The sequence below is a fragment of the Pituophis catenifer genome, unplaced genomic scaffold (genome assembly GCF_029215685.1).
Source record: "Pituophis catenifer annectens isolate HBS135680 unplaced genomic scaffold, rPitCat1.0.hap2 SCAF_3, whole genome shotgun sequence".
NCBI lineage: Eukaryota > Metazoa > Chordata > Lepidosauria > Squamata > Colubridae > Pituophis > Pituophis catenifer.
In genome coordinates, this window is record NW_027256883.1 from 114933821 (window position 1) to 115065224 (window position 131404).

The following is a 131404-nucleotide window of genomic DNA, read 5'->3' on the forward strand; positions in this document are numbered from 1 at the left end:
AACAATGCCAAACCCTGTGACACTCCTATGCAAACTGATTTCCTTAGAAACACTGATGAATCTTCCCCTGAATTCAAGGATAATACATTTTATAGATCAGTCATAGGTTCACTTCTTTATATATCTAATTGGACCAGGCCAGATATTGCATTACCACTCAATTTATTGTCAAGATATGTTAGCAAACCAACAATGTATCATTGGGAAGCGGTCAAAAGAATTCTAAGATATCTGAAAAGTACATTAGACTTTTGCTTAGTATTAGAACCTAGTAATGATAAAGAACCAAAACTTACATGTTACGCAGATGCGGATTGGGCTGGAGATATATCATGCAGAAAGAGCACTTCTGGTTATATTTTTCTATTAAATGACTGTCCAGTTTACTGGTACACTGGTAAACAAGAACTGGTAGCCACTTCGACCACAGAAGCGGAATATGTTTGTTTGTCCAAAGCTGCAAATAACCTTGTATGGTTTAATGATTTGATTTCAGATGTTTGGAAAAAACCTGCTTTGCCTTTTGTTATGCATGAAGATAATAAAGCAGCCATTGAAATATCCAGATCCGATGCCATTGGACAAAGGTCCAGGCATATAGATATAAAATTTAAGCATGTGAGACAATTGTCTCAAGATGGATTTATCAAAGCAGTGCATTGTGATACCTCTGAACAATTAGCTGACATATTGACGAAGCCTTTACCTTCTAAACAGCACAAATATTTAACATCAAAATTATATGTCTTATATTGTCCTGAATCTGAATGTAATTGGTGTTGTATAGCGAACCGGCATTTAGAGGGGGATTTGTGAGATGTAAATGCCTTATTCCCTAATGTGTAAATAATGTATATATGGGACATCGGGGGTTAACTTATTCTTTGGTTCCTAATGTATTCATAATTCACCACTCCCATTTTTGGCTCCACCCCTTGTATATATAAGGAGCCACCTTCACCATTTTCCTTGCTTCTATCTGTGAATATTCAGTGAATATAGAATGCCTGTTATAATTAAAGAGAAATATATTTAAACCTCTAACTCTTATTATCATTATTGAGTCTGATCCTGAAAATATTGCAACAGTGTGTTTGTAAAAGATGACTGCAGATCCCAGCTTAGTTTTCCAAGTTTCTTGTTTCAGGTCTGTTAATCCTAAAATGTTCTTTTGGACAGAGAAGAAGGCCATTTCTTCTTCAGAGAAGAGACCTTTTCATTCAATTTCTCCAACAAGAAGAAATTTTCTATAATATTTCATGAAGAATTTGACAGGAAGATAGCTTCTTAGAGGCACAAGCAGGCCCATTGGTAGAGAGGGTTATATTTCCCTCTCCATTTTTCTGCCCCAAATTTTTGTTGTTGCAGTTGTTAAAATGTATGACTTGGGCTGCTCAAAGAAGGAAGAAGTTGCAGCTATCTTCCTCAAGTATTTCTCTCGTTTCTCTCCAGTGTTTCTCTGTAAATGCAATAGCAGGCACCAATAATTGCAAGCTTCCATCTCTTTGATAGGTATAGTTGGCAAATGAACAAAAAAAAAATCACTCTGTTAGGTATGCATTTCCCTTGGTGGATCGAGGGGAAATATTAAGGATTTTAAGAATGTTTATCCATGAAACCACAACCATTATAATTACATTATAGTTCATTACAAATTAGATCTACATTAGACATCCTCCAGGGATAGGAAATACTTGAAGTATAAGGCATATCTCCAAGACAGCATGACTTGTGTTGAAATATTGAGAGATGTCTGTTTTTAAAAATGGAAGCACTTTGATTTTCAGAGTCCCTATGGAAACAGAAAGGAGTAGTCCAAGAAACAGACATGACATCTTTCTACAAATATAGACACCTTAATGATTCTCCTAACTAATGAGCTGAGGAAACATTACTGGTGTGGCTGCACTGCAGAAGGAAGAAATGCAGATGTCATTTACATCTGTAAGTAGCTTAAATTCTCTCTAGCCTGCAGTTCTCACAATGTGGTGTCAGTTTGAGACTTTTCTCAACTGAAAGCAATTTTAATAGGCTCGTGAGCTTGAGAACAGAAGCACCTGGCCTCATTTAAGAATGTGACGGGACTAGAAAATGAAGGTGTTCTATGGTTACCTGGCTTATATATAAGGCATCGGATGTTGGACTACCCTTCCCGGAATTCTGAGCCAGTGTGATTGTTTTAGAGCAGGGGTGTCAAACTCGCGTTGTCACGGTGGCGTCACATGACCTATCAGGACTTCCCTCCTTTGGTAAATCAGGCATGGGCATGGCCAGTACGTGATGCATCCGGGCCATGGGCCGTGAGTTTGACAGCCCTGTTTTAGAGTGAATAAAATAGATTTCCAAAAAATGGTTTATATAGCAATGCCAGTGGTATGTTATCACCTAAAGAAGCAGTAAAATATACTGTATAACATGGAAACACTGACAGGATTACTAAACAACCAGGAGACATGTTACTATCAGCTCTTCAGGGTGGATCAGACCAGGAAACCGATTGCACAGGAAGACTAAAACGACTGTTTCTGAGCATTTAAGTAAGGTTTCAGCCCTCTTCAGCCCTTGCCTATTTCCCACAAAGTCATCTCACTGATTTCTTGCAGACACTTCATTACCCAAACTAGGTTACATCATCAGTCCATGATGAGCACCAATGACCCCTCATTTCAATCCTGAGCTACAAATATTCTCTTTTATTGGTACAATTACTAGGACTGGATAAATTCCAGTTAGAAATATATCATAAGACTTTTCCATTTTAAAATATAGTTACCAGGTTTGGTTTAGTGTTCACAAATCTGATCTTTTAGTTTTACATAAATTTGTGAGAATTAATGTTTGGTTATAACTAAGTGGTTCCCTGTGTGTGTGAGTGCGTGTGCCCTCTCTTTTTTATTCTTTCCAACCCGATGGAATATTGCAAAGAAATTACATAAGGAGGATGAAGCCTTTCATCTCTCTAGAAGCAGGATAACTCTCTGAAAAGAGAATAGAACCAAGTTCTACATAATAGGAAAAACTGGCAAAAGAAAGACTGACTTTGAAAACGGACCAGATGTGACAGGAGGATAGAGAGAAAGAAAAAAATATCCTAATATAGCAATATATTCTTCTGATAGTGGTTTGGAATGCTGCCATTGCTTCATTCTTAAAATCCCCTTCCTGTCCCTCCTAATCACATGACTTAGAATAAACATGCTATTAAGGGTTGAGAAGAATTCCAGAACCCATATTCTGTGTGCTTCCTCTATCTTGTTTTAAACTATATTTAATGCAAATAAAATTAACAAATTCCCTGTCAGGTCTCCTTTCCATCACTTTAATTTTGATTTTAAATTTAATTTAATATTCAATTTAATTGAACTTAATTTTAAATTAAATTTAACTTCATTCTGCATTTTTTTATTTAGACAAATACCAGATTTATCCTGGTCATGTAGGAAACTGTTATTATCTTCAGACATCAAGATACTTAGGGACAGTGGTCCCCAACCCCCGGTCCGCGGACCGGTGCCGGGCCGTGGAGTACCTGGCACCGGGCCGCGCAGCAGCCGGGGGACATGAACGCTGCAGCGCAAAGGCTCCTGAGCCGTGCGCAATGGGCCGTGCGCAAAAGCTCCTGGGCCGTGCCCCCACCCCTGCGCGCACTCAGCGGGCCGCAGCGATAAAAAGGTTGGGGACCACTGCTTAGGGATATCAGATGTAGGCTGGAAAAATCTGATTAATGACAATCAGCAGAAAGCAGCAAAACTTTTGCTGCAAAAGGATAATTTTTGGTAACTTCCTTTTGCCATCTAGTAGTCATTTGGATTTATGCACCAGAGATCTGCTAATCCTAAAATAAAACTACCGTATTTTTCGGAGTACAAGACGCTCCGGACTATAAGACGCACCTACCTTTTTTGGTGAGGAAAACAAGAAAAAGAAATCTGCCTCTGCATCCCAGCAATTTTGCCTCTGCAGCAAACAGCAAATAGCCTGCTTTACTTTCATTTTCGTTTTCAGCATAGCTTGATTAGCACAAGAAAAAAAAATCTGCTCTCAGCAACTTACCTCCTTGCAGCAAGCAGCAGAGGCCCACGCAACAATAGGCAATGGGAATCCCTGCAGCCTGAAACAGCTGAAAGTCGGGAGGTCGATCCAACAGACAATCAACGTGTGCTAATTAGGCTGTGCTGAAGCTAAAACAGGCTGTTTCTTCTTGCTGCTTGCTGGAAGGAGGTAAATTGCTGGGAGGCAGAGGTCAAAGGGTGGGGGCCAGTGGGTGGGCGGGGCTATATTTGGTGTATAAGACGCACCCAAAGTTTCACTCCCTTTTAGGAGGGAAAAAGGTGTGTCTTATACTCTGAAAAATACAGGTAATGTCATTTTAAAAAATTGTAGATGACAGTGTCCCAGAGAGCAAGCTGAGCTATATCCTTTGGAAAAATGCTAGGTCTTAAAGAGACTGGATGTGAGGGTGATTTGACTGTGACATCTATCACCTATTGCTCACCAGGATTAAGCTGGCTGGCTAGGCAGGTGTTCTTTTCTTACCTTCATGCTCCATCCTAAGGTTATACAATAGCTGCATTCCCCTAGCAGAATCTCCATAGTACACATAGCATAATTTCAAAAAACGAAAATAAAAAAACCCCAAACTGGAATGATGTCCTGGATTTATGATGCTTCCCTGGCCAGAAAATTAAAGAATGATTTACAAGGTTAAGTTCATCTTCCACAAGGTAGGTGTTCTGCCCCAGTTCTGGATCCCAAGGAGTGTGACACACACCAAGCTCCAAAAACTCCGTTTATTATCAAAATGCAGGCTTTCAGTGCAAATGTCCTTATCAGCCTGCTATAAAGTACAAAAAATAAACAAAGTCCGACAAAGGTTGGCAACCAGCCCAGAAACCAAGATGTGATAAGAAATTCACTCTCCAAAATGCTCTGCGAAATAATTAAACGTTGTTTCCAGCAACAATTGCTAACTGCGTGCAACTTAAATAGGCTAAGGGAGTGGCCAATTAGCCCAAAGCCTTACTCTCGAGGAGACCTCCTCCTCCTGAGTAGCCACTCCTGCTTTTTGGCAGCCCTGCGTGCTTGAGCATTGAGAAGAGGGTCCTCCACTTCACTCTCTGCACTTGAAGGAGCCTCTGGAGGTTCTGAAGGCCCTGGCTGAGTCTCTGCCTCTGGCACCACATCCTCTTCAGCCTCCTCACTGTCCAACTTGAGCGCCTGCTGCACAGGCTGCTAGAGCAACACCACACCAGCCTCCTCGTCATCGGGATCAGCCACAAGCCACGCAGGCCGCTGGCGGGCCACAATAGTAGGATTGTTTTGAGTCCCCAAAGAATTCATGGAAGCCATATCCCAAGAGTATGTGTTAACAACACAACCTAGCTAGAATATATCAATGTATGATCTGGTAGGGCACCTGAGAAAATTTCTGGGCCTGAAGTGTATAACTGTTTCCTTGTTCATTGAATCATATTACTAGCTGAGGGCAAATAGCTACATGATTCTCTGTGTAGGAAGAAAGGGACAGGTAAACAGTTTAAAATATGGTCTCCATCTGACCATAGCTATGGAAGGTCTTGGGAGCTGCATACCATACATAGGCCAACTCTGCCTCCTCCCTCTCTTCCTTATAGAAATTAGGCGTTGGGTTTCAAAATACAACTGTAATCACATCTGATACGCAAAATAGATTTCTGGCTCAGAATTTGTTGAAATGCGGGCCTAGTGGTTTTGTATCAGTTGGTGAAATTCTTTGATGAAAAATATCAAAACTCCTAGGAGAATGTCAACCCTCTCAACACAGCCTGCCCATTTAGATTTCAGTCATAGAGATTAATCGAGGTGCCCGGATGGGGATTTGTTTTTAGAACTCATTTTGCTGCTACTGGGTCCACAGTCATAATGATTCTGTATCTTTCATTGCTTATTAGAAACTTATGGTTTCAAATTTAAGCTCAAAGGTTTTATGGAAGACAGGAAGAAACAGAGGACAGGAAGAAAGAACACTGCAACTAGGGGATTTCATAATTCATGATTCAGTCCAAATTATAAATACCGATAACCTTTTATGTACAAAGATAATCATCTTAATAAGAACAAAGTATACGGTATATGTCAAAGGGTTGATCTGTATCTGCATCACTACCCAGAAGGAAATTTGATCCTACGAATGGTCTTTGTGAGAGGAATTTAAATCCACTGCTAAACACATATGTAAAAGAAAGACAGGATCTTTTCAATTATAGTCCTGAGGACAATGGTTAGGTGCCGCAATAGTCCACTTTCCAAAGAGTATAAAGTTTCAAGTGTCTCCAAAATATTTCTTGGAAATATTGTATCATTGCCTCTTTTTTTTGTATAGGAGAATTACAAATGAGTCATCCTTTAATCCTGAATAATCTTTGGAACGAAGTCTTCTCTGTCAGTTGAGAACCCGAGTTTCAAACAGAAAATAAAATTATAGGTTGTCACTTCTTCCATCAGGCAGCAGTGACAGATAAAAAAGACTAATGTGCAGAACAAGAAGAAAACAGTAATTAAAGAGGTGGGGGAGGGCTTAAATTATATACTGTTAGTTGGAAGAAAAATTATTGAAATTCATGCAATGTGTTGCCAAACTACATCAGGACAGGACAGTAATGCTACTTTTCCCCCTTAAAATATATACCGGTATTCATCAAAACAATCAGATGCCTGGCTTTTTAAAACAACTTTGCTAACAACATTATGTAATATAGCACATATTTTTATAGCTGTTAATAAAGTCTTCTCTGTCTGGCAAGACTGTAATACTTGAACTATTACACCTTCAGTTTAATAGTTTAAAACTATTGCACTTTCATTGCTAAGAAAACAAATCCCTTTTCTTTACTGTTCTTCCTCTTTTCACTTCTGACATATAGATCTGATTTTAACATTAGAGCAGATGAAATTTGACCGTCTTGTTTTCCACAAGCATTGTTCCAAACACCTCTTCAATCCATTTTCCAAGTTCTTCAGAAATCCAAGGAGATGGTCGAGCTTAATGGACAAGGAGAGGTCACTCAGCAGCAATCCAATCTAGCACTCTGATCACCTCTCAGTTCCAGCAAAATGTTCATCTGAACTGCCTTCCAGATTGCTGGTAATCCCGAAGCTCCATTTGGAAATCTTCAGGATTCAACAATGACTGGGAAAGATCTTCAGTTCAAGGGAAATAAAACATTAAAGTGCAAAGATGGAAGTTTAGTATAATGTATCATTGAGTTTTGAGTCCCTCCCTGAAGATGGGCAGTTAAAACTTGTGAATAATTAATTAATTAGAATACATTGATGATTCCCAATTGTAAATCTCCAACCTGGAGCAAATGGGAGATGCCATAAATGTCCTAAACCAATGACTGGAGGCCCTGGATGAGGGGGAAAAAACAGGATTAGGACTCAACCCAAACAACATGGAGTGGTAGCTAATACAGAAGCTTGCTGATTCCAGGAATCTACATCCTGATTTTCCTTGTTCTTTCATAGTTCTTTAATACCTTCAGTTATTATACTTTTCTGGATGATTCGAATTCGGGGTGGGGGTGGAGCAGAATGTTGCAGTAGTTTCCTTTCTCTATGGCTTTCTCAAATAGAGAAATCCATTTCTTAACTGGAGGTGCCACAAAGCTCAACACCTCACCCCTTCTATTTATCATCTACATACAGTTGCTGAACGAAAACACCCATTGGTGCAGGATATGGTATCATCAGTATGCTGACAGTATTTAGCAATATATCTTGATACTGGATGACTGAGCAAAGATGTTGTCCCAATGAATGGAGACTGTGGGAGTCTAGATGAGAAGCACTAAAGCTAAGCAAAGTGGGCATGAGGGTCTGGACCTTCTGGATCCAGAGTCCTGAGAACTTGCCATGTCTCGTTCTGAATGGAGTTGTCCTTTCCCAGACAGAACAGATTTCAATTTTGGGATCTTCCAGAATCCCACTTCCTTCTCAAAGGGCAGATGGCAGTTGTGGTGAGGAAGGCCTTTGCACAGATTCGTATTGTGTGTAACTGTTTTTAAATTGGATGATACTTCTGTCAGTTATTCATGTCTTAGTGGCCTTCGACATGGACAACAGCACTCTACATAGGGCTGTCTATGAAGACCACTGAGAAATTCAGCTGAAGCAGAATGCAGCAGCATAAGCAGGAGGTTTCGAAATATTTGTAGCGGGACTACCCGATTCTGTAACATAGGGAACAGAATTTGTTCCCTATGCCATCCATAAACTCGCAAGATTAGTTTTTCTCGCCATGTACATTTAAACATCCAAACAAGACTATTGTTTGTCTGTGTCATGTAATATATGTGGGTATTTTTTTTAATTTATATTTTTGTCATGTTTATGTAGTATACATTGGAGGTTGTGACCCTTTGAGAGCTATGCGAGAGCAACAAGGAAGCAGTAATACAAGCGATACTCCCGGTACGATCATTCCAGCCGACCACCACATCTGTGCTGAGTTGTGCTGGAGGGGGATGTATTGCAAACCATACGGGAGGCACTAGACAAGGATACATGGTTTAAGGATAACCAATCATGGCTAATGAAACGAGAAGGGTTGGCTTGAAAAGGGTCCAAGATATATGTCCCTAAAGAGGTTTCATTTCATTTCATTTTAATGTATGCCGATTAGTGTACATTTAAAAAGTGTACATAAAAAGAGCCTTGGTGGCGTAGCAGACTAAAGTGCTGTTAAAGTAGCACTTAACTGCCAGCTGTCTGCAATTACTGCGAGTTCAAATCTCACCAGGCTCAAGGTTGACTCAGCCTTCCATCCTTCCGAGGTAGGTAAAATGAGGACCCAGATTGTGGGGGCAATAAACTGACTTTGTATAAAAAAGAACACTGCTTAGGAGAGGCCAAAAGCCTTACTAAGCAGGTATATACAAAAGTATGAAGGCTATTGCTTAACGCATTGTAAGCCACCCTGTGTCTCCGGAGAAGGGCGGCGTATAAATTGAACCAATAAATAAATAATAAATAAATAAAGTGACAATAAAATTAGTCTAAGTGTAAGTTATGGGCATGCTGTGGTACACCATGGAAACCTCAACTTGGGAGCTGAAGTGGTTACTAGTAGTTTTCCAGGGGCAATTGAAGTCAATTATTTCTTACAGGGCCCTACACAGCACAGGGCTAGTTATTTGAGAGACCGTATCTCTTCCATTGTTTCTGTCCATCAGGTAAGATCAGATACAGCTGACATGCCCTGAGTCCAATTTATTAAACAATGTCATCTGATGGGACCTGGAAACCTGTCTTCTCCACATAGGAGCCTGGCCTTTGCATCCCTCAAAGATTAAAGTGGGCCCAACCCTGCACTCCTTTAAATGAGCCCAGAAAACTTGGCTCTTTCTCCAAGCTTTGGGCTAAGGTGAGATGTGGTTTCCTCTGTCAAAGGTTTCTATATCTGATCAACCAGACGGATGTTCTTTTTCTATGTCTGATGTTGTTTTATACTATTAGTTTATACGGAGCTATTGAAAAGTTTGATGGCTTTAGAAATGTGAATTATCCATCAGTTAATCATAACGGGCTTGCAATCTTAAATCCCCCTCTCCCAACTAATGCTCTTACAAGAGAAGTAGGTGGAAACCATGACTAGGAGAGCCTTTGCTCATCTTGAGCTGCTGGAACAATTGAGGTTTTAACCGGAAAGAAAAGCACAATTATTCAAGTCCTTGTCATCTTTCCTTTAGATTACTGTAATTCATTCTGCACGAATTTGTCCTTGATGGCCACTTGGAAACTTCCACTAGTATGATACACAACCTTACTCATCAATCTTGGTACTCCCATATTATATTAATGCTGTAGGAGTTGCATTGCCTATCAGCATGTTCGGGAGTATAATTCAAGGTGCTGGTCACTGCCTTTAAATAGATTACAGTTTGGATATATAAGAAATGTCTTTCATCAAATCTGCCTACCCAGTCCAGTTAAAGAACTTACTAAGGAGGTGCAATGGGAGGATGTGGGAATTCTCTATAGGAGCTTTTCCTCTCATTGAACAGTTCAAACTTCTGAGCTAGGGAGGGCCTCCAACCTTATAGATTTCTAGAAAGACATTTTTTTTTAGGATCTTTCAAGATTGATTCCAGAGCTATCAAAGTAAATCTAGTTTTTAGTTTTTATTCCAATTATATATATATATATGTATGTATGTATATATATATATATATATATATATATATATATATACATACACACAGACATACACATATACATATACATACATACACACACACGTATGTATGTATGTATGTGAGTGTGTGTGTGTGTGTGTGTGTATATATATATACATATATATATACATATATATATATACAAGTTTTATTGGTGCCCCCCTCCACATTCACCCACATCTTTTTTGAACAGAGTATTGGCCATATCTTATCTTATACAATTTATCAAATTCAAATATATTTTATTCAATTACAATTTTTGCCACAATTTTCTTTTTTCCCTTTTTTTAATCATATCTCAGTATTTCTTTGTTTACTTATATAAACAGCATCTTCATTCGCCCTCAAATTCTAACTTTCTTGCTTATTCATATTTATTCTCTTTTATTTTTTAAGCATTCATTCTTTATCTTAGTATATTTATATATGTTGCCTTTCTTCCATTTCATATTTTTTGTTATACAGCAATCTTTCTTCTCAATCCTGCCATCTCCCTCTCTTCTTTCCTTCTTACTTTCTTTTTCCCTCCTCTCCTGCTCCTCTCTACTTCCCCTTCCTTTCTCCTTCTCCTCCTTTCTTCCTCCCTATCTCACCCTCTCTCCTACTCTAATTTCCCCTTTCTTTCTTTCTTTCTTTCTTCCTTCCTCCCCTCTCTTCCATCCCTCTCTCTTCTTCCCTTCTCTTCCATCTCTCTACTCCTCTTTCATCTCTCTCTATTGCTGTATTCATTTTCAATTTAATATTTTCCATTATGGTGTCCAGGCAACCCCGATCTTTCTCATTTATTAGAAATATTACTTGAACTTCCCCTCCTCTTTTTAATTATTAACAAATACTTCAACTTAGTGCATTTTTTCTTTGAAACCTTTGTTAAAACCTTTGAACCTTTGAAACCTTTGTTAAAATAATCTTCCAACCCTTGCTTTTTCCCCTTTAACAATGTATTTCTTCCATTTTGCTTTTTACGAGTCTGTCATTTACATCATTTACTAACATTTCATTTTCATTCAATTTTACATTTCAATTTCAATTCCCATCTTGATTTCAATTAATTCTTTTGTTGCTTTTATTTCTCTCCACTTAGTGCTTCCTCCAACATCAAAAACATAGTTCATTTTTTTCCACATTTCATCTACTGAACTATTTTACATTAAACAGTATTTTCACTTATAATTTCTACAACTAACATTAACATATTAATATTTTCACTGACTCTTAACCATTTTCTTTTAAACTCTCCACATTTCTTGATGCTTTTCTCCCTTTCTCCCATTCCCTTACAGGTATGACATTTAAATCATTTTTTAACATTTCAATTTCATTCAATTTTACATTTCAATTTCAATTTTCCAGCTTAGTTTCAATTAATCCTTATGTTACTATTTGTTTCTCTCCATTTAGTGCTTCCTCCAATATCATTCTTTCTTTCACATTGCATCTACTGGTATATTTTCCATTTAACAGCATTTTCACATATAATTTCTACAACTAACATCTTTCTCTTTATTAACAAATTAACATTTTCACTGACTAACCATTTTCTCTTAGACTCTCTACAGTTCAATTTCTTGATGGTTTTCTCCCTTTCTCCCATTCCCTTACCTTCTTCTTTTTCCTTTTGTTATTTCTCCCCTTCAGCCTCTTTTCTTTAATTTTAACTCTGCTAATTTTCCTTCTCAATCTTTCCCCATTTATTTCTCTTCTTTTCATATTTGAAATGTATTTTCCCTTATCTATTTTTATTCTGTCACTGTTAAACTCAGTGTAATCATCTTTATCTTTATTTTCAATTGTTTCTTTTTCAATATTATCTCCTTGTTTCTTTTGCTTCTCATTCATCTTTTCTCTTTCTTTTTTTTGCAATCTAACCAATCCTCTGCTTCCTTATTTCCCTTTAATGCTTCTCTTATTTTTTGAAACATCTCCCTCAGTATTTCATATTCATCCTCCCAATTCTCCATATTTTCAATTTAAAAGGCTAGGGTTCTTAAATTTGTTCTTTTCATTTACATATACTTCAGGTTTCAAAGTCCATATAATGTCCCTTTTTTTTTAATGTCCAATTCAAATATTCACTTGAGCCAACACAATTTCAGTCTTTATCCTTCACTTCTATTTAATCTCGCTTCAGCTGCACGAATATGTACTCCCACATCTCTTTCTCATGCTCTTTCCGCCAGAAGATGTCTTCCTCCAATTCACAAATCTTCTAGTAACAACGTATCTATTTTGTAATCCACAAAAACGCTTACTTTCTCTTTTCCAAATTAAATCCTTTTGTTATTTAAAAAATGTTTTTCTGTCTCTTTTTTCCTTGTCTTGTTTTTCTTTTGAAATCCAATTTTAAGTCCAGGTGGAAGATTCCTTTTAGGGCTTTAGGTTTAATTTTAAAGTTCCTCCTTTTTTTTCTCCTCTGCTTAAGTTCCTCCGTGCCAATTAGCCACCAATTTATCGCTGGGATTTCTTTAAGCTATTAAAAGTTTTTTCCTTTTTACCTGTGAGTGGGCCAATTACTCACCTGGTACCAATATTCTGTTCAAAACTCAGCTCCTGCACATCTCTTAGTACGGTTGCCCCAGCTTGTAGCGGACGTAATGGTGGCCTCCCCCACCGCCGGGTCAAAGAGCTGCCTCTGACTGTTCGAGGAACTTGCCTGTTCCTCTTTGGTCTTCCGAGGCGACTCTCTCTCTTCCCCGTCCCTACAAGACAATTCTGGTCAAAAGACCTCCCCGACAGTGGTTTGTTTGCCTGGGTTTTCACAAAGCTTGGCAGAGCTTCGCTATTTCCCATCCAGTGTCGTCGTGACGCTTCCGGTTTCTCTATTGTTTATATTTTATATTAGTGCATTATTATTACTATATTTTATTATATATGTTGTAAACTGCATAGGACCCAATTGAAGGTATATACATTTTTTAAATGAAATAAAATGCCTTTGCAGAACATTGTATTGCCCAAACCCTATAAAATCTGTTTTATCAGAAGCAGTAGTAGTATCAAAGAAACATATAATCTATGGGAAACCCTCTGTCCAACTACTCTCAAGCCATTTTAGTATAAAACTATGCACCCCTATTCAGAAGTAAACTGCATTTAATTGGACCTCTTTCACTATAAAATTAATGTTTCCCAAAGTTAAACTTCATTTTGATCACAACATGGAGCATCTATGTCATTTTTTTGGCAGTGTTAGAGACGTGATTTGCTCTTGACTTTGGGGGGGGGCAGGATATTTTTTTTCAACTGCCCAGTTTAGCCTAGAGGCCTGGCATATCCTACTAGTTTCCCATCCAGCTACTAACTTAGGCTGATGTTGCAAATTTGAGATAAAAAAAGTCGGCCAGTGGTGCACCAAAAAAGCATGTCTACAGGATGACTGCTTTAAAAGCTGTAGCTGAATATACACAAGCATGTTCAGAAGAGTGGTCTGCTCCAGAGGTGGGTTTCAGCAGGTTCTGACCAGTTCTAGAGAACCAGTAATTTTGAGTAGTTCGGAGAACCAGTAGTAAAAATTCTGATTGGCCCCACCCCCATCTATTCTCTGCCTCCCAAGTCCCAGCTGATCACGAGGAAATGGGGATTTTGCGGTAACCTTTCCCTGGATTGGGGAGGGAATGGAGATTTTACAGTATCCTTCCCCTGGAGTGGGATGGGAATGGAGATTTTACAGTATCCTTCCCCTGCCACACCCACCAAGCCACGCCCACCAAGCCATGGCACACCCACCAAGCCACACCCACAGAACCGGTAGTAAAAAAAATGTGAAACCCACCACTGGTCTGCTCACTGCAACCAATTCAAATGCAGCTGTTAAATTTGTCTTACTTGAACTGTAAAGATACGTAAATCCAAAATCAGGATATAGAAACTTAAGTTCCCATTTGGCTAGAAAAAAACTGAATTTCTTCTCGAGCTTCCCAATTAGCCAAATACATTAAGCAGATGTTCTTTTTTTGTGCATGGATATTATTCCAGGTCTTAGGACATTTTCACACTTGTGATATTAAAAGTGCTCTTTTTTGCATTATTTGCATCTTTACTTTAAATAAATGTGTTATCTTTCGCCTTTTCAATTGGACCTGCATTTAATTTGTGATGTTTATTTTGGGTACATGGTAATACTGTCACCAGGATTTTCATTCATTTCAGTCAGTGACTGTCCCCTACTACTGGTAATTAATTAGCACAACATATTAGCATGTAAAAATAACAATTAACCAATCTATTTGTCACAAAGATCACATGCCTAGCATTTATTTAAATCGTCATTAACTTTTCCAACACCCAAAGTATCAGCAAATGTTTGTGCATGACTACAGTCAGGTGCCCAATTACATGAAGTTTCTGCAATGCCAATTAAATAAATGAGTAAACTGCCCTGCCTCATTATGTAGCTGTAGAAATATGAAAAGATCATTTACAGAAAAGAGAGCAAAAAACTAAACAGGGGGCTTTAACTTTGTATTGCTCTTTGTCCTGCAAGAGGGGGGAAACACTTTCTCTAAGTAGCAAAATTGTTGCCCACACTAGTGTTTCACTTTTTGCCCATGGCCCTCTTCTGACTTTGTTTTTCTCCTGTAACCCCCTCCCCCATCATGGTCCCATTACTGCTGTCAAAGATTACCAGATAGATACTTGGCTTTCATTTATGGTAATCTTAATAATGCAGTTTACAATACACAATTACATGCAACATGTTACCCTTAACATAATTTATTAGTCAATTAATGTAACCCTCGGGACAGTAACTGATGCCTTTTCTAATGTCAATAAGACAGCATTTGCAGTGTAATAGACTTTGCTTTTCTGTAGCTCCCTCAGCTTGTGTGTAATGGGTGTTATGTACTTTTTACCAGTGGCCGGTTTGGAAGATTCAAGGCTCCCCCAGGGGGCCATATGGCCTCAAGAACCAGTGGTTTAAATGACTTGAATATTTTAATTGTGTAACATCAATTGGTAGGGATGTAAAAGAGAGGAGAGAGAGAATCTGGAAAGCAGATTTATCATTTCTGAGAGCATGGGTTAAGAGGCTCAGTTCTTTGAGATTAAATTTGATTGAGTATTATGTTGCTTTACATGGGAGGCAGAATGGATGTTTTAACTGAGCAGGTGTTATGAAACCCCATTGTCCACAAAGTGCATACTTTCGACATGCACAGCACCAGGGCTTCATACACCTGCTCATCTTTTAATGTGACATATATAATCATTTACACACACTCTTTCTCCATTTATCCACTTTGCTATAGCCACAAAAATAAATGGTGCCTTGTAAAATTGGACTAGAATTTATTGAATATTTTCCTCAAAGATAAGGAGGGACGACAGCTTCTTATTATACTTTGTTGAATCAATTCACCAAAGCTAGAACATTTATTACACTGAACATGCTGAATAACTGCTCTCCTTTGGTAAACTATCATAGCTTGTGTGTTTTGCATTTCATATCCCTCTGACTGTATACTTCATAACAGTATACAGATAGTCCTTGCTTAGTGACCATAACTGGAACCAGCAACTCCATTGCTAAGTGGAAAATGATATGACTGTCATGGACGTAACAGCATTAATCCCCACTTGATTGTTAAGCAATGCACGACAGTCATGAAAAAAGAACACCATGTGACTGCAACGTAGAATTTTAATTCCACATTCGCCATGAACTCTGTCTGTAGAGATTCTCAATCATCCAAGTCATAGTTGCCTCAACAAAAGGCAACTGAACTGTTTTTTCCTTGAGGAAGAATAAGACATTTTGTTTCTCATCCAAGAAACAGTCAGTCAGCCACAGTTGCCTCAAACAGCCTTTGAAAAAGCACCTTTGAGACATCCATCCACAAACTCTGCTTGTCACAAGTCAGTTGGGAAGCAAGCAAATAGCGATCTCATGACTGCAAGGCACCGCACAGTTATAAATGAGAGTTTTGATTGCAAACTTCTTTTACATGATCATAACTTGAAAAGTCATTAAACGAGGCAGTTGATAAGCAAGAACTACCTTGATATACTCCCTTTTCAGGAGAATGCTCCCTACATTTAATGAAGTAGGCTGAAGTTCAGGGAAAATGTTGCCATAATAAATGTGTTGGTTTTTGTCATAATATTCTTTGTTCTTCACAAATGCCTTGGCTGCAGGTGAGCACAAATTAGGAAATACCTTTGGAAAAGCTTTCTAGGGAAAAGAGATCCAGGTGAACAACATTCTTATTGAAGAATGGCAATGAGGAAGCACCGCAATGGAAGAAATTAAGAACAAATTAAAAGAGCTCCATGAAAATAGAGAAAAACTGAGCATAAACACATTTCCGTTAGTGAGATCCTATTCTCGCGTTTTGTTTCTTACTATAAAGGACTTCCCAGAACTGCTAGGTGCCGATGCTATTAAGGAAAAAATTAGATGCAATTTTCATAACAGATTGCATTCATTGCAGAGAACTCACTTTCTGAGGCTTGTATTGTTTATGGGTATAAAATATTGGTCTTTACTGTAACACTTGTCTTTAAAAAGTGATTTTCTCCCTTCCTGACACCAGAAAAGGACAAATCGAAATGTTCCTTTGATTGAAGTGTCAGCCAAGAGATGTGCTTTCTGTAATGATGTTCACCTGTTAATCTTATTTCTCTAGAAATGTTCAAATGTTATTTCTGGGAAGGGAAAACATGAACCTGAGCATTAATTGAATCTGGGCAAGTTGTCGAATTTTCGGGTGTGACAGGCATAGCTCCAGGGAGACACCTGGTGATCAGTCTTAGCATTCTCCTATTAGCAATCCAGCCAAAAGCGAGTTTCCCAGCAAATGGATTGATCAAATTACAGTCAATTACTTTTTGAATATATTTTCACTTCACCTACAGTGACTTCATCCTTCCAATATGCTTTTTATTTGGATATGTATTCTAGCCTTTGTTTCCTCTGTTGAAACAAGCAGCTGGTCATTCGCACAGCTTTACTTTCCCAGCAAAGCAGAAGTGAATTCGGTCCATTCACACACACACATCAATCTTTATAGAGACACAGAGAGATTGTAAGCCTAGGATGGTCATGTTGTGGAAATGTTATATTCCTGTATCTTTTCTGTTAATTTTCTTGCTTTTATGTTGCTGTAGCTTTAAGCTCTTATTATGCTCATGACCATCTTGAGCTGTAGAAAAGGACAAGCGAAGCTCCCTTTTCCTTGAATATTGAATATCTATTAATATTACTTAAATATCCCTACCTGCTTTTTCCAATCATTTTAGCATTACAGGTAATCCTCAATTTACAACAGTTCATTTAGTGAACATTCAAAGTTACAACACCACTGAAAAAATGGAAAAACTGACTTATGACTCTTTTTCACACGTATGACCATTGCAACATTCCCATGGCCATGGTATCAAAATTTGGATGCTTGGCAGCTGACTCATATTTATGACAGTTGCAGTGTCCTGGAGTCATGTGATCCTCTTTTGTGACCTTCTCACAAGCAAAGTCAATGGGAAAATCAGATTCACTTAACAACCCTGTTAAGTTAATTTCACAGCTGCAGTGATTCATTTAATAAGTGTGACAAGAAAGGTTGTAAAATGGGGCAAAACTCACTTAACAAATGTGTTGCTTAGCAATGGAAATTTTGGGCTCAATTGTGGTCGAGGACTACTTGTACAGAACCTTTTCTCCTAATTTTTTCTGAAGAAATTAAATCTCTTAGATGGAGCTCCACTAAGAATGACCTTTAAATGCCTGGGCCAATACCTTGTTTAAAATTCTCCTTGTTTACCCTCCTCAGGATTTTTGTTGTGTCCCTATATCTCAATTAGTGTTATCAATGGTTGTGCTAGCATTCTTCTTAATCATTTTTAATAAGTCACCACTAAATCTCAACAGGACAGTCCCTCTGTCATTGTTTCTGTGATTTTACTTTCTTTCTCTTATCCTGTTGATTAAAATTTGTGTACAAGAAATCTATAAAAAATCTCTACTGGTATGTTGAAGGGCATAGAAAATCAAAGAAAGTAATGCCTAGGTTATAATTCTCCCAGTTCTGAAGTTTAAAATAAAGTATCATTGCCTTTTGCCCTATCTGCAAATTTCAAATCTCTCCAACACTGGAGGTTTTTAAGAAGAGTTTGGACAATCATTTATCTGAAATGGTATAGAGTTTCCTCCCTGAGCAGGGGGTTGGACTAGAAGACCTCCAAGGTCCTTTCCAATTCTGTTAAATACTATACTTCTGTCTTGGGGTGTATGCGGTGTTCAGGGAGGGGTAGCACCTCTGGTGTAGGGGCATCCTGTGTCCTTTTAAGGGCAGCTCGTCCACCTTTGGTCCCCAGCCATCACTCAGCTCTCATCTGTGGTTGCCAGAAGCTGTAGCATGCGTAGCTGCCACACCCCAGGCAACAGCTTTGACAGGCTGGCCAAACCAGGTTGAGGGTAGCCGTCGAGTCATTGACCTTTGGTGAGATAGGGACTTGTCTATCCCGAGCATGTGAAGACAGATTCCAGAGGATTGAGTGGATGAAACCTACCAGAATAGGACAATGGTCATAAAAGTGGTCTCTGCAAGCGACATGATATGCTAAGAGCACGGCAAGACACTAAAGATGCCCTGGTCAACCACTGCACCCAGCCTATCTCCAACTGTCTCGACTCTCGCCCTGCCATTGAAGCAAGATGGAATCTGGGAAGAGAGAGTGAGGCTGACTACGCGCATCTCTCCCTCACTTTAATCCAATTCATGCACAAGTCTTGACATCCCTCACAACTGTTGTAAACCTTCAAAGTCCAGTGGCGATGGGCGAGCGATGAAGCAGCAGGTGTGGATATACTGGGAGCTGTAGCCGCAGACCTGCACACAGGTGGCTCAGGTCTAATGGTTGTCTCCTTTCTGACTGAAGCAACAGCTGGATTCACTCTACCTGAGTGACTGAGAATCCTTCTTTAGGACCACACTGCTCACCTCCATAGTACAGGGGTGGTATTCACTTACCTTCACTACCAGTTTGCAAATGGGAGGGCGCACACGTGCGTGCTTGCTTCACTCACACACGCCATCTCCATGCGCAGGACCTTCTGCACATGTGCAGAACATCAAAAACGGGACGTGATGACATCCGGGCAGGTGGGTGGAGCCTCCTGCAGCCACCGGCCGCTACCAGTTCACCCAAACCGGATATAACCAGCTGGATAGCACCACTGCCATGGTATGAAGAAGGGGCTAGAAAAGGTGCCCTAAACATTGTTTGCTTCACAGAACCCTGGTCAGCTTATAGCGGCTGGAGGGGATCAATAGTGACCACACTCACTATTAGCACATGGAAAATACGCACACTTCAAGACAACCCTACGAGACCACCTTCTGCCACCGACAACCTCCTACGACCAATACGCTCCCAGAGAGAGGGTCTCCTCAGGGTGCCATCTGTCAAGCAATGTCGACTGGTGACCCCCAGGGGGAGAGCCTTCTCTGTGGGGGCACCTGCCCCTCTGGAACGAGCTACCCCCAGGGATACGATTGATCCCGGACCTCCGTACTTTCGGCCAGGCTCTGAAGACCTTCTTCTTTCAGCAAGCCGGGCTGGCTTAAAATTTTTAATTGTTTTATGGGTAAGGGGTTTTAAATTGGGGAAGCCAAATGGATTTAATCATATTTTAAATTATTTTAATTTTCATATTGTTATGTATTTTAATCCTGGCTGTTCACCGCCCTGAAGGTGAACAGCCAAGATTAAGGGCGGTATAAAAGGGCGGTATAAAAATGTAATAAATTCAATTCAAATTCAATTCAATTCAACTCCTCAGCAGATCAACCAGAAAGAAGAACAGCCCTGGTCACCAGAGGGCTTGCAAGTTTTATCATCGATATTGTGGCCCTGTGTGAAACTTCTTTAGCCAATGAAGGTCAGCTCACAGGAACAGGAGGCGGTTACATACTTCTGGTGTGGACGCAGCAGTGATGAACGTTGTGAATCTGGAGTTAGCTTTGCGTTTAAGTATCATCTTGTCCGCAAACTTGTCAGTTTTCCCAAGGGCATGACACTGCATCTCCCACTACTGAGAGGAAAACAAGCCATATTGATCAGCGCCTATGCACTCACAATGACAAATCCGGATGAAGTAAAGGACAAGTTTTATGAAGATCTCGATGCCCTATTCTCATCCATGAACTGCACCAACAGGCTGATTCTACTTGGTGATTTCAACGCTAGAGTAGGATCCAATCACTCTGCCTGGGATGGCGTCATTGGAAAAAATGTAATCAGCAAATGTAACAGCAATGGCCTATTACTATTGAAGATGTGCAGCTCATGATCTGATCATCCGCCTGCCCACTTGCAAAAAGACGTCCTGGATGCACCCACACTCCAAGCACTGGCATCTTATTTATTATGTCATCATGCGGAGGAAAGACAGGTCACCCAAATAGGTAATAAAAAAATGCTTTTAAAAGTAAAAAAAAGGCTCTGACGATCGCGCACCACAGCTGTGATCATCAGAGCCTTTTTTTACCTTTTTAAAGCATTTTTTTTACAACCTATTCACCCAAATAGGTTGTAAAAAAAATGCTTTAAAAAGTAAAAAAAAAAAGTTGGCCATGCTCACCCAGTCACATTACACCTCCCCACCAAGCCACGCCCACAGAACCAGTAGTAACAAATTTTACATTTCACTAGAGAAGGACAACCATAGCACAACAGAAGCGAGCACTTTACAAAGCCAGAGCTGTAAATGCTGCAATATGGTGCCCACACATCTGCCTGACATGTGGCAGAACATTCCATGCCCATATAGGTGTTTCCAGCCACTTGCGGACACATTGTGGACAGCCCACAACTGTCCACAGATGTTCTCTTTGAAAATGATGGACGAACATCATACTACTGTCCTAATAGGAGTATGGATGGTTAGTTATTCAAATATTCCTGTAGATCAAATACTATATAAATTTTCCTATTTCTGGGATCCTGCTGTTTATTGAGCTTGGTAATCCACTCCTTAAACAATGCACAAAGTGTTTTGAAGGGTATCAGATTTGAAGAAAATAAAAATGCTGCTAGGATAAAATTGAGTTTATCGAGAGCTAGGACTAATGGAAGAAAAAAAAATATTGTAATATCAGGGCTATCTAATATTGAGCACATTCTGTATTTTTTTTGGACTAAATATAGTCCAACCTCTGCTTTCCAGTTACCATACTTTATAAACTAATCATTCCAAAAAAGTAATCTTTGAATCCCACTCCTCAGGGTTTAGGCACAATTTGTGTTTTAGAACAGGAGCTTCTTCACACTTCCCTCTCAGTCCTTTGAAGAATGTGCTTATCTTAATCTAGCTTTGATTCTGTTTTCTGCCAAATTCTTTCCTCCCCTGAGCTTTTCCTCACGTGTACCTGTGACACAAACACACTCCCACAATGTTCCTGCCATGTAATCATGCGCAGGGGAGGGGCGGGGGGGGTGGCGGTTATTATTAAAGAAGGTCTTGGTTCGAGGGAGACCACTGTGCCTCAGATTGCCGGATGTGAGTCCCTCTTCGTGAGATGGGGTCATGGGGTTCAGATGGGCTTGCTGCTTGCGTACCTGGCTCCCTGCCGCGTGGCAGCAGCCCTACCTGAGCTACTCGACGTGATAGCCACGGTGGCAGTTGATACACCCAGGCTTATGGTCATGGGTGATTTCAACTTGCCATCCGTTGGTGAAACGTCTGGGATGGCTCAGGAGTTCATGGCTTCCATGACGGCCATGGACCTGACCCAGTTAGTTCATGGCCCCACTCATGGGGGGGGACACACTCTAGACTTGATTTTTGTCTCTGGCCAGTGGTTGAGTGATCTTGTTATAGGGGATATAGACATGGAACCCTTGTCATAGTCAGATCACTCATTCCTTCGTCTGGACTTTTGTACCGCTACACCCCGCCGCAGGGAGGCGGACCCAATTAGATGGGTCCGCCCCAGGCACCTGATGGATCCTGATAGGTTCCAGACAGAGCTTGGGCCAATTCCTGATGATCTGGCACACGACTCGGCCGAGGACCTGGTAGCTGCCTGGGATCGGGCGGCTGGTGGGGCCTTGGATCGAGTCGTGCCTTTGCGGCCTCTGACCCGGTGTCGATCCCTCGTGGCTCCTTGGTTCACCGAGGAGCTGAGGGAGATGAAACGCCGGAAAAGATGCCTAGAGAGCGGTTGGAGGGCCAGTCGCGCTGAATCTGACCGAACACTGGTAAGGTCGCATATTAAGACCTACCTAGTGGCGATAAAGACGGCAAAGTTTAATTACTTTTCCGCCTCTGTTGCGTCATCAGGGAATCGTCCGGCTGCCCTGTTCAGGGTAACCCGCTCCCTGCTCCATCTGGGAGCGCAGGAGGATCCCTTGGAAGGCAGGGCGGAGGATTTCGGACAATACCTGCATGACAAAATCACTCAGATCCGGGGGGACTTGGACTCTGACTGGGTAGATCAGGGCAGGGTGACGAGGAATAGTCTTGAGAATGTTATCTGGGAGGAGTTTGATGCTGTGACTCCCGATGATGTGGACAAGATTTTGGGGAGACTTAGTGCGGCCACAAGTTTACTGGACCCGTGTCCCTCCTGGTTGGTACTGGCCTCCCGGGAGGTTACACGAGGCTGGCTCCAGGGTGTTATCAACGCTTCGTTGAGTGAGGGTCACTTCCCGGCGGCCTTGAAAGAGGCGGTGGTGAGGCCTCTCCTCAAGAAGCCGTCCCTGGATCGGCAATATTGGCCAACTACCGTCCTGTCTCCAACCTTCGCTTTCTGGCGAAGGTTGTTGAGAGTGTGGTTGCGCGACAGTTTCCGCAATTCCTGGAGGAAACATCCTATCTGGATCTGTTCCAGATCTGTTCAGGCCTGGGCACAGCACGGAAACGGCATTGGTCGCGTTGGTTGATGATCTCTGGAGGGCTCGGGACAGGGGTTGCTCCTCTGTTCTGGTCCTGTTAGACCTCTCAGCGGCTTTTGATACCATCGACCATGGTATCATGCTGCACCGGTTGGAAGAGTTGGGGATGGGGGGCACCGTGTTATGGTGGTTCTCCTCCTTTCTCTCCGACCAGTCGCAGTTTGTGTTGGCAGGGGGGCAGAGGTCGACCTCGAGGCCTCTTATATGTGGAGTGCCTCAGGGGTCGGTCCTCTCGCCCCTCCTGTTCAACATTTATGTGAAGCTGCTGGGCGAGAACATCCGTGGCTTTGGGGTGAGATACCATCAGTACACTGATGACACTCAGCTGTACATCTCCACCCCAGGCCACCCCAACAATGCCCTTGAAGTGATGTCCCAGTGCCTGGAGGCTGTACGGATCTGGATGGGGAGGAACAGGCTCAAGCTCAACCCTTCCAAGACTGAGTGGCTGTGGTTCCCGGCATCCCGATATGGTCAGTTGACTCCATCACTGACTATTGGGGGCGAGTCTTTGGCCCCCACAGAGAGGGCTCGCAATCTGGGAGTCCTCCTGGATACGCAGCTGTCCTTGGAGGAACATCTGACGGCTGTAACCAGGGGGACCTTTTATCAGGTTCGCATGATCTGCCAGTTGCGGCCCTTTCTTGATCGGGATTCCCTGTGCACAGTCACTCATGCCCTCGTAACCTCTCGCCTTGATTACTGCAACGCTCTCTACATGGGGCTCCCCTTGAAGAGCACCCAGAGGCTCCAACTGGTCCAGAACGCAGCAGTGCGGGTAGTGACAGGAGCAGCGTGGCGCTCCCATGTAACACCGCTCCTGCGTGAACTGCACTGGCTCCCGGTGGTCTTCCGGGTGCGCTTCAAGGTGTTGGTTATCACCTTTAAAGCGCTCCATGGCATAGGGCCTAGCTATCTTCGAGACCGTCTACTGCCACCGACGACCTCCCATCGACCCGTGCACTCCCACAGAGAGGGCTGGTGACCCCCAGGGGGAGGGCCTTCTCTGTGGGGGCGCCCTCCCTCTGGAATCAGTTGCCCCCAGAGATAAGGAGAATCCATGACCTCAGTGCCTTCCGCCGTGCCCTTAAAACTTTCTTTTTCCAACAAGCCGGGCTGGCCTAATTCTTTTTAAGGGTTTTTAATTGTTTTGTTTTGTTTATTGTTTTAATTAATGGGGCCAAATCTATATATATATTTTTAACTGTATTTTAATATTTGTATTTGATGTTTTTATTTGGCTGTTCACCGCCCTGAGTCCTCAGGGAGAAGGGTGGTATACAAATTCAAAATAAAAAAAAATAAATAAATCCTGCCTTCATCAAATTCTGTAATTGCCTCTAATGTAGAAAACCTGTCTATGTGATTACAAAGAGTCAGCATTGATTTGATGGCACATAATCCATAAAGCCTTAGATTGTTCTTAGCTGTTTTCCAGCACCTATCACAATCAGTGTTTGTTTCTGATGAGCTTCACTGAATGTTCCATGGGATGGATTGCCCAGTTCCTATTAGCCACTTTAACTGGCTTGTTCAAAGGCTGGGTTCCTATTCTGCCTTTGGGTATATACATATACAATCTTGCCAGTGGGCAAACTTTCAATCCTAGGTGTTTCTTGGGAATTTCATAATAATACAGGCATGCTATCTCCCCTTTGGCTAACAGGCAGCATTTCACCTACAGCCTAGTATAAGAACTGCTAGTACTGGATATACCCTCTTATGTCAACAGTGCTACATCCTGTTTTACCTCAGAAGCCCTGTCAGAATGTTACATGTTTGTTTCATTCAGGCTATTGCACACATTTCTCTTATTTGCAGCATTGTCATGCAATTAACTCTGAAGTCTCTTTGATAGAATGATACATGAACCTCTAAAAAGTCAAAAATGAGGAAAATAAGAATAACATAGTTATTATTACATACCCAAACATGTGAAATCACAGCTGCCAGTTCTTCAGCTACTGTTGGCCTTCATATGGATCAAGTTCTTCCCAAGAACCTATGATGTCTTAATGTATCAGTATAGTATATCTGTAGATCCAAGCAGTGTGGCCTTTTGCTTTGTTTTGCCCAGTTAAAGATTATGGGAATGAGAGTTTTAAATAGTATACAAACAACCTGTGCCACACTAGGTCAACATTTCAGAGGTATTTCTTTATGTAAAAAGAGAAATAGTATGACTATGGGCGGGCAAAATAGCAAAGGTAAGGTGACCAGACGTCCCGCTTTTGGCGGGACAGTCCCGCTTTTGAGCAATTTGTCCCGCGTCCCGCGGCGTTTTTAAAAAGTCCCGATTTTTCATTCTGCCTCCTGGTTCCCGGCTGCCTCCTGAATCCCCGCTGATGGCTAGAGGGAAAAAACCTGTTTAAACTCTTGCCGCGGGGCTTCAAAGGGCCGCCCTACGTTAATTAGCTCGGCTTCCCCCTCTCAGCTGATTTGCACAGGGCTCTGCTCTTGCTAAATTGCTCAGTTTTTTTTTTCCTCTTTGTGCAAACCAAGCTCAAAACGAAACTGAAAGTAAAACAGGCTGTTGGCTTTGCGGTTTGCTTGCAACGTTGGAAAATTAGGCACCAGATTTATTTTCCTTTTCCTCACCAAAAAAGGTAAGTGCAAACAATGGAAAATTATTTAGGGCAAAAGAGGAGAGTTCAAGATTTTAAAACACAAAAGAAAAAAAAGCTCTTTTTAACTAGGGAATTGTAATAATTGAGATATTATTAATTGTATACTGTGTTGAAAGCAGAAATGGTTAAGTTGTGGTTTGGAGGAATATATGGGGGAAATTATTTGGTTTATTATTATTGGTAAGTATAATTAATTGATTTGTAAGAAATTGGATTGCATGGAAATAATTGGAATATTCATGTTCATATTGATTAATATACAAAAAAGATAGTTATATAACTAATTGATTTATATTAAAATGTTGAATTTGTATTAAACAACTGTATTACATAATTACATAATTAACCAATGTGAGGATGGATATAAAAATAGATGACAATGGGAAGGGGTATAAAATAGAATAGAAGGGAAAAATTGAATTTGATTAAGATTAGAGATGAGGATGAAGGGTAATATTGTTTTTTTAAAAAAATAGATGAGGAATAAATATGGCAAAAAGGAAATATAGAAATTGTAAATTTAATTGAAATGACTAAACACTGTTTAAATTTGTGAACCAGCCAAATATTCTGTTCAAAGAAAATACATTGTATGTATGTGTGTTTCTAATTATTGCTATTTATTCATATTTGTTCTCTTTTATTCTTTAAAGTTTAACAATTCATTCTTTATCTTAATATCTTTATATTTGTTTGGGGTTGGCTTTCTTCCCTTTCATCTTTTTTATTGTACAGCAATCTTTCTCCTCAAACCTACCACCTCTCTTTTCTTTCCTTCTTACTTTCTCTTCCCCCCCTTCTTCTCCTCCCTACTTCCTCTTCCTTTCTCCTTCTCCTCCTCTCTTCCTCCCTCTCTTAACCGTCACTCCTACTCTAATTTCCCTTCCCTTCCTTCATCCCTCTCAATTACTGTATCCTTTTATGCATATGGACTACTCAGAGGGCTGAAAAAGTTATTTTTGACTGGTCCTCGCACTTTTGACCAGTCCTCGAACTTACGACTGTCCTCACATTTTACATTTTTGCCCTATTTTGTCACCATGGTGAAGAGAAGCAGTTGTGAAATGAGTGACATGGTTGTTAAGAATGCTGCACGGGCATAAATGTGAGGATGGTCATAAGTGTGAGGACCAGTCAAAAGTGTGAGGACCTGTCAGAAATGACTTTTTTCAGCCCTCTGGTTAGTCCTTTTGTGCATATGGACTACTCAGACGGCTGAAAAAGTTATTTTTGACTGGTCCTTGCACTTTTGACCAGTCCTCGAACTTACGACTGTCCTCACATTTTACGTTTTTGCCCTATCTTGTCACCATGGTGAAGAGAAGCAGTTGTGAAATGAGTGACATGGTTGTTAAGAATGCTGCACGGGCATAAATGTGAGGATGGTCATAAGTGTGAGGACCAGTCAAAAGTGTGAGGACCTGTCAGAAATGACTTTTTTCAGCCCTCTGGTTAGTCCTTTTGTGCATATGGACTACTCAGAGGGCTGAAAAAGTTATTTTTGACTGGTCCTCGCACTTTTGACCAGTCCTCGAACTTACGACTGTCCTCACATTTTACATTTTTGCCCTATCTTGTCACCATGGTGAAGAGAAGCAGTTGTGAAATGAGTGACGTGGTTGTTAAGAATGCTGCACGGGCATAAATGTGAGGATGGTCATAAGTGTGAGGACCAGTCAAAAGTGTGAGGACCTGTCAGAAATGACTTTTTTCAGCCCTCTGGTTAGTCCTTTTGTGCATATGGACTACTCAGAGGGCTGAAAAAGTTATTTTTGACTGGTCCTCGCACTTTTGACCAGTCCTCGAACTTACGACTGTCCTCACATTTTACGTTTTTGCCCTATCTTGTCACCATGGTGAAGAGAAGCAGTTGTGAAATGAGTGACATGGTTGTTAAGAATGCTGCACGGGCATAAATGTGAGGATGGTCATAAGTGTGAGGACCAGTCAAAAGTGTGAGGACCTGTCAGAAATGACTTTTTTCAGCCCTCTGGTTAGTCCTTTTGTGCATATGGACTACTCAGAGGGCTGAAAAAGTTATTTTTGACTGGTCCTCGCACTTTTGACCAGTCCTCGAACTTACGACTGTCCTCACATTTTACATTTTTGCCCTATCTTGTCATCATGGTGAAGAGAAGCAGTTGTGAAATGAGTGACGTGGTTGTTAAGAATGCTGCACGGGCATAAATGTGAGGATGGTCATAAGTGTGAGGACCAGTCAAAAGTGTGAGGACCTGTCAGAAATGACTTTTTTCAGCCCTCTGGTTAGTCCTTTTGTGCATATGGACTACTCAGAGGGCTGAAAAAGTTATTTTTGACTGGTCCTCGCACTTTTGACCAGTCCTCGAACTTACGACTGTCCTCACATTTTACATTTTTGCCCTATCTTGTCATCATGGTGAAGAGAAGCAGTTGTGAAATGAGTGACGTGGTTGTTAAGAATGCTGCACGGGCATAAATGTGAGGATGGTCATAAGTGTGAGGACCAGTCAAAAGTGTGAGGACCTGTCAGAAATGACTTTTTTCAGCCCTCTGGTTAGTCCTTTTGTGCATATGGACTACTCAGAGGGCTGAAAAAGTTATTTTTGACTGGTCCTCGCACTTTTGACCAGTCCTCGAACTTACGACTGTCCTCACATTTTACATTTTTGCCCTATCTTGTCATCATGGTGAAGAGAAGCAGTTGTGAAATGAGTGACGTGGTTGTTAAGAATGCTGCACGGGCATAAATGTGAGGATGGTCATAAGTGTGAGGACCAGTCAAAAGTGTGAGGACCTGTCAGAAATGACTTTTTTCAGCCCTCTGGTTAGTCCTTTTGTGCATATGGACTACTCAGACGGCTGAAAAAGTTATTTTTGACTGGTCCTTGCACTTTTGACCAGTCCTCGAACTTACGACTGTCCTCACATTTTACGTTTTTGCCCTATCTTGTCACCATGGTGAAGAGAAGCAGTTGTGAAATGAGTGACATGGTTGTTAAGAATGCTGCACGGGCATAAATGTGAGGATGGTCATAAGTGTGAGGACCAGTCAAAAGTGTGAGGACCTGTCAGAAATGACTTTCCAGCCCTCTGAGTAGTCCCTATACACATAGCCATGGCCACCCGGTCACATGACCAGCTAGCCACGCCCACCCAGTCACATGGCCTCCAAGCCACGCCCACACAATAAGCCACGCCCACAATGGTGTCCCTCTTACCAATGTTAAAATCTGTTCACCTTACCCTATACACATAGCCATGGCCACCCGGTCACATGACCAGCTAGCCACGCCCACCCAGTCACATGACCAGCTAGCCACGCCCACAAAATAAGCCACGCCCACAATGTCCCTCTTTACCAATGTTAAAATCTGGTCACCTTAAGCAAAGGGGATGAGAGCAACGTTCAATTGCTGCCAACTTCTGTAATGAGTTTTTTTGTGGGAAACTGGCAGGAAGCATCAGAAATTATCCCTTCCTCCCTTCCTTTCTCTCTGTCATTCTAACATTATCTTCCTTTCCTTCCTTCCTTCCTTCCTTCCTTCCTTCCTTCCTTCCTTCCGGGTGGCGGGGGAGTGATGGATTGCAAGACTGACGAAAATTGTCAGGGAATTTTGAAAATAAAGAACATGTGACCACAGCAGCAACCCAGTAGCTGCCAGTAGTATTGAAGCAGTCACAACCTGAATTTTGGATGCATTCTGTAAGTTAGCCCATTTGAGGTACCTTGGTTCAAAAAAATGTTGCCTTATGATGCACTGATTCACTCAGGTAAGGGTCATAACAAGAGTTTTAGTACTATTTAGATAGATAACTCAAGTTGGAGAAAATACCTCCTAATACTTCTCTGTTTTCCACCTAACAACAACCCTGTGAGTTGGCTTAGGATGAGAGAGACTGACCAGCCTAGTCACCCAGTTGGCTTTCCTTCCTAAGGGAGGCCTTAGAATTTACAGTCACCTGGTTTCTAGGCCAGCACCTTAACCAATACAGTAAACTGGCTCTTGTGAATTTAATTTAAATCTACTTTAATACCATTAAATATAAATTTATGAAATTTAAAAATTAAGCAATCCTAACTGTACCCTGTGTTAGCTACAGTCTGCATATATGAAATCCTGACCCTTCTAGCAAATATTCCATCTCATTTATTTTTGTCTCTCAACAAGAGCACAAATTGAGAATCAGTATACAGATGTATAAATATACTAAACAATGCACACCTTTCTGACTGCATGCGTGAGCAAAGATCAAATTACAGAAGTTAGGAACTTATTCTAAAGACAACTGAATTTTGCCACATCTTTTTGTATTGTAACTTTTCATCATTCTATTTTATTTATTTATTTTTTTTGTTACTAATTTAAGCAAGTTATGTTTGGAAGAGAAATAAAGAGCACTCTTTATTTCTAAAGGATTTCCTTACTTTTTGCCCAAAATATCTTCATTCATTCCCATACAGGTTGTTTTACATGCACTGACAACCACAGAAGTACTTTAACTTGCTATGTCTGAAAAATAATTAGCTCTTTTGGGATGTCTATCAGTGGAAAGCTTATTAATCACATTCCACTGAAGAAATGTCTCTTTTTCAAGTTTTGGGAGCAAAGGGACTGACATAATTTAGCTTTTTGTGAGGACTTGATTTTAGCTCCTGGGGTCTCCTTTGCCCTGCACAGAATATAATAACCTCAAAACAGTGCTTCTCAACCTTGGCAACTTGAAGTTCTGTGGACTTCAACTTCAACTGGCTGGGAAATTCTGGGAGTTGAAGTCCCCATATATTCAAGTTGTCAAGGTTGAGAAACACAGCATTAGGCTGAATAAGAAGACACAAACTTCAGCCAAAGGAGCAATGTGTATATGTAAGGGGAGGAGGAGGGAGAGAGATCTAATTTTTTTCCATTCCGGTTCACATGAACTACCAATCTGGTTAGATATATCGTTGCTCTTTCCATCTGAAAAACAAAATGAAAATCCCAATCACCCATTACAAACATCTCCTACCCTAACTCCCAAAGCCTCAAATTATTTATTTGCATTAAAATATTTTTCCAGTCTTTGGTTCTTGGGGGTTTTTTTTTGGTCATGCACACTGCCCCCTGCCCTCAAAAGCAAGCCTTCCTCTTACAAGGAATCCCCTTCCACAACTTAATTATTTCACAGTATGCGTCTTCAAGCATACAGGTTTTCTTAATTCCTGGCTTTCTTCCTTTAGCTGCCTCCCATGTTGAACTCAACATGGGCATTTTACAAACAAGAAGTGGTAGACCTAGAGCCTTCAGATACAAGTTACCAATCATAGCCACACACCAAAGAACACACCTGTCTGAGCTAGTATGGGCCATGCCATTTAGTCAGAAAAAAAATGTATGGTTAACAAAGGAAGCCATAAATCTTTCCATTTAAAAAATAATTATAGTCACAGTTGTACCAATTATACTTCCACCCCCAGCATTTAGTCACTTGATCTGAAATGTTTGACACCCAGAAAACCTGTAACTGGTAAAAAAAATAGCTGTAAGAAATTTTTTAAAATATATAGACACCCTTGAGTCAAGCTTGACCTCTGATAAATATTAAGACACATCCCTACAATTTTATTTTGTAATGGTACAGAAGGGGTTTTTAATTTTCTTCTCCCAGTTATATTTTTTTCATCTTCTCTGAAATTTCCCAGTGGGTTCCCATCCATCCAATTAAAAATCAGGAGCCCATTACCTTTTGAGACTGGATAAGTTCAGCCAGATACTGAATTAACAGAGTATTAATTAACTCCAATAAATCCTTGGCTGGTCTAATAAATATTACCCTTAACTTGGTGGTTTTGGATATTTTTTTAAAAAAAAATTGTAGTTAACATGAGTATTTTTTTATTGCAATTCCAGCCAGCATTTCAGAAGTATAAAGCATGTGATCTGCCACCAGGATTACATAAAGCATTTCTATAGGTTGGCTTCTATTTCCTCATTCTACTGTCACTTCCCCATCCTGCTATGATTGCTCTCTCAACCAGAGCCAACATTATAGTTTTCTTTCTTTTAAAATAGAATAACAGAGTTGAAAGGGACCTTGTAGGTCATCTATTCTAGTCCAATCCCCTGCTCAAGCAGGAGACCCTATATTATTTCTGACAGTTGGTATTATTTTGCTAAGGCACAAATAAATCTTTAAAACCTAGTTGCCTCAACAAAAAAACGTGTAAACTAAAGATGCCATATTCTAGTTCTGACCACAACTATAAAAGATTAATGAAATTAATGCCTGGTTTAGCATCAGACTAAATTTCTTCAGGATTGTGGTAAAGAAAAAAATAGAAGGGGAGAAGTACATTTACCACACTAAAGTACCAAAGACAGGAACGGGTGTAATGTAAATAGTCCTACATAAATGTATTATCCTCCATCGATCTATCTGAAAGCATTTTTTTCAGGATTTGATGGAACTAACTGTTGGGTACATAGAGGTTTATACTTTAGGCATCCAAACGCGGGGCTACAGGTCTTAAAAATAACTATAACTTAAAGGAAAACAAAACAAAACGGGGACGAACTTCCTCTTCACTACAAAGCCCTTCGCAGTTTCCATAGGATATAAGCATTTGAATTTCACTCCGCTATGAATCCCTTTTGACATTTCCACATTTTTGACATTTCTCAGCGGACAACTTTCCAGGCTCGGATACTGTGAAGAGTTAATTTCAAGGCAGAGTATTGCTTCCGGGCATGCTCAGTATTTCCAAAAAGTGGGAGGGGGAAGAGAGAGAGAGGGGAAAAAACAGAGAGAAGGGCGGGGGCAGGAGACATCTCTTCTGCTTAATGTGATTTTGAAACCGGCGTTGGACAGCATTGATCCCGAATAGCTGAGTGGTAAGTTTATTGTGTATTGCATCTTTGGGAAGCATTGGCTTAACTTGGATTTGAAAGGAGAGTATGAGGATAGAACCATCTTTTGGGTGCAAAAAGATCTCAAAACACCCGCAAACAAAACCAAAACAAGAAAACAAAATGATGACAACTCAGATTGAGCAAGCGAAGCTAGTGACTGGTTAAACATCTGTGCTGTAGCTGATATTTTTCTTTTTGAATAGCTTTATTAAATTTCAAAATTAAACATTAAAATACAAACTAATATAAAAGGAAATCGGGACAAGTTAAAGGTGACAAGAAAAAAAAATCAAACAGCTATATAGTAGTGACCTCCGACTTTTGTTCAGTACTGAGACAATTATAATAATTATTTAAATAAATTTATTTTACATATATTATTTAAAGAATTTAAAGAACTATTTAGATAGTTCTTAAATTTAAACTATTTAAGTTAAATAAATTAAAATTTTGTTTTAAAAGTATTTAAAAATTAATAATAATGTAAATAATAATTTAAAATAATAATTTAAACTCTAAGATTAAATAGTGGCTCATCTATCTTTTACAAGAAGCACGTGAGGTTGAGTGTATGCAAAAGCATGGGCTTTGTATTCAGGGAAGGTAGCAGTCGTCTGAAAGTAGGTTTTCAAATAAGCTTAGAGAAATTTAAGAACTTTTTTTGTTTTTGCATAAAATGAAGACTTGGCTTCTGTCAAGGAAATTGGGTGTATTTGTGCCCATGTGAAACATTAATAGTCCAATGCCTTCATTTGGATGAAACTTACAAAATATTGGAGATTGCAATGAGTTTTACAAAATTCTTTCTCAGATTGTATGAGATAAAGTTCCACCTATCATATGTTGCTGCCTGTTATGTGTTCTGAGAAAAGCCTGATTAAATTAGTTTACTATAGCAATGATTCTACTCAATTACAAAATGTAAGAGATTACATTTTGAATTACCTTTGTTCTCTACAATTAACAGGAACACGTAATTCTAGCACTCCTTTATACATATAAAATAGCTCTAGGTTTAACCAAAGTAAATTATGCGATGAGTCCATGGAAGACAAATGCCAAATCTGATAGTAATATTGGGTAAATGCCCAAAAGAAAACTCTTGAGGCTCTTCATATGATGGGAGAGAGAAAAAAAATCTTGCTTTGTAAGCTGGAGAAAAAGCATAGGATGTGTTTTGGATTAGGACAAATTAAAATGTAACAACACCTAACAAAATTCATTGACCGGTTGTGAAATTTAACAGATTTTATATCCTCTTAATGAAGGTAATATTCCTGAAATTTATGGGTTTTTTAAATTATTATTAATTCCAATGCTAGTCAGGGAAAGAAAAAAAATGGTGATCTAAATTGAATTGATGGGTCTCTGGACCAGCCCAAAATCTAAACTAAACAGGTCCAAACTAAAACCACTGTTCATCAGTAGCAAGACTCTTGAATATCTTCCATTCATCTTCATTTATCAACCCAATTATCCCTTGCCAGATGGAGTCTGAACAATTGAATGGAGTTAACAGAGTGTTTCAATGTCCGGATGCCCTTCCTGTCACCAATGCGGAGTTTTGTTCAGCAGATATTCTCTGTGTGCCAAGATAAAGAAATATCTGCCTCTACCTAGGATCGAACTCACAACCTCCTGATTGCGAGGCAAGAGCTCTACCTCTAGGCCAAGGCACCACTTGAATATTCCTCTTAAATATCTTCCATTGCTCCAAGAATATTTTTCTGGCTCTGGTCATTCGGGGTCAGTCAGATCTAGTCAAGGTATAGCCTGAACATATTGTTGATGGCCTCAACATATTGCATTCTTTGTTATATGTTGTTGATGAAACTCCACAAAGCTGTTTGAGTCTAATGTTACTACAGGATTTGTGGCCAGAGCCCTATACCAGAAATAGTAAGCAATGTTCTTGGAAGATATTCACATATTTTTGTCCTGAACTTTGCCTTAAAGTTTTAGTATTAATAGAAATTACTCACTATTCGGTACTAATTTTTGTTTTTTTGCTTATTCCAGGCATTTCTTCTATATCTGACTATTGTTTCATGGCACTCCAGAAGAAACTACAGGGGCTGGTTGCGGCCACCATTACCCCAATGACTGAGGATGGGTAAATGTTTTATAGATGCTAAAAGCAATATTAGATCAGTTTTGTGGGCTCAGAAATTAATTTAAATGTACCATATTCAAACATCTTCAAATATAGGGGCAATGGCCTTCCAGATAGCAATAATTAACTAGTGCCTTGAGTCTTATCATATTTGTTTTTTTTGTTTTTGGAAGTATTTAACATGCCTGAATTGCCTGAAATACCTTTATTACACAAGTGGAATGTATACTTTGCAATTTTCCCTTCCTGTCTTCTACATTTGCTAAAATCCATTTTTCCTCTGCACCTTGCTTTTATCTTCCCTGTATTTAATAATTACTTTGGAAAGGATTATTGGGGCTTACATTGTGCATGTATATGTATCTCTATGTGTGACACTTATCAATATAGCTGGTTTTTTGAAAGGCTGGGTTAGGCATTGATTATCCTGGAGAAATTCTATATAAAAGTTGACATTGACTTGGTGGTACATCAATTTTCTCTATAACAAATACACCTGTCAGAGACTTTATCCAACTTTATCCATAACTGTTAAGGATGTAGATCACTCAATAACTCTTGTTTGGTAAACTTAAGAGCAGTTAGTGAACTATGGGGCTGCTGATGATACTGTGCAAGGATGAAGACACCCAAAATTAGCTTTACTTCCTCAGGCTATTGAATATAATGTGATGTCAGTTTTGTTTATGTGAAGAATAGTTTTGAGCAAATGTAGTAAATTTGGAATGAGAATGTATAGCACTGGGGGCAATGCCTTTGCCCTCTTTCATATTTTGGGGACAAAATCTGTCTCTAGCTGGGAATATTTGAGACCTTTTGTTCTTCATTGATCCTACCTGGATTTTAATAGGGAAAGGTGATGATGGAAATGCCTTTCTGTGTGTGCTAAAATTTGTTCCAAAGCAAAATCTTGAAAGTCAAATCAAAATTCAACTCTGTTTTGAACCACTTTCTGCTTGCTTTTATTAACTATTTTTTCCCCTTCATAAAATGTACTTTGGGGGAAGTAGTAGAAGCTGCTTATTCAATCTTATTCACTATTTGGTGCCAATGACAGAAGAGGGGGGGGGGGAAATCTGAAGCTCTGTCTCTTTAAGAAGTTTAGTTTGAAAGATGTTACTTGTAAAAGTTTTATAACTAGCTCCATCTGCTGTGTTCCTTTTTTTTTTTTCTGTTTAGAAACATCAATCTCTCTCTGATCAGCCGGTATGTGGATTACTTAATAAATCATCAAGGTGTCAAGAATGTATTTGGTAAGACATATATCATAACATGAAATTTTTCTTTTGAATAAAAAGAACAGCTTCTTGTTCAGAAATAGATACAGTATCAAATATGGATAACCAAGAAGAGATAACTATGAAAGGTGACTTATCCAGCATATGACCAAACAATACAAATTCAGTCCATTTGATTCCACTTTGTCCCTCTCTTGGTGTAAGTGGCTAATTAAACTAGTGGTATACTAACTAAGGTAAGTAAATTAATTACTAAATAAGCTAAATTTGGGATTATGTGTCCAAGAAAACTAGGATTTAAAAGCCCTCAACTGCCTTAGTTTAGCATCATTCCTTAAAAAGAAATAGGCTTACACCTAGCTTACAACTAGAGCAAGCAGGAGAGTAAATGGGAATGAAATTTGGAAGAGCTGATCTCTTCCAAATGCTTAGCTGATTCAAAGCAACTGTTTTGTGTTGGAGGGATGCTGTATTCACTTATTTGTTGAGCACATGATCTGAGGGGGAATGTCTTCTCAACTTGTGCTGACGTAACTGACCTCATAATTACCTAGCAAGAGGATGGACTTGCATTCCTTAGCCATTCAAGGTTTAGCTAGACCTCTGTAGAAAGAAGATGAACAACTCAGAACTAGTGGTTGGAATAAGGGTACAGGGGAATAAGCAGGAGAAATAGTTTTGTGAGAAAGATTAAGAGGAGAAGGAACCATTGCAGTGGTGGGTTTCAAATTTTTTTACTACCAGTTCTGTGGATGCAGCTTGGTGGGTGTGGCAGGGGAAGGATACTGCAAAATTCCCATTTTTTCCCAATCAGCTGGGACTTGGGAGGCAGAAAATAGTTGGGGGTGGGGCCAGTCAGAATTTTTACTACCGGTTCTCCAAACTACTCAAAATTTCCACTACCGGTTCTCCAGGACTGGTCAGAACCTGCTGAAACCCACCTCTGAACCTTTGCATCACAGGTGCACTGAAGCAGTAGCTGCTGTGATATATTTGAATGGCAAATATATGTCAGTTATACCTGTTAAATGGAATTTACTCCCCTTCTGAAGGAGAAGCTGAAAGGACTGGAGACCAGCCTTATTTAAGATTCATCAGGAAAAGTGATGGACATGTGGGTATTATACAAAGAGTTCTTTACAAAGGAATGAGATTGCCAAGAGGACGTGGCATATTTATTGATTGATTGATTGATTGATTGATTGATTGATTGATTCGATTTATATGCCCCCCTTTCTCCGGAGACTCAGGGCGGCTTACAATGTGTTAAGCAATAGCTGTCATACTTTTTGTATATACCTGCTTAGTAGGGCTTTCGCCCCCCCCCCAAGCGGTGTTCTTTTTTATACAAAGTCAGCTTATTGCCCCCACAATCCGGGTCCTCATTTTACCTACCTCGAAAGGATGGAAGGCTGAGTCAATCTTGAGCCTGGTGAGATTTGAACTTGCAGTAATTGCAGGCAGCTGGTGTTACTTAATAGCACTTTAGTCTGCTGCGCCACCAAGGCTCTTTATCAAGGAACAGAGGAGACAAGCCCCAGTGGAAGAGAAATGATGCTTCTGAGGTGTCAGATGATACCAAGCTGATTGCTAATTACATAGAAGATAAGAATCACAGTTCAAAATTACTTCAGTAGCTTGAACATTGTGCCAAATGGAACACAGTTTAAGGATCTGGGTATGTTGGCTTGCAGAAAAAGAGACTAAGTTAAACCACTAAACGATAGTGGTTTAACAATACCTAAAACACTGCTATATGCAAAATGTTCTCTACTGAAACCATGAGTAGAACAAAAAATAAAGGGCAGAAAAACTCAGGCTGAATATTAAGGAGCCCTGATAGCAGAGATGCTGAACAGTCTGCCAAGAACAATGATAAACAAACAATGTTTGTTTGTTGTAGGTATTTGGAAAGCTGCTCACTTAAAAGAATGGACTAGGTTTTACAAATACATAATTGACTCTAAAGTGTTGAACTGATAAATTGAAATATTTTATCTTAGATGGATTATCTCTACTGTCTTCAAATGTATTGATTACTGAAATTCTGAGATGTACCAATAAAGGAGAATATTTATAGCTCAGGGTTGAAATGAAGGATCCTTGGTGCTTTCTGAGCTTGCTTGTTTTCTTGTATGTAGACGTTTCATTACCCTAACTAGGTAGCATCATCAGTGCTAGTAAGTGACAGCTGTTTGCTGTCAGTTTATATTTTGGTGACTTATATTTTGGTGTGGGTGGGGGTGGTCTTAGACATTCTTTGGTTGGGCTGTTTACTGATGGCTCTTTGTCAATTTCTTGATTGGGGTATTGTTTACTTGATTGTTGGTCTGAAGTTAACTTTAGAGTTAATCTATACTGATCTGGTTGCTGAATACTGGTGGAGAGGTCCTGGAGTCTTTTTGTTCTCTTTTGGGCTGGTTGATTGTCTCTTTTGCAGAGTATAGATCAGTGGTGGCGAATCTATGGCATGCGTGCCAGAGGGGGCATTCAGAGCCCTCTCTGTGGGCACACACGCTGTAGCTCTAGCACAGAGTTCGCCAGAGTTCATTATTAGAAAGCCAGAGGAACGCGGGGTCAGGCTGCTCCCCTTTCCCTCTCCACACACGCCTGAGGACATTTCTTATATTGCCCGCCCCTCTGCTAACAGCCCAATGGGAGCGCTTCCTCCCTCCCCTGTCTGGGGTAAGGCGGGCAGCTCATATATGGCATGAGGGTGCGGTGCGGATGGCAGCCTGTTGAGTCTGTGGCGAAGGTGATTCCCGTGGTGGGATTGGAGAGGAGTTAGGTTGGAGGGGAGCATAGCTCACAGCGTGGTATAGCTGGAGGGGAGCGGAGCTGGAGGGAAGCAGAGCGCTCGGGCCACAGTGTGGGCTTTGCTGTGCCAGCCCTGCATGTGCCGCTAGCCCTGCCTTGTTGCCCACTGGAGGCTTATCTATAAGAATCTCACACAAAACACAAAACTAATTTTTATATAATCTTAAAGGTAAACCACAGAATTGCTTTCTCCAATCCTATTGGAAAAGAAGTGCATGCAGAATCAAAACATTTGAGAGAAAACTGCAGGTTTTTGAAAGAGACCTTGAAAGTGGGCAGCATGCACACAACAGCAAAAATCACATTAATTGTTCAAAAGCATGCCAAATGCAAACTTTTGCCTTTCAATAAAAAGTTGTTTGTATCATTGAAAGCTCTGTTATTATGTTTTTCTTTTAAGACAAAAGATGGTTAATGTATGAGTTGTTTTTTCTAAATTAAAAATTCAGTATTCCGGTTAAATTGCCCTTTTGGCACTTTGCGATAAATAAATGGGTTTTGGATTGCAGTTTGGGCACTCGGTCTCTAAAAGATTCGCCATCACTGGTATAGATGTTGTTAATGTCTATGTGTCTATTGATGGCTGATTTGTCAGAGTGCCAGGCTTCTAGAAACACCCTGGCATTTTTGGATTTGGCCTGGTCTAGTATTGTCACATTTTCCCAATTGAAAGTATGGTTTAATCTATCTATACGTTGTGAAATTAAAGAATTTTCATCATGTCTTCTGACTGCCAGTTGGTGTTCATGGATGCATTCTGGCAGTCTTCTGCCCATTTGTCCTACATAGTGGTTGTTGCAGTTCTTACATTGTATGTTGTAGATAACTTCTATTTTTCTCCTGGGGTTGCTGGGTTTTTTGGTTTGCTTAGGGTGTTTTGAAGGGCTTTCGTTGGCTTGTGTGCTTCACTGATTCCATGAGGTTGTAGTAGCCTGTTGGTGGTTTCTGAGATATTCTTGATGTATGGTAGTGTAATTCTTTTTAGGGTTTGTGTTGGTTGTGCAGTATTCGGTTAAGTGGTCAGGGACGTTTTGATAAAGTTGTGTGGGTATCCATTTTGCTGGAATGTGTTGTATAGATGCTCCATTTCCTTTTCTGCTGTTCTGGGTTGCTGCAGCCCAGTTTGGGCTCGTTTAAATAAAATTCTTATATAGCTTCTCTTGTGAGAGGTTGGGTTGTTGCTTTGGTAGTAGAGCACCTAGTTAGGATGGGTGGTTTTTCTGTAGACTTAATGGAATGTTGGCTTCCTCTTGTGAGATGCCCAAGCTTTTTTGTTAATTTTTTTGCAATGTAGGGGTCGCTGATAGAGATATGATTGGGTGGAGGGGTATGCCAGGTTTGCATATTTGGAGGCATACATAGAAATGTGGGAGGATGGGTCTGCTGCTTCTCATCCACCACTAGGTTTCTGAGGGCTGCTTTGTCTTCTGTTGTAAATTGATTCTCTTTCTGTCTTCTTCCAATGTGTAGAATGATCTTTGTCTAATGTTTTCTGGGATCTCTGTGACACGTTTGGTGGTTTTAAATGTCCCTTCTAGGGCTGCAAAAAATTATAGGTGATTGGTATCATCTCTATTATAGTTGAGTCCTTTTTGTAGAATCCTGTGTTCTGCCTGGATAGTGGGCGGTTGAACTTGTTGGCCACCCATTCAAGTTCTGATGTTTCTTTGGTTCTGGAATTGAGTTTCAGGAGTTTGCTTTGCAGTTTGGTTTTTCTTTTCTCAGCATGTTTCTGGGATGCATTCATGATGGTGGTAGCCAGTCTCTCCATGTGCTCTGGTGAGAAGGTCTGTTCCAACTATTCTTTGAAGTTTGCTATGGTGAGCAGATTTTTGTTTAATCTGAGATGTGTGCCTATGACCATGAGCCATATCATTTTTTGCCCACTTTCTTGGGCTATTTTCAGTCCAGCTGTGCAGTTGATTGGAGGTTTGTACCTGACACTGAGAGGTGAGGACATGCAGTCGGAGGTGTGTATGTGCAAGAAGAAAAATTGTTCTTTGGTGGAAGTGTGCCTGCAGGCAAATTTTTCCCATTTGCGTGCTGTCTGAAGCCATTTGACGCCCTAATTTTTGTATTATATTGGTGTTCACAGGGATGTAGGTTTCTTTGTCCTCCCTTATTTCTTTTGCTTTTTGTAGGCGTTGTGCTCTGGCCATAATCACCTTGGTTCTGCCTTTGTCTGTCTATCTTTGCAAAAGAGACAATCAACCAGCCCAAAAGAGAACAAAAAGATGCCAACACTTATCCACCAGTAATCAGAACCCAGATCAGCATAGATTAACTCCAAGGTTAACTTCAGACCAAGGATCAAGTAAGCAATACCTCAATCAAGAAACTGCCAAAGAGCCATCAGCAAACAGCCCAACCAAAGAATCCCTAAGACCACCACCACAGACAGGCAAGACACCAGAATATAAACTGACAGCAAACAGCAGTCCTTACTACGGTAGCACTGATGATATTACATAGTTAGGGTGATGAAATGTCTGCAAGAAAACAAGCAAGCTCAGAGAGCACCAAGGACACTTCATTCTGAGATGTAGCTCGGAACTCCCAAGTATCTGACACATTTGATGGACAATAGTGAGAAAGGCTTCCTACACAACCAACAAAACTTGGGAGTAAATAGTAAAACCATCACAAATTAGAAATAAATGCATGTAAGTTGTAGATGTACTGAACTGAAAAAATATTTAGTTTTCTCAATATTAAGAAAATGCCTGTCATCTTTGCTTGGTTTTTCCATTTTGATTTTTCTAGTTGGTTTAGTTTTAATTGCTCCTGCTGGTTTGAATGACAAAACAGTTCTGAATAATTTTGCTGTATTTTTATTTCCAAACATGTCTGTTGTGATTGTTCCCAAATAAAACTTTTTTTAATCTGCCACCTTTTGAGGGATGTGGCCGAGTGAACTCTAGGGAGATGCCACCATTAGGTTTTGATATTTACAACCACATTAGATGCTTTGGAGGGAATGAAATGTAACACTTCTTTTAACTTTTTTTGTGAAACACTTTATGTTCTATCTTTTTATATGTCAAATGTATATATTTTAACAATAGTAAATGGAACAACAGGAGAAGGTCTATCCCTAAGCATTCAGGAGAGAAAACAGCTGGCAGAGGAATGGGTGACTCAAGGCAAAGATAAGTAAGTAATTTTTGTGGCAAAGGTTGCAGTGTTTTCTATGAAATTGTTGCCTAACTAAGCAAAAACACTAGATTGTGAAATCTGCATTCTCCAATTGCTGCTGTTGCTTTGGGGGGGGGGTGTTAAATGCCAGTGAGTGAGATTGTTTTCACAGAACATTGCAGATGTGATTGTTTATAATAAGTTAATTCTTACTTGCAAATTCTCTGCTTCTTCCTGTTGTTGAGCAAAGAGGAAAAATAGGAAGTGATTACTATGACAGTTTTTGTCAACCTGATTCATTTCAAAACTCCTGGACCTCACTGTTTATAATTCCTGATGGTTTGCTATGCAACTGTCAATTAAGTTCAACACATCTGGAAGAAACCAGATTGGATACATTGAATTAGTTATACCTGCCTTATTTTGTCTCAAGCAGAAGATGGGCAGATGCACAGGTTTAGCCATCTGTTAGAATTATCTTTTTCACCTACCAGTTTTCACTGCCTGGTCAGGAGAAACAATAGCAATTAGCATTGCTGTCACATGATGTATCGCAAAACTTTTCCTTTGTGGAGCTGGGGTGGGCGTGGCCTGCGTGTGACACATCCAGCCCATGGGCCACCAGTTTGACACCCCTGGCTTAGACCTTAGACTTATATACTGCTTCACAGTGCTTTATAGCCTTCTGTAAGTAGTTTACAGAGTCAGCATATTACCCCCAACAATCTGGGTTCTCATTTTACTGACCTTGGAAGGATGGAAGGCTGAGTCAACCTTGAGCCAGGTAGGATAGGCAGACTAGGCAGAAGAAAAGAAAATTCTCCACTCATTAGATCTGCAACCCTATCTCCAGTGTGGAGGCCAACATCAGCTGGAATGATAAAATAACTGACACCCTGAATTGATAGGAGTAATTTTAAGCTACCGCAGTTATGGATTAACAATAAGATGAAGGTAACATCATAGGAACAGGTTAGAAAGAACAAGAGATACCAACCCATGTCCATACAATGGTTAGATAGTAGTAGGGAAAATCCATAAATACCTGGCAATGAAAATAGCAATAGCACAACTTATATACCGCTTCATAGTGCTTTACAGCCCTTTCTAAGTGGTTTACAATGTCAGCATATTGCCCCCAACAAAATGATCAGGAGCTGGTAGAAAAAGATTCTGAAGTTTTGAAGTTAGTAATATAAACGCCTTTTCAAGGAAAAGCTCTCAACTCTTAACAGTTACAAAATAATTAGAGGTTTGACTTTTTTCACTTAATATGTAGTTTTAGATAAATTGTTCTAGACACTTGCATATAAGATTATATGATGTAATTGAAATTACTCCCTTTTTTGAAGATGTGTAAAATACAAGTAGTCCTTAACTTATAACCATTCACTTAGTGACTGTTTGAAATTACAACAGCATTGAAAAAATGACTTATGACCATTTTTCATACTTATGACCATTGTAGCATTCCCCATGGTCATGTGATCCAAATTTGCACCCTTGGCAATTGGCATGCATTATAGCAGTTGCACTGCCCCAAGGTCATGTGATCATTATTTGTAACCTTCCCAGCCGGTTTCAACAAGCAAAGTCAATAGGGAAAGCCAGATTTGCTTAACAACTGTTAAGTAACAATTGCAGTGATGCACTTAACAACAGTGTCAAAAAAGGTTGTACAATGGGGCACTACTCACTTAACTGTCTTGCTTAGCAATGGAAGTTTTGAGCTCAATTGTGGTTGTAAGTTGAGGATCATTCACATTGCCTCCAAATTTTGAAATTTAGACTTGATGCAATGAGATGACTATAGAGAGTGAAGCCAAGGTATCAGCCAAGGCTGTCGGCATGGTGTTTTTTTTTTAATAAAACGGGCATGTCCAGAGGCTTGATAAATCCATTTAAACGCATCTCCTCTTCAGCAGTGGCTGTAACAATGGGGCTAAGGGATATTTGCATTTCATATAAGGGGACATAGCTCTTCCTCCTCCTCCAACTCTTCCCACATAAGATTGCTAAAATGTGACTTTATCAGTGATAGACAGCAGGGTCATATAACACACAAAGCAAGATAATATTGTGAAATAAGTAATCATCAGTTTAATTATCACCACCACCATGCCTTGATAATCTCGGCCTGTCATCAATTTTTTTTTTTTTAAAAAAATTCCTTTCCCTACAGGCTGGATCATGTAATAATTCATGTTGGATCACTGAACTTACCTGAATCCAAGGAACTGGTGAGTGTGTCTGTTTATGCACTTTTCTCTTTGTCCGTGCTTTGATTTTTGCACAGCAGAATACCGAGAGCAAGGAGAAAACTTTTCCAAACAGGAGGCATTATTCCCAAATATGGTCTGAGAAATCAAAAAGGGAGCCAATTTCATTATCGCCATAGTTGTTGGCCTTTCCAGGTAAAACCAGATAGGAAACATGATTAGATGAACTAGTTCTACTTAAGGCTTTATTAACAGAATTTTGTAAGTTTAAAGGTACAATACTCCCCTAGCATTTTTGACTGCCTCATCAATCAGGGTGGGTTCTTCCTAAATTATTTCTTCTTGTGACTGTTAAGCCACTGAGAAGCTTATACAGTCTGACATCAGCAGGTCCTGTTGTCATACTAACTGTTTAGCATTACTCATTTTCAACATTATTTATTTCACAATAGTCATATAAATATTTCTTTTCAGTTCATTTCCTTTCTTCATTTCCAGGCCAAGCACGCAGCTCAGATAGGAGCGGATGGCATATCGGTCATTTCCCCTTTTTTCTTCAAACAGGTGAATAAAGGTGAATAGATCATTACATTGTATCAAATTGTTTTCCCTACTTGTCAGCTAAGTTTCATAAACGCATAAGCGTGTAAATCAAAGTAAGATGGGCAATCTTTTGGTTAGAAGTTTGGCTCATATTAAAGATTCTGCAAATGTTTTGAATTGAAAACTGCACTATTATTCAGAGGAAGCTCCAAGCTCTGCAGAGAAAGCTGTTTGGGAGTTCATAAGCTGCTCACAGCTGTGATAAAATATCGGAAATGGTAGCGGTTTTTGCAAAACCAGCTCTTTAGCTGACTGCTGTTTCCAACCTATAATTTTCCCTCCAGGTTCTTCAAAATGCACACAGACAGAACTGTGTGTTTTTTGGTGAGAGTGTAGAAAAAAGATGAATATAGCATTGCATGCAGATGATATATGAACAGCCCGTATCTTGTGAAATCTTAGCAGCCAGATGCGGTTTACAGAAAAGAAGAAATAGATTTTTGGAATCCTTGTTGCTTCCTTGATGATAAAAGGCAAAATGAGCATGCTGGGTTTCTGCAAATTAGAGTGATTTACACAGAAAAGTCCAGCTTTTATAATTCTATTCCTTTCATTTCAAACTGGCTAAAGAAGATTCTATGAGAATCTTGCTTGGAAAGAATTACTTTTTGTTTCAGGCATCTACTAAAGAGCCTGCCAAGGGATGAACATTCAAGGAAAAGCTGAAACTTTTTCTGTTCTTATTCATCCTAGACACATGCCTGAATATTTACAAGCAGTGAAGATACATTTGGTTTAATTGAGGGTGTCCAACCTTTTGGCTTGCCTGGGCCATATTGAGCAAAGAGGAATTGTCTTGGGCTACATATAAAATATATAATATACAAATAGTTCTCATTTAGTGACTGTTAAAAGTTACAATGACACTGAAAAAAAGTGTCTTATGGCCATTTTTCACACTGATGACTGTTGCAGGATCAAAATACAGATGCTTGGCAACTGGTTCATATTTATGACTGTTGCAGAGTCCCAGGATCATGTGATCATCTTTTGTGACCTTCTGACAAAGTCAATAGGGAAGCCAGATTCACTGTTACTAACTTAGCTGCAAAGATTCACTTAATAACTGTGGCAAAAAGGTTGTAAAATGGGGAGAAACTCAATAACTGTCTCACTTAGCAATAGAAATTTTGAACTCATTTGTGGTTTTCAGTCGAGGACTACTGCCTGTAGTTTTATAATATAAAATCATATAATAATGTTAATATAATATATAATATAATAATGTTAAAAGTTTATGATCTTGTGGCGTTGGGTTACTAGATTTCCAGAACCCCATGGGGCCTGTGGGCCACAGGTTGGACATGCCTGGTCTAATGGTTAAGGTAACAGGCCAGAAGCCAAGAGACTGTGAGTTCTAGACCTCAGCATGAAAGTTGGCTGTATGACTTTGGACCAGTCACTCAGTCTCTCAGCCCATAACATGAGGCTCAAGCATCAAGCCAGTCAGTCAATTCTTGTCACAACTAATGGATCAACATTTGATCTGAAAAAAGCAGACCTTGTGCACTTGTGGGAAAATGCTAAGAAGAAGAAAAAAAGAAACCACTGTTTAAAGTAATTAATATGAATTCAACAGCTAAAATCTTCAGTTTTGACAACCCAGTGCCCTTCGAAAGGGCTGGAGTGAGGTTCCATCAATCTTTTCCAGCATAGCCATGGCAGTTCTGCCTGGATGATGATAAAATAACCAAAATGTGTAAAATTGAAGAACACTATCCAAATGAAAGCCCAGAGTAATGCTTTTCCTTTTGCTTTCTCCATTTTCAGCTATATATTTTTCAATTATTCTATGTTCCACATTGCTTCCCTTGTCCTACTTTAGATGAATTGGTTGCCTTCTTCCGGGATGTTGCATCTCAAGCTCCTAATATCCCATTCTATTATTATCACATTCCTCCAATCACTGGCATTAAATGTAAGTGCTACAAATGCAGAAATACAGTTTATTTCAAAATAACTTTGGTTATACGCAGTTCTGTTTTATTTATTCAGTTTACGTTTTAAATTTCCGTAATTCATTTTCACTGTCTTGAATTTTTAAACCATGTCTAAGTAATCTTCCTTTAAGGCTGCTACTCTATGCTTGTTTTCTTCCAAAGAAACTTTCTTGAACACACTAGTATTGGTTTATTGGTAAAGACAGAGAATAAGACACTTCAAAATAATGTAGTACAGGTAGTCCTCAACTTACAACAATTCATTTAATGACTGTTCAAAGTTACAAAGGCACTGAAAAAAGGGACTTAAGACCATTTTTCACACTTATGACCGTTGCGGCATCCCCATAGTCATATGATCAAAATTCAGACGCTTGGCAACTGACTCATATTTATGACCGTTGCAGTGTCCCAGGGTCATGTGCTTATCTTTTGTGACCTTCTGACGAGCAAAATCAGTGGGGAAGCCAGATTCACTTAACAACCATGTTACTAACCTTACAACTGCAGAGATTCAACTGTGGCAAGAATGGTCATAAAATGGAACAAAACTCACTTAACAAATGTCTCACTTTTAACAACAGAAATTTTGGACTCAATTGTGGTCGTAAGTTGAGGACTACCTGTAGTCAAGTCAGGCCCAAATATCTTAATTGGGAGTGGTTTTAAATAAATATCTGGAAGATGCCACATTGCAAAAACCTAGTCTAAGAAAAACTTCCCACTTTTAATAACTACTCTTGGCTTTGTTGAATAGAATTGCAACACAGTATACATGTATGATAATTAAGTTTATTTTTAGTTTATTATTGCAATGATGCAACAGTAATAATGACTCTTACTTGATCAGACTTGAACTCTTGGTTTACTGCAAATCTCTTTTTGTACAGTTTGTGCTGAAGAATTACTAGCTAGTATGAAAGAGCAGATTCCCACCTTTAAGGGGGTGAAGTTCAGTGACAGAGACCTCCTGGATTTGAGGCAATGCCTGCAAAAAAGTGAACAAGACAATTTTGTATTTATGTATGGTGTGGATGAGGTAAGGGTTTTATATAGAATGTTGTCAATTATAGTGGACACAAGGTGGCTTCTTCTGAGAATACAACGAAATAGAGTTGTATTCTGAATGCTGAATATTCCTAGTGCTTTCCTTGACCAAAATATAATATATTTTAATGAAGATGCATGCTCTACTTGGCGAGAGCCCTTGTCTTTGACTGGTTTGGGTGTAAAAGCTGAAATCTGTTGAGTAGAGCAATCCTGAGAGAGAATGGAAAATCAATAGAAGGAGGGAATGAATAGCTGGATGGGCTGTCCAGGGAAATAGACGGGGATGGGAAATAATTGCCATCTTGCCAGAGGACCTTTGTATGTCAAAAACAACATGACTATATTATTACTGAATGGTGTAGAACTATGTCAGTTACAAATGGTTTTACTGGAATACTTCTGTTGGCTGCAGTAATGTGTAAATAAAACCTACCATTTTTCTTTCTTACTAAGTAGCAACTGCTGAGTGCACTGGTGATAGGAGCAAATGGGGCAGTTGGAAGGTAAGTTGTCTTTTGTACATGAGCGAAGGGCCTTTATGAATTGGGTGCTATATCTTCTGTAGAGGATCGCCACAGGCAACGTGCTGAGTCCAACTCACTGCGGGACAAGAGTTACACTAATATCAAAGAAATGGTGCAACAGAATCATTAAAGAAAGGATATAAAAGGAGGGACAGAATGAAATGTGAATGGCGAACATTAAAATATTTTTAAAATTTATTTTAAATAATTAAATAGAATTTTTAAATTGTCTCATGGTGAGTTGGCTATGGCAAGCTGGATGTGGCAAGATGTCCCATTCCCTTCTGTAGAACAGTCTTTCCCAAATGAATGCGTATTAAGGTGTGCTTGAACTGTAACTAAACTTCCTAACCAACTTTATTCTAATTATCAGCCAGCATTTTTTTCCCAGATCTTTTGAGACATTAATTAAAAGCACCCATCTTGAGAACTATATTCTCAGAATTGTTTAGCCCTTAAGAATTAAATATTAAGAAAAATCCTTCTGAGTCCTATTAGATAAGCCCCAAGTCTCATTGCAATTCTGATACATTTAAGGGCCAATTAATACAACTGATGGTGAATAATATTGCATTGGTGTAATTAATAACGGCATGTGAATTATTACCATACTTATTACTGAGACATATGTATAAATGTGAGAACTAGCATAATGTTACTTATACTTTTGAACAGTGTCTAAACATTAACTTTTGAAGTCTAAGCTGTTCAGGCATGGTTTGAAGCACTCAAGAGCCAATCTTCTGTTTCTTGAATGTTTCCATTTGTACACATTCAGTTTTCACATATAGATGCTAAAACTTATAAACAGAATTCCTACTTTCTCTACCTGTGAGTGTTGGTAGTTTGTGGTATGCCTATTGTTTGGGTCATATCAGCAATGAAGGGGGCAAAAATGTGATTTAGGTGATTTAACCACATAGCACTTAACCATGCTGGTAATTTTGAGATAATTTTTACAATCAGAATTACTCCCTTCTATATAAGAAAAGACAATACTTTTAATTTGAGCCATTCTATATTAGATTTTGAATTAAAACACACATGAAGAACTCATTGCTCATCTCTTCTGTAGTTTGAATTGGATCAATTAAGTTGTAATTGAAATGTGAATATCTTTGTTCCTTTTGTATAACTGCACAAATGTCACAGGAGTCCATTAGATAAATATTTTGGTCCGTGATGGCGAACCTATGGCACGTGTGCCACAGGTGGCACGCAGAGCCCTTTATGTCGGCACGCCAGCTGTCGCCCCAGCCCAGGTCCACCGCACATGTGCGCACCTCCCATCAGCCAGTTGGTCTTCCGGTCTCTGCTGCGCATGCACGGAGGCAGGGCCTTCCCCGATCTCTGCAGGTTCTACCTCTGCAGATGCTTCTCCGTGGCAGGAAAGCAGGAGAAAGCTAGCACGCGATGGGGGGAGAAACTGCAAAGATCTGAGGAGGCACGGAAGGCAGGAGACACTCAATCGGGGGAGAAACTTTGGAGATCGTGGAAGGTAGGAAAAAGCTAGGATTCCATGGGGGAGAAACTTTGGAGATCGCGGAAGGTAGGAAAAAGCTAGGATTCCATGGGGGAGAAACTTTGGAGATCGCGGAAGGTAGGAAAAAGCTAGGATTCCATGGGGGAGAAACTTTGGAGATCGCGGAAGGCAGGAAAAAGCTAGGATTCCATGGGGGAGAAACTTTGGAGATCGCGGAAGGCAGGAGAAAGCTAGGATTCCATGGGGGAGAAACTTTGGAGATCGCGGAAGGCAGGAGAAAGCTAGGATTCCATGGGGGAGAAACTTTGGAGATGGTGGAAGGCAGGAGAAAGCTAGGATTCCATGGGGGAGAAACTTTGGAGATCGTGTGTCGGCTCCTGTTTTTTCCAGCTGCCAAGTGCTCATTTAGAGAAGAGGAGCTGGGGAAGAAGGCAAGGCGCAGAGCCGGTAGGCAGGTGTCGGGGAAGCGTTGAGGGCAGCATACGCATCTGGGATGCCCCTCTTTGGGCTTTCCACTTAGGTGGCGATAGGTGCAGCCAGTCCCTGTCCACCACCTGCTCGACCTGCAGCTCCCAGTGGGAAGGAGCCCAGGCAAGCCGCGCGCCATACTGTCTCACCAGGGAACGGGCCGGTACCTAGTTGTCCTCTGGTAAGAGGTATGCCGTCCCACTTGGAAAAAATGGGGGAGGCGCATTGGGGAGGGCACGCGTGCGCAGTGTGGGCGCATGTGTAGAGGGAGCGTGGGGGGTGTCGTGCACACATGCGTAAATGGGGGCGCACATTGCATTATGGGTTCCGGCATGCGGGAGCGCGATAGCGCTCGCGCGCTCAGACTTTTGGCACCCAATGCCAAAAAGGTTCGCCATCACTGATTTAGGTCTAGGCTATTAGGGATGACTGGTGGGTGACTCTTTGACCTGTCCTAACTGAAGAACCTGTTTCTTCCTGTTTGTATCTGCTTCCCTATGTGTGAAGCCAGCTGTAACGTTTTAAATACTTAAATAATAAGTAACAAGGCTTTCCTCCTCTCTCCCCACCCCAAGTACTTATGAACCAGCTAATTTTCTTCTTTTCTTGATTGTTGATTGTTAGACTGTTTCACTCTGGAATATGCATGTATACACATTTTTAAAATTTGAGGGGAAATGCTTTCCCAAACTCCAATGTGAATGGAACAATCTGCCATTAAAATTAATTGGGGGTTGGAAGGAATATTGTTTTTAAAAAGGAAGGTTGAAGAGACACACTTTTGCTTGTATGAAAGGGTGCTAAGCAAAGGATTCCACATTTTTTAATAACAATTCCATGAAAACGTAGACTTCTGATCATTTCTAAAATTTGATATCCCTTATACAGGGTGCACGGTGGCTCAGCGGCTAAGACGCTGAGCTTGTCGATCAGGTTGACAGTTCAGGTGTTCGAATCCCTAGTGCCACATAACGGGGTGAGCTCCCGTTACTTGTCCCAGCTTCTGCCAACCTTGTTCGAAAGCACATAAAAAATGCAAGTAGAAAAATAGGGACCACTTTGGTGGGAAGGTAACAGCGCTCCGTGCGCCTTTGGCATTGAGACATGCCACCCACACGACCACAGAGACATCTTCGGACGGTGCTGGCTCTTCGGCTTAGAAACGGAGATGAGCACCACTCCTAGAGCCGGAAACGACTAGCACCCATGTGCAGGGGAACCTTTACCTATACGGTTGGACATCCAGCTTCTGCACTGGAATAATACTGGTACACTGTTTGCTTTGCTCTAATTGCAATTGCAGATAGTTCTTGCTTAATGTCAATTTGTTCAGTGACCATTTGAAGTTTTGACAGTGCTGAATGAAAGGACTTCCTACCAGTCCTTCAGGTTCCAGTCATTGCAGTACCCCTGCAGGCACATGAACAAAATCTGGGCCCATGTAGGCCCATCCACATTTATGACTGTCTTTTGACTGACTGCCACCAGCCCTCCCCATGGCCTGATCCTACTACACTTCCTGCTGCACTGTGCACCATTATTGTTCTGGCCGAGGCCTTTTTTCATGCAAGTACAGTTGTGATTTTTCTTGTGCCTTGCCAAGGGCATCCATTCATAGGCCAGCCAGGGGTTCCATTCGCATCCTAGTCAGGGTCTTCCTTCCTGAAAGAAGCTTGGCATATGAAAGAAGACCCCAACTGCCCTGGCACAAAAGGAGAACCCAACCTTCCTTCACATGCTTGTCTTCTTTTGTGAAAGAAGGCCTGGTTGGAGCACAAAAGGAGGCCCTGGGCACAGTGCAAGAGAAGTAAAGACTGCACCAGTGTTTTTTTTAAAAAAAAGGCAGCATGAAAGAATCCCCCAGCCAGTACAGTAGTGATGCCTGGTGCACCAGGCAAGGGTCAAAGGTGGCAGCAGGTATGTGGGTGGCAGATGGGTGAAGTTCAAGAGTTGGCAGAGGAGGCAGTCCCTTACTTTATCAAGGCTTGGGGCTGTAAGGGAGCAAGCTTGGAAAATGGTTTGGATCAGGGTATATCTCACCTAATAGACAATGGGATTTGGTTAACAACAGCAATGGATTGCTGGGATTGTGGTCACTAAGCAGTGCAGTCACATCATGTTGCATTTTATAACTACAACACTTAGCAGTGGAAATTCTGGTCTCAAATATTGTTGTTAACCAACGACTGCCTGCTTGTGTAGACAAGTCTTGAATGCTTTAATTTACTTTTCTCTCTTTTTTTTAACAGTACATATAACTATCTGGGCAAGGTTCATAACTTAATACTGGAAGCTTTTGCCTCTGGAGATTTGAATACAGCACAAAAATATGAGGTATGATGTTTCTGGCTGAAAAGTAAGTTTTAAGGTCAAACTTAACCTCTGATGAATTACATGGATCCATTCATGTTAGTTTTATTTACTAATATGAAAGTGGTTTGCCATTGCTGCCTTCTGGATTTTTGTTGTTGTTACTTTTCACTTTAGCTTAGAACCTGGGATCTCCCACTGGTGTCCTACCCAAGTAGGACATTAACATAAACAAGTAAACTTAACAGATCACATAATTAGATCCCTCTGTGTGTGTGTTTGTGTGTTTGTGTGTGCGCGCATGTATGCACATGTGTATGTGTCTGACTAAAGCCAATTGCAAGTTGCTTCTTGTTTGCTATAATTACCACTGGGAGTCCGGCATCATGTAAATTTAATAAATTTAACTAAATTAAAAATTAAACCATAGCATGTATTACAGTCCTTTGAATGTATTATGAAATTGAAAGAGTGGAATTGATTCAGAAATATTATACAAATTAGAAGAGAGTGGAACAATGTTTGGATGAATTAATAGAAAGAGAGAGAAAATGACAAGACAATGGCAACAGACTTCAAGCATTCCTAAGCAATTTCCTAAATTAGATTACTGCTGATGGGAACATATCAGGTTGTTCAGACCTCCATAAGAGGTCTGAATCTGAAAAGAAAAATGCTCTAAAATGTCCCCCCTTTCTCATTTATAGAAATTAGTGTGAAATGGCATAATAGAATGTAACTCTTTCAGCCCCATTAGTCCTCTGGGATCCAATATATCAATACAAATCTTGGATAATTTTGCCTGAAGTGAATATTTAAAACATTTGAATGTCATCTGTGTAATGATATCTTGCTTAGTATGCTCAGGTAGATCCCTCTGCTATTATTTTCTGAAATAACATGTCCAAACAGGAACTAAAGTGCAATATAATGATTATATGCTCATTATCCTCCCCAGAAGGCTTTTATGACTAATAGCCTCAAAAGCAACTGAAAATTCCAGAATTAACAGTCATATTTGCTCTTGATAAGGTCTTCTAGATGTGATCCAATCAGTGTCCATTTCAAAACCGTACCTAAAACCAGATTAAAATAGAATCAGGTAATTAGTGTCATAAAAGAGAATCTGGAATATAACAACAGTTCTGTGTAATGAATCAGATAAATGTTAGCCTATATAGGTCTTTTGAATCCCAGAATTGTTCTTACATTCTTATCATTCATACTGGCCAACAAAAACAAGAGAGATACAGTATTTTCCCTTTTGTGCCCCCCCCCCGTTAACACCTTATTCTCCATGAATTATTTTAAAGTAATTTTGACAACTTCCAAGTTGACAACTATAGACTTAAGTGTACATTGTGTGAAGAATTTATATAGGAACTACTCAATCCAACTGCCTTGTTACAAAAGAATATATTTAAGTAACCTTTAGCTATTACAATAGTTGCTTCAGAAACTTTTTCCTGGTTGTTTCCATCAAGACAATTGGGACAGACCCACAGCTGTGTATTGGATTTGAATATAATACTGACTGCATTAAATGAATAATAATAATACTTTGTTTCTCTTAGTTCTGCATTCAGGAGTTCTTAGGCTTTCTCATTTCACTAGGTAAGTACTTCAATAATTTAACCCATTTGCTAAATAGCTCGTTAACATTGACTGAATGCTTCTCAGTTTTCCCTAAATAGTTTCTATCTCCCAGAAGTTCAGTTCTGTAGAATTCCATTCAAGCATGTTTCATTCATTTCTTTTACAAATTGCCCTTCATATTTTCTTCTACTGGTAGTCCTCGCCTAATAGTAATTGGGCCTGGCAACTCCATTGTTAAGCAATGTGATCTTAAAGTGCAATATCACATAATAGTGCTGCTTAGCAACAATTCCAGCAGTCCCCAATTACTGTTGTAAAGCAAATCACTACATTATTAAGCAAGGACCTCATGTGACCACATCTTTTGATTTCCTGCTGGCTTCCCCATTGATTTTGCTTGAGGTAAGCTGACAGGAAAGTTCACAAATCGCAATCACACGACTGTGGGGCATTGTAAAGGTTAGAAATCTGGGCTGGTTGCTGAGTGTCCAGATCAGGATCACATGACTGCTGGGGGGGGGAAGGGCAGGCTTCTAGGAATGGTTCTAAGTACTATTCATTCAGCACTGTCATAAGTTTAATCAGTCACTGAATGAGTGGTCATTAATCAAGGGCCACTGTGGTTCTAGATTTCTTGTTTTCTGTTTATTCAGACACTCCTTTTCCAACTGCATTTTTAAGGATTGTGTAGCTATTGCAATCTGAAGCATGTAAACGGTCAACTGATCCTTAAAGAAACCATATGTTTTGCTAGGATCACATAGTAACCATTTACTTCCAGGCAGTAAAGTTACACCTATTCCCACTTCCTTAACTCTAGCCCAGATAAAAGTGTGCTTTCTTTAGGAGCCATTGACAGGTTCAATGATTGTACCCATCCTAGATTTGAAACATCTCTTATACTTTGAATCTGAATCCCTATCTTTTTCATTTTAGTAGAGGTTCTCTTTGACCTACAACCATTCATTCAGTGACGACTCAAACTTTCCATCAATGCTGAATGAATGGTGGGTTACAACCAGAGTTCTGGCTATCCCAGTACAACCACAGTCACGTGATTGTGATCAGTTATTTACGTTGCAACTTATGACTGGTTGTGATTGCTATCTGCAACCTTCCTTACTAACTTCCCTACAAAGCTGGCAGGAAAGGTCACAGGTCACTAGGGTATCTTCCACCATGCACCTTCCTCTAGTTTCTCTATACCTAAATCATGCTAGTCTTATGCACTCCCTCACATCCTCCCTGAACCTTCACTGTACCTCCTTTCTTGCACAGCTCTGCACACCCTCCACAACTCTCACTGCACCACCCTCATGTACCGTCCCCAACCCAGACTGCACCTTTCATGCTCCCCTTCACACGCCCTCCCCAACCTGCACTGACCCACCATTGCAATTCTCTCACACACTTCCCCTTCTGGCAGAAGCAACTTGCCTGTCTGCTGGCCAGCGACTTGCAGCTTTCTGCCAACTTCCCCCTTGACTTTGGTCATGAGAAGCCTGTGGGAAGTTGCCTCGCCTAACAACTCTGTGATTTGGATAAAGAAAGCAAGCAGAGTTGCAAGGATTGCCATTGCTAAGCAATGTGGTTGCGTTTTATGACTGCATTGCTTAGCCATGGAAATTCCAGTCCTAACTGGAAGTCGAGGACTATCTGTATTACATTAACACATCACTAAAAAACTATCAATTGATATGCTATAGTATGTTAACTGAATGATTTTTGCACTTTGGGCAGGCTTTGGTGTTCCACAAATCAAAGCAGTCATGACATTATTTTCCGGGATACCGATGGGCCCACCACGACTTCCACTTTCACCTGTCTCTGATGACTTCATTGTTAAAGTAAAAACCAAACTGGAAAAGCTGAATATGTGTCTCTCTGGTTCAGGTTAAACCTCATGGTGGTCTTAAAAGAATATCCATATAATTTGATAAACAGGTAACTTAAAATGTAGTATTTGAAATACTTGAGGATTGCACCATTTTCATGAGGTTTCATGAATTTAGCCTGGACTACTTCTTATCCAGAATGATCTGGCCTTGTTTGTGTGGAAGATGATACCTGCTTCTAGTCTGCCAATGCTGTGAAATTTTCCAGGGGAAAGAAAATAACTTTGAAATAGGAGGATCTTGTTTCCAACAAATAAAGAAGTCTTATCTCCTGAAATTTTTCTGCAATCTTAGAGAGCATGGCACAATTTAAGCAACTGATTTATTTCTTATTACTTTCATATCTTGAAGCAATATGTAGCATTCAAAGCTCTGCATTTATAGAACCCAAACTCTAGAAGTCTTTTACATTTACTCTTGAAATTTGCATACTGTTGAAAACTTGAAATAGGAACATGTTCAACTGGAATTATGAATTGTAATTAACAAGTGTTTTCTAGCTTTTTTAAAAAAAAACAAGCACCATTTTTTAAATAATGAAAGAGTAACCAAAAAAAAGGAATAAAGCTAACTACACACTCTAGAAGGCTGAACAACAAATATTATTTAAAAAAGAAATAACCTGGGATTTCATCTCAATTTATCTAGGATACATGCATTCATCTTTACAAAGAAGTAAATCATGAAATGGAACTTATTCTCAGCATGATGTTTTGAGCCTTATGTTTTTGTTTACTACCACGCTTTTTAACCATAGGCAGCCTATGAAATAAGTATTCGCCTCAAAGTATATTATAATATTGCAGGAAAAGGGGAGGATTGTTATACTAGCCTTGGATGACACTGTTTTGATGTGAAAATGAGTAAAGCAGGCATTTCCTTGATCAAATTGAAATTCTAACTATTAGAAGTTTTCTAGGGTCAGGAATGATAAAGGAGACTACACTTCATGGAAAGAAATTTATTTCCATCTGATAAAATCCTGAGTATCACCTCTAAGCTACCAAATCTATCCCAATTAATTATGGGAGTTGTAGTTCAAATAAATGGATGAAACAGTAGCAGATACTATCATTTTATGCAGTTCTTAAAAGGTAATAAGATCTTGAATTTAAAACAACACTCAATGAAACTAACTTGTTATATTTTTTTTAACCCATGCTACTTATAGCAGATATTCCCTTTTGCTGGTCAAATAGAAAAAATAGTGTTAAATACATCCTGACCATTGTATGTTTAGCATACAAGTATTCCTTGGATTATGACAGCAATTGGGATTAAGATTTCATACCCCTGAAAATGTATCTTAAAATGTGTTGAACATCTTGCCTGTTGCATTAGAAGATGGGCAAGATATTCTTCATGAGAAATTGTTCAGCCCTTTGTTTCTAAATGAAGATTGCCTTTTAAAATTCTTTCTATTATACTGGTAATCCATTAGTTTTTGGTCTTGTAGAAAACAAGGAACTTCAAAATCCAATCATATTCTTTCTTTATATCTTAATTATAATGTGCTTCCAGGTTGGGTTTTAATGAATAATTGCCCACCCATCATTTATACTTGCTGTTTTTTCTATAACTACCATTAATTTTCTTGCTGCCGAAATTCCATCAGTGAGAAAAATATACAAGGGCTTCATGATGCCTTTTGATAGTTACAAGTAGGAGTCCTCTGCTTAGAAATACTATTATTGTCTGAGCCATACACTTGAGTTGGTCGAGTAGGTGCACTTTCAAAACTAATATCAAATGTATTTCTGCTTCTGTTAATATGGAAATACGTTAAATGTTGACAGAACTGAGGAAAACAAAGAAGAAACCACTGATTGTTTCATGCAGCTGGTTGCCTGCTGATAACTGACTGCTAACTACTGCTAATTGTTTCCCTAAATGCTTTGATTGAATAAAGATTGTTTCCCAAGTGACTGTGCAATGTGTCCAATTGGAGTATTGCTTTTGATTACCCTTTTGAGGTAGATGGGAAGTAATTGTTCCATTTTACTCTGCCTTGCTTAGATCCATTTGTAGTACTCAAATTTTAGAACAAGTTCAGAGATGGTTACTGAAGTGGTGAATGATGTGGAAACCAAATCCTTTGAGGGACAGTTAAATAATTAGATTATAGGAAAGACAAGTGAAAGGAACATATAGTAGTGTTTTCAAATACTTGAAAAGGATGGGTTGGCTTATTTTTTATTGACCCAGGGGGCAGACAAGATCCAATGCCATGGCAAACATAAAGAGGAATTTCCTGACTGTATGAGCAGGCTGCTTTATGAAGTGGAGTTCTCCTGCAACGGACTTCTTTGAACAGAACCTGGATGGTCACCTGTCAGAGATGCTTTAATGCAGTGACCTCCAACCTTTTGGGCATCCAGGACCAGTTCTATGGAGAGAGGTTTTCCATGGACTGGTGGGGGTGTGGTTTTCCTGTGCTGCCTGTATTCCGCATATGGGGCTTCGATTGTTTGCATGTCCCAGTTTCTGGCATGCTGCGGACCAGTGCCAGTCCACGGTGTGCCCCCCCCCCCGAGCTCCATTTTCGCTGGCAGAGGGTTGCAGGAGGCCGTCCCAGCTGAAAACGGGCCTGTGGGGTGCACTTGGCCCCCAAGTTCCACCTTAACTGGCAGAGAGCTAGCAAAAGAAACTAAAAGCAAAACAAAACAAAAGCAGAAATGTTTCCCCTTTTGCATTTGAGCATCCAAGAAGGGACAGGAAAGGAGAAAGGGAAAGAGGAAAAACAAAGAAAAAGATGGGAAGATGGGAAGAGAGCAAGGAAGGAAAAAGAAGGAAAGAAGGGAAGTAAGAAGAAAGGAGAATAAAGAGGGAAGGAAAAAGAAGAAAACAAAGGAAGGAAAGAAGTAAGTCCTGCCTTAGGACTTGGCCAGCAACAGCCCTGCTGCCTTTTTGCCATCCCTTGTTTCCTCCTCCTGACCTCTCCTTGTGGTCTCCCATCCTATCGCTGAGGATGCTTTGGTTACAAAGCCAGGTGTCCTCCCATGGAGAGGGAATGGGCCTCCCTCTGACCCACACACCATGAGCAACATGGCCAAGGAAAACGTGAACAGCAGCAGCAGCCTCGAGGAGGAGGTAAGCGCAGCCGGGCACCCCCTCGGGGAAGCGGGACTGGGCTGGGCTGTGGGGTCCTGGTGCCCTGGGAGCTCGAGGGTCAGGCTGGGCGCTTGCCCTCCGGTGCTTAGGGCTCTGGACAGCCTGCACCACTGTTTGGGGATTCATATGGCATAAGAGGGACAACGAGGCTCCTCTGGAGGACAAGGGTTTGGCGCTCTCCCTGGTCTTGTCTTCCTCTGCTGGAGACAATGGATCCCCCCAGCCCCGCCCAGGCACCACAGGTGCCCATCTGACACGAGTGATGTCAAGCTGGCCACGACCATCCCAGACACACACACACCCCAAGTTCAAAAACAACCCTGATGCGGGCCTCAACGACACCCCTGCTCTAAAGGAATGCAAATGATTAGCTGTCCACAAGGAATATATTGTAAATCCATTCCCCACCATCCAGACAGAGCTGAAGAAGCTTCTTGGATGAGAAGGGGAAACATCTTCAATGAAAAACAAAGTCCGGTTGCCTCTTGAAAAAAGAAGCTTTGGGACAACCATGACCTGGATGACTTTCAAAATGTTTAAGAGAGCACTTTGTTATGTATACAGAATAAATGAACCTCAAGAAAATTCTGGGTGAAGATTTAAATGCACTTGAAATGAGTCTACTGCAGATTTGAATAATATATAGCTGAATAAAACCAATAATTATATCTGGGCTTGGGCAAAGTTAATAGTATTCTATATCCTTGAAGGAGTTAATTAATCCAACAGGAGGATTTTATGTTGCCATGTAAAACAATCACTATACTGCTTTTATATACTGTACATTCAAGCTTATATGCTAAGCCTGCACCCTCAGTTTTCCTTATAAATTAAGCTACCACTATGGTTCCTACTCCCCAACTTGCAATCATGTATGAAGCAATTATTTCATGAACCTGTGAAATAGTCTTTGACCCATAAGGCTTTACTGTTATTCGTTTAAGGTGCCCCAAGTATTGTGTTTGCTAAGACAAATGAGATCCCTTCTGGGAGATTCCCACTTAAAGAGTACAATATTATCAATAGGTTTCTATGATGACCTCTTAGCATGTCATCTATCATCTGTTCATTACCCCAAAGAGAAGCTTTTTATAATCCTTTTTATTTTTATGTGATTTCCACGAACGAACACATTATACACAACTCCCATTCGGAAAACCTGTACACGCCGTTCCCCTATATACATTGCAATTCTATGTCTTCCCACGGGAGGCGCTGTAGTCCTCGCGCTTCCGCAGAGACATTCTTCGAAACTAGACCGTTAGTCGTGCAGTTTAGCTCTGCGCAAGCGTAAATCCGCCGCCATCTTGAGGATGTGCTGAGAACGTGAATCTGCGAGAGGGGCCTACGTGCAGCGAACGACTTTCCGCACTGCCTCGCCTTCCTCGAGACAAAGTGTTCAGGATCAGACCAGACCAGGTTCGGTTGTGTCTATTAAAAAAAAAACAACCTTAAGTATATGTATTTTTGCGCAATGGGGCAGTGTGTTTCCGGATGTAAACCCCATAAAATTTAGGGAAGGAGTGCGCAGACGTGACAAGCGCGGCCCGAATGCGCGTGTGCGGAGGGAAGAGGGAACGGGCTAACGGCGAAGAGCATGCGCAGTAGAGCTGCTCGGTTGAGAGGGAAACGCAGCCCTTTTTCCACAGAGGTGGGAATAACAGCAGCTGCCACTCTTCAGATGCGTTAGGCTACAACTTGCATTGAATGTGGTGCTGTCAAACCGCTTTGGGTTGTTCAGCATCTCTCAAGCTGAGCGGGAAAAGGTCAATTAATCCATCTAAGGTTTAACAAACCTCGCTTGCTGCGTTAAAAGAAGAATAAGCCTACCTAGAAGGGATTTCACTACAAGGTGCGCATCTCCATTCGATTGAGCGCAAGATTTGAGTTAAGCAAATAAAGGGAATAGAAGGAGTATTTTAACTCGAATGGGAAAATACTGTTTTCCTGAGATTACAAGGCCCCTTTCCTAGTATCTGAAATAGCAGCTAACAAAAATAGTGGGAAATGGGCTTGTTGGGTGGGTAATATGTCCTACCTGTAAGGATTTTTAGTGTTCCGTTTTAAAATTATTTCTGATATAAAAGTGAGTTATAAAGTGGTAGAGATATTTGTTGGTAACAGGAAAATACATGATTAATAAATAATACGTATAAGAACCAGAAGGCTATGATTTCCTATATTTACTTGGAATTGAATGTGTATGCATGTGAGAGAATACACAACTAATTATTTTCAAGTAAAACTCCTGAACTTGTCCTGTGACCAGCTATTGTTGTATATTGCATTTGTGCAGAGGCTTGTCTCTGTACAAATACATTGGCAATCTAATGCTTTCTACTTTTACTCCATAGGTTCTGTCTACCTCAAGCTGTTTCTGTCATGGGTGATGTGAAGAATTTCCTATATGCTTGGTGTGGCAAGCGAAAAATCACCATTGCTTATGAGATCCGTGCTGTGGGCAACAAGAACAGGCAGAAATTTGTGTGTGAGGTGAGCATTGAGCACTGCCCAGAATAATTATTCACCAGCTCCCTTCACAAAGATTTGTCTACATTTTCTAAATTTATATTACATACAGAACTACAATATATGGCTTAGCCAGAAATAAAGGGACCAAGACTTACAAACGAAATATATTTATTTAGATACAAGCCAGTCCAGGTTAAACCCTTGTTTGATTCCTGTATTTCAGGGAGACTTAAGCATGTATTTAGCTTTCTTAGTTAAATTAATAATGCTAAAAATGATTTACCTACATAAATTATGCCCTTATTACTTAATTCAAATCCCATTGCTCCTCCAGTTGGACCTTAAGGTGGCTTGCAAAATGAAACAAAAATATCTAAAGTATAATAAAACAGCTAAAACATTTAAATGATATACCATCTGTTACTTAGAAAAATTAATTTAGAGGGAAGGGGTTTTTTTTTATATATTTGCGTCATGACTGGAACTTGCTGGAAAGAAAACAAAGGTAGAGACTTGGGTCGTAATGGAAAACAATCAGAACCTGTATTGATCATTTGACTAATCCAAAAAAATTGATCATAGAGAGAATTGGGCAAGCACGCAACATTTCTGGGTAAGAGCAACAGTACATATTGCTACTACTCTCATTTGAATTGCACTTTTCATGTCAGATTAACCATGGGAGCTGCAAATACAAATCCTGCTGTAGGATTTGCTATTTGATCAAGGTTGCTTTAAGAAGACTTGCAAAGCTATGTTAATTGCATTTTGTTCTGAACTTATTCAACAAGCATGTTGCTGAAGTTATTTAGCAATATATTTATATTTATAATAGGTTCGTGTGACAGGCTTCAACTATATTGGTATGGGCAATTCCACCAACAAGAAAGATGCTCAGACCAATGCTGCAAGAGACTTCCTTAATTATCTTGTTCGTGTGAATGAAATCAAAAGTGAAGAAATTCCAGCTTTTGGAGTGAGTGTTACTACCACCTGCAGAATATGTGTTATATTTTATCATGTATGATGCTTATGGTTTGTTTGTTTTTTGCACTATTTTGTTGTCGGGAAGAGAAGCAGTATTTTTTATTAATAACAGTATTTGAAACTTTTTTTCAAAATGTGTTTTAAGAGAAACCATATTTGGAAGTCACAATTTTTTTCTTTTTTTGCATTGTTCTAAGGAACTTGCTTTATATCCTTCATTTCAGATGCTGAATATTTTGATTTATACAAAATTTATTTTGAAAAGAAAAAGAGAAGACACTATTGGGAGGGAGAGGAGCATTTATTCAGATTTTTTTTGTCTAGAATTCTGTGAAATTTATCCATTATATATGCATTCATGATTAGAGGCCTGAGATTTCATGAAGCACATTTTAAACATTGAAAAATGTCAACCTTTTAAAATCAAGTTAAAGGATACATTCTATCTTGTGGGGGTGGGAACCAACAGATTTGTAACACAGTCATGCATAGAAATGCAGTTGTACATGCACCTTTGTTTTGTAGCAGTAAACCTGACTTATATAGTAATTCTACTTGAGAGTACGTCAGGCTTGAAAATATACTCTTAGTAGAGTACAGGTTGCAATTTTACAGAGTTTTTGATCATGCTTAGGCAGGAGCAGTGGGTACGCCTACTGAAGGTGCCTCTGGAGCAGATGTTGGAGACGGACCTGATGCTCCTTTGGGGGGGCCAGTTCCCCCTCATTTGGCTCTCAAATCAGAAACAAGTAAGTCGTTCAACCTCTGCACGCTCAATACATTGTTTATTACCAAACAAATTAAAATGGTGTTTATTAGGCAATGGAAGTTCAGTCCCATCCACCAATGTTCCAACATAATTAACTGACTTATTTGCTTTTTTATACTTAATCTGGATTCACATAGTTCTTGACAAAATATTTTTCGGTATTTGTAAAACTTGTGTTTTTCTTCAATAAAAACCTGTTTCAAATGTCAAATATTCTGCATTTTTTTTTGTTTATTAAATTTATTCACCACCCATCTCACTGTCACAAATCTGAGCATCTTATAATACATAAGACTATAGTATAAAAGATTAAAACAGTGAGACAAATAGATTAAAATTAACAAGAAATGATGATGGTTTTAATTTAATTTTATATGATATTTCTATGGCTTATTCATTTTATTTTTAAGTTGTTATACCCTGCTTTACAACTCTCCAAACATTAGGAAATATGGTAAAAAAAAATTGTAGAAAAAGCCAAAATAATTATTTTTTCCTTCATTTTTTCCTAATCTACTGTATTTTTCGAAGTATAAGACGCACCTTTTTCCCCCAAAAAAGAGGGTGAAAATCTGGGTGCATCTTATACTCCAAATGTAGCCCTGCCCAGCTACTCAAACAGAGGTTTCAGAGGCTGAAAAAAGCATCAGAAAAGAAGCCCCAGAAAAGAAGCCCACAAACAGAGCTTCAGAAAAAAAGCCTACAAACAGAGCTTCAGAGGCTTTTTTTCTGGAGTTTTGGAGGCTTTCAGAGGCAGGAAAGAAAGTTTTTTCTGAAATAGAGTTTCAGAAGTTTCAGAGGCAGAAAAAAAAGCAAGGCACAGAGCTCACAACCAAGGAACCTGTTGCTAAAATTCACCTCTGGGAATAGCTGATTGGGGGTATTCCGGGAGGCCGATCTACCTGCCAAACAGCTTTTTTCTTATTTTCCTCCCCAAAAATTAAGGTACGTCTTATACTCCGCTGCGTGTTATACTCTGAAAAATATGGAAAATTCCTGAAACACCTGTTCTTGGAATTAGGAAAAAGCTGGAATTTATAATCATAAATAAATCAAAATAAGCATCTATTTATATTTGGCATTTATTCTTTCACACTTAAAGCAAGTAATTTCAAAAGTTAGAGTTAACCAATTTTAAATACATTGGCAATTGAGGGAATGAACCCTCTTTTTCCTTTCCCCAGACATAAGCTACAATTCCTGTTTGTTCTTGTTTATTATGAGTCATTAAGATAAATGAAAAAAGATTTTCTAGTTGTCACTGTCCCCACATCTGTTGAATTTGATGTTATAATCAATCTTGAAAGCTGCTCAGAAATGTCCATTATTCTGTTTTACTAATAAGGGTGTGTATTGTCAGTTTCAAATGAAGCTTATTTGGGAAGGACAAAGACAGGTTCAGACATTTATATTAAAACTTATCTGCATCACAGATGTTAATGCTCTTAGTAACCACGTTTTTTTCCCTCCTACTGCTAGTTGCTGATGCTACTTATACTGAAACAGCAGTTGGAAATTCTGGCTATGGTGGAGCTCAGTGGGACCGTGGCGCTAACTTGAACGATTATTATTCCCGGAAGGAAGAACAGGAGGTCCAAGCTGTAAGGTTTTTTTTCTCAAAAACTTATTAACCAAGCTCAATTTTCATTATAAAGAATTGTTTGTCAACAGTGCTATCATTTTCTTATTTAAATAAAACAAGATAATGATGCAAGACTAGCATACTTTAGCACAGATATAATCCTATAGTTAAGTATATATATATATTATGCTATATATAATCATGCTAACATTTTGACAGTTTTACTTTGATTAACTTAGTTATTTGGTTATAATGTTTAGTTATTCTTTTGCTAATCAAATCTGTAGTAATGTATCTGAATTGTAATACAATAATGCTGTACATTCTAGGAAATAAGATTCAAAGGGTTCCTATTGCTATCTGTTCAGAGTTCTCCAAGTAAGAACATAACTTTTTGAAGCACTAAATCTTACATTTTCTGGGAATAATACACTTGGTTATCAGAAAATACAATTAAGTGTTAAAAGATCTTTTTTACAGTAACATGTAATCAAATTAATTTGATTAATAGTAGTGTTTGTAACAATCTAAAGTTAATTGTTTCTTGCTACTAGACTTTGGAGTCAGAAGAAATTGATTTAAATGCTGGCCTTCATGGAAATTGGACTTTGGAGAATGCTAAAGCCCGTCTGAATCAGTTTTTCCAAAAGGAGAAAATCCAAGGCGAATATAAATACACTCAAGTGGGACCTGATCACAACAGGTTTGGTAGTTTTTTTTTTCCATAAAGGTGATGTCATTGAAAAAGATTTTCCTTGTTAATAGCTGGTTGTATGCTCTTCATATCTAAATAAAGAGATACTAAATGCCTTACCTATGGCACGGGTGCCACAGGTGGCACACGGAGCCATATTGGTGGGCACACGAGTGTTGCCCTAGCTCAGCTCCAGCACGCATGCGCGCACTGGCCAACTGATTTTCAGGCCTTCCGGTCCCACCAGAAGTTGGGAAACTGGCTGTTTCTGGCCTCCAGAAGGCCTCCAGGGGGATGGGGAAGGCTGTTTTTGCCCTCCCCAGGCTCCTAGAAAGCCTCTGGAGCCTGGGGAGGGGGAAAAAACGGGCCCACCGGGCCATCACATGCCAAAAGCAGGGAAGTGTGGGGGGGTCACGTGCGCATGAGCGGGAGAGCGGGGCGCATTGAATTATGGATGTGGGTACCCGCAGCTGCGACCCCCCACGCTCCCCCCGCTTTTGACACGCAACGGCAAAAATGTTAGCCATCACTGCCTTAATGGTTTAACAGAGTAATTAGGCATAGGCTGTTCCATTTAAATGGTCTAAACAATGTAACCAATGGTTATTATTTCTTGCCCTCTTTCCTTGAATTTGGAAATAGTTTTCAATCATTTTGTAGTACTTAGTTCTGTCTCACAATCTATATACTAGTCATACAGTATCTTATTAAATTTGAAAAGCAGAAAATCCTGGGAATAATGTTTGCTAACGGGATGATGTGTGAAAAAATTCAGTACCATGCCTGTTCTTAAAATCTGAATTACAATTGGAATAAAAGCTCATGGGAGAATGTTACTGGGCTCTTAAAGGAGTAGGGAAGATAAAAATTACTTGTAGAAAGCTAGTGTATGCACACCAAAGCAGTTCAAATTTGCATTTGTTTTACATGCCTGATGTTTATTTTAATCCCATTTGTTTGGAGATGCAGTTACTTTCATGTAATCCCAGAAGAGGTTTATAATATAAAGTGGCTTGCCAGTCAAACCTTGATATTTGCAGTGTGTTTGACATCTAATTGATATTGCAAAGTTCCTTACAATATTAAATAAAGCTGTAGTAGTAAATGTATTATTGAGTAAATATATAATAGGCTGATAAAGAAATAATTCTCTCTCCTCTATCTCTGCCTTCAGTTTTTCTTCCTGTTCCTACCTGTCCTTCAAACATCCAAAATTAACCAAGGTGAAGCTATTCACCTTCTAATAACTTCATAAATTAATCTTAGTTTTGTTGGTATCTCAATTGTATTTTTTTCATGAACATTACTCTAAAAAAAATCTAGTTAAACATTTGCTTTTACATGATATATACCTTCTAAAATGAAATATAGCTCTCTGAATACTGAACAAGAAAATAGAGCTGCACATAGCTTTGGATTCAATATTCAAAAAGGAAAAGAAATGAGGGGAAAAGCTACCAAGGCTTCTAATGCCTTCCTAGTTTGACTCCAACAAATGATAGATGATGCCTGATGTAGTTTGATATGTAAATTCAGAGGTTAGATTCAATTTCTGATTTGAAATACTTCATGTCATTTCCCTTTCAACATCCATAAAAGATAGTTCTTTGTGCAGTTGTTGTATACTACCAGGATTATCATATTTATTAATAGTAGTGTTGCTTTATGTTTATCATCAGTCTGACATTCAGAAGTGAAGTAGCTGAGACGTTTCCCATTCCCAGTTTGTCCAGAAAAATGCACTTGCCTAATTTCTTCATAAAATTGGCCTTTTAGATTTTCTCCTCTATAGCTCTTGAAGTTCTGCTGTTATGTTTTTTCCCCAAGTACAAGCTTTATTTAATATTTACTTGGTGAAGATGGAGGCATGGATGACAGTATGTTTCTCGGTCTGTTTGCTGTTTTCCCAAGAGCATTCCAGGGTGTAGAATTTGTTACTCCCAGGAAGGCTTGGATGGATTTCTTGCATCTTTAAAGAAGAAAATTGTGTTAAAAACATCTAAATAAATAAACACACTATGAGGTACCCAGTTTTTTAGGCATAAATTGGCATAGTTTTAAAAAGAAGAATAACGAATGTACTGTCAGTTATATCAAACCTGTGTAATTTTGTCTGGGATAAAAAGCTCTTAGAAGATAAATTCCCGTGGAATTGCAGTGTTTAATATGTTTCTGCCAAGTACTGTATCCCTTTTTTCCCCCATTTTCTTTTTAAAGTAATGATGTGAGGTTTTTAAAATAAACAAACTGAGAATTTTTTCCCCAAAACACTCACTCTCAGCGTCTTTCCTAGTAACTGACAGTAGCTGAACTGGGTTCATCTGGATATGGGGGGAAAGTGAAGGGGGTGGTACATTGAAATGGTACATTTAAACAAATCAATTTCTTAATTTGGAAATTAGTAATATTGAAATATTAATATTTAAAAGGTATTAATAATATCTTTTAAGCTTCAGAACTTACACCGAAGGTACAAAATTGGCACATATGTTTAGGATTAAATTCCACTAAACACACCCAAACTTTATTTTGTTGCTTTTTGATCTAGATTTGATACAACCTTCTTAAGCCTTGGGTTCTTGTGCTTCTTTTCATCTTTTCTGCTCTTTCAGGTACCAAAGATTGTAGTCTTCTATTTCCCAATTAACTAGAATTCTCTGTTATACCCAGAATCAAAGTCTGTTTACCTTAAATTGGTGGCTTTGTGATTCTGAAAACCCAAAATGAATCATTTTTGTGCAGTCCTGTTTTTTTTCCCCATCAATCACAATTCAAACTGACAGAAATTCACATTAATGAATAACTGGTTAATTGAAAACTGGTAGTTAGTACTTTGAATTTCTTCCTATATGCATGGGGTGGTAGAAAGAGCATATATGCTCAAGGCTCCAGTAGGTTGGTTGTGCAATAAATATTTAAAAATTTGATTAGTATTGTATTAATTACTAAGTTACTAATTAGTTTGTTTCATGAAATAGAGGGAATTATTTTGTAGAAATACAGTCTTGGAGATTTCCCTGTTCCACATAATGGAACAGAATAGGTACTTAATTACATACATAATTATGTTGGTGAATGTGTAAATCTGTGATTGGAAGCTAGTATAAAGGTATTTTTAAAAAACCTAAACACATTTCCCTGTTGCACAAAATCAATTTTCCACCAGGAAAAGGACTTCAGTAGTAATTCAATATAAATTCTATGCTGAATGGGGTGGCAACTGCGACACCAGAAATTTTTGCTTGTTCACACATGTGCTGCTGCTTAGGCTGTACTAAGCAATCACATGGGACTCTATTGTAAACTGATTTCTGGTGTCGTTGTTCCCCCCCAGGTGGAGGAAACGAATTGAGTGCTGAATTTAAGCCTGGCTGAGAAACATACTGACATCGGTGTCATTAATGAAAGGGTGGCTGTTTGTCCCTGAGAGCCAGTGGTCTTCTGATTCATGAAGCCGCTGTGCCTGAAGGTCAGTTCATTGGTGGCTTAGGAAGGAGCTAAGAATAAACTTAGTATCATCTAGTTTGTTTTTTTGTCTGCAGTGAAATAACTAATATATATTGACATAGCTTTACATATAACTTACTTTTCTTACAATATAATAGGAGTACTTGACGCATTACAATTATTATTTTATCTTTAAAAATAATCTGTGGAGATTGTCTCTGCAAGATTTTAAATCTAGTCATCTCTGCAAAACCTGGCTAAATTCATATCACTTCCAGAAGAAATGCTCAGAATGATCAGTCTAGCTCCTGTGATATTGAATATCTGATCTCAAGCTTCTTTAGCAGTCCTAGAATGTTTAAAATTAAATGTATTTCCTTAGAATAACTAGTAGCCTGTTTGTATGCATGTTTATGTAGCTAGAAATATCTGCTGAGTAAATGCTGAGCAAATGATTTAAAAAGCATATGCCGTAAATACTTGTAGATAAGCTAAGAGTTTTAGGTGCCAAAATGCACCCAAACTCTCTGTTCAGTTTATCAATGGATGGGCTTATGAATGAGTATATACAGTAATGTTTTTTAAAAGTATGCATTTGATTAATTGATTGGTTTGATTTGATTTCTATGGCCATCCATCTCAACAAATGACACTGGGTAGCATAAATATAAAAACAAATTTAAAATAATTAAAGCAATACAAAAATATATGGCACCAGGTAAAACTATAACCATGGATGTTAATACAACCAAGAAATGGGGCCCCAGGCCTGGGCACACAGCCAAGTCTTCATGACCTTACAAAAGGCTAGCAAGGTCTGGGTCTTCCTGATCTCTGAAGGGAGAATGTTTCAGAGGGCAGGGGCTACGGTGGAGAAGGCATGTCTCCTGGTCCCTGACAACTGGTATTCATTGGCTGATGGGACCCATAACACGCTCAATCTGCCAGATCGACATGTAGAAATGACTGGGAGAAGACAGTCCCTTAGGTAACCCGCCTTGAAGCCATAAAAGGTTTTAAAGGTGATAACCAGCACTTTGAATTACACCTGGAAGCATACTGGTGTTACATGTGTTGAATATTTGACACCATTTACTACCTGTGCACTTGTCGATGAGAAAGTCGGCAGTTCAGTTCGAATCCCTAGCGCCATGTGATGAGGTGAGCTCCCATTACTTCTCCCAGCTTCTGCCAACCTAGCAGTTTGAAAGCACGTAAAAAATGCAAGTAGAAAAATAGGGACCACCTTTGGTGGGAAGCTAACAGCTCTCCATGCGCTTTCAGCGTTGAGTCATGCCAGCCACATGACCACGGAGATGTCTTCGAACAGAACTAGCTCTTCAGCTTAGAAACGGAGATGCCCCTAGAACCAGAAACAACTAGCATGCATGTGCGGGGGAACCTTTACCTTTACCTTACTACCTGTGCAGTTGCATTCTGCACTATTTGAAACCTCTGAATGCTTTTCTTTTCTTTTTTTTTATAAACCTCTGAATGTTTTTCAAGAGCAGCCCCATGTAGAACTCATTGCAACAATCCAGATGAGAGATCGCGAGGGCATGAGTGTGAGCAAAGACTCCCAATGTAGGAATGGGTGCAACTGGCGCACAACTCTAAGATGTGCAAAGGCCCTCCTAGCCATTGCTACCTCCTGATGTTATCGCAAGAGCTGGAAGTACAAGAGGACCCCCAGATTATGCACCAGGTCCATCTGGGGCAGTGCCACCCTCTCCAGGACTGTCTGTATATCCCATATATAGTCATTGCTAAGCCCATTTGTGGATAAACAAACCCTTGAATGTTTAACCAACATACCATGAAAAATATGCTACCCAAAAATAACCCATTTGTGAAAATTGGGGTTGATTCATCTGCAGATGGCTGATTTTTATGGTATTTTGGTTAAACATTTGAGGATCAGATTATTTGTTTGAACATTAATGCATGTAATAAGCATAGTAGAACCTTGTTCACTAAAACGTTTAGGTAAAATTATCACTATAAATTTATTTTACCAAATAAGAGTATTCCTAACTGATCAGATCCTAAAACAGACTGAAATAATCACATCAAGTTTCCCAGTTTCCCCCCAAATAAGACATCTCCTGATAATAAGCCCAATCAAGCTTTTGAGCACATGGCAATAAGGCCAAGCGCTTATTTCAGGGTTCAAAAAAATATAAGACGGTCTTATTTTGGGGAAATACAGTATTTGTTTTAATTGTTTTATTGGAAGCAAGTTCCAAATTTGAGCATATATTCCTTGGACATCTTGTTAATGATGTATTGCCTTTATAGAAAGAAAGGTATGTATCTAGCCAGTTTGATCATATATTGGCTCCCCTAAGGCAGAGGCAAGCAGAATTCTAATCAAGCATTTGTAATGTGATCTGGGCCTTTGGTGACTTGCTGATTTGTTTAGTCTGCAGAAAGAATCCAATAAAATTCAATCCAAAATAAAATTTTATTTTGCATGAATTCTTTAATCCTGGTTACATTTTCATTTAAGAGCTTCATGGTTCATCTGTTAAACTTTATCATAGCTCCCAAGAAAAACAGTTTACAGATTCTAAATTCTTTCAGCAGTATATTAACCCCTAAGGCATGACGGGAATTGTACATGCTTGGAAAAACTACTATCTAGTGTTGCTTCAGGGTAGAATTATTTTAAAATGTGAATTCTAATTCAGTGTGTGAATATTTGAATATTAATGGATTTTATCACAGCATTTTGTTAGACAACTATGTTGGAAATCCCTTGTTTGATTCCTCAGAACTAAAGCACTAATGCTGCCTTCTTTGAATGTGTTGCAGGAGCTTCATTGCAGAAATGACTATTTATGTCAAACAGCTGGGCAGAAGTAAGTCCTTACTGGAAATGAACATCATCTCATAATATATCAATCCAATTTAAAAGAATTATTTTCCATTTAGAGAAATTAGTGAGCCTGAATTGATTCAGTATACTGGAATGCTTCTTGTTGATTAGGAGTTTGCAATCAGAAAACTTCCAGACTGTGAAATACCCTTTCCCCGCACCCCCATCACCTGGAGTTGTCATTATACACAGCTGACAAAATGCCTATCTATATAGTTACTAAAAATACTATAGCTATATCACAATTTAAATACAACATTCCTAAAAATTTCTGTTATGTGTAAAATTTCAGAGTTCACACATGGATGACTTTTAGGCAGTTGTGACTGTTGTGTTTTAACTTTTTCATTCTAAAGCAGTTTCTTAAGCTTGGTATTTTCTAGATATGTGGACTTCAAATCCCAAAATTTCATGGCCAGCATGGCCATTGATGATAATTCTGAGAGTTGAAGTCTACGCACCTGGAAGTTGCCACAGTTGGGAAACAGGTTTCTAAAGCAAAGGAATAAAAGGATCGCCTTTGGTTAATCGCTCTCAGAGGTAGCATTCCTCTATTTCAGGAATCTTTGCTCGTGAGCATGGCTCAAATAAAAAGCTGGCAGCACAATCCTGTGCGCTTTCTTTGGTCAGACAGCTCTATCATTTAAGCATCATTGAAGCTTATTCTGGACAAACCAAGAAGAAGGAAGGTGAATCGGTGAGTTTTGCAGATAAGATTCTGTAACTGGTTCATTAGTACATATTGTTTGACTTGCTTATGATCCAATTTGAGAATAAAGTAGTCCTGGAAAGCAGGATACAAAGAAAAATACACACAAGTGGTCCTTGGGTTATGACAGCAATTGAGCTGGAATTACTTTTCCTAAGGGATCTAGTTATAAAGCTCAATGTCATGTAATTGCACTGCTTAGCAATAGTAAGCTTGGTTGGCATCGTCGCTCCCAGGACCATGTGGGTCGTTAAGTGGGCAGGAATTTCAAGCAAGGTGTAGGCAGATGTTATGGTGCATGGGTGCACCAACTGAAGCAGTGGAGGGGCAGATTACATGCAGATTGAGGAAGATGCATACTACAGAATGTGGTGGGCGCCATAGGGTATGAGATCCGTTACTCCATAGCAGGTTTCTTGGGAGAAAAAGCAGCAGGAACAACTTATTATATAACTTTCCCTGCTGGCTTCCCATTGACTTTGCTTGTGGGAAGCTGGCAGAGAAGAAGGCAGCATATTGTGAACTGGACAACCACATAACAGTCACATGACCACTGGCATGCTGCAACAGGACCAGTCATTTTTAGAATGCTGCTGTAATTTTGAATGGTTGCTGAACAAATGGGGAAATAAGTCAAGGACTATCTATATGATTTAGAAATTTTTGGAACCAGATGTAAAGTTTCTTTTTCGTAAATAGTTATGATATTCTAATGCCATTCTATTTTCTTGGGGATATAAAAGTATTTCAATAGTGGAATGACTAAGCTAAAGAAAGAATAATTTTAAATTAATGCATATAGTGGACAATAAGATATTCCTAAATTGACATCAACCAAGAAGACATTTGGAGAATGAAGTATTTAAATAAAATATATTAGAAGTGCTTTCCTGCTATGATGTCCCTTTTCAATACCTAGAAATATGTATATGCTTCCTGTTTCCTTTCTTATTGTCTCTTGTTTAGCTTTTTTATATGTGTGGATTTAAACATGGTCCATAATATTTGTTTTTTTAAATATTTATATGTTGATGGTTTTAGGTGATTGTATTATGGGCCATGAATATTCCATAATTTTTTTCTGTGCAACCTTTTCAGTGTTAGTAAATAATTCAAGATATTTGATTTGATTTTATTGTCTAAGATTAATTTTATATGATTATTTTGGATATTTATTTTAATTCAATAGGTAGAGCCTTATGATGTCAATCTTACTTCTAATTTGGAAAACCAGTTGAAGAGAATTGTAGATGATATGTGTCTTGAAGTCATTTCGCCAGTGAGTATGTGCTCAAGAAAGCATTGTGTTTCCTTTCCTAGAATTTTGTTAGAGTTTTCACAACCATTGGGTTTTTTTTGTTGTTGTTGTTGTTTTTTTACTTGGCAGCCTGAAGATCCCAGTTCACCTGTTCTGCTCAGCATTGGAAAGTTAGCTCATTTTGAACCATCGCAGAAGCAGAATCAAACGGGAGTTGTGCCATGGTCCCCACCTCAGTCAAACTGGAATCCATGGACTAGCTGCAATATTGATGAGGGTCCTCTGTCATATGTAAGTCTACAATTCACAGCTTCTCATAAATCTGTTGTTTATCATCATCTATTTTTCCTGTTTGTTTATATTTATATAAAAATCTCATACTGCAGATACATCATTCTGAAGCATAAATAAAGCATCTTTAGAAATAGATTAATTGTACATTTAATTGTCTTCTTTTTCCAGGCTACACCAGAACAGATAAGCATTGACATAAAGAGCAACCTCTTGTATCAGCTGGAAAATGACCAGGAACTACAGAAAGTAAGTGTGCCGATACTTGAATTTGTAGATTCCTTAAGGGTATGCTATACCTTAAAATAGAGAGACAAACTTAAAATACATATTTATATATCTTTATCCAGTCTTCGGCATTTCTAAAAAGAAGAAGAGTATATATTTCTGTCTATATGTTTCCAAAACTCTTGTTGTCATAACCTTTAATTGGATGAAACAGTGCATCATAGGCCAACAGTTTTGAACCAAGGTACCTCAGGTGGGCTATTTTACAGAATGTGTTCAAAATCTGGGACCTATGAACTCCCAAGAGAATTTGGGAAAGTTGTGGTTGCTTCAGTACTACTGGCTGCTATTGGGTTGCTGTCTTTGCTCCCTCCCTCCATCAGCAGCACTCACTTACCTGCTGCTGGAAACAGAAGGAAGGAAGATTTCTTATGCCCCCTGCCAGTTTTACACAAAGAAACCCAACTGAGAAGCTGGCAGGAAATCAAGTCTCTCCTTCCATCTTCCCCCCCTCTCCCCCATTATTTTGTTTCTCTGCTTAGGTAAGGAAATATCTCTGAAATGATAATACAAATGGGCACTAGTGTTGTCTAGTGTTTCATCAGGTTTTCCTAACAATATGTTTATGTTTTACATCAATAAGCTGAAGAGCCTATTTAAAGCTCCTTTTAAAATCTCAACCACAGTACTTGAAGGATAGTGATTTGCTAAACAAATATACTCAGAGAAGAATTTACAAATGAATAATTATTTAATGGATCAGAGCTGAAGAAGCTTCTTGGATGAGAAGCGAAACGTCTTCAAAGAAAAACCAGAAAGTCCAGTTTCCTTGTTCTGTTCCCACTACACATTAATCTATGTGCAACTGGCATGCAGCTAAACCCATCTATCCTCCAATAAAACAGACTGCGTGCATAGATCTGAATGCTTTATTGAAAGAATAAAGGATTATTTATTTATTTATTTATTTAATTTATATTGCCGCCTATTCGCCCATGGTGACTCAAGGCGGCTTACAGAATATAAAACCACATTTAAAACAATAAAAACTAACAAAAAGAATTAAATTAATATAGTACAATATAACAAAATCACCTCCCACCCCCCGCCCGTTTCATATGGTGAAACGGGGGAAAATAGGGATACATACAATGAAAACCAGATACAAGGTAGATAGTATAAAGTTACTGCTGAACGTAGCAATTAATAAATACAAGCAATTTAAATCTCACCAGCGATGCTTTGTGTGCAATGTGGATTTGTCCCTGGATGTCCATGTGCTTCTGCCTTCTCCAAATGCTAAAGGAAATGGAGTCTGGCTTTCCAGCGTGTAGTTGGGTTGAGAGTGCTAGCTGATAGGTAAAATGGGTTGGGTCAGCTTCAAACGGGGCTCCCCTTGAGGAGCACCTGGAGGCTCCAACTGGCGCAGAGTGCGGCCATGTGGGTGGTTATGGGAGCAACATGGCGCTCCCGTGTGACACCTCTCCTGCGCGAGCTGTACTGGCTCCTGGTGGTCTTCCGGGTGCGCTTCAAGGTTTTGGTCACCATCTTTAGAGCGCTCCATGGCTTAGGACCTGGTTATTTACGGGACCGCCTACTACCACAAACAGCCTCCCACCGGCCGGTATGCTCTCATAGAGAGGGGCTCCTCCAGGTGCCGTCAGCCAAACAATGTCAACTGGCGGCCCCCAGGGGGAGGACCTTCTCTGTGGGAGCACCCACTATCTGGAACGAGCTCCCCCCAGAGATACGGAGGATCCCGGATCTGCGCACTTTCCACCGTGCTCTTAAGACCTTCCTATTCCAGCAAGCCGGCCTGGCCTAATTTTCTCCCCTGTTTTAAAATTCTTTTAAATCGAAATTTTAATCTGTTTTAAATTATTGGGATTTTTAATCGTCTCGGGCTAAATTATTTAATCTGGTTTTAATTATGTTTCTACTTTGTATCTATGTATTTTATTTTGTGCCTGTTCATCGCCCCGAGTCCTTCAGGAGTAGGGCGGTATATAAATTTAATTAAAAAAAACCAAAAACCACAATATACTTGGTATTTGTCTTTCTGGCCACTAGATGAGGCTAGAGAGCAACAACAGTATAAAAGTTATATGTTGGGGCATGACATGCCTCTTGAGAAAGCACCTTTGGAACATTAATGGATCATAATTGCATAGTATTAACAGTGAACTTTTTCCTGTCTCAGATTCTTCGAGAGAGGGAAACACTGCCTGTGAAGAACTTTGAGGGGAGAATCCTAGAAGCCATAAATCAAAGCTCTGTTGTGATCATCCGTGGGGCTACAGGTTGTGGCAAAACCACACAGGTTCCACAGTACATCTTGGATGAATGTATCCACAGTGGAAGAGCTGCAGAATGTAATATTGTTGTCACTCAGGTGAAAAACCTATTCAAACCAATATTTCCAATCAGCCTACTATTTTACATTAATGGCATTGGAATTACTTTTTGATAGGGGCTTTTTAGATCCAAAGGTGAAAAGGTGCTTTGTAGCAGACATGAGTGTGTACATCATGCATAGTGACCCCTCGTTATAGATGCTGCATTTTTTCTTGAATTCAAACAGTCTGAAATACCATGTTTCTCCAAAAAGATGACCCACCTTGAAAAGAAGCCCTATCATGTTTTTGAGCGCATGCAATCAAATTAAACCCCACCCACAAAGTTAGCCCTAATTAAGACTCCACCCACCGCGGGGTGCAGGGGGTGGGGCGAGGCACACAGGTAAACAAGGGTGGTGATGGGGTGGAGCTCCCTACTTACCAGGCTTCGCACACCCAACACCTGCCTCGCCTTCTGTGGCCACTTGCCGCCACTCGTACGCATTGCCCTGGCCTCCGTTTTGCCTTCAGATGCCTATTGGAAGTCATCTGCAGCTGATAACAGACCTCCGGATTGATCCAGAGGTCTGTTATCGGCTGTAGATGTCTTCCAGCAGGCTTCTGAAAGTGAAATACAGTCTGGGGCGATTCATGCGAAAGGTGGCAAGCGGCTGCAGAAGAAGTGGGCCAGCAGCGGGCTCCTGCTGGGCGGGGCTCTCAGTGCCATCGTCGTGAGGTGAGTCAATAATTAGAACCCTCCAAAAAGAAGGCCTAGCCATTTTTTTTGGGGGGGGGGGGGGTCAAAAGAAAATAAGACCTGGCCTCCTTTTTGGAGAAACCTGGTACTACTTTCTTTTATTTAAAGTGCTTCATATCCATAGTTCTTTTTTATACCTAATAGTTTTTAAACTATAAAGGCAATATCTGAAGCAGTATTTCATATTGTGTATTACCAGTAGGAATGTTTAAGCACCTTAATACATAACCAGCAGGTAAAATTTTAATTTCAAATTCTCAGGACATCTATAAAAATCTTGCATATTTTGTGTAACATCGTTCAGTTCTGTTATTTTTCTTGATGGACTTGTTCCTTTTGATGAGGTGATTTGGGATTCTTACTCAACCTGTGATATCTTTTCTACACAGCCTAGGAGGATTAGTGCTGTCTCTGTAGCAGAAAGAGTTGCTTATGAAAGAGGCGAAGAACCTGGAAATAGTTGTGGCTACAGTGTTCGCTTTGAATCAATGCTTCCCCGGCCACATGCCAGTGTGATGTTCTGCACTGTAGGTGGGTGTTGCTTGTTAAAATGTATAGGCTATGATAGTGTGTTTAATAGAATTTGACAAAAATAGAAAATTTCTTCTCATACCTCTATTGGACAATATGAAATGGCTGATGCTAGAAGCATTTGTTACGTGCACTTCCTATTGTCCATTCAGAGGTGGTTGAAAACAAACTTTTTTTGTGTGTATTGGGCTGGGCTTGTCTGAGTAGTAAATAACTGCCAAACAGATAGTAGCAATTGTAATTTGTGGGATGTTTTGTTTCTGCAATTTCTTATTACTCTACATAATGAATTGAAATCAATTATTTAGTTCCTGGGTTGTAAATTGTTTTTATCTTATAAGTTTTCCACAATTCAAGGTAAGAACTGCTAAAAGGAAAGAAGAAAAATAAATGAGGAATTGGCAGACCTCAGCATGATTACTTTGCTTGCTTATATGACTGGTATTTGACTAGTTTAACAAACCATGATTAAAATGGATTTCCATGATATGTTCTCAATCAGTAACAATGTGTTGCATTACAGTGTCTTCCCTAACCTGTTCTGTAAAGGAATCATTTGTCCTAATTAATCCATCCTCATTGATAAAGACCTGTTTTTAAGGTGTCCTCCTGAGAAAGCTGGAAGCTGGCATTCGTGGAATCAGTCATGTCATAGTGGATGAAATTCATGAGAGAGACATTAATGTGAGTAAGCTTTTAATTTATCCAAGCAGAGCTTATTTGCTATACATTATATAAGTGTTCCTGCTTTTGTGCCATATGAAAGCGAACACACTTTCTGTCATCATGTAATTGCATTCTACCCAAGTACTGCACACATGTATTTACATTAAAAGTAGGCATTTTTTAAATAGTTGCTTTGCTCACATATAGCTTCTTAGAGTTATCTATAATAAAAGTTACTCCCTTCTGGGGGGAAAATAGAAGTAAAATAACCTTATATATCTAGCCAGTTTAACCCCAGTATAAGAGCTAAAGTGCTGGCTTTGAAACCAGGACACTATGAGCTCTAGCCCTGCCTTAAGCATGAAAGTTCTCTGGGTGACTGAGTCATTCCCTCTCTTTCAGCCCAACCCACCTTACAGAATTGTTGCTGGGAAATAAGAGGCAGGAGTATTATGTTCGCTACCTGGAGTTATATATTAAAAAGTCAGGATAAAAATCTAATAATCTTGAACAAATCTGAAAAATGCCATCTATTGCATCCAGTATCAGTAATTATTAGAAAAGTACAGATTCAAAGGGGAAAAGATGACTCAGACATATGGATTTACTCAAGTTATACAAACTGACTTAAATTGACCACACCTTCTCCTGGAACCATAATCAGGAGCTGTACAAACTCCTTTTCTAAAAGAGCTGCCACCAGGTATGACTTGAGTGTCCCTGTGTCCTTCAAAACACCTCTTTTTCTTTTGAAACAGGATCATTGCACAGTTCTAATATTTATCATACAATAATAATTAGAAGTAGCAACATAATCTTGGAAGTTTGGATTGCACTGCACTCATAAGATGGATAAAAAATAACCCTTATAGGTTATATCTACAAAACATCATTACTTATCCTATGTTATAGGAAAAATATTGTGGCATATGAGTTTGTGATCTGGCATGGCTGCTGACTGCTGACTGGTGTGATTTAGCCATTGTAGTAAGTAAAAGGGAATGCTGATCTTGAAATGTAGCTGTACTGTCACTAGGGTTGATTAACTGACCTGGCTGCTAGCCATGGTTGGTGTAGGGAGATTTTGAGACGGGTCTAGTCTGGCATATAAGTGTTGGATACTAGAGCTCTGTGAGGGACACCAATCTCCTCAGTTGCTGGGAGACCCGCTGCTGATATGATCTAACATTGGAGTAAGAGATAGAAGGAGAGGAGATAAAATGTATGTTTATGGAGTGACTGGCATGAGAAGTTTAAATGTGTAGAAATTTTTTTGGTTCAAGATCAGAAAGGGAGACGAAAGGTCCAGAACCCAAGACCTCAGAGTGGAAGGAGGAGACTGGCTGTCAGTAGAGCAGCCCTGGTCTCCGAGGAAGGACTGGACAGAAAACCCTGAAAGTGGTTCTTCCTCCAATGTAGTAGTAGTAGGTGTTTGGCTGAGCAGTTCCATGCTGAGCACATGAGAGTACATTCCAGTCATTCTTTTCATTCTCTTTCTTGTGAAGTTCAGAAATAGAAAGAAATGGAGAGAATGGGAGAGGAAGCAGAAGAGAAAGAGTGGGATAGTCTCTAAAAGGGAGACTCAGGAAGAAACTGAACACTGTTTGAACACTGGAAACAGTATTGTAAATTCTTGCTGCAAATAGTGTCACAGTGTTTAGTTAAAAAAAGCTTCCACTTTCTTGGGGGGTTTTTTTGTGCCACCCTTACAAAATAATACAGCTCTAGTTCAAAAGAGTCTCATTACAGTGTGACAAATAATTGAGATTGCCAGAAAATTGTACAAAATGCTTTGAATTATTTGTGTATATATGCAGAACTGTACTATGCTATGAAAATAGTTCAGATAGTTGGAAAATACTTCAGTTAGTTATATATCACTGAATGGTGGTATATAAAGTGAGATGAAGTTGATAACCTTAAATATGATAATTACCTCCATTTTTAAAAAACCTATTAAAGGACAGCCCTTTTTCTTTTCTTTTACAGACTGATTTTCTTTTGGTAGTTCTGCGGGATGTTGTTCAAGCCTATCCTGAAATCCGGGTTATTCTCATGTCTGCTACTATTGATACCAGCATGTTCTGTGAATATTTTTTTAATTGCCCTATTATTGAAGTCTTTGGTAGAACCTATCCAGTTCAAGGTAAACACCTGTCTAGTGGAACATTCAAAAAAGTTTTCTGTTTCTTTTTTGGGGAGGGTAATGGAGAAGCTTTAGCTATTTGTGTGATTTTGAGCCTTTTGTGTGATTATGTTAATAGAGAGCTGAGATGGTTATATTTTGAATGTCAAAAAGCATGGAAGAATGAAAAGAATGATTTAATACTGTATATAGAAAAAAAAACGGTTTTTTTTCATTGATGAAGGAAAAAATAAGCTTCGAAAATATTATTTTTATCCTTTGTTATGCCTGTGAATATGTTGTTATGAGTCTTTAACTTGAGGATTTTGAAGGTTATTTATAGACAACTTTGTTGCTGAGGGGAAAAAAGTTGATGGAGTACGAAGAAATGCTCCAGGAAGAAATGCAAAATATAAATCTGGCAAATAAATATGGGTTTTTTTTGTTTTTGTTTTGTTTTTGTTTTTTTGGAAATCACAACAGAAACTGGCATTTAGCTGATCAGATGATTTCTACAGTAATTTTACTCTTTTGGTTGTAGAATATTTTCTGGAAGACTGTATTCAAATGACTAAATTTATTCCTCCACCGAAGGATAAGAAAAAGAAAGATAAGGACGAAGAAGGTACTGAAGATGATGATGTAAGTATGTTGTTAAGGATTTTTAATTGAAATAACATTACAATATTGCTTATAAAAACTAGAATTATAATGACAAAGCATGCGTGGTGATACATCTTTTATAACGGCATATGTCTTTGTATAGTACTTTGAGCTTTATTATGTCTTGTTATGCTAAGCAACATAAAATATATACTGTTTCTATTTGAAAAGAGGACACTTTATATTGAACTAATATGGAATTTAGGATGATTGTTTTGAGTAAATCATTGCAGTCATTTTGATATGGAGTGTTCATGGATCTTTCTGCTTTTTCAATCCCAGCAGTGATCTGCATAATAGTACTGTTATTAGTGAGAAGTCTGCCATATGCTTATATATACAATTTTCTAATAGAAGAGTTATGTATGACTTAGTTGAATGGTGGAATCATTTGCACACTCTGAACTTGATTATTTTCATTGACATTTCATCCATCATTTCAATTTTCTTCTAGGCAAACTGCAACCTTATCTGTAGTGATGAATATGGCCTAGAAACAAAAAACCGCATGGCTCAGATGAATGAGAAGGAAACTCCTTTTGAACTCATTGAGGCTTTGTTGAAATATATTGAGACCTTAAATGTTGTAGGAGCAGTCCTCGTCTTCTTGCCTGGCTGGAATCTGATATACACTATGCAGAAATACCTGGAAATGAATCCACACTTTGGTACGAACAATTTTCAGCTGTATTTTTTTTTTACTCCCCCCCCCCCCCCCCCGAGGTCATCATAAAATTGAAAGAGCTTGTGTATGTATGGAGGAGTGAATTTTATTTATTAAATTTAGATGCCACCCATCTCACTGTCTAGCTATTCTGGGTGGCTATTTGAGAAAAGAATTGTAATTTTAAAATAGGATATATACAAATGAAATAAGCTTACTTAAAGTGATTTCCTCCCTCTACTCTTACTGTAGGAAGCCAGAGATACCGAGTTCTTCCTCTGCATTCCCAGATACCCCGAGAAGAGCAGCGCAAAGTATTTGATCCAGTGGCCCCTGGAATAACCAAGGTGAACCTCTTGGAATAGGTGTAGCTCAACCATTTCCAGCTGTTTTATAATTGCTATTCCTGGAATTTATATACAGGAAGTCCTTTACTTACAACTGAGTCCAAAATTTGTATTGTTAAGCGAAACCTTTGTTAAGTGAGTTTTGCCTCATTTTACAATCTTTCTTGTAGCAGCTGTTAAGTGAATCACTGCGGTTGACAAGTTAGTAACACAGTTGTTAAGTGAATCTGGCTTCTCTATTGAGTTTGCTTGTGAGAAGGGCATAAAAGATGATCACATGACCTTGGGACACAGCAGCGGTTATAAATATGAACCAGTTGCCGAGCACCTGAATTTTGATCACACGATGGGAATGCTGCAAAGGTCGTAACTGAAAAATGGTCATAAGTCACATTTTTCAGTGCTTTGTAACTTTGAATGGTCACTAAACGAACTGTTGTAACTCAAGGACTACCTGTACAGCATGGTATTGGGAAGGTGTAGTCCCAGCACATTTAGAGAGTTCGGATGTGAGAGTGCATTTGTGAATACAGCCTTGTATTCAAGCATACAATATTGTTTGTCTCTCTAGGTGATCTTATCAACCAACATTGCAGAGACCAGCATAACCATCAATGATGTGGTCTACGTTATTGATTCTTGCAAGTGAGTTCTGAAGCTGATTCCTATGCTTGTGTTTGCTATTTTCTTTGCATTTAATTGTAGTCCTCTTTTTTTTCTGTGCTGAGTGATTTTCGCCATTGGATTTGCATCTCATCAATGTTCTCAGACATTCTTGTGTCCATATGCTGTGGTATCATCAACACTGTGCAGATAATTTATGTTTTTTTTCTCCAGTTTTAAACTCAATGCTTGTCTTCTTTCAGTCCAGCTTTGAGTCATTGGGAATCTGGTAGCATATAGATTTGATGATGATGATGATGATAGTTGAATAAGTTGTGAGAGAGTTTGCAGCCTTATCTGATTCCTTTGCCAATTTGGAACCAATCTGTTTCATCATGTTCTCTCCTAGTTGTGGCTTTGTTCCTTGTTTTTAGATTTATCGTTAGAATAATGAGATGTTGTGGTACCCCCATTTTCCTAATGACATTCCACACGTTGTTGAGGTCAAGATTGTCAAATGCTCTTCTATAAGTCAATGAATGGCATGTTGACAACCTTTTGATATTCTTTGAGTTTCTGAACTATTAAGCATGCAGCTGATCCTTGTTCCTTAACCTTTTCTGGAACACACTGGAGAAGTAAGTATTTCTGTTTCCATTTAGGGCTTTAATCTGTGTTGAATGATTTTGAGATTATCTTGCTAGCATGTGAAATTGCAATAGTTTTCACAGTCTATTAAGGTTCTTTTTTTGGTATTAATATGTAGACTTCTAATTCTTTACCGCTGTGTTGTTTTTCACATTTGTCGGTGTAATGTAGTTAGAGTTTTAAGTGAGTCTTTTCTGCGCTGTATTTTTGTGAACAATGTATTGCTTCCTGTAGCCTTCCCACTTAGTAATAAGGAGAGTGCTGATCTGACTTCATATTTCAATAGTATACTTACCTGTAGGCAACAGTATTCAAAAGTATCTTGGAAGTCGGCATTTCTACTGTACGGATTTTCATTATTATACTTCTGTCGCTGAATTTTTCTCCACTAACATCTGTTTATTGGCATCATTTAATAAACTAGTTCTGATTGGAATGTTCTTCTGAATTCAGAGATGCGAGAAAACTTTCCTGGTTTTTCCATGTCTGTTTCCATCTTCAGTCTCTTTATAGGTGTGATTATAATAAGGCCCATTATCTCCTGGAAGTTTTCTAAAATGTCTTAGTAAGCTCTTTCATGAGATCCTTAACCTTATGGAGTTGGGGTTCTTCCTTATTCTTAACAATTTCCATCATCGAGATTAACATATTTTTTAATTTCTTGTAATTCTTAGTTTTTTGGCAGCCTCTTTTCACTTGTGTCCTTAACTTTTTTAAAAAATTTGAGTCCATAGTTCCTCATCAGTGAAGTTTAGGACTTCAGAGTTGTTCTTGACACCCTCCTTAAAAGTGATGGATATGCTTTGAAGATCATCTTTTAGAAGTTGGATAGATTTCTTCTTTTATTTTAGCTTGATTTTGAACCTGCACTTGAGCATTGGTACTGTGTTAATTTTCTTACAAGAAAACATTATATAGTAATATTTTTTTTTTGCTTAAGTTTAGGCTATGCTAAGTTTCAGACCCACATTTTTCATATCAACTTGGTTCCCCTCCTTCTTGTTCAGACTTCTCATTGTATCATTGAACTCCTGTTTCCTTCCCACAAGCAAATAAAAGAATCTACTGAAAATGGAGCAGAAGATCTTTAGAGAAGTAGCAAATGGAGAAGATAGAAGAGTTGGGATTTGGAGGAAATTGTAGCTCGCAGAGCTTTATTACCTTTAGATGAAGATCAAGTAGACTAATTTTAATTTCAGTTTGAAAAGTTCATCTTCCTCAAATTAAGTTCAACTTCGGATGCCTCTGTAAATAGGTCTATGTCCTTAGCTGCAGTACAGACATGAGTTGCCATTGCCAACTTCTGGGAAAGAAATGGATGAATGAATAAGGAAGGGCTTCCTAGTATAGCCTTAAATTCTCTGACTCATCCACATACTAGCCGATTTCATCCTCACTTAGTTTTTTTCCAACATCTACCATGGTCACCTAGGTGCTGTCACCTGTTAAGGCTAGTAGGGTTCACAAAATTGTATCTAACATTGATCTTGCCATGCATTGCAGAATATTATCCCGTGCTTTTTTTTCTTTTTTTTCCTTTTTTTATAAATTTGAATGCTGCCTTTTGTTTGTGAAAGTGATCTACTTTCTTTTTCATCCCAGTGTTAAGGAGTTAATTTAGTATTTTTTTCCAACCCCACAGACAGAAAGTTAAACTATTCACTGCTCATAACAACATGACCAATTATGCCACTGTGTGGGCCTCAAAAACAAATCTGGAGCAACGGAAAGGACGGGCTGGTCGTGTCCGTCCTGGATTCTGCTTTCATCTTTGCAGCAGAGCACGTTTTGATAGGTAGGCTCATATTCTGCACTTCTAGATATTCTGGGGTCTGTTAAGTAATTGATGTGGAAAAACAAATTGAAACCCAGATTAGAGAATAGAAATTAAGTGTATGGGATGGGTGTTATTTTGTGTGTGTATGCATTCATGGGTACTGTGTGAGCCAACAGCAAATTTCTTACAGCATTAATAATTAATAGCTATTAGACAGTAATAGTTAGGCAGGTTTATGTATTTGTTGTATAATACAGATATATAGTTTTTATGAAGAGTTGTGGAATGATGAGGTAAATATTAAAAACAACTTGGATATCATTATTAGCAAGAGATTGCAGCATGAGCTGTAGAGATGAATATATCCAAAATGTCCCCTCTCTTCCAGACTTGAAACTCATATGACCCCCGAAATGTTTCGAACACCACTGCATGAAATTGCTTTGAGCATCAAGCTGCTAAGATTAGGCGGGATTGGACAATTTCTGGCCAAAGCTATAGAACCGCCCCCTTTGGATGCTGTGATTGAAGCAGAGCATACACTCCGAGGTATCTGTTGGATTGTCTTGTCAATGAAAGTACGGTGTATATTTTCATAACTCCCGTTCATTGGTGAAATGAAATCCAGTTTATTTATTTATCCAATTTATATTGCTAACCATCTAGGCAAGAACCTGGGCAGCCAAGAAGAGAGGAAGTATGGGACTATTAAACCAAGAAACTAAATAAAGCTAAATTGAGGCTTAGTAAAATGAATCACATACTAATATTTGTATGTATATGTATGTATATGTACTATATGTATATCACAATCATATACTAGAGCCCCCATATTAACATCCCAACATCAATAACTGGAGCAAGAGTCAGGCTTTCTTGGACTTGCAAAAGGTCAGTAGAGTAGAGGTATCTGTATTTCAGGGTGGAGGCTGTTCCATAGGGCAGGATTAATGCTATATAAGGTAGTGAATATGTGCTAGTGTTGTGGTCATGACATTTAGAAGGGCACTCAATGTTTACCTGGGCATAAAACTATTAGTTCATATAGTAACTAGGAATAGCTTAATGTAGGTAGTTGTTAGGCTTAGCATCTGTTTCTGATGTCTAAGTTCCCCGTAGCAGTTCTATTGCTTTCCATCAAATTGGTGGAGACTGTTAACTATCTTTGCAAAATCCCAGAACCGATTTAATTTTTTTGTTCCTAAAATGTTGTTGCCTTTTGCATTCCCAGGTCCTGTAATTTCTAGGTCCCTTTCTGAAGTGCCATTCACACAGATCTCTTTCAAAAAACCTTTTGAGTTGTACTTTTCATGTTGTACTATGGCTTTGCCATAGTACATAGCACTATGATCAGTTCACAACAAAATTCCCACAATAGGATGGTTTTCTTCGTCCTAACTAATCCTTTCTTAGGGGTTTGATCAGCTGTGGACCTTTTAATTACCAAAATTGTTATCCAACAACACAAATTGCATTTTTCTTTATCGCTTGACTCTGCTTATACTGGTCTGTTTTGTATTGGTCTACACAATAAACTGAATTGAAAACAGAAGAGGAGTTGAATCACTTGAAGTATAGATTTGAAAACCACTCATTCGTGCTGTTTTATGTCCATTTCAGAATAGCAAAACTAAATGTCTAATCTACTAAATTACATTATAACTTCAGTCAGAGATCAATGCCTGAACAAAAATAATATGCAAAAAAAGAGTGTTTTCACAACTCTGTAAGAATGGTCATTGCAAGGACCAGATAACAGTGTCTAGAATTGACCTTTATATTTTCAACAGTAATCAGCCCTCCTTCCCTTTTAGAAAATTAATGAGCAGGGCAGCAGCAAATGTATCATTCTTCATTTCAAATCCATCTTCATAATTTAAATATTTCACCAATTGCAATAACTGATGAAAAAAAATCAGTTGAAAACTGTACTAGACTTTACTTTTATTTTTATTTCAGAGCTTGATGCCCTGGATTCCAATGATGAACTGACTCCCCTTGGGAGAATTTTAGCAAGGCTCCCCATTGAACCTCGACTTGGCAAAATGATGATTATGGGGTGCATATTTTAGTAAGTGATAATAACTTCAAAAGTAACTGGAGGGAAAAGGAGGGGGACTCAGGATGAAGAGAATTATTATTTTTTTTAATAAAGTCATGTTTACCCAGGAGCAATAAAGTGAATCCCACCAGCAGTCTTTGTCTCATTTGTTCCTTCTGCTCAACAGTGCCGTTTGTTATATTGCAGTGTAGCTCAGCTAATTCTGTGCTTTTTCTTTCAGTGTTGGTGATGCTGTATGTACTATCTCTGCTGCCACCTGCTTCCCTGAGCCATTCATCAGTGAGGGTAAAAGGCTGGGTTATGTCCATAGGAATTTTGCTGGAAACCGGTTCTCCGATCATGTGGCCCTGCTCTCAGTCTTCCAAGCCTGGGATAATGCAAGGTAATTTGATTTAGGGCAATTCACAAAACATCTTACTTTTTATATATATATATATATAAAACAACCTCAGCATGTTACACTTACATGGAGCAGCTTGACTGATTTTTACCCATTTTCTTGCAGAATGGGTGGAGAAAATGCTGAAAGTCGTTTCTGTGAGTTTAAGAGACTCAACATGGCAACACTCAGAATGACCTGGGAAGCCAAAGTACAGCTGAAAGAAATTCTGGTTAACTCTGGATTCCCAGAAGGTTAAAAAAAAAAAAAAAAAAAAAACTTAACTTTGTATGAATATATAAAGGAAGTCCCTGTTATGAACCATTAGTTTTGCAACCATTCAAAGATATGAAAAAATAACTTTATGGCCCATTTACGATCTTTGCAGTGTCCCTCAATCACATGATCACTATTACACTCTATGTATTGTCCTGTGCTTTGGGTTTTTTTCTTTTTTCCTCACTTGCAAAATAGAAAGCGTGGAGTGTGATTTCAGAAAAGTAAACTGATTACTCTTCTACACATCAAAAGCAATGAAATCATGCCAGCAACTGAGGACTAGGAGCCAAAGGCACACTACGCAAATACATTACTTTCTCTCCAATCTCTCCGCTCTGCAAGGGTGGTAGGGAGGGAAAAAATGCAAGCGATTTCCATAGACAGTCTTCTTTGCCTAATCCTTCCACAAATGTCCCCCCCCTCCCATTTAGCAGAGAGATTAGAGAGGAAGGAATTGCAAGAGAGTAAGCTCTTTGCTGTTCTATACATCGAAAGCAATGCAGTTGAGTCAGCAGTAAAGGTCAGGCAAAAGAGAGATTGCCTATAGAAATTGCTTACTTTTTTTTCTCCCCCTCCCCCCTTGCAGAGCAGAAAGATAGGAGAGGAAGAGATTTCAAGTGAGTAGTATCAAAAGGGGATGCTCGTGGCTTCCAGTTAATGATCACTTAGTTTAGCAGTGGAATTGCTGGTCCCAATTACAGTCATTAAGTGTGGACCACGAGTAGCTATTTGTGATAGCACTTTTGTATATTCTGAACCTGATAGACTAAGCTGTATTTCTTATTACACATAAGTATTCATATTTAAGTTTTCTGGATGTAGAGGCTATAGAAAGTGTGTGTGTTTGTGTGTATCTGTGTGTGCATCCCCCCCCTCCCCAAACATACAGATACTCAGATAACTTGTACAAAGTCTTGTGATTTCTCTGCAGAAATAATTTCTATCATTTCATGTTACTTTTAATCTCATTTTGAAGTAATTTTCATAAACACAATCTAGATTTCAGAGAAAATGAAAAGAATTTATGTTCTATACATACTTAGCTGTGTCATAAAGTATATTGGGTTTTTTTGGCACTGAGGGGAAACTAAGTTTTCATTGTAATTATAGTAAAATAATAAGTAATCTTTAATTTATTCATTGCAAACAAACTATTAAATAGAGTATATGTGTACTTTGAGTTCATGTATTCCTGAATAACAGGCATGGATTGAAAAGTTTCAAACATTGATATAATATTCAGTTTATATAATTAGTTTTATGTATTGGTAAGATGCTGAGAAAAGCCCATTTTTGTCTCTTTCTAGAGAGTTTAATGACTCAGGTGTTCAACAACACTGGACCAGATAATAACCTGGATGTTGTGATTTCTCTGCTGGCTTTTGGCTTGTATCCCAATGTCTGCTTTCACAAAGAAAAGAGGAAGATTCTCACTACCGAAGGGCGTAATGCTCTCATTCACAAATCCTCTGTTAACTGCCCATTCAGCAGCCAGGATATGAAGTATCCTTCTCCTTTCTTTGTTTTTGGAGAAAAGGTAAAATTATGGGGGGGTGGGGGAACCCTTGGACTATCAAATGTCCATGTAGTTTTTGAATATTGAGACATTAGGTGGCATACAGATATATCAGAAAGATGCCACTCGTGAATCATTTTGTATGCAGAACAGCTGGTTTTGATTGATCAGTGCCTGGCCTAAAATTGACCTCTTTTTATGGACTAGGCAGGGAAGGAAAGAGAAAGAAAATAAAACATCATCAGGGGAAGAGGGAAGGTGCAGGGAGAAGGAAGGGAAGCTGCTCCGAAAATAGGATTGAAAGAATATGCCGCATTGGAAATTGTTAAGCAGAGAGGGAGAAATACAGGTAGTCCTCAAGTTACAAATGCAATGGAACCTGCCCATTCCATTCGTAACCTAAGGATTCGTAAGGAGAGAATTTTGTACTTTGAACGGGATCACTCCCTCCTTTTGCCCACACATTTGCTAATCGAATGCGAGGCTTGTTAAGTGCACACAAGGTATTTCGGGATGGGGAAGGCCATGGGCCTAATGATGGAACAGGCCACTTGCCTAAGACCACCCAAGACCTCCCCGACCCATTGAAATACCTCATGCTCCCCACAGTTGCTCCCCCCAACCTAACCTGCTGCACTGGGTCACTTACTGTGTGGAGATCTAGCAAGCAGTGTCCTCTCCTGACTCTCAGCCCCGCGTGCCCCTCTGCAGCTCTGTTTAGACCTTGCCTGGCACATTGCAGGCCAAAATGGAGCTTCTGAGGGGTGGATCTGCCCCTCAGAAGCTCCATTTTGGCCTGCAACATGCAGGCTGAATGTTGCAGAGCCTCTGCGGTGGTTTGTAAGGGCAAACAACTGCCGTGGTGTTGCAAGATTTATAGTTTTTGGACTCGTTTGTAAATGCTAGGGGGCGCTTATTGTGTAACTTCAAGCATTCGCTAAGGGAACGCTTGTAACCTGGGGATTATCTGTATTTACCAGATTTGCCCCACCTGGATTTTGTTTCATTCAGAACCTAGAACAAGAAGTCAGAATTTTCATTTTGTCAAACAGTGGCTGTTTTGAAATGCATTAGCAAAACCTCTGAAACATGCTGGTTTACTGCAGATTCAAAACAATTTATTTTTCTCAATCATTCACACTCCTGGTGATATACACTTGTTTTCCTAATAAAATGTTCCCATCTGCATGTGAGGATTTCCTGTTCATTATTAGCATGTATTATAAAACCTAATTTTCTTTCAGTTTGATCAGCACACATTTTTATTAATAAATAATTATTTTGTAACAATTCCAAATTTGCAAAATGGACTTTATGGATTCTGGGTAGATTGAACGCGACCACATGTTTGTTGGACCCGTGTCCCTCCTGGTTAGTGCTGGCTTCCCGGGAGGTGACGCGAGGCTGGCTCCAGGGGATTATAAATGCTTCATTGGGTGAGGGTGTCTTCCCCGCCGCCCTTAAGGAGGCGGTGGTGAGGCCCCTCCTCAAGAAGCCTTCCCTGGACCCGGCAATATTGGCTAATTATCGTCCAGTCTCCAACCTTCGTTTTGTGGCGAAGGTTGTTGAGAGTGTGGTTGCGGGACAGCTTCCCCAGTACCTGGATGAAGCGTCGTATCTGGATCCGTTCCATTCGGGTTTCAGGACTGGATACAGCACGGAAACGGCATTGGTCGCGTTGGTTGATGATCTCTGGAGGGCTCGGGACAGGGGCTGCTCCTCTGTCCTGGTCCTGTTAGACCTCTCAGCGGCTTTTGATACCATCGACCATGGTATCATGCTGCACCGGCTAGAGGAGTTAGGGGTGGGGGGCACCGTCCTACGGTGGTTCTCCTCCTTTCTCTCCGACCGGTCGCAGTCTGTGTTGACAGGGGGGCAGAGGTCGACCCCGAGGCCCCTCGTGGGGTGCCGCAGGGATCGGTCCTCTCGCCCCTTCTGTTCAACATTTATGTAAAGCCGCTGGGTGAGATCATCCGTGGTTTTGGGGTGAAGTACCATCAGTACGCGGATGACACCCAGCTGTACATCTCCACCCCGGACCACCCCAACGATGCCCTTGAAGTGATGTCCCAGTGCCTGGAGGCCGTACGGATCTGGATGGGGAGAAACAGGCTCAGGCTCAACCCATCCAAGACCGAGTGGCTGTGGTTTCCGACATCCCGATATAGTCAGCTAGTGCCATCGCTGACTATTGGGGGCGAATCATTGGCCCCCACGGATAGGGCCCGCAACCTGGGTGTTCTCCTGGATTCACGGCTGTCGTTAGAAGAGCATGTGACGGCCATGTCCGGGAGGATTTTTCATCAGGTTTGCCTGATCCGCCAGTTGCGTCCCTATCTAGATCGGGACTCCCTACACACAGTCACTCATGCCCTCGTTACTTCTCGTCTGGACTACTGCAACGCTCTCTACATGGGGCTCCCCTTGAGGTGCACTCGGAGGCTCCAACTGGCGCAGAGTGCGGCCACGCGGGTGGTGATGGGAGTGACATGGAGTTCCCATGTGACACCTCTCCTGCGCGAGCTGCACTGGCTCCCGGTGGTCTTCCGAGTGCGCTTCAAGGTTTTGGTTATCACCTTTAAAGCGCTCCATGGCTTAGGACCTGGTTATTTACGGGACCGCCTGCTACCACCAATAGCCTCCCACCGGCCAGTACGCTCCCATAGAGAGGGGCTCCTCCGGGTGCCGTCGGCCAAACAATGTCGGCTGTCGGCCCCTAGGGGGAGAGCCTTCTCTGTGGGGGCACCTACGATTTGGAATGAGCTCCCCCCGGAGATACGTAGGATCCCGGATCTGCGCACCTTCCGCCGCGCGCTTAAGACTTTTCTATTTTATCAAGCTGGCCTGGCCTAAATCTTCCCCCTTTTTAAATGTGGAAATTTTAAATTTTTAAATTTTAAATTCGTCTTATTTATAGGGGTATGGGTAAGGCGTTTTAAATTGGGGAGCCATTTTAGATTTAATTCTGTTTTAAACGTATTTTAATTGTTTATATTGGATGTTTTTAATTTTGGCTGTTCACCGCCCCGAGTCCTTCGGGAGAGGGGGCGGTATAAAAATCTAATAAATAAATAAATAAATAAATAAATTGACTTTGAAGAAATTGGGATCTTGTTTCCTGCTTATGTATTTGTTTAATATTTCAATTACTCCCCTCCATAGTTACTCTGAGTGACTTACAGATTAAAAGTTCAAAGAAAATAAAATTTATCAAGGAAAAAAAGGGACAATGGCTAAAATCTTAAAAGTAAAACAGAAACCATCCAAAGAAGCTTGGCCCCCACTTCTAGTCCAGTGTTTGGGAAAACAATCAGATCTTAAATAGATTATGGAAAGTCAGAAGAGTGGGAACAGTACAGCTCTCCCATTCAAATATTAAGCAGATTGAAGCCCACTTAACTTTTTAAAGATCTGTGAAGGTTAGGTGGCTGCCATCATTTGCTGGGACAGCACATTCAAATAAGTTAAAGCATCACATAGATAGTGGTTTTAAATACTACTTGAGGACATCCAATGTATGGGAGTTCAATACCTCTGAGCACTTGGGTAAATAATAAAAAGTTGTTATATTTTGTATTATACAATTGATTATGTATGCATCTTTCTGCAGATCCGGACACGGGCTATTTCAGCCAAAGCAATGACTTTAGTGAGCCCCTTACAGCTGCTTCTCTTTGGCTCAAAGAAAGTGGTATCTGATGGAGAGATTATTGTATTAGATGACTGGTATGATCCTTTGGCTGACTTTACATGATAAAGGTGGCATGAGTGGGCAGGGGGATTGCGAAACTTAATAGTTGGTTTCATAACTGAAAAAAAATTCATAAGGAAAAACATAAACTCAGATTATTGCTGTTTTAAGTGGCATAATACTTTATTTAGTAGTTCTTGTTAAATACATGTACTTTTTATTGCTTGAAAAAGAGATACATACACTACTGTGCTCTGGTTTCTTCTTCATTGCAAATGAAACTACTGTTTATACAGTGTAGTGTGGTTTTTAGAACAAGATATTCAAGTTCTCTTGTGTATTTTTTAGGAATCGCTTTTTATAGAAGCCTAAGATACTTAGTAGATAGAAAAAGGAATTGTCATTTGCTAAATTGCTTTCTTTGCTTTAGGATCAAACTGAGGATGCCGCACAGTGCAGCTGCCTGTATTATTTCTTTGCGTGCAGCAATGGAAGCGCTTGTAGTTGAAGTAACAAAAAATCCAGAAATCATCAGTGAATTAGACCATATCAACAAACAGATGCTGAATGTAATTTGCGAAGTCTCCAAACCCTTGGCTGCTGGAATTAATCTTGCAGTAGGTGGCAACATGAGGTTAGTTTCACGATGTGAGATTAGAATCATTATGAAATGCTTATTTTTTAATAATGTGGTTCTCCTGAGGTTTGAAATAAGTCTCCTTTAACCAGAAATTTTACAATATATATTTTACAAGTACATTGTGATCCTGCAACTGGACACCATTTATAGCGAGTATAAAATTGAAATAGACAGATACATAATGATTAAACATGGGATCCACAGGAATCCATATTAGCAAACTACTTTGACAAAGAATAAAACAAGTGTAACAAAAAGAATTTAAAAATAAGATGGCACCAGTCTTTAGTTTTTTTTTAAAATGTGAATTTTAAAATATGGTGATTATGGGACACTATTCAGGTACATATATGGATAAAAGTATATTTTTTATAAAATAACAAGTAGTATAGGGAATTTTTGACTGTTAAAATTATGATCAAAATGATGTCTTAAAGACAAAGGCAGTTTTCTTACACTTCTAATTACTTAGGTAAAGTAAGTGTTTCTTGGTAAATATACATAATTGTATATTTGGAGGATTGCACTTACTCATCTTTGTACAAAGAATTTCAATTTTTACTCCTAGGTTTGGCGATGGACCTCGTCCACCTAAAATGGCTCGATACGACAGTGGAGGTGGCTACAGAGGAAGAAGTGGAACTGGCTACAGGGGGGGCTACCAAGGTGGATATGGAGGCGGATATCGTGGTGGATATAATTCTTACCGTGGTGCTGCTGGGGGAAGAGGATATTCAGGGGGGGCTGGAGGTGGATTTCGAGGTAGAGGAAGTTTTCAAGGTTCAGGTGGAGGATACCAAACTGGAAGAAACAGAGGTGGTGGATTTAGAGGAGGGTGGAGTGGCTACTGACAAAATGCTAGTGAGTATGTGTTGCACATTGAATCTAAAGCTGAGAAAGAGCTTAAAGAAGTTCAGTCCTTCCTGGGTTCCATGGTAAGCACCTGATCTCTGGAAAATAAGTTTAGGGTCAAGATGTTGCCAATAACCTGTTCCATTCTAAAGCATCATTTTGGCTAATTCAAAGCATAGGCATCCTTAAATGTTAGTAATTCCAGAATAAAAGTATGCATGAACTTGTTTTATTCCATACATTTCTTTATTTGTAATACAGATCTCTTCCTATTTTAGTTCATCATATTTTGGAATATTTTAATTCCAAATTATATTTATATACAGTATTCACATTGCTTTAACTTTGTATGTTTATTTTGATCCTAATGAAGTTGTTAATTTTTAAGGGATTAGTCCTAGATGTAGACTTGAATTTTTGATTGTTAGTTGTATCATCAAAAATTGTATGAGTTGATTGATGCCTTACTAGGATTGCCAGTTAGGAGCTTAAAGTTCTTTATCTGTTCAAATGTTTGTCACATACAGCAACTTCTAAAATAAAAATAGTACAACTCCAAAAATGTCATAAAATACAGATGATGTCATTTTTTGAAAACCTGCCATGTAGCTAAACTGCCAACTCAGAATACATGATTATGTATCTTTTCCTAACTAGAGAGTTCAGCCTCAACTACAGACATTCTTTGGCTTAGGACCATTTGTTCAGTGACTGAAGTTATGACGATAATGAAGGGTGGTTATGCCAACCCCTCGGAGTTCCAGCCATCCCAGTACTCCGGTGGTCAAGTAATTGCAGTCTGGGTGCTTGGCAACCTGTTTGCACTTATGGCTCTTGCCAAATGCCCTGTGATCCTTTGATTGCCATTGATCACCTCCCATGCCGGTATCCCCAGAAAGCCAAAAGGGAAGATCACAAGTTACTGGGATGTGTACCCCACACCCTGTATGCTTGTACTGACCATTTGTGCATCCTGTCCGATCCAAGCAGCACCTTTTGCAGTCTTGTGGTTTCTAACTTGATGCCTTAATCACTACACCCAACTGGTTCATATTCTAATTGGCACGAGTTGAGATATTTGTACATTTTTGGAATATATACCTCCTGTTTAGTTACATTCTTGCCTAATTCCAGTCATTTGATGGTCAAGTTGCAGGCACTGTAATAATTGATTATATTTATTGGCTGTTCCCAGTAGGATAGAAAGAAAATAGGTCCGAATTGATTAGAAACTTGCTGTTATTGTGCCCATGGTTAAATAGAGTGACAGGGCACAATGTGAAAACTGTCATGGAATCAGTCCTGTCTGATTGAAAAGGTCCTTGCACAGATTATCAGAACTCTCCTATAGCCAGTGTGAGAATCCCCAGGAAGAATAGCATTGCTTTAAATCAATCTGTGGCTATGTGGACCATTTTTTTTTCCTACCAGGCAAGTACTTGAGAAAGGTACTAATTGCTGAGTGTCTTTGAAAATGTACACCAGGATTCCAGATTGTTATTTAATGTGGTAATACCGGTAGGTTGGACTAGACAACCGATATGCAATTGGGGTGTTTCCCCTTTTCTTGGTGTATGGGGGTGTGTGGGTTGGGAAGGGTGTCTGAAGAATATATAAGAGGTGCAGTGCAAGTCAGGGATGGTTCTGGGGGTTGGGGAGTGCAGGTCAGAAAGGATGTGACGGTGCCCAAGTTTCATGGGTCGGGGAAAGTATCCAGGAGGGCTGTAAGGTGTTGAGTCAGGGAAGGCATGGGGCAGCACAAGTGAGGAAGGATGCATGCATGGGGTCCACAAAGGGTGCTACATGGATTGGAGAAGGCGCACAGGGATAGCGAGCTGAAGTTGAGAAAGCACAGGAAGCCAGGAAAGGTGTATGGAATTCCTTTCTCCCTGTTCCCCCCACCCTTCCTTCCCTCCAGATAGGTGAATGGCTCCTGCTGGGGTGGTGGTGAGGAATGAGGGGTTGCAAGATTGGCTGGGGAGGTCACAAAACATTTAAAATGAAGATCATGTGACTGCAGCAACAGCCAGTAGACTGAAGCAGCCACCGACTTCCCCTAATTTTATTTCCTCAGGAGTCATAGGTCCTGGATTTTGTTCACATTCTGTAATTTATTCTATTTGAAGTATCTTGCTTCAAAAACTGTTGCCCTATGATGCATCCTTTTAAAGATTATGGTGAGAGTTTTAGAAGTAGATCGATATTGGGAAAAAGCTGTGCAATGCAGTGTGACATGGATGAGCTGAACTTCATAGATACAGCATATACCAATTGTATTTTCATAGAGGAATCGGAACAGGAATTGTCAGATGTCCTAAGAGTAAGGAAAAGGTAAAGGTTCCCCTCGCACATATGTGCTAGTCGTTCCCAACTCTAGGGGGCGGTGCTCATCTCCGTTTCAAAGCCAAAGAGTCAGCGCTGTCCGAAGATGTCTCCGTGGTCATGTGGCTGGCATGACAACACCAAAGGCACACGGAACAGTTACCTTCCCACCAAAGGAGGTCCCTATTTTTCTGTTTGCATTTTTTTACATGCTTTCTAACTGCTAGGTTGGCAGAGCTGGGACAAGTAATGGGAGCTCACCCTATTACACAGCACTAGGAATTCAAACTGCTGAACTCCCGACCTTTTGATTGACAAGCTCAGCATCCTAGCCACTGAGCCACTGCGTTCCTTGTCCTAAGAGTAGAGATATAAAAAAGACTAATGTGTTAGCTGATAGCACATATTTAATTTTTCAAATACCTAGGCTGTTCAATTTCTGTATCAATAACTTTCACAATCACCAATGTACTTGAAGAAATAATTATGCTCAAATGGCTTTCACCAGTTTATTAATGCTGCCTCTGGAATGTATAAGTCTGGAAAAAATACAAGTATTCAACATTTCTGTGGAATGGAAATATGGATAGGTTGCCTATGAAACCTAAAAGTTGCGTGATCAATTGTGGAAGCAGGACATGATAGATAAGGAATCAGCAGATCATAGATGAGAACCATACCTTCATTGATTTGGGAATGGATTATCATGGTTCCTTGGATGACTGCTGAAAAAGCAAGCTGTTTGGTTGAAAGCTAACAAACCCCCCCCCCCCCAAATATTCCTAAATCACCCAGACTTCAAGCAAAGTCATTATGTTCTAATGTCACAGGACTTATAGCATCTGCTCAAGACAGAAAACTTTGGAAGGGACTTGTTAGCCATGGCCAACCAGCTCCATCAGTAATATCCTACAATTTATAAAGATGTCTGCACTAGAACACATGAATTTATGAATGCAATTTCTTGGAGACATCATTTTCAATGTCATCAATTGTTTGAAAATGAACTAGATGCTGGGTTTTATCTATTTTCATTTTGCTAACCACTCTATGCTCATCTGAGCAGAAATGTATAAATCAAATCTCTATGTACCTCTTTAATACTTCTCAGCCATAATGAGTTAGGATAGTATATATTGGGCCAGCTACCTGTAGCTCTGGAGCCGCATATGGTTCTTTCATCCCTCTGCTGCAGCTCTGTCACCAGTTGGCTCCACAATTGATAGGGCTTTTGGTTATGACAGGTAGAGAAAAAAGGACACCATGCTAGGAGACTCTATGGTGGGGGAACCGGACTTCCGGTCAGCAGAGGAAACAGGACCCTGCACTAGGAGATTCTATGGTGGGGGAACTGGACTTCCGGTTGGCTCCAGAATTGAATGCATGGGCTTCCAGTTAGGACCTTTTTGGCTCTGAGTGTTTAAGGTTGCCGGCCCCTGGTATATACCATCCCAAATGCCTTACAGCATTCTGCAACTAGGGGTTCAATCACCTTGCTATAGAGAGAGAAATCAAATAAATATGGCATATAATTACATATATAGGAACACACAATAGTGGCTATTTGAGGAAAATATTGTGTTTTTCAGAATTCTTTTTTCACCTAATAAAAAGTTCATTATATTCATTTATTTTTCTAAGTTGATTATGGCTTATGTTCACTGGCCTCAGGGGATAAAGGTCTGAATGTAGACAGATCTGATTTCTATGTGATTGGGCTCATACATCACATTAATCCTCAATGTGGATGGCATTTTAACTAAGTGATTAATTCATTAAAATAATTAAAATGAATTAAAGTTGATTAAATCAGTAAAATGCATTTACTGCATGTTTATTAGGGTTTAGCCTTTAGGGCTCTCACAAACAAATCAATTTTTTTTAAATGTAACTTTTGACAGCACAAAGATTGAATTTATTGCCATCACTTCTGCCTTATATGTCTGGGAATGGTTCCAAACCTTCCAGTATTACTATGTAAAGCTCAAAGAACTGTGGCTGTATAAGAAGAGTTGGATTTACTGGAATATATAATCCTTTATCTTTTTTTTAATGTTAACAGTATTGCAATTTTTTAAGAACAAAGACATTAGTTATCCCACTAAATATGTCATCTATAAATCTGTTAAGCATCCTCTCTTCCTTCAAAATAATAAAAGATTAAAAATCCCATTCAATTCCTCTCTCCAATTTGGTAAAGAATGACTGATGAGCACTTTTTAAGTCTGATTTTTGAGGCAGCCTTGTATCTACAATGGATGATATCCTAGTCTGTAATATAGACAGAGAAGTCCTTATCGCAGCTTTACAAATTAGGACTATTTCTAAGGATGTAGTTTCTCCCTTATTTTTTAAATTTAATATAATGCTTAAGTTTTATGGAAACTGGTAAAAGAAAACTTCTATTTGTCTTCTTTCTAATATTGCTAATTATAATGTAGTAAAAATAAAATTGATAAGCATAGTAGATTCAATGAAGAATTGGTTTTAACTTTTTCCTAAAGCCAGTCTATCCTAATCTTTGAAAGATTACATTCCTAGGTAACAACGTATATGAATATGATGGAAGGGTACATATAGAATTCAATCCTTTGATTTATTAAATTACTGATACAGGAAATTATTAGATAAAAAATAAGTTTAAATGTATTCATACCACACTTTTCAGTTTTCTCCTTACCTATGAAATGTTTATAAAGCCACTGTTTTAACAGTATTTATTATACAGCAATGTTTTTAATAATATTAACTTTTCTCTTATGCTATAGGAAATGGCTACACCATGAGACCTTGCAGCTTCAGTTAACTATGCTGATGCCTTTAATGTCTTCCAGTGTATTTGCATTTATCTGAAGGGTCAGTTCCTGCATCAATTTAGAAACAGAATCTTCTCCATCTCCTGCTGCAGCACATTCCATTGTTTCTTCTGCTGTGGTGCCCAGCTGTTCAGAAGGCTTCATAATTGTCACTCCGTAACCATTGTTACTATAAATATGGTTATTTTTCATCTTTAGTTTAGGAGCAGGGAGGACCTGTTAAGGAATTAACATTTTAATAATTTCAATATTTTTCAGCTTAGTTATCTATTTAAACATGGACATCATTTCAAATTTCCCAGTCTCTGTCAGTGGTATTTGATGCAGAGTGCAACTGAATTCATAAACTGGGCTTAGGGGGAGGCTATTAGTTTGAGTCCAGTCAATTGCAAAAAGTAGACCATTGCATATGGTTTAGGACAGAAATGATTTAAGTCACAGTTCAAGTGTGGCCTGCAAAACCTCTTTACAACTCCTATGCCCTCCAAAGTAGGCAGGCTCAATCATTTCACTTTTGTTTTAAATTCTTTGACAAAGTAAGTAAATAAGCGGACCAGGGAAATGCTGTAGACATAATTTACTTGTACTTCAGAAAGGCATTTGATAACATAATCCATAACTTACTACTTGGCAAGATAGACAAGTATGGGTTAGACAGCATCACCACCAGATGGATTTGTAACTGATGGAACAACTGTACTCAATGTATAATCTTTAATTGAACTGTTTACAGTGAGGGAAGTATGCAGTGGGGTACCCCAAGTTTCTGTTTTAGGCCCAGTACTTTTCATTATCTTCATAAACAATTTAAATGAGGGAATAGAAGACAAACCACCAAGGTCCCTTCCAACTCTATTTTGATTTTTGTGAACTAGGGAGGGTGCTAAGGAAGAAAATAGGTATCCTAAACCAGCTACCTCACACAAGTCTAAAAATATTGCCTTATTTGTTCTTGTGCCCGAGGCAGAAAAGCAACCATCTGAAAAAAACCCATTACTGAAATCTGCAAATGAAGTTTAATAAAAGCAAATTAAAAGTTGAAACAATTGGCTGATTCTACTATGTGAGCACCAATTTATGAGTGACAATCCACTGTCAGCAATGATTTACCTTTATGTTAATTCCACCAAGACTACCCCGTGAAGAGTCACTCGTTCTGAAGTTATTGCAATGGTGAATTTTGTTATCCTCCAAGGTAGCCACACTTCCTGGATATAACTCAACACCAGCTCCCTGGGTATAAAAACAAATTTTAATGTAGCAGTGATGAATAAAAATTCTAGTAGTTCATTGCAAAGGAAAATGAGATCTGGTTAGTCAGAAGAAAATGGAGACAAACTTGTCCTTTAATAAAACTCAAAATAGTCATAAGCAAAACAAAAGGAAATCAAAATAGGTTTTTCTTCTTAAAGATGCAGTAGCAAAATGTAACTAAATAAATCATAGACATAAAATGTCCATAACTCATGCTCTGTATCTTTCCTTATATATTTAGTTCATCAAATAACTTTTTGAGAGTTGGCTGAATTATACTTAAATCACACGTCATAATTAATGATTTACACACAATATACACGAACAACTCCTTTTCTATTACCTTTAATACTCTGAGTTTTAAACCCACAGGTGAGGAAAATCAATAGCAGTTTCCAATCGTGATAGAAACTACATAATCCGCAGTTTTACGTTGCTTAAAAAGCAAATTAAACCTCCAAACCCACATCCAAATGTCTTATCTGCTGTCAAGTGTGTAATGATTACAACTACTTTATTGCCCCATACTCTTTTCTCCACAAAAAAATTAATTCTCCCCATGGTCATCTGACCAAAGTTGGGGCACTTGGAACAAGCTCACTTTTGATCAGTTGCAGCATCTTGCAGTTATATCAGGAGTGTCAAACTGATGGGCCATGGGCCGGATGCATTACATGCAGGCCACACCTATCCCAGCTCCGCGAAGGGGAAAAAATCATGTTATGTCATGTGATGCAGTGAGTTTGACACCCGTGGGTTATATGATCATGATTTGCAAAACATGGCCACTGGGGAAGCTGGATTCACTTAACCATGGATTTATTTAATGACTGCAGTAAAAATTGTTATAAAATCAAACTTGACTTATAATTGGAGTAATTTATGACAGAAATTTGTCTCAATAGTGTTTGCAAGTCAAGGACTACACATAATCTTTAAATATTGACTGAAAATGTTTTCAATTGCTATACTGTGATATCTTAGGGACCACAGTCAATAGCAAATCTATAATAAGGGTTTCCTTGAAGCATCTACTGCTTCTACTAATCAAGAGCCAATTTTATGTCTCTCACCTCCCTTAACAGGAGTGGGTGAAATATAACAGCTAAACATATTCTTAATAATTGATTTCCAAGATAAGAAAATCTTAGAAAATGATATAAAATGAAATTTCCCTGTGCTGGGGTGTTGGCAAATCTTTCCTATAGGCTCTAACTGCTCTGCCCAAAAGTATGAATTCAATCACTATTCAATTAATTTTACTGCCTATTGTTCAAATCTATTTATTGGCAATATTGTTGATAAAGAGAGTGTGGAGAGTGTGGTTGCGCGACAGCTCCCACAGTTCCTGGATGAAACCGTCTATCTAGATCCGTGCCAGTCCGGCTTCAGGCCTGGGTACAGCACGGAGACGGCATTGGTCGCATTGGTGGATGATCTCTGGAGGGCTCGGGACAGGGGTTGTTCCTCTGTTCTGGTCCTGTTAGACCTCTCAGCGGCTTTTGATACCATCGACCATGGTATCATGCTGCGCCGGCTGGAGGGACTGGGGGTGGGAGGCACCGTGTTGCGGTGGTTCTCCTCCTATCTCTCTGACCGGTCGCAGTCTGTGTTGGCAGGGGGGCAGAGGTCGACCTCGAGGCGCCTTGCTTGCGGGGTGCCGCAAGGGTCGGTCCTCTCGCCGCTCCTGTTCAACATTTATGTGAAGCCGCTGGGTGAGATCATCCGTGGTTTTGGGGTGCGATGCCATCTGTACGCTGATGACACTCAGCTGTACATTTCCACCCCAGACCACCCCAATGATGCCCTCGAAGTGATGTCCCAGTGTCTGGAGGCCGTGCGGGTCTGGATGGGGAGGAACAGGCTTCGGCTCAACCCTTCCAAGACCGAGTGGCTGTGGATGCCGGCGTCCCGGTATAGCCAGCTGGTGCCATCGCTGGCTATTGGGGGCGAGTCATTGACCCCCACAGAGGGGGCTCGCAATTTGGGCGTCCTCCTGGACGCACGGCTGTCTTTAGAAGAGCATATGATGGCCGTGGCCAGGGGGGCTTTTTATCAGGTTCGCCTGATATGCCAGTTGCGCCCCTTTCTGGATCGGGACTCCTTGTGCACAGTCACTCATGCCTTGGTTACGTCACGCCTGGACTACTGTAACGCTCTCTACATGGGGCTCCCCCTGAGGAGCACCCGGAGGCTCCAGCTGGTGCAGAATGCGGCCGCGCGGGTGATTATGGGAGCGACGTGGCGCTCCCACATAACACCTCTCCTGCGCGAGCTGCATTGGCTCCCGGTGGTCTTCCGGGTGCGCTTTAAGGTGTTGGTTCTCATCTTTAAAGCGCTCCATGGCTTAGGGCCAGGGTATTTGCGAGACCGCCTGCTGCTACCGATAACCTCCCACCGGCCAATACGCTCTCACAGACAGGGCCTCCTCGGGGTGCTGTCGGTCAGGCAATGTCGGCTGGCGGCCCCCAGGGGGTGAGCCTTCTCTGTGGGGGCACCCGCCCTGTGGAATGAGCTGCCTCCTGGAATACGATTGATCCCGGACCTCCGGACCTTCCGTAAAGCCCTGAAGACGTTTTTATTTCATCAAGCCGGCCTAGCCTAAATGGTTTTTTAATTGGGATTTTAAATTTTATGGATTTGGGGTTTTAAATTTGGGTAGCCAATGATTTAATTCTTTTAATTATCTTAACTTTTGCATTTGTATGTTTTTTAATTTTGGCTGTTCACCGCCCTGAGTCCCTTCTGGGAGAAGGGCGGTATACAAATTAAATAAATAAATAAATAAATAAATAAATAAATAAATAAATAAATAAATAAATAAATAAATAAATAAATAAATGACTTGTTTTAAAAAGAAAAGGGATAAAAAATATGTTGCAGCCTAGAAGAAAAGGAACCTGAAGATACAGAAAAACTAGGAGGAAAATGCTTAGTTCATAGTTTTTGCTGCCATCTAATGGTGGGTAAAATATTAATAATTAAGGATAAAGTGATTAGTTTATTGCATTAGGAAACTGCATCAACATTTATATTAAACCAAATCTTGAAAAGAAGTATCAGTTAAGACTGCCTTTGGAACCTGTCTTGCACCTTATTAGCTTCATATTTTTTGAAAGAATTTGAGACTGGCCAAGGGATTACATTAAAAATTTGGCTAGAAAGTAACTGAAATCTCGTAGCTACCAGATTGAGACTGCAAAAATGATTATTAGATGGCAGCAAAAATTAAATGTTTGAGTTGTCCCTATCTCCCTTCTAATGTACAGGTATTTATTGCTCAACCTAAGTAAATGTTTTACATTCATGCATACATGCTGTATCTTGAATGAACTGAAAGAGACTATACCTGTGCTCCAGTAATCTCACTATTTGTAATTGTCAATGAAGCCCCAACAAGTACACAAATACCAGTTCCTTCACACTTCAGTATACAATTTTCCACAATTGTGTGTCCAGATTCAACTACAATAATTCCATCAACAGTCCCTTGCTGAAGCAATGTAATATTCATGAATTTAACATTTTTAGCCCTAGATACTACAAAACACTCATTAGCAGGTTCTGAAACGATCACAATTTCCTCTGGTTTTCCAACACCTGAAGAAAAGGAGAAAATTATATTAAAAAGCAGCTTAGTATTTTAATACATCCAACAGTGAAAGCAAAGTTATAATTCTATTTTATTGTTTTCAGAAATATATGTTTTATGGTTTTACAGTTTTTATAAGTACTCCGTCTAAGGTTGCCTGGAGGCAATATTGGGAGGCAAATAAATCTAATACATCAGATAGATAGGTAGGTAGGTAGGTAGATATATGATATGATATAGATCAGGGGTATTAAACTCAAGGCCTGGGCCCGGATCCAGACCGCGGGGTACTTAGATCTGGCCTGCGGGGCCACTCTGGAAACAGCGAAAGACTGATCTGTGGTGCTTCTGCCAGCGAAAACGGGCTCCTGAGCTGTCTTTACTGGCAGAGGATTGCAGGAGATCGTGGAAGCCGAAAACGGAGCTCAGGAGCCCGTTTTCACTGGCAGAGCGCTCAGGCCACCACAACCACCCCTGACACGAGTGATGTCAAGCTGGCCACGCCCACCCTGGTTTCCCGAGGTGAAACACAACCCTGATGCAGCCCTCAATGAAATTGAGTTTGACACCCAATATAGATATGATTTAGATGTTAGATATGATATAGATGATAGACACAGATAGGAATAAGGACTGTTTCTAAGTTTTTAAAGTACTCTAACACCCTATTTCATAAATACGAAATATGAAGTGTATGGTATTGCTAAAGTGGTACAGTTAAAAAAAATTAATGCAATCTTATGAGAACATGCAGAGTGATGCAATAGGCAATTCCTTGCCTGATTTAACAATCCAGGGTGCACATATGCTGATCAAATATAATCAACAGCAGGAGTCATGATACTGTAAACTCATTTAAGCCAGACTCAAAGTGGTGGTATTGGGGAAGTTGAGATTGAATTTGTGGGATCTCAGAACAGTTCCCTCAATAATTTTAGCTATTCAAATGATTTCAATATATTGTGCATATATGTAATTACTTTATACATACATTAAGAAGGTGTGACATTAAAATAAAAAATATTTTCATATTTAAATAAGTCTCTGAAAAATTTACAAACCAAGGCCAATTGTTCTATCCAATATTTTCTTTCACCTCAACAGAAAATTACAACATTCTTTCAATTTGGCAACTTTAACTGCAAAAATAAAAAAGAGAGAGAAAAAAAGTATACTAATGCCTTTAATAATAATATCTTCAGTTAACATAGACAAGTTTGATGCTTTATATTCTCCAGGGAAAATAAGCACATTATCACCACTATAACAACGGTCCAAAGCTATGTTTAGGTTCTCATTCTGTTGAACAACTGTATCAGAGGATAATTCTTTAGCCTAGACATATGAAAGAGAAAAAATAACATTGGAATTAAGTGAATCTTGAACATCAGTTTTCTAAAAACACGTGTGTGTGTGTGTGTGTGTGTGTGTGTGTGTGTGTAGATAAGATAGATATAGATATATATTCATCCTTCCAAGGTTGGCAAGTTGAGGACTCAGATTGTTTGGGCCAATATGCTGACTCTGTAAACTGCTTAGAGGGTACTGTAAAGCTCTATGAAACAGTATATAAGTGCTATTGTTATTGCTATTTACTCTTTTAGAGTCACCTTAATATAAAATTTAGAAGTTTTAACACAAAATTCAAATAATGTTGCAATGATTCTTACATTTATTTCAGTTGTATAAGTAGTTCCTGGGGAACAAACCCCAATGTATGTAATGGAACTTAATTTTAAGTAGTTATATTGTATATTGAGAGTTAGTATTGAAATACAACAAAATATTTTCTACAAACTTTTATAAAACATATGCAAATTTATTAGCTATTTTAGAATCTAAGTTAGTATATTGAACTAGTGTTTGCAAATTTTTACTAAGACAGTTCTTCCATGCAAGAACTCTTCTGCTAAGGTTCATGAAATATCTATATAATAGCATTTAATCATGTTGTACAGACTTTTGTATAACTACACCAAGCCCGCAACTATCATCTTTTTTATTATGGCACTGAAAAATATATCAAAACAGAGCAAATATCTTCCCAATGGCCCAAAAGAATAATCTTAATGCCAAATTATACTTCTTTGTATAATTACACACATTATACAAAATGCTTTTGCTAGTGAATGGAGCATTAAGAAACATCTATGTCCACTTGAAAATTTCTTACCACTTCTGCTGTTACTGTTTTTGCAACAATGTAAGTTACAATTTCCCCATCATGTCTGTGTCCTTTTCTACGCTTCAGTATCCTTGGGGCCAGGGGTCCATGAGCTCTAAAATTGGAAATGAATTCTATCACAATTAACTTTAGACCTGTGGTCCCCGCCAATGGTATCCATATCACGGGTTAGACAGTACAGGTAGAATACAGAATAAGGCTTTAATTAGCTAATGTCTTAAATATAAATATGTTTGTAGGAAAAAAAGGCTTTGGTATAATTAAAGGCAGAGAAATTCGCTGCAGAAAACACATCCCAAATATATGTGTAAAGAAATTAAATTCCTAGAATTTTTACTTTTTGATGGGGTTTACTTATAATTTAAATAATGAATGGACCATATTAAAAAGTAAGCCTAACATATTCTCTTTCGAAAAAATAAAATCTGTTTTTTTAATACTCAAAATTTAAACTGTGGCTTAAATAGCGTTTGAAACTTTTTAACTATTCTAAAAATGATTTAAAATTATTAGCCCATACCTTATTTGTATAAAATATTCTGAAGGACAAATTATTTTTAAATGGGAAGCTATTAGAATTGTGAATTATTGAACTGGGGATACAACTAGCAACAGATTTTAAAACATTTTTTTCTGTAATCAATTTTACACAATTCATTAAGTATAAAATGTTTGCTTTTTAAAAAATGATGAAAAACAATCTACTATTATTAATTTTCAAGTTAAATTAGCTTAAATATTTTTAAATGAGATTAATTTTTACATCTTAAAAAAGTAGTGTGAAATTCAGGGAAATAAATTTTATTCTACAAAATAAATTGAACTAGGGAGGACTGAATAACATTAAACAGAGTAGTTTTTTAATCTGCAAAATTAAATGTATTTAATTTTTTATTACTCGTATTTTCTAATGATTAATTTGAGCAAATAAAGGCAAAAACTCCTGGAAAAATATTTTAATATATTCCATTTAAAATAAATTTTCACTTATCAAAGTATGGTCTATTATTAATTATGAAAATACTAGTATTTTGAAAATGTATTAACAGATACCATTGTTTCTTAGGATGTTGCATCTTTCCGAATTACCAGATTCTGGCATTTGAAACACATTTATGGTATGGGAGCTACTGCCCAGATAGACAAAATCAAGCAGACTGATACTAATCTTTATCAAACGATGAATAGATGCATATGATTAGAATTTAACACTGATGTAGTATAAACAGAACTAGTATTAGATACACAGCTTACGTAATGATGCTCTTGGCATTTCTACAATAAAACGTAAGTTCTTATATTATTGCATTCCTGTTTATCTCAAACTTGCCTGAGAAAAGCCTAAATGTGTTTCTCACATATTTTAATAGAAATTTCATTAACTAAATGAAAATTACAATACATTGAATCAATCCTGTATTATAGTGGTAGTATTCAGCTGGTTCTATCCAGTTCATCCATCCGCATGGACATCATGATGTTCCATTTTTGCACATTTTTGAGGCTCTGCGCATGTGCAGAAGGTCTTGTGCATGCACAGAAGATGGTGCATGCGAGCGGATCAAGCGCATTCGCGAGTGCATATCTGCGAACTGGTAGGGAAGGTAAGTGAATACCACCCCTGCTCTATTAGCATAAATGGGAATCATAAACACTGAATTCAATGGAACTTATTTTTGAAAAAAACATGTCTAAGAATAGCATTAAAGAATTAGCAAATTTAAACTAAGCCATCATGTAATAACTAATTTTAAAAAATCGTGTTGAGTTACCAAATAAAAAATTAGATAACACAACAAATGAAATTACCTTAAACGTAAATCTTCCCATATTTTCAACAAGCCACACAGCATTATTAGTTCATAGTATTTTTTCCAACACTCAACAGCTTCTTCTGCTGTGGGCTCCTCTTTGACGTTACTTTGGTATTGAATTAATTCCAAATGCATGGTCTTGTATTTTTCCAAATTTCTTCTAAAGCGATGGGCAATTGGAGCTGGAATAATTCCATTCTGAATATCACACCAACTAAAAAAAATTAAGACAAATAGAAATTCAACTTTTGAAAGTGCCTATCATAAAATCAATTTTATAACTGCAAATAAGATGACTGTGGGTTGGAATATACAGAGCAATCCCCAGTCCAACCCCCAAGTGTACGTTTGAACCCCTTATGTCTGAGAGGAAAACTGTGTAATTGCAACCTGAATACATGAAGAGGGGGTTGTTCCAATAGGTCCTGCAGGTTGAGATAGCAATAGCAATTAGACTTCTATACGGCTTCACTGTATTGCCCCCAACAATTTGGATCCTCATTTACTTGGAAGGATGGAAGGCCGAGTTAATACTGAGCCGGTCAGAATCGAACTCCTGGCAGTGAACAGTGAGTTAGCCTGCAATACTGCATTCTAATTACTGCACCATCACAGATGTTTTAATATTCTCTCATGATTTGGATTATTTGTCAGATATAAATCGGATGATTCTGTGTTTATATATGTACAGGTAGTTTGACTTTGGTATAGTAATTAGTGTTATATTTTAGCCAGATTTATCAATGTTGGATAATTCTAAGTGTTATCAGTGACTGAAGTAACATATAAGCTTAGTAAACGAATAAAAATAAATTGAAGATATTCACACAGACTGCTTTACTATGAAAAAGATTAATGTTTAATGTGGATGTCAGAGAGTATGTATATTTTGGTAGGGAAACATTTTAATATGAAAGCTTCTAGCAGTATTCCAACTATGATTGTTAAAATTCTGGCTTAACACTTCATCTCCTGTTGGTAAGAATTAAGCCTATTCTACTTACATTTTAATTCTCTCTTCTATTAATGCAGCATAGGTCTCACTATTTTCATCATCATCCCAATCTCTCCAAAGAAAGTCATAGAAAAATCTAAGTAAAAACCATAGTGATATTACATTTATATTTTAATGGTATATAAAAAGGGTGCAGGGAGTGAAAAACAGAAAAAGTATTTCAAAATATAGAAAATAGCCTTTGTTGTAATATTTTCAGAACAGTATTTACACAGTGACCCCTTTCATTTACCTCATTATTTATGCTATAGATGGTGATTATTACATTGTTCATTTCACAACTGAATCATTTTATAATCAGTTTCTTTTTTTATCTTACAAGCTACTTCACCAAATGTGGATCTCTCTATATGTAAATATATATTAAAGTTTTGTTTTGTGTTATTCTTAAAATATTCTTAATTATTTTAAATTGGGGAATAATATCAACATACTGTAGTTTATTTGGGCTTCAGCAGAATCTTTTACAGAATGCCTCATAATAATCTGTTTAATAAAATGGTAAATAAGGTCTAAATGAGATTACTGTTAGACACATAGTTGGCAAAATGTCCAAAGCCAAAGAGAGCTCATTAATAGTTCCACTTCATCTGAAAGGTAAAACTGAGTGGATTGCTAAAGGGCTCTGTCCTATTCAACTTTATTTTTTATCAACACCTTTCAAGAATTTCAGAGACTTATACAGAATACAGATGACGTAAAGTTGAAAGGGGCATTAATACTTTAGATCAGAAAGGATTTAAAAAGAACTAAGCAATAGGATGAAATTAACAGCATTGATTTTAATGTAAAGAGAATGCAATGGAAGGAGAGAGAGAAAATCCTTAATACCAAAGCAATGAAAGTGGAAATACTGGTTAAATCCAACAATGAAGCAGGCATATATATACACACACACACACAGAGAGAGAGAGAGAGAATACACACACACACCAATTTATATCAGTTTCAGAAAGAGAATGGGTAAAGCAAAACCAGGTTTGCACAATTGTATTACTATAACCGATCTTTAAAAAAGCAGTCTTAGCTTGGAAGTATTTCTTGGTGTGATTTACATTTTAGAGCTGATATTGAGAGAAACGTGAAGTTCTGCATCTAGGTATGAAAGTGTAAGGCATAGGTATAGGAAAAGAGAAACCAGGTCGGGAAGCAGTACATGTGAAAGGGAGCTGGGTGTCCTAGTAAAACCACAAGTTAAACATGAACCAGTGTAGTGTAGCTTCTAAATAAGCAAATGGGCTACAATACTAGGACTATGGAATCCAGATCATTGGAAGGAATTGTTCCACTATACTCTGCCCTGCTCAGATTTTATTTAGAATACTGTGTATAATTTTATTTATTTATTAAATTTATGCATTACAGTTCAAAAAGGAAGTGACTAGTTCATAGTAGCCATCAATAATACACACCAGAAGCAATATCACCATTTAGTAAATTAAATCGTTAAAAATATTAAGAGCACTGTATTCTAGTAAAGTATTTTTTTTATTGTTTATCTATCCATCTCAGTACTGTTGATTGTTAACAAATCTCCAACATTTCAAATAGATGCTAGGGCCAACTTTATGTGCTCTATGGCGGTTACTGATTTCTTTCCCAACTTTAGGAGTTGTGAAATAAATGTTCATAATATCTGAATCTTAATGAAATATTTTAGCTTTAAAATCAACAAATTAATTATAAATACAGATTAACTTCAATTTAACATCATCTTAATATAGTAAGAAACGTATTAAAATGTTAAAACAAACATTCATAATTAAACTTGAGAAAAACATACCTCACAATTTCTAAAGCCTTGGCTATATCAAACACTACACTATCCTGTCCCTCAACAGGATATACTTCTAAAAGAGGCACACAATAGTCCATTTCTTCTAATATTTCATCAACTAACTGTTTTGGAATATTTGCAATATTAGAGGAAAAAGGTTCATCTATAGATACGGAAACATTAAAATTAGCTGAAGGATTGCTAGGCAGTTTACAAGTAACCTAGAATGTAAAACAAAAATATAACAATTATAAAATATATGTGATATTAAAACTTCTATACTTCCTAATTCTTTTGATTTTTATAATATGGAAACCCAATTCAGGGCAGTCATATATTTGAAGTATATAGTAGTTCTTTCATTATTTTACATCACTGCTAAAGAAATATGAATCTGTCCTGCCCACCTCCCCCATGCATAACTGAAATATGGCCTCTTATCCTGGGTAAAGACAATTCATGTCTGTGGTACACAAGATCGTTGTTCAAAGTTTTCCCGGGGTTACTTTTACAAACAAATCTCATTCACATGAATACAATACTGCCAAAAATATTGTCCACTCAGCATGTATCAATCTTTAGGGTAGGAGGAATGATTTTACTAATCTGAAGCATAAGGAGCAACCTTTTGAAAAACTGAAGCATAAGGAGATGAGGAGATTGTAAAATAAAATGGAAGCACAGCTAGCAGAGCAGAAGTGAAGCCCAAGAGAACATATCCAATTTAGGAAGGTCTTATGCCTGGAAAAGCTCTACCCATTGTATTGGTGTTCGATAACATTTAAGCCATTCTATACACTAATTATTTAAGTCACAAAAACTATTAAAATGTGCTATAATCAAAATTCACTATGTCAGTTCCAGTCAATATATATGGATTGGATGGCCTCCAATTAAAAAAAAGACCATTGTGTCTGGTTGGCAGAAATTATGCAAGCTATTGATAGTCTTTTTGATGATAGCTATAGTTTTATTAGAAAGCTTTAAAATAATAGTAAAATGCATTTAATTACCTCAACAAGCACCCCAATAAAAGGTATGGGAATTTCTTCAGAATTGACAAAAAAAAGTTCTGGGTTGGTTTTCCAAATTCCAAGCCAATTTTCTTTCATCTTCAATTTTTCTACAAGATACTTACTCACAGCTTCATTAGCATCTTCTGCCTTTTAAGTAACAGAAATATATATATATATATAATGTCCAAATTAGCACTTTCATTCAATGTTAGATCTGTATTTGTCAGTTGCCTCGAACTGCAAGATGGGCAGAAAATAAATTTATTAATAAGACCATCGCATCGATAAATTCACCATCAGTCAGTTGCAAAAGGCAACTTATATAAACAAAGAAAAGAAAGGGATGCAAAGTCTTCACCAATGACCTCTTTTCATAATTCTGTCCTTTTATTCCTATGGTTTTCTTACCTCAGAGTGAGGTATTGTGTAAGAGCTTAGAGAAGAAATTTGTAGTAATGCATTCAGACCTGCTCCAATCAGTGCCATGATGGGTGAATGTTTTTACCATCAGCTGCTGATGCATTGAAACCAACCATTTTGTTTATCAATCACTAAGTATGGAAAATCAGGACAGCATCAGTCAGCAGTGAGTCGAAGCAGAATCAACGTCACCAGAATAAGGACTGGCAAAAGGAGCAGCTCATTTCATGCTACTGAGTTTATTGCTGTCTAAAGGGTGGATAGTCAGCACTTTGTGGGTGGAGAAAATCCTATGGATAATACAATTTAAACAAGCCTGTCTTGTATTTAGTATTACTGATTCCACAAACTAAATATAGTGATGACAAAGGAGTAGTAGAATTGAAGAGGGATTGCATCTCTTTTTGAGAATCAAATTCAAACATGTCCAAAAGGCTTAATGGATTCTCTGATACAGAACGCTTTCTAACCACCTTATATTGATATCTCTGGTATGTCTTATCTGGGAAAAAAACAATTTTATCTATAGTGATCCATATCCTAACCATAACATGGTATGTTTTAAATAATATTCAGAAGCCATAACTTAATTACAAAACATGCCAGCGAGAAACTTTACTGGGACTACGCAGTTAATTTCAAACATGCCAATTACTGATGCTACCTCCCATTTAATTTCTGGGATGAATTCAAAGGTGTCATTTTTCTTTGCCTTCCTATCTAATGCACTAGGGCTAGAGGTCTTCAAACTTGGCAGCTTTAAGACTTGTGGACTTCAATTCCCAGAATTCTCCAGCCAGCATAGTTGAATTCTCCAACCAACACAGCATAGCATAGCTGGCTGGGGAATTCTGGGAGTTGAAGTCTACAAATCTTAAAGCTGCCACGTTTAGAAGACCTCTGCACTACGCAGTCTCTCAGCCTCACCACAACCATGTCTCCCTCTTTTTCTCTCTCTCTCACACACACACACTCGCAAACAAATGTTCAGAAAATGAACATTTAAAAAAAAACATCCCTTACCTACGTTCCTGGAAGAACACAGGGAGAGAGAAATAGGCAAGCAATATGGGAAGGCTTCACCGGCTTTCACAGCTTCCAACCCACCTTGCAACCCTTCAAGAGGTCGTCGCAATACAGCGCCACCTTCTCCCGGCCGGTCAGCGCTCCCAGGTACGATGGGAATTCCCTCGGCAGCGGCCCAGCTTCCTCCTCCCCGTGGTCTTCCTCCCCGCCGAGACGAAAGAGACGGTGGCCCTTCGCCTTTCGAGGTGGGCTCTCCAATGGGCCAGGAGACGTGCCGGCAGCTCCCTCTTCTTCTTTGGGACCACTTTCCTTCTGTAGGTGGTCCGAAGCGCTCGACGCCATTTCTTCGCCGCCTCGCGCCTTTTTTTTTGGCGCGCGACCGCCACGGCACCTCCACGAGGACGTCACACCATTCGCTCGAAGGGAACTAATTGCGGGACAATAGCGCTTCGATGCGCGCAACCAATCAGAGTGGCAGAAGGCGCGTGCCCATGGTCACAAAGGGCCGTTGGCTGTTCTCTTCAAACGGTTACGTGCGGATCTTTGTTTTAATTTTTTTTTTTATTTGAATTTATTCGCTGCCCAACTCCCAATAGATTCTGGGCGACTTAACAAAAGTAGGGGAAAAAACATCAAACCACGTTAAAAACAACAAAAAAGACGGATAGCTTGCACTAAAGTAGCTTTTTTTCCAGATATTGCAAAATCTAATCCGCAAGGACTAATGAAAACAAAGACACTACAAAGAAACTGTTGATGCTTGCATAAACAGAGAAATAGAAAAAGATGGAGCGACTGATCAATATTGCTTCAATTTGGAAAACTTTCAAAGGCCATAACAACTCCTTCGTGGAGTTGACCTACATTTTTTATAACTATTAATTTTTTAAACAAAATCAAAGCTAACTAAACAAGATGAGAAGAAAAAAGGAAAGAAAAAGAGATTAAAGCTAAAAATGCAGAAAGAAAAGAAAGACAAAAATATAAATAGTGTCTTTTTTTTCTAATCAAAGCTGTTAATTTTGCAATCTTGGCAAGTTCTATTATTTTCACTATTATTCCATTATGGGCAACATCAAATTTTAATATTATTGCATCTATAAAGCCTTGCTGCTGTTATCATATATAAATTTAAAGTTCTGTGCATTTTTCCTCCTAACTTTTTGTCAATCACCCCCAAAATAAAGTGGATTCAGTATATTAAACTTTAAAATCTTATAAATTAACAAATGCATTGGAATCCATTTTTTTACATGTCTACCAAGCATGATAAAAAGTCCCTTCTTATTTTCAGCGTGAATTCAAAGTACCTTTACATTTTAGATATTTTTTTCTGATGACAAACACTAATGAGACACCATTTTATACAAATTCTCTTTTTTTCTCTGTTTTCCATTTGTATGTTATAGCCAGATTTTGTAGCCTATGTTATACAGAGAGCCAGTTTGGTCTGATGGTTAAGGTACCAAGCTAGAATGGAATGGGACTTTTCGCCTAGATCCAGCTACAAAGCAGGAGACCATGACTTCTAGTCCTGCTTTAACCATGAAAGCCAGCTCACTCTCAGCCCAACTTCACCTCACAGGGTTGTTGTGGCAAAAATAGGAGGATGAAGGTTTGTTGGGTATATTCACTATCATGAGTTATTTGGAAAAATAAAGGTGGGATATTAAAAAAATAAAATACATTATTTTAAAAATCTTATAAACAGCAAAATTGAATAAAACAAAACACGGCCCCTCGACAAATAATAAAATATCAAACACAGGCCTAGGACCAAAGTTTCAGGGCTTTTTAGAACTCCAGGAGAGAGGACATCTTCCTAAAGGGGTGCTGTTCCAGAGGGTGGGAGCTGCAATAGAAAAGGCACACTTTCTTGGTCCCACAAGATGACAGTGTTTAATGAAGAGGACCTAAAGGCACTTACTCTGCCAGAATCAGTGGTGGGATTCAGCTGGTTCTCTCCGGATCACGCAAACTGGTAGCAGTGACTCTGGGAGGCTCTGCCCACCCGGATGTAATGTGCTACTACTGCGCATACGCAGAAGACTGTGTGCATGCACAGAGCTGGCATGTGCGCTCACATTTGCAAATAGGTAGGGAAGGTAAGTGAATCCCACCTCTGGCCAGAATATACTGGGCAGGCAGAAATGATTGAAGACAAGTCATCTATCAGATACCCAGGCCCTATGCCATTTAGTACAGGATCTGACAGGTAATAACTAGCACTTTGAGTTGCACTTGGAAGCCAACTGACAACCAATGCCACTCATATAGCAGTGGTGACATAGGCATACTTAAAGTGACCATTACTACACACACTGCTGCATTTTGAACAAACTGTATCCTCCCGGGGGTGGGGGGGGTGTCTTCAAGGGCAGCCCCATATATAGTGCATTTTAATAATCCAATCCTGAGGTGAGCAGGGCATGAGTAACTGAAGTCTGAAGGTTTAATAAGCCTGAAGAGCTTATGTATTGTGTATGTATGAAAAATACAAAATGTGTATATACATATAAAAATGTATAGAAAGTCAGGTGACTTTTTAAAAGTAATACCTTTTAAAAAATATTTCTTACCCTTCCATTATTACATATACCATCCAAAGAAGTATGATTACTGAGCAGAGTTCAGTACAATCAATCAAATGGTTTTTAAAAAAGTTTCTTATGCTGAAAATGACTCCCCGGCCCCTGGAAAAAATTGAATACATCCAGTTGTAGAGTCCCAATTTCCAGTTCTTAAATAAAGATATTTTTATATTGCATTTTTTTCAACTTTGTTCTCACCAGCGTCTGATACTTGGAGATATGCTATTTCTGTTCAAAGGAAGTTGAGCTAGGCTTGCATTCCCTCTTCCTTTCAAGACCCCAAGGCAGCTGTCCTGTGCATCTCTATCAGCAGGACGGCAAGATAGGTGCCGGCTTAGTTACTGAGGTACTGATACATACCTCTCTCCTCACATTCAATAATTTTTTTTTTTTTTTTGTCTTGGGAGATGTGAAGTGTCCAGTCCCTGGTTCATTGCCCTTTCTGCAGAATTTTGAGGACTGCCTCTTGGATCTCTTTTAGTTACAGGTGTTCTTTGGGGATTCTGTCAACAGCCACCTGCTCCACCATTTTCTGCATCCCAGCACTGCAGGAAAATGCCTTTGAGAAGATGTAAAACAAATTAGAAAAGCTGCAGATTCCTTGTCTTTTTGCCTAGGAGGCCTAGCTCTACTGATGTAAACTGCTTCTTAGTTATTATTATTATCTAGCGTATAATGAGAACAGGACAGAAGAAAACATATACCACGCAATCCACATAATGATATACAAAACGTCTATGGTCATACAGCAGTGGCTTCCTAACTGGATGTCCAATTAGCTATCCAGCTGATGATTGTCTGATGTTGCTTTGTGCAAATCTTCTAGATCTTCTAGGGTAGGGGTCCCCAACCCTACGGTGTGCCAGAAACTGGGTTGCCCAAACAAGCAAAGCCGCATCTGCAAGATGCAGGCAGTACACAAAACCACATCCCCTCCAGTCCGTGAAAAAACTTCTCTCCGTGGAACTGTTCCCTGGTGCCCAAAAGGTTGGGAACAAGATAATACACGTTATGTGCAATATTGCACTTTAATAGTTTGCATATCGGCACCACTGCTAGTGTTTGAAAAGCAAACAAGTTTATTTTTATACCTGAAATGGAAACTCTCTATTTTAAACAATAGTATGGTTATTGAAATGTTTGGCAGTGCCTACATCTAAGTTTAAAATAAAAATAAACTTCCTTTGTAACTTTATCAAGTGGAAAATAACAGACTACCTCTCTTATCTTTAACAAGGTTGCATTTTTCTATATAAGAGAAGTGTTTGCAAACTGGAAGTATTTTTAGAATATTTGCACAAATGACCAGTATCAATACAATAAATATAGATAGGTTTAAAGCTGGACTATATAAACTTAATGTTACTAATATTTTTACTATCACAGAAACTCAAGCTTATCACGATCTTACTCAGCTGTCATATGCTGATTAAATCTGAAGTATTAGCAGAGGAGAGATGGAAATGGAGGATAATATTTTTGGAAGGCAGTTTGTAATTTTTAAAAATAATGTGGAGGATAAAGAGCTCCCTCCTTCTCCATCTTTCACCAATGTCTAGCAAAAATTCCAGTAGTAGAATGCTTTCTAAATGTGCAAAGATCACATTAATTGACAAAGTAACATTATTTTAAAAATGTGGGACAACCGGGGTATGGGTGTGTGCTGGGTGACAGTTTAGAAAACCTCGCTCAATAGTTTAATAGTTATTAAAGCAGAAACATCTCATTATAACAGAAATAAACAACTGGCAATGATAGGGTTGACCCAAAAGATCTCTGGGAGGACAATTTGCTCTCAGGGGAAATTATGGCTCATATGCATATACATACCCATCATGCTATACCCTCTTAGGGTAAGCAATATTTTATGCAAAATTAAGTAAGAAGTAAGAAATTGTATGCTGTTAAAAATCTTATTGTAAAATTCACAGACTATATGCATTTAGTAGCATGTAAGCAATGACATGAAAAGAAAAAAAAAAACAAAGCAAGGAAGGAAATGAAGTAATAAAAAAATACTGCCAAAACTTATCGTTAAAGAATTTGGGTATGGTGGTGCCCCTGTCCTCTATACCACGATGTGGTGGTTGGACTCCAGGACCAATAAAGAGAATTGAGATTGAAATCCTACTATGGTATGGTATCACTAATGAAGTTGCTAAGTTTCTACCTGCAACATGTCCACAAGAGGGTATAAGATGTCCTGATCTTGGACTGACGTTATGTTATTATCTTGTTATTTTCTGTCTATTTTATTCTATTTCTATTTTATTTTATGTTTTATACTGTTCGACTGTACTTTATTCAATTTCTCTGTTTCCACAGTTTTGGAACATAAATTTTGTAGGTTTTATATGACTGTTACACAGTGGGGGCTCTATTATTTTGTTACTTGGTCATTGCTTTTAAGCTTTTTCTTTAATTTTGCTGGACATTGACCATAATTTAATAGACTTGATTTGACTTGAGAGGTTTGAGTTTACGGTTTTGTGGAACCATAGCTATGAAACCATAGACACAAAATCAAGGTGATCATTTAAGCAGTTTCTATAATCAAGGCTATGGTTTTCCCAGTTGCAATGTATGGCTGTGAAAGTTGGACCATAAGAAAGGCTGAGTGCCAAAGAATTGAGGCCTTTGAACTATAGTGCTGAAGAAGACTCCTGCGAGTCCCTTGGACTGCAAGGCGATCAAACCGGTCAGTCCTAAGGAGATCAACCCTGACTGCTCTTTAGAAGGCCAGATCCTGAAGGTGAAACTCAAATACTTTGGCCACCTAATGAGAAGGAAGAACTCGCTGGAGAAGAGCCTAATGCTGGGAAAGATTGAGGGCAAAAGAAGAACGGGACGACAAAGAATGAGGTGGCTGGTTGCAGTCACCGAAGCAGTAGGTGTGAGTTTAAATGGACTCTAGAGGATGGTAGAGGACAGGAAGGCCTGGAGGAATGTTGTCCATGGGGTTGTGATGGGTCAGACATGACTTCGCAACTAACAACAACATAATCATATATAAATTCTGTACATTCAACAACCAGACTGGCCAGGCTTTGGTCTGGGATCTTGAGGAAGACGATTCAATGCGATGGTTGTTCCAGTGAGCTTGATTTCACACCCCCACATTATTTACCTTATTGTTCCTGTTATTTTTCCAATGTAGTATGTAGTTATCACATGCTTTTCCTGTAGGTACATCCCCTACTTTGCTGAAGTCTGTTGTTAAGCTGTTTTCATCTGCTGTTAAGCCTTTCCAGACATCTTGCCAAGCTGCTTCCCATTCTTGTCTCAGAGATCAGACTCTCTATTGTGGTTACCAAGCTGTTTTGTTTGTTTTCTTCCCTTGGTCAGTCAAAATGCATCATGGGTCTACTGCAGTTTGTTCTTCAGACATTTTCTATAACATGATTAATGAGCAAGCTTGAACCAGCTGAAACTAAGCCAGGAACTGAAGGCTGGCCATGAAGTGAAAATCGTACATCAGTCAGTAAAATCTATCTAGCTAACCAACAAGCATAAAACCGAAGTGCAGAGTAAATTTGGTGCTGGCATCCCATGAAAAGAGAGGGATGGATAGAAAACTGGCTGGAAGACATTCCATGTACACATGACATGGTTCTCAATCTCTCTTCTCCATTCTTCTCAGGCTTCTTGATCAGTTACTTTGATGAGTCTTGGTGAATATAAGAGGTGGTTTGTATGTAAGCAAAGCCTCATTATATTGCAATTAATAAAGCTAGGAGATTCATAAAAATATTCTTCTGTAAAAGGTAAAGTTCACCTTGCACATATGTGCTACTCGTTCCCGACTCTAGGGGGCGGTGCTGATCTCCATTTCAAAGCCAAAGAGCCAGCACTGTCCGAAGACGTCTCCGTGGTCATGTGGCCAGCATGACTAAACGCCAAAGGTGCATGGAACGCTGTTACCTTCCCACGAAAGGTGGTCCCTATTTTTCTACTTGTATTTTTTACATGCTTTCAAACTGCTAGGTTGGCAGAAGCTGGGACAAGTAATGGGAGCTCACCCCGTTATGCGGCACTAGGGATTCGAACCACTGAACTGCCAACCTTTCAATTGACAAGCTTAGTGTCTTAGCCACTGAGCCACCACATCTGTGTACTGTGTTCTTGTGTACTATGTGTCATATAGTGAGACTCATTAGCCATTCCAATACCCCAGAAACATTGATGTCTCATCGAATGATGTGTGAATGTGCTCCCCACATGTACTCCCAACTATTGACAAAGGCTGCCTCTCCAGCAATCTCAGGGTGCCCATTTGTGTGTAAGTACTTGTGTGTGACCTGAGTGTGAATTTCTATATGCAGAAGGTTTATTTAGTTAACAACCCAGAAGAATCTTACACACTTAGATGACATGCAGCCCCACTTTCAGGAAGACATGGTGCCTCAATATTTCTAGTAGCAGTTTCAACTGTATTTTACAAACCCTAACCCTTCAGTACATATAATTCTTACTAATGCTGAATGCTGCCACAGTATGTATATATGTGTGTGTGTGTGTGTGTGTGTGTGTGTGTGTGTGTGTGTATGCAGGATTCTCATCTGATTGTTAGCAACTATCTAACTTAGCATATGTGTTATTCTTGTCAACTGTCAATGTGCAGAATCACCATGCGCGTGATTATCAAAGAACCAATCATCTTTCCATTCAAAATGGGCAAATGGTGCAATCTGTTATTTGGCATATGCTGATATTTACAGAAGAATGAGAGGCATGCCTCTGTGGTAGGGCTGCTATCAATGCTCTTCTGGGAGGATTAAAATGTTATGCATCAGTATTACATGCAAATCCCCTGGAACAGGACCACCAGTTCACACTGTCTCAGGAAAAAGCAGATGCAGCAGTGAAAATCCACTAGGCTTGAAATATTGCAAGTTCAAAGGACGTATCCCTGAGCTATTCTAAAGCATTCTAAAATGTTTGTATGTGTGTGCTGACTTTTATCAAAAATCCTAAAGGAATGTAATAGCAAACTACTTCTACAGCATTTCCAAGAAAAACTCCATGGATTCAGTCACAAAGGATTAAGGAAAAATAAAATGCTTCCACACTGATGCTTGAAACACAGCATTGATGATTGACTGATGTAGTCAGTTTAGTCAATTTTGCCTCAAGGTATTCATTACTTTTATCTATCTAGCATGTAGGGCTTGAATTCTCTACATAGAGATCTGTTTCCCATTTCATCACTATTTTGAAAATACATCAAAATCACATACCTTTAATACCTTAAGAGTGAGGCTCTGAATAGTAATAACTATGTGTCAACCGTATTTTCTATAATTCTGGGATGTTGTGTGTGTACTATACTCAGAGCTTTCAGTTCTAAGTTATCACAATCCATGCCTTTTGCTATCAGAATGGCTGAGATTGGGTACTGTGTCACACCACAAACCACAGGCTAAATGGGATGCCTAGCATCCCTGTTTATAGCTCCTCCAGTATTCCAACAGCAATCATTTGCAAATTGAAACTGGCAAAATAATGGTGGATGTTCCCCCTTAGAAGGTAAAATTCTCTCAGTCCACCCTTAAACCCTTCTAATTCTGGATAAGATCTAGATTCCCAGCTAAGAAAGGTCACCCACCCATTAAAAATTGCAGTGGCCAGGATCCCACACTCAGAGACAGACACATGTACACACGATGGCATGTTTGTGGCTTATCACTAGGCTCAGAATTTAATTTCCCTATTGCATGAGGATCAGTATTAGAAAAGATTTCACTGTTCATTTAAGAGGAAATGTTCTTTTTCTTGTTTCTGAATGCTGGTTTGCATTCTGTCCAAACTCTACTTTATTTAGACCCTTTTTACTTCAAGGACAATAATTTTATTTTTACTTCAATGACCATAATTTCTCCCTCTAAAATCTGAATGATACTGAATGATACTATGGATTCTTCTGCAATTGTGAGGGTTTCACATTGGATCAGAGCAGCTTAAGCACTTATTAGTCTTGTTCAGGGTAGTATACATCTGCCCCTTATTAAAGTATGGTTTCAATGGCACAGATTCTTCAGTACTCCATGATGTGTTGTTCATAAAAATCAGTGGAATGTAGGTAAGAACTAGTGATTTATTCTCTGTCTTTTTTACCTATCTGTTCTTTGTCTATAATATGTAATCTCAGATCATGTCTTCCTGTTTTTGTTTCCAGGTATATATGCATCGAATACATGCTGGCTCTTCCCTTGGTAGGATGTTGTTAATTAGGTGTTAGGCTTTCCCTTTCTCTACAATATATTTCCATAAATAAATCTCCTTTGTGTTATAGTTTAAAACCTGCTTCATTAACCATTGCTCCAGTCAGATCTTTGTTTTCAGATATATTCACATGCACACACAGTGCAGTTCAACACCCCATCCCTCAAAGCTAGCAAAATAACCAGCAGCAAGAAAGGTAAAGACAATGAGTAAGCAGCAGTTTGAAATGAAATATGTTGAAGCTGGAGTTGACAGAGTCCTGGATGTCACTAAGGTCTTATTTACTCATGAGAAGATTATTTTGAAGAATTCTCTTTCTCGAAAAGGCAAAGAATCATCAGAAATACACTTCACATTCAAGCATGGTGCATCCAGTAAAACAGTATTGCATAGAAATTGAGTCTGAGGGGAATCATTTGGCAAGCTCAGTAAATTTGACTGAATGACCAGTAGCTGGAAAGGTAAGGTGAAATGACAATGAATACAGTAGCAATTATTCAGTCATTTGGCACAGAAAAGTTCTGGGAGAAAACCCTATTTAGCGGAAGGCCACTAATTCTAAGCTCTCTGTTTCACAGACAAGCATTGCCCTGGGAGACACAAGTCCAATGTAAATCCGAGATGCTGATGAATCCAACAGGCAACAGAAACAGAATCCAAATGGAGACAAAAGGCAAGTACAGTGATCATGACAAAGTGAGCCAAAGCCAACATCAATTGCACTTTTAGTTAAAGCTAGTATTCCAAGTATCCCATCTAGGGCTCAGAGAGATATTCTTCTCATGGGAAATCTCAGTTTCTCTACAGAGCCTGATCAGTACTAGAAAGCATTGATCTTTACCTGTTGTTTCCTTTTCTCTAAACTTCCCTTTGAGGACATAGTGATAAGCCGTGTCTTCCATGTCAAAGTCAGCTGTGTTTGGATAAGATATGGAGCCTCCTACTGTATCTTGGCCAGGGAAAGAAGCTGTCTGTATTTGGCTTCACTTCTTTGTGAAGTTGCCCGAAGAGCCTCATCCAGTTCTTCATTCATCAAACAGTGATGGATTCCTGGCAAATTCATCTTTTGTCCTCCAAAGCTTCAGGTTATTCTCTGAGTGGGAATCCTCTGGAGCAATGGAACCCTGGGGTAAGAACACAGGGTTGCACTTTTCTTCTTCTTCCTCCTCCTCCTGTAAGTCTTCCAAGATTAAATCATCTGCGTGCAACTGGAAAGAAAAAAAATCTTGATTTATTCTAGTTTTTCTTTGTCTCAGCTCTTCAGGCAGAAAAGTGCAATTTCAAGTCTGGCTGCTATATTTGATTTGAATTCTAATTAGTGTTAGGATTGTATTTGAAAACCTTTTCAATCAATGAAATCAATTCCATTCCCAAATGAGAGGATTTGCAGAAGGAGAGGGAGGGAGGGAGGGAGAGGGAGAGAGAGAGAGGGAGAGGGAGAGATAGAGAGACAGATGGAACTGAATTTGTATTTGCAAATGTCTTTCTTTTTTGCATTATGGAGGCATAAATTCAGGTTGTTGAGGACTATAGAAAAGTGCTAGGGAAGATTGCTGGGGCTTTTAATGGTTCTCACAATTCCCATCATGCTAGAAATCCCTCCAGTTACATTCCGTGGCTACCTAAGAGGGAGATGACATTCAGACATTTTGGCCAGGTAAAAGCAATTTTCAATTTTAGGGTGGCACTACAGGGTGTATAAGAAGATGGAAAGCAATTTGAATGGCGCTGCTGGACTTTTGAACGTGTGAGTTCCTCCTCATGATTGCCATTCATTGAAGAAGGAAAAAACAGTTTGAGTTCTCTGCCCTCTCTTCATATGGCTCTTCCAAGCCATATCAGCATATGGGAATAGTTGTAGCGAATGCTTCCAAAATTGTAGCATGCTCTAACAGGCTATGACTGCAGGTGGTGACTTGGACATGCTGCTCTCTATTCCAAGACTATCCAGAAAGGTTGGGGTTATGGAAAGAAATAGCAGCCCAAAATTATTGCATGATTTTTTGGCGGTGTTTATCTGCCACCCCACGTAACAGCCCTATTCCTAACTATCAAGTAGTACTGTTTTGCAAGTAGTACTGTTTTGCAGAGATGTGTGTTTCTTTTGATACCAACCATTCCTATGTCTCTTCTTTTTGTAGACTGAATCAGTCCACATTCTTTTAAAGCTATATTCTAATTAGCCAAAGTCTAATTTTTGGCTCCTGAAATAAGTCTTTTTGATGAAAATTCTCTTCTACTTCCTCCCACAGATGGAATTTCTACTCTCTTCTTTTTAACTCTTGCATTTAATAAAAATCATAAGATGACTTGGGCTAGCGTCCCCTTCCAGAAAACTCTAGTATCAGCTCCGTGGTGCCCCATTATCTAGAAAAGATAATGAAAGGAAAAAGAACCCATATTTGGAAGCTGAAGACTCATATCCATCAACATTGGCCAAGAAATGATATTCTTTATTTTGTTTATTTTATAAGATTTAGCAGTGCAGGCAGGCAGGAATCATGGCTTGGATTGGGAGCAGCTTTACTTCCATCCTACACTCCTGAGCCATTCTACAGCTCTAATTGTTGACTAACAACAACAGGATCCTTGGCAGATTTTATGAGAAGTAAAAAAGGTGGGAATTGCACAAGGTCCATCTGTGACATTAACTTGATGAGAACACCCTCAGAGTTGAGATGGGGGAGTGAGGACCCCTACTTGTAGTGGGAGATAGATCAGAGGGGTCTCAACCCTGAGACATTAGTGGGAGGTCATCTGGGGAGAGAGATATATACAGTTGGTTTATTGAGTATGTATGTTGTAATTGCAGCTAACATAGTGAACTATTTTCCCCTTTTACTGGTATTTTGAAAACACATCAGAATCATAGGCCATTTAATTGTCCCTTACAATGGAGGCCCTCAATAGTAATCGATATACAATGGCATTTTCTACAGTTCTGGGATATTGTACAGGATAAATCACAAAAATCTGGGAAATCTGAATCCCCTATGTAAATGGTTAGTATTTTATAAAGTGTAAGACAGCCAAAATGAAGCACATTTTTATGTTAATAGGACATTTCAACCACATTTTTTTTTTTTTTGGCTAGAGTACATCTTCTATTTTGCATCTTTTAGACTTTATATTGTAGATGGCTGTATTACAAACAGAAAAGCTATCCAAAAATGTACACCTGCACTGTAGGATTTCCCCCCCCCCAAAGCTAACATTAAGAATGGCTCCTTTTGTTAACAGGATCCATTTTTAAGCAGTTTCTCAATATCTAATGGCCCCAAATGTATTGGACGTCATCTGTAGCCTGAGGCCTTGGAAATGTCCAATATTATGAGTTCTGCTTGCTTACATACATTTATTCTCCAAGCACCTACACCCTTCTTTTATCACTTGGACTCAGTCCCAAGTTAATAAGAGTTTTAGTATTATTCTGCTCTTGTGTTACCTTGTGGGAAACCTTTTTGGATGAGATGAGAGAACAGTGGAACATTGTTATTGATCACATGTGGAATATATTTACTAAGGTATCCATTTTAGTTTTCAGTTCCCTGGCTATGGGGCTGAATTTGTCACCTAATTTGGCTCATTGGTTTATCTGAGCCACGGTGGTGCAGTGGTTAGAATGCAGTACTGCAGCTAATTCTGCTGACTGTAGAAGTCAAGTCTCACCAGCTCAAGGTTGACTCAGCCTTCCATCCTTCCGAGATCGGTAAAATGAGGACTCAGATTGCTGGGGGCAATAGGCTGACTCTATAAACTGCTTAGACAAGGCTGTAAAGCATTATGAAGTGGTATATAAGTCTAAGTGCTATTGCTATTTTAAAAAATAGGACGGCTAAAGATAAATATAGAATATTGCCACTCATTCCCCCCATGGATACAAGCATGTGGTAACATTTGGTTCATCACTTGAAATTATCATATACATTTCCAGTGTCTTATAGTTACAGATGAAAATATAAGCATGCATCAGGTTTCTTACAGTAATCCAGTTGCTTGGTTTACATGTACATCAAATCAGAAAACTGGAATGAATTTAGTTTTCTGTCAAGTTACCCAACTAAGAAGTTGCAGAATCTGCATCTACTCCAGTTGAGCTAATTTCGGTACATGGCTGTAATGTTCTTCTGAAAGAAAAATCATTGGGAAAGCACCCCTCCTGCTTCATCCTATGCCTCGTCTTCAACAATGCAAGACCCATGCTGAGAATCGGCCCAAATGACAAGACACAGAAATGGAGGAAACATTTGGAAGAACTTTGAAGACCCTCCTTCCGACATCACTCCTTTCTCCTCCCATGTCCATCTTCTGTGCCTCTTATATAAAAATGATTACCTTGACCTATTTGTGCCTTAATTGGAGGGGGAAGCTGAGACTAGCTGAAATAAGTACACTACCTCCTTAAATAAGATCTTGAGTTCCAGTATACGTTTAGATTATTGCCAAAAGGCCAACTAGATGCAAATCACCTGTTAAACCTATTAATTGGGTGTTGTCAGGTAGGTTCTCCTTGCTTTTTTTTTTTTGAGCACTATCCTCAGCTTTATAGAATGTACAAGATAAGTGAAAGTTAGTCTCCTGAGGAAGCCCAACTGTTGCTTTGCACAATCCAACTATGGTCTTCTCTGATGTCATTGACTTAAGACAGCAAATTAGAATACTATTTTTAGTGATTAAACTCACTTTTCTAAGTTCCCTATAGGGAATTGTGGTTATAAACTAGTTTTTATTACTTTAACTGTTGTAGAAAAAGATTGCATTGCGGATGAAATTTGGGAGTATACCAAAGAGTAATTCCATCTATGTAATTCAGATGATGTTAAAAACAGACTTACAGTCTGAAACCAGAAACTTTTCTTCTAGGAAATGGATAGATAAAGAAATGGGGGAAAAAATAATTTAGTGATTCCATCCATGCAGGTTTCTCAGCACAAGGTCAATTTATCAAAACTTTGGGGGGCACTGTTGTGCTACATAAAAACCCAGGGCTTGCTACAAAGTACCACTCTTTTCTTGCTGAACAGGTGATTGATGTTAGCACCATTTACCTCTCTTGAGCTGGTCAAAATGTGAATGATGAATTATGTACACAAAGGCATTCTGGATGGATGGATGCATCACAGGAAAAAAAATATTTGCTTAATTGTGTTTTAGTGAATAAACTGGTTAGATTCACATTTTAAATTAAGCCAAAATAAACAAACCATGTAAGGGATTAGCATAGTAGATACTGTAACTACAGTTACTGCTGTTCATAGGTAGTGGCTGGGTCCATATGCCACTAATCCTGATTTAACATATTTTGAACAAACTTATTTTATTGTTTTATATTCTTATTCTGCTGATCCTGGAGTCAATGTCTTTGTCCAAAAACACATTGCTCAAGAAGATGGTGCTCCCCAAGTATTTGAAGCTTTTACATTTGTCAACTGAGTGTAATCAACAGTGATTTTTGGTTTCATGGGCTTGGTCTTTGGCACAGGCTGGTAAAGTACTTCAGTCTTGTTCAGCCTGATAGTCAAGCTGAGCATCTGAGAATTTGTTCAGCACCAATTGTAGATCACGTTCTTTGTGCACCAGAAGTGCACAGTCATTAAGTTTCTTGAATGACTCTATAGAGGCATTTCATCCAGGTGTTCAAGTATAAAAAAGAGAGTCATCAAAAGTCTGCCAGTTGGTACCTGATGTACCCTCCGCATTCAGAACCTGGACAGCTTGTGACAGCATGCAAATGAGAACAGATTGAATAGGAAACCATTTTTTACATCACTGGAAATGGCAAATGCAGCTGATATATCACCCATTGTAAAGAACCTGACTTGTCATTCCATTGTGGAGTAGCTAAATCAACTTTGTGAATTTCCTTGAGCATCTATAATACCTCAGGATGATCCAGAGAGCCTGCCTGTTTACAGTGTCAAATGCCTTTGTCAGGTCAATGAAGACAGAATAAAGAGTCTTGCTCTGTTCAGTGTTCTCCTGGACATGCCTTACAGCAAATATCATGTCTGCCATATTCCATTCTGACTGAAAGCCACAGTGCATCTCTGCAAAGTTCCTTTGTGAGACAGTGACAAGTCTATTCAGGAGAGTGTGGGCAAAGATCTTGCATGCAATGAACAGCAATGAGTCCATTTGCATCGTTTCTGCTGTCTGATTTGCATCCCTTATTTATGAAAAGAGCTACACTCTCCTCTATGGATCAAATGTCTCCTATACTTAATAATAATAATTAATGTATATTAAAGCAACAGCAACAGTGGGACATCACTTTCCATATTTGTGACACAGAAAAAACAAATATTTGTCCTATAAAAATAAAATTCCTTGTAATCACAATTAGGTAAATCATTTTCAGACTGATGTCAAAATCTCAAACTCTATATTTTCTAAACAGTCATAAACTTGTAAAATATGTATTTAAAGCATCATATTCTGAAATGTTTATTCTGTGTTATAGCTAATAAATCTGCTATGTCATTAATACATTGTATGATGGTTGTTGTGTAATGAAATCTAAAAACAATGCACAAACTGTATTTCATTCTTTTTTCCATCAGTTTGTACCTCTGTTCTACTGGAAATCGGTATACAGAAATCAGCTTGCCTTCCCTACCTAGCCTGTCTTTCTTAAAAAGCAAACAGAGATCTTACACAACAGCTAACTCAATCTTTGTTTGCATTCCTGAATCTTAAAAGAGCTATGGAGATTCCATGGTGATAACTGTCTCTAACTTAAGAACAATAAATCAGAACTAGTCCTTAGCCCTGTCTGGCAGGACCAATGTACTACAGAAATGACAATGCTATCATTTAGATCAGATCACATCTAGGATAAATTAAACAGGAACAAGAGAAAGGGAAATGTCCTATCATATGGCTGCTTATGTTTATACATTGATAATATCAGCAGCAATATATATTATTGATTGCTTTAAAAAAACAACTAAGAATTTTGTGTGTGAAAAGCTGCTGGAGGCAGTGTAACAATAAGAAAACATTAAAAATAATCTGTCATAAATGCAATCAATACATGGGTGAAATGCTCCCGGTTTGGACTGGATTGCCCGATCCAATAGCGGTAGCGGTGGGTGGTTCGGAGAACTGGTAGGAAAAATCCCTGCCCCCCCACATGCCCAGCTGAGCTGCACAATCATCAGAGGCTTTTTTTTTTAACTTTTAAAAGCATTTTTTCTAAAACCTCTTCGGCTGAACCAAGCCACGCCCACAGATCCGGTAGTAACAAATTTTACATTTCACCACTGAATCAATATATAAAAATCAGATAACATCTTGTCACACTTCACCATGATTGAGAACAAGAATCTGGAATGCAGTTGGGAAATTATGATTACCTTGATTCATAATGAAGGATTGGATGGATCCATTTACCTCTAGAACAAGATTTTTCATAGACATATTGGTTGAACTTAATAGTAACCAACTTAGTCACAAAATGAGATAATGTCACTAAATTCTACCTTTATCAGTTTCCTGTAAATGTCCTGTTTGCTAAAGGACTAGCGTAATTGCTGCTTTGTTGTTTATTGTCAAAATGCCCTCTAGATTGCTTATATATCTTGCTCAAGAGCCATGCATTCTCCAATTCTTTAACTTGGAAATGCAGTTTAGGAACTGGAAGTTGAACCTAAATAATTAGGGCTTGCCCTATTATTGCCATATTTTGGGGGGGAAATGTGTGTTTTCTTCTGGCCTAAGATACTTGGAATCTTTCCACTACTGTATTACGAACGGTGTAATTTTTAGGCATCTTTAGCAAATCAGGCCAAAGCCATCTTGATTTGTAGAATAAAATTCCTCACATATTGTTTATAAACATTTGAATTAGTTTCTCCCTCCTGCCCCCCAAATAAATAGGCAAGGATGCAGACTTGTAATATAAAGCCTCAGTGGCGTATTGGTTTGAGTGCAGTCCTGCAGGCTACTTCTGCTGACTGCCTGCAATTTGGCAGTTCAAATCCCACCACGCTCAAGGTTGACTCAGCCATCCATCCTTCCGAGGTGGGCAAAATGAGGACCCAAATTGTTGGGGGCAATATGCTGACTCTGTAAAACGGCTTAGAGAGGGCTGTAAAAGCACTGTAAAGTGGTATATAAGTTTAAGTGCTATTGCTATTGCTATAAATGCTCATATTGTAATCTGGATCCTCATTTTACCTATTGAAGTTATATTGTCAAATCTTGTTTGTATAATTCTTTCTTAAATAGTTTGATATCATTTTTAAATAATTATTGGGTTAAATCATTATATGTAATGTTCCTCACAAATGTTCTCTTCTGTTGAAAGGGCACATTGAAACAAAGTGAAGTGCTTATGTGATTGGTGAATGTTTGGAAGAATACATATCATCAAATCATTACTTACTACAGAAT

The 131404-nt window shown here is 38.9% G+C and overlaps 3 protein-coding genes across 7 annotated transcripts; 2 read left to right on the forward strand and 1 right to left on the reverse strand.

The window, feature by feature from the left end:
* Positions 1-32509: 32509 nt before the first annotated feature.
* Positions 32510-56200, forward strand: NPL (N-acetylneuraminate pyruvate lyase). 2 transcript variants are annotated; one of them, XM_070939271.1, is made up of 12 exons: positions 32510-32589; positions 34627-34720; positions 35900-35973; positions 41841-41928; positions 44093-44150; positions 44628-44703; positions 46558-46650; positions 47563-47711; positions 48179-48225; positions 52447-52531; positions 54082-54121; positions 55844-56200. In XM_070939271.1, exons 2-12 carry the CDS (start codon positions 34656-34658, stop codon positions 55999-56001), a joined length of 933 nt encoding a protein of 310 aa, XP_070795372.1. In that variant the 5' UTR covers positions 32510-32589; positions 34627-34655; the 3' UTR covers positions 56002-56200. The 2 variants fall into 2 exon arrangements, with proteins under 2 accessions (XP_070795372.1, XP_070795373.1); XM_070939272.1 differs by lacking the exons at positions 54082-54121; positions 55844-56200 and having other exon boundaries at positions 48176-48225; positions 52447-52457.
* Positions 56201-60428: 4228 nt separating this feature from the next.
* On the forward strand, positions 60429-95534 carry DHX9 (DExH-box helicase 9). 4 transcript variants are annotated; one of them, XM_070940946.1, is made up of 28 exons: positions 60429-60528; positions 61464-61602; positions 62417-62602; positions 63203-63317; positions 64817-64938; positions 65474-65622; positions 71875-71921; positions 72499-72635; positions 73837-73926; positions 74035-74196; positions 74368-74445; positions 76625-76816; positions 77907-78048; positions 78650-78732; positions 80704-80860; positions 81381-81481; positions 81957-82170; positions 82419-82513; positions 83085-83158; positions 85407-85559; positions 85930-86090; positions 87501-87612; positions 87824-87985; positions 88109-88236; positions 89569-89798; positions 93388-93503; positions 93899-94102; positions 94677-95534. In XM_070940946.1, exons 2-28 carry the CDS (start codon positions 61492-61494, stop codon positions 94957-94959), a joined length of 3804 nt encoding a protein of 1267 aa, XP_070797047.1. In that variant the 5' UTR covers positions 60429-60528; positions 61464-61491; the 3' UTR covers positions 94960-95534. The 4 variants fall into 4 exon arrangements, with proteins under 4 accessions (XP_070797047.1, XP_070797049.1, XP_070797048.1 ...); XM_070940948.1 differs by having other exon boundaries at positions 62417-62557; XM_070940947.1 differs by lacking the exon at positions 60429-60528 and adding an exon at positions 60741-60961.
* A 4546-nt stretch (positions 95535-100080) lies between these two features.
* SHCBP1L (SHC binding and spindle associated 1 like) lies at positions 100081-114539 on the reverse strand. The gene is made up of 10 exons (XM_070939273.1): positions 114279-114539; positions 112749-112898; positions 111742-111956; positions 109948-110034; positions 108939-109157; positions 107118-107223; positions 106126-106279; positions 104702-104952; positions 101209-101331; positions 100081-100314 (listed from the first exon to the last, which is right to left on the reverse strand). The coding sequence occupies exons 1-10, from the start codon at positions 114537-114539 to the stop codon at positions 100081-100083; spliced, it is 1800 nt and encodes a 599-aa protein (XP_070795374.1).
* Positions 114540-131404: the final 16865 nt, after the last annotated feature.

What these genes read in the sequence shown, in the direction of transcription:
- NPL (XM_070939271.1), top strand. Translation starts at nt 34,656, where the DNA reads ATGGCACTCCAGAAGAAACTACAGGGGCTGGTTGCGGCCACCATTACC. An exon ending in TACCTGAATCCAAGGAACTG is followed by an intron (nt 44,151 to 44,627) that starts GTGAGTGTGTCT and finishes CTTCATTTCCAG; the next exon opens with GCCAAGCACGCAGCTCAGAT. An exon ending in ATACAGCACAAAAATATGAG is followed by an intron (nt 52,532 to 54,081) that starts GTATGATGTTTC and finishes TGTTTCTCTTAG; the next exon opens with TTCTGCATTCAGGAGTTCTT.
- SHCBP1L (XM_070939273.1), bottom strand. Translation starts at nt 114,539, where the DNA reads ATGGCGTCGAGCGCTTCGGACCACCTACAGAAGGAAAGTGGTCCCAAA. An exon ending in AAACAGTAACAGCAGAAGTG is followed by an intron (nt 106,280 to 107,117) that starts GTAAGAAATTTT and finishes TCATATGTCTAG; the next exon opens with GCTAAAGAATTATCCTCTGA. An exon ending in TGAAGATATTATTATTAAAG is followed by an intron (nt 104,953 to 106,125) that starts GCATTAGTATAC and finishes CCTTTTCTTCAG; the next exon opens with GTGTTGGAAAACCAGAGGAA.
- DHX9 (XM_070940946.1), top strand. Translation starts at nt 61,492, where the DNA reads ATGGGTGATGTGAAGAATTTCCTATATGCTTGGTGTGGCAAGCGAAAA. An exon ending in AGCAGAGCATACACTCCGAG is followed by an intron (nt 86,091 to 87,500) that starts GTATCTGTTGGA and finishes TTTTTATTTCAG; the next exon opens with AGCTTGATGCCCTGGATTCC. An exon ending in GCAGTAGGTGGCAACATGAG is followed by an intron (nt 94,103 to 94,676) that starts GTTAGTTTCACG and finishes TTTTACTCCTAG; the next exon opens with GTTTGGCGATGGACCTCGTC.